The following is a 144,179-nucleotide window of genomic DNA, read 5'->3' on the forward strand; positions in this document are numbered from 1 at the left end:
ACACACACACACACACACACACACACACACACACACACACACACACACACACACACACACACACACACACCACACACACACACACACACACACACACACACACACACACACACACACACACACACACACACACACACACACACACACACCACACACACACACACACACACACACACACATCACACACACACACACACACACACACACACACACACACACACCACACACACACACACACACACACACACACACACACACACACACGATGTTGACAATACTCTTGTGTGACGCTTAGAGCCTCGACGGAACAAAATGGTTGACATGTTTGAAAATGGCCCTGACAGCGCGATTATAGATATGACAGTGTGCCAGTTATCACATCAAGGGAAAGTTTAGGAGGAAAAGTGTGAGACGGTGTGATCTCGGAAAGAAATGATGATAATGACACTCTCTACGGAGCAAAGGAGTGAGAATAGAGTGATGGGACATGTTTTAAATGAAAGTAGAAAGAGTTGGAAAGGATAAATGATGAAACAAAAGACGTATGAATGGTACAGGCTAATTAACCCGCTACAATACAAGCGTAGAACAAAGGCAAAGAGAGACATGGGGATGGTTTGCCAGAGTTAGACAAACAAGATGGAGAGGCAGGAAGGAAGAGGATGAGGGAGAAATCTCATTAGGAAGCACCATGACAATAAAGCAGAGCCACTCCCTGACGTGTGAAAGCTAATCTTGATCTCTTATCTGCGAGAACACAAACTGTGTGTCACGATTTACGTCCCCATTCAACCTCCACACTGTCTGCCAGAACACACATTTTAAACCACTGAGGTTTTTTTTAGATGTTTCTGAACAGGGTGGGAAAAGGAAATGTTTGGAAGCTCCAGCATTTCTAGGGAATGTTTAGCGTCATTGTATGTCTTTTGCTTCAGTTGCTTAGTGGGAAACAAGGGGATAGACATTAGGACACGTTTTGGGACAGAAATTGTTACCTGGCACATGCACATGGATCCTGATGAAGACAAAATGTTACAACCGATTTTTGGGGGGGTGATCAACCAGTACTGTCTCAAAATATGTACTAGACATTTGACCTCTTACAAGTTAGCTTAACTGAGTTATACACAATACCCTCTTAGATGGACGTGGTGACCGGGGTGCTAGAATATTCTAAATATTACTCAAGTGCACATAATATCCGGCAGTGGCTCAGTCAGTAGGGGCTTGGACTGTGAGCCGTAGGGTTGTCGGTTCAAGTCCCCGAACAGACCTATATACGGAGTGTGGACTGCTACTTGGAGAGGTCCCAGTTCACCTCCTGGGCCCTGCCGTGGTGCCCTTGAGCAAGGCACCGGACACCCCCCTTCCTCCCTCACTCCCATTGCTCCCCGGGCGCTGTACAATAGCTGCCCACTCCTCCTAGTACTAGACTCCTGGTACTAGAATGGGTTAAATGCAAATCCATTCTATCTTCTATCTATCTATGACATCTCTTTGGACTCTTGACTGTAACTTCTATATTACCAATGTATCCCTCATAATAATCCATGCTAAATCCATGAACATGTTTGTTTCTTTAAATCCACATTGTTTTACCGGAAAAAAAGTTAGGTACAATATTAAAATATATATATATATATATATATACTCAAAAATACACAAAAGGGTGAGTTTTTGTAATGTATTTCTCTCAACAATAAACGACTCAAACATGTGGGAATCTCAAACTAACTTCAGCAGGTAAATCCTGAATTCACCTTCAGTGTCAAGAGGATATCTTTGTAGCTGCCTGCAAGTAAACAATGTAACCATAATGGAGACAATAGAGTGAAAAATAAAAGCCATTAGCTAACCAAATCGTTAGAAAGAAAATCCCTAAAGTCTATTATACATTATCATTAAACACGCAGCTTTCTCATAAATGTATTAGAACATTTTAGATATACTATATGACGGACACAGCTGTCTTGATTATTCCTCAGAACCTTGCGATACAATAAGCTAAAGTATCCAAAAGTACACAGCGAACTAAAAAGCATTGTTCAACATTGAGTCAGTACAAAGATGGAAAAGGTAGTTAGAGGAACACCAATCTTAAGGAAGACATTTTCTCCTTCTCTAAGAAACAAACATCCTTTAGCTCCTTGGGTAAACTGCTGCTATCTCTCCATTTCCTGCCCCAAGCAACCTCACTTAGTGCCTTTCCCTCCAGGGAGCTTTTTCTTGGCAAACAGGGCTGTTTATTTGACTAAAACGGGCCCTCACTTCAGCTGCTTCGTCTAATTAAAATGTTGCAAAAGCGTTGAGCACTAGCTATTTTATTTAACAGATAATTGTTCAGACGTCAGGGACTGGGATATTTTATGCAAACACTTTCCAGAATCTTGGGGGGAGAACACACTGGTACACACACACACATATATATATATAGTATACACACACACACATGCACACACACACACAGGAGATCAGTTTCTTGCTCATTGGTGGGATGAATTTTAAACAGTCAGGAGTATCGAGTTAATCAGGGAGAATTCAGTAGGGGGGTATCAGGTTGCCTTTTAACAGGGGAGGATGCATGTATGATTAACGCAGCGCTCCCCATTGGACTGAGCAGAATAATTGTCTTGTTTACCAACAGGTGTTTTTAATCTAGACGCAGGAATTAACAATCCTTGTTTGTGAGGGCGCTCGGGGGTTGTCATGTTTCAGATGTAATGACTTGCCGTTTTTCTTGTCAACAGCTCGTGTCATCCTAATTGAGTGTTTCAAGTCAATTAATTTGGAAAGGACGAGGCACATCTAAAACAAATACTTGGTTGTTGTTGTGGACAAACAGTGTTACCTAGGATGTTTACATATAATTGGTGTCAGTAGATTGTTTCATACAGACCTAGAGTAAGTAAATCATTCACGCACAGAGACACATCTTCACAGAATAAGGAGTTGGTGGTGTTGATTCATACTACGCAACGATACGTGTTGTTACACGGCAGAAAATACGATCCAGGAAGTCAAATGGGATAGCAAAAAACTGCATTTAAAAGGTTAATCAAAAGCCACTGCAAATGCTAACAGAACGTTTACAACATTGGAGTTATCACATACAAGTTATCACAACTGTTTTTTGTCACAGGTAAGAGGGACAATACCACATTTAGTTTTCAAAGTAATCTACCACGAATGTGTGCTTGCATATACTTGATTAACCAACATAATGAAACAAAAGTAGAAGTAGTTTAAAAAAATTGTCATAAGACTGAGCTTTTTAGCTGGAGACCCTTACATTGGTGTCTTGCTCAATGGACCCCTCAGTAGTGATAATGAGGAATGGACAATTCCCTTCTCTGGGAGGTAAACAAACAACGCTCACAAGCCTGCATCATTAAAAACTGCAATATTGAGCGAAGCAACTTGTGATTTTTTTTTCATTAAAGGTAGGATAGGTAAGAATGGAGAAACCAGCTCGAGTGCGCGAGAATTTGAAAGTACACAACCGAAAAAAATCTGCCTCTTCCTTCAGACTTCCTTACAGAGCCCCTCGTCCAACACACACGAACGCACACATGACCAATGAGGGCACGAGATAAGTTTGTGCACGAGATGGAAGGCTGACAGGCAGGTAGGCCATCCAGTTATTTTAGCCGGGCCGGCTCAGATGATTGGTCGTGCTTTTCACAGCGCCACGGCTTTCACAGATGAAATGTTTGTATGTATTTATTGTGAAAGCATTTAATATATTCATTGCTATCGGGATGTTAAGAGCATTCCATGGAATATAACAAGTGTTTCTGAAGTGAATTACCTACCCCACCTTTAACGAGTCATCTGTTTACATTTTTCGTGATTACCCAGACAACCATTAATAGATGGTTTTCCCAAGGTGCTGCTTCATAACAATCCAAAAATGAAAAACTTCATAAAGTACTGAGAAAAGCAGAGAAAGAAGAAGATGGAATTTCTGCTATAAAAATGTCTTAAAAGGCTCAAATCGGACTCGATAATTAAAACAGTTGCTTATTATTCAATAAGTCAATTGAAAGTGTCAACCTTAGACATATTTAACGGATACAAATGTACTGCAGGGTTTTTGTATGTGATAACAGAGTAATGTGTTTCTGTTCCCATCCCTGTAGATTCAGACGTGATGCCAGTGGGAAATGAATGTATCACATTTAAAGTTATTTACGTCCTGTTCTTTGGATATTCTGTCATCCAGACAAACAAAGCAAATCCCCTCACTTCAGTTTTATCAATAAAAACTACAGGCAGGAGTCTTCTTCTCTAATGAGGTGTTAGAGCACTTGGGTTGTGGTCTTCAATGGTTTAGGAGGATAGTGTGAATTTGGTGCAGTTATTGAGGCAGTGAGGAAAGGTGTGTGTGTGTGTGTGTGTGTGTGTGTGTGTGTGTGTGTGTGTGTGTGTGTGTGTGTGTGTGTGTGTGTGTGTGTGTGTGTGTGTGTGTGTGTGTGTGTGTGTAGTAAAGCCTAGCTTGTATTACCTTTTCACACGTCAGCCTGAAGTTGACAGGTTGCTAAAGCAAAGGTATTTTAACATCCAATTTCAACAGTTTTGTGGCAAAATTGTGCGAAACTGGGGGTGAAAATGGAAAAAAGGAAGAGAGAGAAAGAGGGACCTAAACTTGGGGAACGAATAGAGGGGTTTTTGTCATTTCTTTTATCCTTCAAAACGAGAAAAAGAGGAGATGACACACACACCAAGGTGCTTTTTTGGAGTGTGCGTCTCCTTATTGTCATTTCTCACAAAGTGTTCAAAAGTATGAGATGGTAAGAAAAGACGAAGAAAAGCTTGGACCTACCTACCTTAAACCTGCCAAGTTAAGCTTTACACCAGATTTTGAGAGTGACAAGAATCTTCTAATATAACTCTCTGCAAGAAACAGCATTTCCCAAAACGTCAAACTATTTATTTAATGAGAGCAGCAATACAGTCTGTCGAAAACGATCACCTTTTCCTCTAACGTCCAACACTCATTCAGTAATTTATATCTCTATAGATGTACCGCTGTTTGTTTTAAAATAAATCATAGTATCCACGACAGATTGAAGCTAAACTTTGAGCCACCGTGTCCGGCCCTCCTCCCTCCAGTGAGCCCGTAGGATCCGTCCTCTTTAGAAAAGGGTTAGCCGGGATTAAAGGGTGTTGCTGTCGCTCTTATCTAGTGTTTGAGCACTTGATCACGGAGGCGTGCCCTAATCCGAACATCGATGCGGTTCCATCAACACGCTCTCCTGGAGCAACTCGCCAACAAAGGGGCTGCTGGGGCTTGTTTAGATGGGGTCCCTCGCACACACACAACACACACATGCACGGAAACACACAGATCCCTTTTAAGAAAACACTGTTTCTGCTGTTGCTCGCTTTGATGGTTGATGCCAAACGTCTAATCTCATAAACTTTAGCCTGTTCTCCGCTGACGGACTTAAGATCTTTGAAGCGTTCGTGTGTGTGTGTGTGTGTGTGTGTGTGTGTGTGTGTGTGTGTGTGTGTGTGTATACTGTGTGTGTATACTGTGTGTGTATTTGAAAATCTAAGTAGCAGATTAAGTCAGGTTGGTTGATCACCAGTGGATGTGTTTACAGCAGGATCTACAAAGAGATGATAAGCTGTTTTTGTCAGATCTGTCATGAATAATTGCAAATGTTTGGGCCTCCTGATGTGTGAAACATGATAGCCTACATGAGATGGGGGGCGGGGCTTTTCATCAGTGCAGATAAACAATCAGCAAATGTTATTTCTGAAAATCACTTTACCTTAGACGTATCTACACCTTCTGGTTAGAGGTGAAAAATAACATTAATAAACCACAAGTGCTTTATGTAGGGCAATTATTCAAACTTTAAAGAGGCCCTATGCTGCTTTTGGGGGGTTTCCCTTTCCTGTAGTGTGTTATATAGGTGTGTGTGCATGTAAAGGGTCTGCAAAAGCTAAAATCTAAAGATCTGAAGTCTACAAGCTAGACAGATTGAGTATGGTCAAATGAGAATACAATGACCCTCTGCTTCCCTTGTGGGCCTGCTGGCTGTTTGACAGGACTGTAGATCATACTGTTGGATGAGCTGTAATTGCAAGTGACTGTTTTGTGTTTTTCAGAAGTGTGTGTGAGTGTGGTGAGGAGGAGGGGGTCAGTGTTGTTCCTGTAAAAATAAAAGGAGAAGTGTTGCCCTTGCTGTGGATTCTTTAGGAAATTGCTGTCGCACACACAGGGCTGGAGCCGGAGTCAGGAGAGAGTCTGGCTCCCAGAGCCATTACTGCGCCCGCTGGAGCCACGAGGCCACGCTGTGTTTGAGAGAGAGGGTGGGTGTGTGTGTGTGTGTGTGTGTGTGTGTGTGTGTGTGTGTGTGTGTGTGTGTGTGTGTGTGTGTGTGTGTGTGTGTGTGTGTGTGTGTGTGTGTGTGTGTGTGTGTGTGTGTGTGTGTGTGTGTGTGTGTGTGTGTGTGTGTGTTGATAGTGCTGCAAGCTTCAGGGGCCAAGCTAGACACATACAAGATATGTAAGTGTAGGTGAATTCTCCTTCCTTCCGTTATTCTATTAGTGATTTGGGGAAAGAATACTTTTTGTGTGCTTTTGCCTCTATTTTTGATTACACATATCATAATATTAATTTTGAAAAGGAAGGTGTTGGTACTATATATGCATGTGTGTATAGAGGTTTAAGTAATCACCAAGAAGGTAAAGCTATAAATCTTAGCAATGGGAACAGAAAGCTGGAGACGCCACTCTCAAGAAAAAAAACACAGACTAAACAATGATGACCCCAAACTCTGACCTTTTGCACACAGACGCAGGCACACACACACACACACTCTAAATGGCACACACAAGCATGTTGTGACTTGTAGTCCCCTGATAGTATAAGGCTCATAATTTCTTGGTACCGCCAAACTAGAAGAAAAGGATGGTGCCACAGAGCTTTAGGGACGCAACTAACGCTTGGTCTTAGTTTAGTATCGTAAAGTATAGTGTACAATTATAGATTGTAGATAAAGCCAAAAGCTTGAATTGCTTGATTTGTATCCACAGTAATATATATGTTTATGAACTCTATAAAATAAAAGACAAAGAAAGCAACAAAATCCTCACATATTGAATTCTAAATAATAGTTATTATAGTCAATTAAAGGACAAATCAATGAATGGCAGGCAGGTGTTTGATGATAGGGTGTGAAAAAGGAATGGACCATTCAAATTCAGCAAAAACACAGTAAAGATCACTGGATATTATTACTTTTTGTAGAAAACAATAGAGAGGCGAAGTCCCTCCCTTTCCGGTGGACCTCCATGGGACCTTATTTCGGAAAAAGTATGTATTGAAGTAAATGGCGAGAGAAAGATTATCTTTCGATCCCGTTTGAATTGTGCCATGAATTACACATATGATGTTTGTCAATTTAAAAGATAATTTTGCAAGTAAAAAAAAAAAAAATGTGTCGTAAAACTGTGAAGTAGCACTTTTTTTTGTGTGAAACCGCTCAATGAACTACATCTCCCGTCTCGCACCACACACCAAGACGGCCGTCACGTTGGCACATTTCTCTTCTTTCTTTCAGAATGAGGCGAAAAGTATTAAAAGAGGTGAAAATCACTCCAAGTCTGGGCATGTTGAGAGCTGTACACACACACAAGGGGAGTTAGTCGGTTCCGTGAGAGCCAGCATGCAGGACCGGGATTCTGGGATTTGTAGTCTTTCTCGTTGCGTATTTTTCATAGTCTTATATTTCAACAGTTTTACGACAAACTGTGACTTTTTTTACATGGAGATTATTTTTTAAGATTGACAAACATCATATGTGTAATTCGTGGCACAATTCAAACGGGATTGAAAGATAATCTTTCTCTCCCCATTGATTCAATACATAATTTTTCCGGAATAAGGTCCCATGGGTCGGAAGTAGATGGGCGGGACTTCGCCTCTTGAATTATTCTGGAAAGTCAAACTACCCAACTGCTTTGTGTGAATTTGAAATAAAAAGTTGCAAGCCTGCATGAGGTGATTAAAAAGTGAATACTAAAAGGCACTTTGACAATGATGTATAAGTTGATTACATTACAAAGAAAGGACTGCATAGAAAAATATGCAATTCAACACGCATATATTTTAGAAATAGCTTGATCATGTGACTCCATTTGATTGTTTCAGAAGACATGAGCAGTTATACGACTCTCTGTCTCCCTCTGGTGGAGCAGAATCAGGTTTATTGCAAAGTTGGTTCACACGTACAAGGAATAGTTTGGTGTTCAACGGTGCTTTCATTAAGACAGTAAGGGAAATGAAGTTGAATAATTGAGCAAAAATAGAAATACTATAAAAACTACTTTAAATACTTTTAAAAAAGCGAAAATATTTAGAAGAAATATTAATATATAAAAAGTATGACTAATTACTCTGAAAATAACATTTAAAAGCTGTGCCGTTTTTAAAAGAGGTAGCAATGTGCGAAATATACAGAGCAATGTGCAGGGTTCACAGTATTAAAAATAACAATCATTTTCTCACAAGGTTTGCGTGATTGTAAGGCATATTGTCTATAAAGGGGGTTAAGAGTCAGTGTCAGCATGTTTCCCTGACCTGAGATCAGCAGACTGGTGGTGATGCTGCTGCAAACTAAGTCACCAGTTTAACCACACTGGAATCACCAAAGTCCCAGTGACTTTAATTTGCTCCCAAAACCCCACAAGAACTGTTAGGTCGACCTTTGACCTGATACCACACACTGGGGCGACCTCATTTATCACCTGGATGTGGAGTGTTGTGATAAGGGGGGGGTCGGAGGGAGGAAGAAGGGGGTCGGAGGGGTGCATATGCCAATGTTGGTTTTCAAGGGAGAGTGTGGCGTCGGGGGGGTGTAAGCACTCTCGAAGGGAAAGCAGGCTTTTATGTACATGTACAAAAGTTACAGACAGGGAGACGCTGGCTGGTTTGATTGTGATTGGCCGAGGGGGGCAGGGGATGCAGAGAGGTCAGGGAGGCAGGACTGATGAATGTTTTGTGATACTCAGGAGGGGTCTCTATGAGGGGGAAGGAGCGCACCGTGGTGTGGTTTGAATTAGAGACAAATTGACCCCGTTTAAAAAAAAAAACGATGTATTTACTGTTGTGACTGGGGCTTAAGTGAAAAATATAGGCTGAGAATTTCTTATTTTATTTTGGCTTTTTTTTCCAAGTGTTCCAATTTCTCTCCCAATTTCAAATGCCCATTTCTCTATGCATTGCCACCTTGCGACCCGCATGCACACATTTAGCAAATATTTGTAAATAAGGAAAACCCTCAAATAGGGGAACCAATATCAGGGGACTCTTTTTTTCCTGAAGTGTGTTCTATAGGTTTTTTTCAATTCAAAGGTTTTATTGTCATATGCACATAAGCTACAGTGTAGAAATGGCATCGTATGACCCGAGCCCCTCCAACGATTCAACATATATAATCAAATACAAAAATACAAATAAAAAATAGTGCAAGAAGTTTTTGTGCAACTGGTTTGCAAAGGCTAACATAGTGACATCACTATGTAACATTCACACATCTATTGGCTAGCGCTACAACACATTGTACGTGATAGGCTAAGAGGCGGGACCTCTCTAAGATGTTGTCCAATCACAACAGAGTCGGCCAGTTAACCAATCAGAGCAGACTGGGTGAAAAGAGGTGCTGCAGCACAGGCAGTATGAGAAAAATAAAGAGCTTTTTGAACATTACAGCATGGAGACATGTCCCAGTAGAGACACTACATACTGATATACACCTGAACATCAGCAGGAGAGGACTCTTTAAAGTAGAGACACTACATACTGATATACACCTGAACATCAGCAGGAGAGGACTCTTTAAAGTAGAGACACTACATACTGATATACACCTGAACATCAGCAGGAGAGGACTCTTTAAAGTAGAGACACTACATACTGATATACACCTGAAAATGGGCAGAATAGGAACCCTTTAAAGTTTAACATGCTTGAAGATCCAATATAGAGTTTTTGAGGAGAAAACACCAACTAATTGTGTTTGAATTACTTCTCAGTGAAAAATACTTTTTTTAAAACACAGAAAGTCAGTCTGTGTTACAATTGAATATGCTCAGTAGCTCCTCTACACATATCCATCCTTTGTAAGCAGTTCCCCAGTTTTAAATAGTCTGAATCAAGAAAAAACACCACCACATTTTCACATTCAGATTATTTTGATTATTGTCACATGCGTAGTAGCACACATTGGCACACACACACCTCTCTCCCTGTCACTTGGCTCCTGATGCTCAAAGGTTTTTCTGAAATGCTGAGATACTTCACCCTTTAAAAATAGTTTTACCCAAAATACTAACATGATGTACAGCAAAGCAGCCACTGCAAAAACCCTTAAAATTCCTAAAGAATGAGAGTCAAAACAAACAAGTCAAGTTGTTTTAAACCCAACTGTTTAAAACAACCTCAGGATCCACACCCTGAGTAAAGAACCCTGCTTTTCCTATTTCCCAGTATGGCACAATGATTTATAATCTACCGCCTCTTGCTTGTTAAATTAAACTAAAGCAGAGAAAGCGAGGAGGCTATGGTAGTTCTGTTTCCACGTCACAGAGTCATAGAAATAAGGATACAATTCAGTGACGGATAAAGATGTCAAACTCTGTCCAAATGAAAGAATAAATTATATAAAGTCCCTACTTTGTATTAAAAGATACTAATCTCCTCTAGTCCTTTGACCAACTATGCAAAAACATACATTTTCTTTTTTTATAAAAATGCAATGAGAGGGATACAATAAAGAGCTACAACCAAGTCATCCTATCTTTAGAAATATAAAACAACTGTTAAAGTATACTTCGACTTGAGTTCAGAGTAGATAATAACATGGATAAGAAAAAAAACAAGAAACTATGTCAAGAAATGTTTGAAGTTACTGATGGGTGTTCGCTATTTTGGCCATTTTATAATGAGTGAACAAGGAGGGATTTGTTTTGTTTTACCTTAGGATATAATAATGCACAATGCACATTCATGTATTCATGTATTCATTCATGTATTCTATATTTACATTGAATGTTACTTAATGTTAATGTTCACTGTACAAATACAAGTTTCTGAAAGTGTTTTAATTTGTTGGATGGCATTGATTTCTTGGTGCAAACTTTTTCCTATGTTTTACAAAGTATACTTTCAAAGTAGTAGTAGAGAAGTAGGGACAACATAGGCCATAGCATAAAGTGGAGGGAACACACCTCCCCTGTGTAAATGACTTTATATTATTGTCTAAACAGAAAGTCCAAAACCCTATCTCTAAAGTACTGTGATTGAAAACGGAGAAAAGCAGCAAATGCTCCCATATTCAAAGCCAGAAACAGTTTATGTTTGTCCAAATAACTTGATAAGTTGACTTATTAAAAACGTTTGACAATAAACAACATTGCTGATATTGTCTTGCAGGACTAAGTGAGCCTCACTGTTGGCCTTATGAATGAAAAAACAAGCATTTACCTTAAAGTAGATTGCAGAACTCCATTTGATGATTTCAGCTGAAGCTAGTGTAGCCTAGCCTTAGCTAGCCAACAGCAGGTAGTTAGCGTTAGCTCATTTAGCTTTCCAACAGCAAGCCATAATACACTTGTACACCTGAGGGGGAAAGGCTTATAAGTTGTGGTGTAACGTATTTTATAGCCTGATATATAGAGAGCCATGTATATTATACACTGCTGAGGGTTATAGTGTTTGTTAATACCTGTATGCACCGTTAATGCGCCATGACATGTCACAAACATTTATGAACATTTATGATAGGCGTTGTCGACGCAACCAGCGCCCTCCGTCTCTACTGTTAATACGCATGCGCGGAATGGGCCTGTTACAAATATCTTCCCCTGCAGTCTTGATCCCCTCAGGTAGAGCCCAGGAATTAAGTATGCAAATGAATCTACAGTACATTTAGCCCCAGTGGTGGATGGAATATTCACATCCTTTACTTAGTTAAAAGTAACAATTCATTACTATCAAATGACATATGACATTATTAGATTCTTATAGTATTGCCTCATGTACGGTTTTTGCGGACAAACAAAGTTCTGTTACCAGAATTAATTTACGTTAAGGATTATCTTTTTTTAACTTTTTGTAACATATGGAATGATCTTATCCTTTTGAACGTCAAATGTAAGTATGTTTTATGTTGTAGTTTATACTCTAGGATGCAACAAGGCTTTGTGACAAGATTAGAAGATTTCATATTGCACAACAAATCATTTACTACACATATGTTACACTCAGTAACACACACATTGGAAAAATAAGGTAGCCTATGTCTGATGTGGGTTTTTTCACCCAAAAAAGTCAAAACTAATTGAAAACGTGCTCCTCCCATCATTAACAGTTCCTTTTTCACTAAAAAGTAAGTATAAGAGCTCTGGAGGTTAAAAAAGCAAGGAACAATTTTGGGGGTAAATGTATATGTTTTAAATAACTCAGTAGTTGAAAGCCTATGTTGTCTTTTATTGAGTGTTTGTATGGACATGCAATATTTAACATTATTTTTCACGCTATAATTAGGTAGATTTATTGAAGAGCAAGACCCCACAAAAATCATATATCTGTCTCAGAAAAATGAGACTGAATGTGTGGTGTTTACTCCGCTGATGATGAATGGGAGGCTGACTGTGTGTGTGTGTGTGTGTGTGTGTGTGTGTGTGTGTGTGTGTGTGTGTGTGTGTGTGTGTGTGTGTGTGTGTGTGTGTGTGTGTGTGTGTGTGTGTGTGTGTGTGTGTGTGTGTGGACTCATTAACTGTTTATATACACAGGGGAGCTTTGGATAAATGACCCTTCAATACCCTGAGGGGAAATATCTGTTGCATGAAGTACATACAGAATTAAAGCAAATATTAGGACAGCATTAGGATACAAAAACAACAAACACTGACAGAAACCAGACATGGGGGGGAGTACCACTTACTTAAACAGAAAATGCTACTTGATGAATTACTTTTTGATGATTAAATAACATTTATCATGTTTTCCAGTTCATATTCTTAATGCTAAATCAAGTCTTTAAGTCAAAAACATTTTAAGCTACCCAACAAGGAAAATCTGGATGCTTTAAAATACACTAGACTGAAATCTTTTTTTTAATAAACTTTATTAAGGTTATTAAGACATAGTGCATTTTATTACAAAAACATGGATTGATGGTGTGCATGCACATTATTTTGTCTCTGTTTCTTAGCAACTAAAACCATACAGGTTGGTGTCAGTAAAAATGTTCCTTGAAAAGGTTCTTCAACTCAGATTGACTATAGTCTGGCTTGTCTCATTTAAACCACATGGTGGCAGCCAAAACCTCCAATGATTGTTTAAGGTGATGTCACTTTTTTTAAATACAACAAAATGTCAAATGGTTGATAATATAAAGGTCTCTATCCCTAAGCCACCCTGAGTGCAGTTGTTGCAGTTTTATAAATGAAGTAAAATAAAGAGTTATAATGTGTAAAACAAGTTTAGGCATTATCATCTGCGTCAAAGTTATACTCCAACATCCTGATCCTTCAAATGTTTCTGAAGACAAAAAACATATGGTATCAATCATATACTGTCGTTAGAGGGCCACTATTTATTGTATTTGTGCTCTCACAGCACAGACATTATGTACATGCAAGTAAACAAAACAAATAAAACAAAAGAGAAAATACATTACTGGTACAAGTTTTTAAATCTCAGAATATAAATACCTTGTGGAAACTCTGAGAAATTATCAAGGAGCAGAATTGTATTGTAATAAAGTCAATCTGCAGCAGAAAGAGGGAAAGATGCAGCACCTTTCATAAACTGAGTAATACACTGGATTCTTATGTTGATTTTCCCGCCCTATATATATTCAAAGCAGCTATCTAGTCTGGTGGTAGATGTTGAATACTCTGTGAAACATGCAAATTAAACCTTAACTTGTGATGAAGCAATTGCTGTCTGCTATATTGAGCCGTTGGTCCACTCAGTTGTTCCTTTGATTAAAAGACAACAATCACAATGTTAGCTTCTCCCTGATAACGCTTTTTACCTTAAAACCTACTCAACAATGTTGTTGAGCAAAGTGTGTAAACGTTCAACTCTATCAGATCTAAGTTGCTCAAGTATTATCTTTTATTATCCCATACAGGTAAAACTTATCTGGAACATTTTATACAGAGTATTCTTTGTGGTTCATGTCATTTATATTGTATATATAGACCTGCTGCTGTTTTGTTTTTTATTGTTGTCTTATGTTTATACTTGTTCCACCTTTAAAGATTTTAAGATGTTAATGCCTGAACACATAGGCAACATAATTATGCAATTTGGGATCAATCAATTACCCATCTATCTATCTATCTATCTATCTATCTATCTATCTAAAAGCTATACTTAAAATATTTTGTGACATGTTTAAACAAAAGAAGCAGAATTTGTATTTGAAATTGTGATAATACTTGTAATAACTGCAACGTATTGATACAATTGTTTTAATATTCACAGTGTTATTCTTATGAAGCAATCCTTTTGGGAGAACTTTGACTAGAGACATGTAGGATGTATGAAACACCAGCTGAGGGCGCTACACGACCACACTTTTTAAAAAGTGTTTTCCCTATATGAACTTTAAAACAATGCTGGCAACTGTTCAGGGCAGGAACACAAATCTGGCAGCGATCAGCCGAAAACAAAAGTGGCTAATCATCCAACTTCCCCACTCCGGAGATCAATAGGTGTTTAAAAGCTCAGTCCGCAGACTAGTTCCCTCAACAAAGGCAATGGGAGATTACACACAGCTGCGATGGATTACCTGAAATATATGGTGTTAAAAAAAAGTTAACAAGATTAACCAGAAAATCCCTTTAATCTTTTTTGTTTCATCAGACATGCATTTGGAGTTTAGGATCAACGTAGATCAATACAATGAGTGTACTATCTTTACTAACAAAAGGGTTACAATAACCAACCCAAAGTGACAAGCATGTTATTACATTGGTAATTTCTGTGATTTATACCTATAATAAATTATAATCTGTTGTATGCGTTAAATAGCGAGTTCACAGTGTGTCCTCATTGCTTAAGCAACTTTTTATTTATTTATTTATTTATTAAGCAATATATATAATATCCCAATGGGCATTCATACGATTTCCATTTGAGAACAAAAGGTGACATGTCCGGATTTGAAATCAAGGATCCGGAGAAAGGAAAGGGGGGGGGGGGTGATGGGGGTAATTTATCATGGGCCCTCCACCAAAATGTAGACCGACGTCACCGCTTCCGCCCTGCACCCCCCTCCCCCTCCTCCTCCCTCCCCCGGCGTCGTTGGAGCTGATCGGCTGCCTGCAATCCAACATGGAGTAGAGAGAGATGGGGCTCTAGCGGGGCCACCCCTCGGTAACAACAGCGACGACGCGCTTTTTACGCACAACTGGAACCGGAGTCGTCGGTGAAAAACATGCGCCTTAGGACTTAAAAACCGGAGTGTGTGCCTTGTGTGTCCGTGTGTGCGTGTGTTTGGGGAGGGGGGGGGGTGCGAAGAGAAGAGCTGGATTCGGCTACTAAATTGTCTCTACAGGCTACGGTTCCTATACTGAAGGCGATGGGGGTGTTAAAGTTATAGGAATAGGGGCATTCGCGATCCCGGAGAAAGTGAGTGTCTTCGGGGGAAAAAGTGAGGAAAAAGGAGACGGAGGATCAGCCAGTCGAAGAGCCGACACTCGCACAAAGGCGCAGGGGGGATTTATGCCGTATTGGAGACAGAATCGGAGGTGAAAGAATGACGAGCGAAAAGTATGCAACCGCCGTGGTACATTACCTGAGGTGAAACGAGAAAATGATAGAAGAAACACACCCAAACGAGTAAGTACTGTGCTTCAAATGTTTCTCTCTATCCGCATTTCACTTCTCCCAGTGCCTACAAGTTGTGGATGATAAGAGCAACTCTGAGGAATGTGCATGCTGAAACCCAAAGCTGCTTTTCATGTTTTGTTTTGCATTTATTTTATTAGCTCGATGTGATTTGGTGCTGCTGTGTAAAGTAATGCATTGACAAGAGGTTTTTTTTAAGGGCCCCCACCTTGGTGTAGACTAGTCTCGAGAAGAGAGAGAAAGGAGAGGAGTAGGAGGAGGAGGGGAATAAGCGTGGGTGGATCGGAAACATTTTCTGAAAGGATCTGAAGCGAGAGAGCAGGCCCTGTTGCAGCGTAACTTAGAAACTCAAACACGCCCCGAAGTTACACCTTTTATAAATACACAAAACAGCGGCCAGCTTCATGTACCTCTTGTTTGTGCGTTGTTCAGTAAAAGAGAAAACCCCCACGGCGTTTTACAGAGGCAATTTCGTCTCGTTCTTTGGCCACATCTGTGTGTTTGCTCCCAACCGAAGGGGGAAGTCTCACAGGATATGAGATATCCGATATGCCTCATCCGCCATCTCTTTCTCAATCGCCCTCATTTGCATAGCCTACCGCGCTCCATTCATAAAAACAAATACCCAATGTAAACTACGGCTTGCCCTGAACTAAATACAATAATATAATATAATAATTTGTAAGATCACGTATCGTGCTGGTGCTTCTTAAGAAATGAAGCTAATACAGATCCGTGCAAAGTGTAGGCCCACAGTCCTGTTTAAACGTCACCCATAGGCCTATATGGAAGCGCTTGAAGCTTAAAATTAGCTTCACCCAGAAGGAACTGTAGCTTAGTCTGACTTACATTCAACACTCTCGGTGCGCTTATAGCTGCACTCTAGTGAAAACAACCACGATTAAAACATTTCTACGTAGCAAAAGAGCCGAAAGCAACCTCTTGTGCAGACATTTAAGCAGGCGTGCCAGCACCATTTACATTATTGGCTCCCAGTTGTTGTTTTTTTACAACTCCATTAGCTTATATCGACAGCTCCTGCCTGTCAGACTGCACGGGGCTGTGCTCGGGAGGAATGCCTGCCTTGCAGATCTCTGTTGGCGGGGGTGGAAGGGCGAAGGGCACCGGAGGGGATGTTTGCGCTGCTGTGGCGTGACGCCGGCTCATTCATAAAAGCCGGGCTGTAACCTTCAGCCTGTCCCCATTCATGCGGATGGCCGCAGCGTGCAGCCGGCGCACAGAGGCGGTGTGTCCCCGGTCACAGGGACAGCAGCCACGACCGGTAGGCTTTTCTCGTGGCGTGCTGTACAAATTGGACCACGCCTACGACGTTGTGTGACTTCCGTTTACTAAACAAACGCTTTTTGTCCCTCTTAAAGCTAATATGTATTAAATAATTTGTTTAAAAAAATGTCTTCCTAAGGGCCAATATCGTGACATGAGACTAGATATCACAATATAGTTTGGATATCGCAATATCGTGACCCTTTGGCTGCATTTCAGTAATGTAGGCATATGTAATTTTCTGAATCAAACCAAACTCTTTTAGCTTTTTCATAATTTGCCCGGCTCATGGGTATTAGACTTCCGTTTACAAAACAAAAGCTATTTGTGTTTGTTATAGCTAATAAAGAATTTGGTTAAAAATGTATTCCCAAGGTGATATGATATATCAATATCGTGACATGAGACTTGATATCACAATATATTTTGGATATCGCAATATCGTGACCCTTTGGCTGCATTTCAGTGATGTAGGCCATATCTAATTTTATAAATCAACCAAACTTTTTTTGCTTTTTCATAATTTGCCTGCTCATGGGTATTAGACTTCCGTTTACAAAACAAACGTATTTTGTCCTCCTTATGGCTAATATGTATTTAAAGCATTTGGTAAAATAAAACAAAGTGGTTGTCATAGGCCTTCAGTATCTTGATTCTCATTGGCTGATTTGTATCCAGACTCTTTGGCGACAGTCAGTTCCTTCATCTCTGAATATGAATGTATTTTACATCACATTACATGTTAGACGCTTTTATCCGAAGCGACTTACATACTCAATACTGTGGGCAATCCCCACAGGAGCAATTTGGGGTGAAGTGTCTTGCCCAGGGACACAACGACATGCTGACTGCAGTGGGGTTTGAACCTGTGCTCCCTTGATCCGAACACCAACGCTCTATCCACTGCGCCACACGCCTCCATATAAGCATAAGCACCTCGTTTGCCTGTAACCTGCTGTCTCATGTCACTTAGCTTGAATAGCTAACAGTTAAAATCATAGAATGTCTTATGTATTTTTAAGCTTATTGAACAGGGATTTTCAACAGATTAACTGTCATTTCATTACAGTTAAAGAATGTTTAGCAAACGGTCAGTTTAGGTCTGTGTGTTGTTATTCATTAAGCTATCCTTTTGTTACTTAATTTGATGTGTCATACAAACGCGTTATTTGTCTTATAACTGGAAGAAATGTAATCATTGTGCAGTTATCTGCCAGGATGTGTGTTGCGGTTTTCTTATCAGAATTAAACACCGGTTATGAGATTAAGGCCGGGTCAAGGAATAAAAGACACACCTTAATAGCCTTTGTGTCATGTTAAAAGGTGCAGCGGGGTATCTTTTCTCCTGATTATATACTCTGTGTCATACTAGGTAATTCAAAGCCGCTCTTGTCTGTAATTGACCTTTTTTTATTATGGATAATGGAGCCATATTTAAAGGTCTTACCTGCTCTGTATACCAATCACTTGAGGCATCAGGTATGGCTGTAAATGGCAAAATAAATACTTAGTTGACCAACAATTATGAGATTGTCGACCTATTAATAAATTAAATTTAGTTTTTATATGAAGAATCATACAACAGTATCCCTTTGCCTCATAAGTGTCTTGAAAATAAGGCAGTTGGATTTACCTGACCTAGTGTGACACACATATTCAAATGTATTGTTTTTACGACCTTTTATGTCCTATACACAAAACTAATACCATCAGCTTTCATGTCTTTAATTTGGAGGATGTGTCTCTTTGCCCTGTCCTTCTGATGACATGTATTACCTTTTTATAGAAGTACAACATCTCTCTTACACACACACACACACACACACACACACACACACACACACACACACACACACACACACACACCCCCTTTAGAGGCACATCACAGGCAGAGGATGTATTGATCCTGTGTGCTGCTGCAGGGTCAGCATGTGCACAGTCAGTATTGGACAGGAGATGCCCGGTGACATTCAGCTAAGGTCAACGTAGCAACGAAATATAATCCATCCCCGAACAAAAAGCACTCATCAACGGGCAAACACAGCAGAGAGGAGTTAGCAGGTCTGCATGTTCCCTTTAGCAGGACTGTTCTGTTCCACACACACATCTTTTTCTACGTTGGCAGCATTTGATATTGATGCTATAATAAACCTGACAGCTGTGGAGTTTTGGGACATCAAAACGATGCATGATTAGCAGAATAACTTGTAATAAATAATACTATAGAAGTGGTTTCTTTGACAGCAACGCCTTCTGGCTGCTACATTTGAGCATTATGTAACTATTGCACATGTTGTAGTCCAGCTACAGATACATCTGTCACTGTTGTAAAATGTGGTGTGTGTCGAAAGTACATTTATTTTTCTTGTTGTACCCACTTCCCCTCTGTGCTTTTATCTGTTCTGCTAAAGTGATTTCCTACATATATAAAATACCAAACCAGAGGATGTGTTGCATTTATATTTTAGATGTACAAATTAAGATCCAAATACAGGATTTCTACTCAAAAAGTGAGACTGACTTAAAACTGCAACATGTGTTTGAGCTGCATTGCATTCTGGTACATCGATGCTGCATTGTAGAATATGGTATTTTTTGTACTGTCTTTTGACTGATGCAATCCCTTAATTTCAAGTGGATGTTTTAGGCCGCTGAAATATTGTTCTGTTGACAAACTCTGTGGCTAGCTTACATGTGTTTTATGTAAACAACATTTTCATATACTTAGAAAAAAAGGTACATGTAGTGTGTAACTGTTATAGGTGTAACTATTCATGAAAGAGTGTGAAAGAGAGCGATAGTCTTTATTAAGTGTGGTAATGGCTCTTTTTAGCAATTACACTTTCTTTTATGCTATATTTTTGCACGCAAAGCAAATATCAATACATATGCCATTTTCACAAACTAACTCCAATTTAATTTGTCTTTTTCTCTCTCCCTGTACTACACACAACACACACACACACACACACACACACGCATCATGTGGAATAGATCCTTGTTCACAGTGTTTCCTGTGTTTTAGAGCAGCTCATCACTGGTTGCTATCCGGAGCCGTTATATAATGGCTGGAGCTGTTTATATCTGGAGACCAAACAATGGACCCGGATTGTTAGCTTGTTTTTTTTTATACCAATCTCTGCTCATCAGCTGACTGGATGACCAAGATTATAATAGCTTGAGTTTTCATTCACTTCACTCAGTGTGGTTCCCCTCGTCACACTAGTATACAACAATCCACTGTGCTAGTTACTGAGGAATCAATTTCTTCTTCAGTGAATGAACTCGGTGAACTCTTAACATTTTTACTTTTAGTTTGTACCTCTCTGTACCTGGAGGATTGTCTTAAATCAACACTCCAGGTACAGTGCAGTACAAATACTGCTTTACTGTACTTTACATGATCCCCTTTTCCGGCATATTTTGACATCTAAAGAAAGGAGGACATAGTTCACAGTTGGTTTAGTGTCTGATTACTCTGCTGACCATATGAAATTACTTGGCTTTGCAGGCTAAAGAGTTTATTCCACTTTTCAAACAAGTCGTCCTCGCCTTTCTTGTCCTGCTTGTACAGCTTTGGATCTTCAGTGTTAAAAGTTGCACGTCTCTGAAACAGTAGTCATTTTTGTTTATTCGCACTCGAGATTCATTAAAAAGTTATGTCGGATGCTTCTTGGAGACTTGATGTTTTTTTTTCTGTTGGCACAAAACAAATTCTACAACACACAATAGAGGGACTACAGGCTATTTAAAGCTAACCACAAATAGCACCAGGAAACATTGCAGCCCATCATGTGTAGTGGGAAATATACCAGCATATTTAGACTAGGGAAGCCCTAAGAGAACAGTCTTCCTTGTGTTCATTATGCAAACCATTTTCAGTTGGTTTGGCGCCCTGGAGCTGTCCCATTAGTAGATATACCATTCACTTCTGACAGGTCATGTAAACTACCTGATCAAACACCACGGTTGACATTTTGACGGATGTCGATCCGGCAGCCCGGCTCACTTACATTTGATCCAAATCCTAACCCAGTATAAGAGGATTTGAGGCATTATGGAAGGTGTTGTTTGGCTTTTGAGTCGCTTGTAAGAGGGTTAGGGCCAATTAGCTTATTTTTGGTTTGTTTCCACCCTGATAGAGATGGAGGGGCTGCATAGAGGCACCTCAAGGCTGACTTGGATCATGTAGCTGCAACACAATTAGCACTTTACATTGTTTTTGCACCAAACATCTTGCCGTGTTTCTTAGTCCATATAATATAGAAATATGCTTTGGAGTTCATGCTTGATATAGTGTTTTAAGGTTTTGCTAAGTGTTAGATGCATGAATCGTGTTTTTTGTATGTATAGACCTAAAAACAATCTGACCACTTTAAAAAAAAAAATCAATTTCTACCTAATTTGACACTATTTTACTCACAAAAAGATTAATAACCATTATAATATCTGAGCTTTGTGATTTGGTCATGTGATGTTATATTCATGCTGTGTGTTACACAGACCGACATGGGAGCGCTCCATATAACTGCGGCTGATTGACAGAAAGCCGATCAAACGTCCCCTCAGGAGCCTGCAGGGTCAATGGTTGTGAATGAACTCACTTCCCCCACCACTCTCTATTTCTGCCTTTCACATCCTCACAGTGAAAAGAAAACATGAATGAAAGTCAAAATGAATTGTGAAAAACTATATTTGCTATTTCTCTCGAAAGCAGTCAATTTAAACCTCAAATACCAATAAAAAAACTTAAATACACAGAATTGTATTTAATGTCGCGTTTCCACTACACGGCCTCGCTCGGCCCCGCTCGGTATGGCTGGGCCTCGTTAGGACTGGCTCACTTTATGGCGCATTTCCATTACAGTTTAGGAACTGGGGCAGTATCTATAGTAACGCAGTGTAGGCGGAGCCGTGACGTGATCTTCAGAGGACCCCAGAAAAACAACACAGCCGTTAGCTGTTAGCACTCAGAGCTCACAGCTCCTCATATATGTTCAGAAACTAGACAAAAGTTAAACAAGTACAAACCACAGACTGCCTGTGTCATGGTGAATACAGTCGCTGCTTTATTTATGTCTGTATAGGCCGTTGTTGTGAGTGTGGACGGTTGGAGCATATACTGCGTTAGCTTAGCCAATCTCCATTTAGAAAACACGCATTTTAAAAGGTTTTTCCCCTGCCGTCTGTCTGCAGACTTGACAAAGCATTAATTCATGGTTTTTACTAACCGGTATCAGTATGTTGTTACTTCGGCATCATTTTGAAACGTGTATTACAATTAAATCACGGTCAAATATGTCCATCTTGTTGTAGTTGTTGCCCCCTTGCCAGCGACGCTCTCTCTAGTTTAGCATACTCAGCCCGACTCAGCCTCGTTGTCTCTGGCCCTAGACCCACGATTTTATGAGGCCAGAAAAACTGTGAATTGGGACCCGCCGGCCGGTACTAGGCCAAGTGGAAACGCAACCAAAGACGGGCCGCTGACGTCACAGCCCTCTTAAACCGGGCTGCGGGCTGTAGTGGAAACGCGCCATAAGTTGCCATGATATATGTATATATGTATATACTATATGTGAAGAAAATATGCATTGCCGCACTCAAAACCATAGCCTTTTTCTTTTTAGATGTGCTGGATCTTCTTCAGAAGGGGGAAGATTACCAAATGTCATTTATTTAATACAATATTAGGTCAATCAAAGGTAAAATAGATAAAGTAAGACTGAACACATGCTAATAGTCAAAGCAATATTTTTAAAAATCCACATATATTCAACTAACAATAACCAAAATCACTCTATTTTCACATTTTAAAGTGGCTTTGAGTAACTAGCAAAGGGTTATTATGGTATTTTAACTTGATAAACAATATTAAATCAGCTATATGTTTCTACAATTTCTTGGCAGTTATTGTCACTGTATCAGCAGTGACAGTCTGTGCTGTAAAATACTGTACGGAGCACCAAAAGTAGAAAACCAATAATGTAATAATCCTGATAGTGAAGCCACTTCCTGATCTCTGCAGACAGAGCATGTGGTGTATGTGTGTGTACGTGTGTGTGTGTGTGTGCCTGTGTGTGTGTTTGTGTGCGTGTGTGGTTCTGTTGATCCGGCAGAGGTGCGGCCAGTCATTCCTTATCAGAGGAAGTATAGCCGCCCTTATCACACATGGTTGGGCTGCCCTCACTGGCCCTTTTATCTGTCACACATGAGCTGGATTCCAGGCCTGATAACCAGCCCTCTTTACTGCTTTATTGCAAAATTGTTACACACAGACCACGTCAGGTATTTACTGCCCACTAACTAGTATATGCTCTAAAAAAGGAATTTAGAAAAAGAGTTTCAGCTCTAATTTTGTGTTGTTTTGATGGTGCTGAATGTGGCCTACAGGCAAACACTAAATGGAGCTTAAGAGTTCATAGACCGTGCATAACGTGGCTTGGCAGTGAATCTACAGGTGTGTACTCCACCCATAGCTCACTTCCTCCATTATGATACAGACTTGTTTGCAAGGTGTGGACCTGTCACACAAATAGTATAACACAAATGCTTGAAACACAGCATTGGTGCAATAACTTGTAACCTTTCTTACAAGTAATATACGTGTTTGCAACTCCATAGAAAATAAACAATTGGAAACTTTGAGATAATGGGTCAGATGCATGTTTATCACACTGTACAGTAGCTGTTTGCTAATATTGTTTTCATATTACAGCCAAGTTAAAGAAATTAAAACCATGAATGAATTTAAAAACTACTCCTGGTATTAATTTATGGCTAGCTTGTGGTAAGGCAGCTTTAATTTAAAAATGTTGCTTAACAGGGAGGCTGTGGCGCAGTGGTCTGGCGCGTTGGTGTTGGGATCAGGGGAGCACAGGTTCAAACCCCACTGCAGTCAGCATGTCAGTTGTGTCCCTGAGACACTTCACCCCAAATTGCTCCTGTGGGGATTGTCCACGGTATTGAGTATGTAAGTCGCTTTGGATAAAAGCGTCTAACAAGTAACATGTAATGTAATGTAACAATTGATCACATGTCCGCATATGAACACAGATCGTATTGTCACCTATTTGTTGCAATAGAAGGCATCTTTTTTAGTCGAAAAAAGCTGTAAAACTAACTTTATGCTTTATTAGCAAAGTCAGTGAGTAGCTGGTGAACATCAGGTGTTGGTGGAGACCAAAAAATAGCTAAAAGAAGAGCGAACAGTAGACTTTTGTTCGCCATGTTTTCTTTGACATGACTCCAAATGAATGCTAATGTTGTTCTGTATCAACTGGATGTGTAAATAGGCAACAAGTTAGCCATTTCAACCATAGGTGATTTTCTACCCGCTGCCTGAAGTGACTGAAACTACCCGTTGATGCACCCTGAATTAAAACATGATGCATAAGTGTCAGTGCTAAATTATACCGATAGTAAAAAGGGTAATTTGTTCCTCAAAATAAAGGTTAATCAAATGTCAGTGAACATGGAGGCGGGGCACTTAAACCTCCACTATCTTCAACTGCTCAATGATGGTGCGTTTGTGTACCAGCTTGTTGTACTCGGTGCTGTTAGTGATAGTCACGATGCTCTCTCACCTAACTTTATATTATTATATTGAACAGCTGGCGCCTACACTAGCAGAAGGAGCGTGTGAGTCATGGTGGGAGGAAGTCAGCCTGCAGTAAATTACAAATGTGGCCTAAAGACATAAAAAACAACACATTGGGAACCAACAGGCAACAGAACATTGTGGTACAGTAAAATACGTTGAGTGGCTATAAAGTAATACCTATCTTTGAGAAGTTACAGCCAGGCACACCCTGCACCGGCCTTTGACCTGAACAGCTCATATTAAATTGAACCAGGATGTGATGCATGAATTTCTTTCCTTATCTGTGAGGTGTTGAGTTCCCCCTCTTTCTTCCTTTGAGACTGAGTCATCACCACACTCTTGATGCACCGGTTCACCTTAAAGAGACTTTGAAAAGAGCAGCTTGAGTCTGAGCATGTGATAATTGAAAATCACCTCAAGCTACCTTTTTTGTTTCAAACATTTGGTTGGAAATAAAGTTGTGTGTGCTGCACAAACACGGGATTATAAATACAACCGTCTTTTCTTAAGGTGGACGTCACCATCCTTTTTCCATCATCTGTACCTCGTGCCACATTCGTGCGGACGGAATTAGATTCACAGTTCCCAAATGTACGAGTGTGTATTTGTGCATGAATGTGTGGTCACTCCCAAGTGTATTAAAGTAGCGCGTTGCTGCTGGTTGTGGCTGTCTGTGTGTTCCAACCACAGATTACAGGGTATGTCTGCAGACAGGGCTCTAAACATGGGTCACAAGACGAAACCAAAATGTGACAAGTTCATCTCAGAGAGCCGGTGTCATGTATCTTAACGCACATGTGCTTATATAGCGCAGAATTTTGTGTTATTTCTGTATGCGGGTGCACTGGATGTGTGGTTCTGTATGTGCCTGGTGTCGGACATGTGTTTGAGTCATGCTAAACCGTGGTGGTGTTTCGGTATAAAAAAGCAGCCGTGTGGATTTTCACTGTAAACATGTTCAGTGTCAGAGGCAGAAAAGACATCCTACTGGAAGCAAAGTGTGTGTGTTGTGGTTTCTCAATACAGTTTTTGCTGTCAGATAAGGATAAAACCCAACATTATTCAGACATGCGTGTTTATTTTAAAACGAGGGTAGTTTATCTGAATAACTCACCACAGATTTCTATCAGTCAGTTTTTTTAAACCTACTCTTTAAATCTTTTTTTATTTCTGTAGTTGTTTCTGCCATGCAAATACTTTTCCAGCATATGTAAAAAGGCGCAGTTACGGCCTGTCCACACAGCAGCGTTAAAAAATCTTGGAACGCTTCTGCCCATTCACTTTGAATGGGGTGACGTCACTCTGCCTCACTTTTCGCCGAACTGCATTGTGGGCAGCAGAGCGGAGATTTTCAGGATTCAAAGTTGAGCAATGTTCAACTTTTGAAGCTGAGGTGGAAGCGTCAGCCAATCAAATCCCGTGTATGCAAATCTGACAGTTCAAGCTCTAGCCAATCAAACCGCGTGTATGCTGGGAGAGACATACCGCAGGTCATTTCCTCATATTCCAAAAAATGGAGGAGAAATTAGCGGTAGGGAATCACCCGGTGCTTTATGACCAGTCCCTATTTACCTACCGGGATATAAACCGGAGGAGCCAGGCATGGAGGGAGGTGGCAGAGACAGTGGTAGGTTTTCGCCTGTTTGGGGAGTTTATATCCAGTTTACTTCAAACTTTTTTGCTTCGTATGTCGGGGGCGGGAGATTCATGTGATTGGTTGTTGGTGCCTTGCTCGCAAAAAATCCCCAAGCTTCAGATACGCCCACCTCCAAGATTCTTTTAACGCTGCTGTGTGGACGGGCCGTTATTGGCAAGAAAGCAGTGGTGTAAAGTAACTAAGTACATTTACTCAAGTTCTGTTATTTAAGTACATCTTTAAGGTACTTGTACTTTCTTTAGTATGTTCATTTTATGCTACTTCATATTTCTGATCCAATTATATGGATTAAGATGATTACAAAAAAGTATTTCTTATTCTGATTCAAATTGTGCTCACATCCATGGAACCCTTATAATCCAGCAATCCAATAAATGGTCATTCTGCATAATGACTACTTTTAGTTTTGTTACTTTTATGTCAAGTTTGATGCTTACTACTTGTGGTGTGTTGCAGCACATTAAAACATGTAAACGTGCCATATTAGAGTCAACAAGTACAATTATGAAACCTAAAAATGAGTGTAAGTGCGCCCCTTTAAGTAACATTTTGAATACCAGACTCTTACTTGTATCAGAGTACTTGTACACAAGTGTATAATTACTTTACTTTAGTAGAAGATCCGAGTACTTCTTCCACCACTGCAAGAAAGTTAGTGCTCGAAGAAAGATCTTGCATATGGAAAAGCACAAGTCAACCATGAAGACATAACATAACGTTGATTAAAAATCCAGTTGTTAAAGGCCTAGCTGACAGGTCTTATTCAATGAAGCTGCTGGTAAACGACATTCCTTCCTCTCAAATCAGGAAATAATGGGATTATAAATAGATCATTGACGTTTCTGTTTTCAATTTCCATTATTATTATTGTTGCCATTCAAGTTTCCCACGTGGCTGAATATTTTCCTCCGCCCATTGTGGTTTGATGAATGAAACGACGCCTTCCTACAAACTGTACCACGAACAGTTGCAGCCTGCCAATAACAACTATACTTTTCCAGTGTTTTTATTTTGAATCTCCACCGTCTCCACAGTCTTAATTTACTGCTATTTGTTTAAGAAATACTTTTGCTAATATTAACTTCCTTTCCCTTACACAATAAACTTTAAATATCTGAAAGGAAAAGTCTCATTTGAAGACGGGGATTCAGAGGAAGTATTTTCTAAGTGTGTGCATATGTGTTTGTTTGTGTGTGTTTACATGAAAGTGCAAACCTTGTAGGATAATCTATAGTTGCTTTTCTGTACGGGTTGTTTGTGCTCTGTCACCCAGTCAGTTTGTCTGTCATTCAGTCAGTTTTATGAATGTGTGTGGGCGGGACTCGGTGAACCAGTTTTGCCACCTGTGTGTTCGTGTGTGTAAATGTGCGCGCGTGTGTGTGTGTGTGTGTGTACATCAAATCCCTGGGACTGTCTGTAAGCTAATTATATAACAACACCTCTCTCATTCACTCCTACTTGTCCTCTCTTTCTCTCTATCCCTCTGCCGCCCAGACACACACACACACACACACACACACACACACACACACACACACACACACACACACACACACACACACACACACACACACACACACACACAGTGCAGCGTGGATGGAATACACACAGAGGTACATCCTGTTATTGTCGGATCATTCATGTGTTCAGTGTGTCCCTGTGAGGGCGGCGGCTGTCATGCTCACGCTTGACAATGTTTTTTTGTATTTTAAAATTCACTCTCCATTGTATCGTCTCATGTTAAACTCACTGAAGACTCTATAGACTGCAGTGTAGAGGGAGTTTTTGTCATGAATTGTTTTGCTGTGCTGTTTAGACTAAACTGTAGCTGTTGTTGTATGGAGGCTTCACAAACTAACCGAAGCTGCAAGACAATAACTCTGGTTGAATCTGTGAAGGATAAGTCTCATAATCACTGCATCTGGTGATGAGAATTATTTTTTAATACATTACGAGTGTATGAAATGTCAGATAATAGCCAACCTGAGTAAAAGGGTGATGACTTAAAGTTGTGTTGTTTTGTTATTGACAACAATATTAAAAAGAGCCATAATGGGAAATACTCCTCACACTTACCATGTCTTTGAAAAGCCTATGTGTTTATGTAGATATTTTTTAATCGATGACACATTGTGACTTAATTAGCTTCTTTCTGCTATTTATAAAGCATTGATTTGAGGATATTGAAGTTATTAAAAGGTCAAAATCTTGTGTTTTTTCTCATAGTTTAAAGGTATTATTAACAGCACTTTTTGTTATACTTTAATAGTGACAGTTGAAATACAGACAGTAAATGATTTAGAGGGTGAATTATTACCTCAGGAAAAGGTTTAATCGAGGTGTTAAGATATGCAAATTATGACTCTTTGTTTCAATTAAGTTAGATGACATCCTAATACAACAGCCATATTTATTCTATATTGCATTTATTTAAGCGAGGTGGCCTATCTCTGCTGTAATATCGTTTGATTATTTTGGTGGCTAAGTATATGATTGAATGATCATCCCATTTTGAAATGAACTTCTCGCTGAACTACCTCCACAGTAAATGCAACACCGGGCTGCATATACATTAAAGTGTGTGTGAGTGTGTGTTTGTGCAGACTTCTCCCGGTGCGACACCTCCCACCTCACACAGCGAGGACGAGGCGAAGTCGTGACTTGAGAGACGCCCTCAAACATTCTGCTTTGTGTGAAGGCAGATCTATAATTGCCGGCTGTGGCATTAACACACTCTTAAGAATTAAAACTTGAGTTTGAGTTAACAGAACAGATACTTCTCACAGGTTGGGGCCAGGATGACATGATTGTTGTTTCCTGAGGGATCATTTTTGTTTGCTGAAGAGTTTTTGTGTTGCGTGGAAAGGATTTGGTTCATTAATGCTCACCTGGTATCTTCTCACAGTGATGTTTTTAAAGTCAAAATTATTCTTTTTGTCATAGATCCTACAGCTAATAGGTGTAGTTGCATTGTCTTTGTATTAGTAACAAAAATAGCTGTGTGTATTTGACAACTCACCATATTCTAATCAATCTGGAACATAATAATACAAGAATCTGATATTCATTTTGGATTAGTTTTAATATCAGTTTATCTGTGTGTTTAACTAGGTGTAACGGTTTTGTTCTTATTACACAATAACATGCAATCATATGGTGGCGATTTTGAGATTGTTTTGCTTTCATTCATAGCTGCTGCACATATTAACTAACATCATCAACAAATAGGAACATGACAAATTCTATATGAGCATATACATGTGTAAATAAAAGTGTTTTGAGACCTATTGACTCTTTCGATTATAACCCCACCCTACTTTATATAGACATTTCCGATATCATGCTAATAGTTCTCCCTTTTTCTCTGTGCAGTGACAGCTACATCGTGCGTGTGAAAGCGGTGGTGATGACGCGGGACGACTCGAGCGGAGGCTGGCTGGCCGAGGGTCCCAGCGCTCTGAGCCGGGTGGGGGTCTGCCGCCTGCTGCCGCCCGAGATGGGGCTGCTGCCGACCTCCAGCGGCTCTCAGTTCATCATCCGGGGGGAACGGCTGCGGGACAAACAGGTACGACCACACACACACACACACACACACACACACACACACACACACACACACACACACACACACACACACACACACACACACACGTATTAGCTTGTATCTGTACTTATAGATGCACTTTTGTCTGTTGTGCGTTTATGGGTTTGTATTCATTTGCTTCAATATGTGTTTTAATATGTGCCGTCATTGCTTAAGCTAGTGTGTTATTTATATGATTACATGCTCTAGTATGTATTTTTTTGAATAACATCAACCTGCAAACAACTGCAGACGATAATTAGCCTCTATCGCTACATCAGGCACATTTACATAATGGACCTTCCGTACACCAAATGACATCTTTAAAAAACGTATATGGTTAGATGTAATTAATATGGGTATTTTCTTCCAACAGGTGATCCTGGACTGTCCTCTGAGGAAGGACCTTGTTTACACCATAGCTACGCCCACATTTCACCATTGGAAGGTGGAGAACATGAAGTGTGGGCTCTCCTTTCAGAGTCCAGCTGAGGCCAGAGCGTTCGACAGAGGCGTACGGAAAGCTATCGAGGACCTGGCTGAAGGTACGGGGAACAACGAATAGACGCACAAAACTTTTTTTCCACAAAGTCTATCTGCTGTCAGACGATGAGCTGCAGAGTTAACCATGTAAAAACATTATCCTTGACTTTTTGATAGTTGAATTAAAGGATGTTTTGTTCCCTGTAGGCTCCACAACCTCATCTACAGCACTCCAGAATGAGGGCGAGCTGGGTGACGACGACGTCTTCACTGTAAGTACATTACTATACTATGCAAGTACTTAATATGGGCTGAGGAGAGATTAAGTGCTATCATGTTACCAAGTAAGGTGTCATGGTACAATAACTAGTATGTTTCAAGGCTAAAGAAAATGCCCATGATCATTTATTCAATAAAAACCAAGAGGTGCCTAAACATTTCTCCTTTCCTGGTTTTGTCCATGAAGCAGAAAGTGTTTAACTTCACTCTGGGTCCCCTCCCTGTGTCACGTATACCTGCTGCAGCACAAGAACTGTGTGTGTGTTGTGGGTTTGTGTGTCTGTTGTTTGTGTGTCAGGGCCTCTCTACCTTAAGTTAGCATGAAGGTCCCCCTCCCCCTACTCCGTAACCTGACACCAGGAGCAGCAGGCAGGGTCACAAGGTCACTTCCTGTATCCCACCACCTCTTTCCCTCGTGACGACCCCCCCCCCCCCCCCCCCCTCCTCCTCCTCCTCCTCCCTCTCTCACCCACCCTCCCGGTTGAAAAAGAGAGCTGCCACCAAACTAGCAGCTAGCAGCTGTTTCCCAGCTTAGTGCGGGCCGGTGATTTACGAGAGGAAGTGCCTCGTGGTTCATCTTTGACTCGAGCTGTCTGTAAGGGCCAAGACTAATAGGTGTTCTGCTGGGAGTGTACAGCCACCACAGAGACACATACAAACACATGAGGGGGGGGTCGGGCTACAGCGATGTCAGAGGGTGGAGCATCAGGTTTTCAGGAAAGTAGGAACTTTTAGTGCAACAAATTCAAGGCGATTCATTGGTGTTGTTGCTTTAAAAGCTGCCATATTGACCCCAAATGACACTCAGCTGCTCACTTTTATAGCTATGTGGAGGCTCATGATAACACAAATAATGACATCTCCTCCATTTATATATGTAAGAATTATACAGGAAACTACTGAGATCATTGCAACGTTTTTGACGGCTTCATTATTTAAGCAGGTTGAGAGTTCGCCACAAGCTCAAACGGCCCTGAAAATCACCTAGACTGGGGACTTATTTTGCATTTCTACTTTGAAATTTGTACCTGAACACATGACAGACATTACAGCTAGCAGCCAGCTGACCTGCACACACACCTTTTATATTAATATATACAGTCTATGACACACACACACACACACTCTTTGCCAGCATTAGAGGAATTGCCAGCCTGTGGTCTGTATTTGAAATCCAAAAAAACAACAGTGTTTAGGGATGATAAAATCCAGCCTGCCACTTAACGGGCTATCTTTAAACCGTCTCGTTATGTGTCTGATGGCTAGCGCTTTTAATTTAAGCTTTGCACTGGTGAAGTCATCAAAAGGGGTTGTGGTAGACGACAAATAACATGATTGAAAGCACAGAGCATTGAGTGCAGCCACTACAAATTGTGCAGGGCATATGAGGTCCTGCAGAGGAAATACAAGGCTAAGGAATTTCACTATTTCCTTCAGCAAGCCTTATCTTGTCTTGTTAATAATCATCTTACATTAACATGTTAACAAATTAACATCCATGGGATATGGGTTCATTTCTGCTTGTGTTCCTCTCAGCCAGTGCTAATGACCTTTCCTAAAGTTAGCGGTGGCGGCAGTCGTGGACAGGGGGAAATGCAGCAGCAGATTTACAGTCTTTAGGGTGGAGGGGGCCAAGCTAGGATGGACATACTTCCCTAAATTATTCCTCGTTCGCCAAACCTAAACTTAACCCAACCCTTCCTCTGTCCCTCCCTTCAGCACGTCTCCCCTCTCTCTCTCTCTCTCTCTGTCTCTATTTTGGCTCATTCACAACAGGGGGAGTGAGAGCTATTGAAGCAATTCTGGGCTCATCCCAGGAGAGCGAGACGGGCCTGTTGAAGGATGGAGCTTTTGAGTCGGGACATGTTTTGTATCAGAAAATAACTTGAAATGCCCTCTGTTCAGCCTTGGGCCAGAATATATAGAGAGAGGATGTCCAGAAATATAAAGTCTCCCCCTCAACTTCTCTCTGTTTGCCTCTTGGTAAAAGCCTGGTCTGTGTTTTGAATTAGTTTCAGCCGTGGAGGCCAGAGTCGACTGGTTTTAAACCGTATCGGCTCCTCCCCCCCGGTAATGTCTTCTGCAGGGGGGCGGGCCCGGAGAGAGGCAGCATGTTATGTTATTTTTGGCCGGCTGCTCTGGGGGCTTTGTAAGAAAGCTGGGGGAAATTCTCAGCATGGCGGTATCCATGTGGGGAGCAGGATATAATAGGGGATCGCTTCAGCAGACAGACGGACAGACACACACCAGATCGTGCTCGTATAACTCTGGCAAATAATTTTTTGCATTGGTTAAAGGGCCAGGTTTTGACACACGGGACACATATTTTGCCAATTTAATAAAGTTTGAGGGGAAATTGTGTTTTGATTTACTAGGGGGGCTATGTTACCTGACAAGAAACCGTGGTAAAACTGCAATTTATATAGTTGATGCAGTTCAGTGAGGAGAAACAATGTTGATTTTGTTTTGACAACCATAGTATAACACCGGTTTGAAGCATATCGGGGGATGGAGGGAGTCTCAAAATCTTAACTAATATTTTTTCTCACATACAGCCTTCAATGGGTTGTGTGGTTTTGAGTGACGTTTAAAAAAAAAAAAAAAAAAAGGTTAGATGGATTGCTCTAAAATGTTGTGCACACTTTCATGTCCCTCCCAGGATTAATTGAAATCACTTTGTTGATCCCTTATTTTTTCAATAATTCCAATAATTGGGTTTATTGAAATCCCCCTTAGCAGTGGTAACAACACGGCAGCTTCTCTTCCTGGGGTCTTCAAAATGTTTAAACAAAATTAAAAGACAATTACTGACATCTATATGAGACTCAACTTTACGCACAAGAACATTAACACGACACGATAATGCAGATCCTGTCTAGTAGGCTACACCAGATGGCTCTAGACAGCGTATTTGTATTTAAAAGGCCACGCGCCTCCTCTAATTACAAATAAATAATGATAGATAGCTCTGTACATGAATATCACACCATTAAGCACATGTTAGCATGCTAACAGGCTCAACTGAGATGATGGATATGTTGAACACGCTAGCAATGCCATTGTGATCGTATGGCCATGCTAGTGTTAGCATTTAGCTGAAATCACTATGCCAAAGTACAGCCTTCACAGAGCCATTAGCATTGCTCTGGACTCTAGTTTCATCATACTGTACATTGCGAGCAATCTAGGGGTTCAGTTTCTTGCTCAAGGACACTTCAACATGTGTTCAGGAAACATGGGTTTGAAACACCAACCTACTTTGCTAACTGAGATACAGCCAACATCTATTTATTTTAGTATTTCCAGTAAAAGTTGAGTACAACCGGGAACATTTGAGTACAATGAATATCAAATTTCACTCAGGTTGATTTTTCTTCAGTTCAGGGAAAAAAGAAAGCTTATAAATCTTATTGCTGCTGGCAGATGTTGACGAGGTAAAATAAAGCCAAACCTTTATCGTGGACAAGCTTGTGGACCCTTGATACAAGTTTATATTGCATTATTGACCCATGGTGGAAGCATGGTTAAACAAATGCAGACAGAAACAGATCTTTTTCTTTTCAACAAAATAGGCTAACATTGAGTTAAGAAAGGTGTTGTGAGGACAGCATATTATCTAATCTATTGTCGGTAGATGCTGAAACTTTAAACCCTCCAAGAGATAAAACCAGTTCTTCTTCTCACACACAAACACTAGCATCCTTTTTCATTGGGTCCAACACATCTTGAATATCTCACCCGTAGGCCAACACATAACCAGGATGACATGATGAGACAGGGGTCCTATCAGCTGGTACACCCCCGACCCCCCACAGAGGCTGACCCCCAGTGTGCCGGTCTGAAATCTGTCTGTCTGAGCGCTACACGGCTGCGAACCGACTGTCTAGTGTCTGGCCAAGGTTTGAGTTGGAGCGGAGCCCTGACAGGCTTTAGCGGAAAGGGGACAGGATACTGTTCACACAAACACACACACCAACCGACAGGCGGGAGAGGTGGAAAAGAGAGAAGGGAAGGAGGAATGTGTAAAAAGTGAATTTGAGGGAAGGAGGACAGGTTGTTGGGGGTGAGGAGGAGGACGAGGAGAGGCCAAAAAAAGGCGAAACTGCAAAAAATGTGTGTGTGTGCAGATTGCTGGCTTCATGATATCAAGTCAAGCCACCAGCTTGATCTCAAGCATGATAAATAATTATCTAACCTGTCAAACAATGTCTGTATTGAAGTGTATTCAACAGTTGAAGGTTTTATACATTTGATAGTTGTTGATTTTAGAGCTGAAAGGATTAGTCAAATACACCTTATTTCCTTTCAGGGTTAGGGGTGTAAGAAAATAAGGATTATTTTCATTCTGGGAAAATGTGAATTCCTTTGTTCAGACAACACATGTATTCCTGTGGTGTTTAATGGTGAAGGGTCTGTAATGAATGCAACTGCCGATCTGTTCCGATTGTATGAAAAAGTTGTATTTCTTTAGATTGGATGCTTATAGGTGGTGTGTTTTTTATACTATAACAGTACTGCAATATGTTGTATTTCAACCACTTTTGGGTTTATTAAAAATATATACTTTGAGTTTTAACCTCATAAATGCAAACGTATGGAGTCTTATTCATCAGTCTTGTGATACATTTGGCTTTTATTAAGGTTATAATGTTCAGTTTAAAGTGTGTTAGAGAGGTGTTCAACTATAGGATCCTTTTGGAGGCTGCAGTTTGTGCTGCCATTGGATATACCAAGGTGTTTCTAATATTTTGTCCATTCCATTTATATAAACCACGGATATCCTAATTTATGTGTCATTGCTACAGTGTTTTCTTCTTGCCTGTTGCAGATGTTTTATGGCAGATGTTGTTTATAAAAGTTTAACTCGCACACAGGGATCCAAATGTGGATCAAGTGGCTTGAAAACGGGGCTCAAGCTTCCTGTTTTTCCCAATCAGAGCTTCGCCAAGGCTTCCTGTTTTTGTTTGCCCAATCATGGCGTCCTTTCGCAATAACTATTTGTTTGGCGTATCCAATCTGAGAGCAGCTTTTGACCGGCATCCTGTGTTTGTTTGTGTCCTCAGAACACCACAGACAGCTCATCCAACTCCTCCCAGAAACTGGAGAGCTCTCTGCCGCCGCTCGAGTCCTCGCCCCTTCCGCAGAGACACAAGTGCATGCTGGGACATCGCCACGACCTCCACGACCCCTACCGGCTCACAGACCACTACTTCATGGACCCGGTGAGACATCCAGTAACATCGAGCAGCGATGCAAAGAGTCAAATTTAAATTGTTTAGCTATTTATTTACACTCAATATATATAGGTATTTACCAGTTACAAGAACAAACAGTATGAGTTTTTACAGCCAGCCGTGTTTAACATTCATTCTGTCTTTCTCCTCAGCCGTTGTCTCGGCTTCCCCGTCATGTCACCTTCCAGGAAGACGAGGAAATCGTCCGCATCAACCCTCGGGAGCGGAGCTGGGAACGAACCACCGAGCGCCACTATGGACGCCCGTCGGACCGCCCCTCTTTCACGGGCTACGAGGACTACCGACACGCCACCGTGCGGGACAAGTTCATCCAAATGGAAGACTCTGAGTCGTACGTACACTTTGCCAAGACAGAGTCGCAGAAGCACGACTACACCTACCCTCTGGCCCCCGCCCTGTCGCCCTCAGACTCTGACCCCGCTCTCGGATCCTTGGTCAATAAGGGCCAGGGCGGCTCGTACCGCCAGGGCTTCTCCTCGGTGGTCTCCGTCCAGCCTCGATCCTTCCTCCCGAGCTCCTCACCGTCCACAAATGGCGGGAAGGGGCGAAAAGAGGACGGGTTGGAGCGCGCTCAGTGTGAGCATTGCGGCGAGGCTTTTTACATCACCGACAACCGGAGAGGTCGGTGCCACGATGCGCCGGACCCTGTGCAGGGGTGCATCCGGAGGGTCAGCTGCATGTGGCTGGCAGACACCATGCTCTACCACTGCATGTCAGACCCAGAGGGGGACTACTCGGACCCCTGCTCCTGTGACGGGGGCGAGGGCGGAGGTGGAGGCCGATTTGGTTCTCGCTGGTTAGCGCTGCTCGGTTTATCTCTGGTGGCGCCGTGCCTTTGTCTCTACCCGCCGCTCCACGCGTGTCACCGGGCGGGGCTGAGGTGCGGCTGCTGCGGAGGCCGACACAAAGCCCTGAGCTGAGGAGAGGAACAATGACAAAAACCTAAAAACCCAACGCAAGCACAGGGAAAGGGAAGGATGGGGATGGGGATGGGGATGGACACGGAGGGGACAAAGTGGCTGCTCACTCTCTTGCCTTGGTTTCTCTGGGATTCTCTACAAATTCCAGACACTGAAATAAGCCAAATATAAAAACAGTTGGTGCATTTTCTGAACGGCCTGGGAAGATAAGCTCCCCCTTACGGCAGACAGTTCTCTCAGCTCTCCACGTGGCCATTTCATGCTCTGTTTCTAGAGAGAGAGAGCACTCTTTTTCAGGGGGCCTTTTTTTTTTATAGCTGACCTATATGTCATGTATCACATATGCAGGTACTTTATACTTTGTACACTGACTCGGCGTCAAAGAACTTGAATTGTTTCTTTGTTCTTTTTTTTCTTTCTCCTTTGATGTACGCGTGGCCATTTTGTTTATATTCTATTCCAATATCAGGCCCGCTCAACTCCAGCTACAAGAGAATCAGACACTACACCTCTTTGCGTGTGTGTGAGTGTGTGTGTATGTGTGTGTGTGGATGGTATTTGTGCGAGCTAACAATGCGCACCGAGGCCTTTTGTTGTCTATACTGCAGCTATAGTCTACATAGCTCTCCACCATCGACATCTTCTTTGTTCGCCGAAACAAACGTGGTACTCATCTTAATCTTCTAATATCCCAAAGATTCTTGTTTTTATCCTATTTATTTCTCACTGAATTGATCTACCAGCAAATAGGGTGCTGGGTTGTGATTCACTCAACTAACGAGACGGTGCTTTAAATCAAGCTAGCATTCGTCTCCCTGCTCCTTTCACGTTATTTCAAACAGTGCCTAAACTTTCACCTAAACCAGTAACCAGTCTTATAATTCCAGTCAGTTTCTTGACACATACACACAAAGCGGTGTCAGACTATAAGGCTCTGATTTCCTCATCCTCCGCAGAACCTTAGTCAGCAGTCAAGGATGAAAGAAAAAAAAAAAAAATCAGAGATACCATTAAACTTGGTTCCCGTTATGCCTTAAAATGTGGAGTCTGGCTCCAAACTTCACCCCCATCCCTCTGAAGATGTCTGCTTTTAATGAAAAGCGTGAGCACGGTTACGGCTCCAAGCAATCAGCCTCAACACATACTCTTTTTAAATTGGTTTAAACTATTTTTATACTGAAAAGGAACTTTTAAGAAGGTTCTGATCAAGTGTGTAAACTAAGGACTCCAGTGTGCTTGCGGTGTACAATCAGCTCCCATCTTTTTGCCTCGTCCTTCAATGAAGCCCACCAGTCACATACTGTATGAGTAACAGAGACTAAAAACTGTTATAAAATGATAAATGTAAATACATTTCTTAAAAACTCCTTACTAGTGAAAATTAGTACAAAAGCTTTTGTTGCCTAAAACAAAGTTATGAATGACCTTAGGCCTCTAGAATGTCACTACAGCAATGTAGTGAGTTTTATTTTACACTTATACATAAAGATGTGTCATTCTTCTGTTGAAAGAAGAATAATCTGACATTTTAAGAAACACAAGATTCGTTTGAGGAAAAGATGGATACACTGTCTTGTCTCTGAGCCTGAAGCACGTTAGCTTAGCTTAGCATTAACATTGAAACGGGTGTAAACGGCTAACTTCGCTTTATCTGAAGGTAATAAAATACAACTATGGGCACATTTAAAACTCACTATTCAATAAATATACAATATAACGTTTGTTTTAGAAACTAAAGTGTAAGAAGCTATGCTAGCTGTTTCCCAGTCTTTGTGCTCAGCTTGGAAGAAGAGTATTTCCCAAAAATCTTAAACTATTCTATTAAGGTCCAAAAACGTTTTACTTAATTATAGATACAAATAAGTGACAACTTGCTGAAACCTCCATAACATGTGACTGGTGGGCCTACAGCATTTGGGCCAAAAAACTGGGCCTTACTGCGCCTTATGCCTAGGGGATGTGACCGGGAAGACGATCCTCTTAAGAATTACAAAGAAAAAGGATTAGCAGGACATCAGTAGGGTCCCATTGGTAAAGAACGGTAGTCCAAAACAAACAAACATCCACCCCTGATTGTTTTGCCAAGGAAATGTCACTTGCTGTAGTTGAAATACAGAATGCCTGAGGATGTCCTTTTCCCTTCCCTGGTTGTGTCTGTTTCATACATCCTGTCCTGTGTACCAGTCTGTATGTCCTTGGTGTGTGTGAGTGTGTGTGTGAGTGTGAGTGTGTGTGTGTGTGTGTTTTTCCCACATCCCTTCTCCTGCTCCTTGATCCAAAGCTACTGGGATCAGCTGAAAATGCCATCACATGCGAAGTTAACATCTATCCAGTATAATCAGATTCTACGATGATGTGATGTTTCAGGGACGGGACCAATCAGATTGGAAAGAGTGTGTGTGTGTGTGTGTGTGTGTGTCAGCGTTAATCTTTTTTCTCTCTGTCTCGTCCGGTGTTTAAGTGTATTCTCACATGTCAGAGCCATTTACAAGTGCCTGAACGCATCCTCTTTATCTCCTTGTATTTAAATTGAAAAAGTAAAGAAACAAACTCCCTGTATTGAATTAGACCCATTTTTTACGCTTAGTATTTTTACCTCTGTAAAAAAAAAAGAGCAAAAATTATATTATATATATCAAGTGTATGTTGTACATTTTTATTTCTATTTGTTTTTTTTAAATAACTGTTTCTAACATGTACGATGGATGTAGCTCTTGCTTTGAGAAGGAACAGGAAGTACTTTGTAGATACTGAAGGGTGGCCAGGTCTGTGAGAAAACTAAAGTGAAATGTGTGTCTTACCTTCCGCCTCCAATAAAATGAGAAAACAGTGAAACCACACGCGTGTCTGCTGGTTTATTTTACTCTCTAAATGAAGGTACTTCCCCATGAATGTCTACAGTAACTAACCGCAGCTTTTCTGCTGCATGCATTATCATTTTCTTCAATGTAACTTCTGTTTTATTCTATTCTAAGTGCATGAAATCAGCTCAATTAAGGAACAACAAGTGTTAATGGATTTCTGCATGACATAAAACTGAAAATGTAAGAAACTATAAAAGACAACCTTAGGAAATGTTAAGATATGCCCATCTGTGGTGCTGTACTTGGGAACGGCTGTGCTTGAGCTAAATGCTAACTAAAGAAAACTAACAATGCTAATAAGCTGATATTTACCCTATTGGTGCCAGATACAGGCCAAAAGTATTTGTTCAAGTTTAAGGATATTTCACCATTAACCAGTTAAGTATTGCAACACAAAGTCATGGGGTGATGCTTGAGCTACATGCTAACTTAAGCAAACGAAGAATGCTAATATGCTGATATTTAAAAAGATTTATTTCGCGTTAGCATGCAAAAAGATTGCCTATTAGTGCCAAACACAAGTATAGGTTAACATGAATGCCCTTAGTTTGGAAGATATTTGATCATTAACCGAAAGTATTGAAACAAAATGTAATGTGGTGATACAAGCTAACTTAAGTAAACTAACAATGCTAAATTAACATCGTTTTTGCATGTTAGCATCCTTAAATTAGTTAATTACTGCCCAACACAGGTACAACATGAATGTCTTCAGTTGCGAAGATATTTGGTTATTAACCAAAATATTGAAACAAAAGGTCATGGGTTGATCAAGAGAAGGGAGAAACGTTTTTCCAAAGTATGGTTCATCATCACTTTCTGTGGTAAAGCAAATCTTGGGGCATAGTTGTTTTAAGTAGCGTTAATCACATTTTTTGGAGGACCGACTCATCCAGATTTAACAATAGCTTGAAGCCATGCAAAAAGTCCCTAAAACAATCCATAATCTCTAGAGTAAAATAATTGCTAGGGAGAAAGGATGTCCTCCATGAGTTGAACAAGTTCAGTCAAGGCTAAGGTTTATTTTGTTTAAAGTAATACTTCCATAGTTTAATGCCCCAAAACTCCTAAGTAATTAATGAAAAAAAGCACAAAGAAAATTCCTCAGTGGAGAACATTCTCTTCAAGATGTCTCTCCCTCCTCAGCAAGAACATGTGATAGCCATCGAGGACGTCGAGCTGTTTCACTCAGGATGTCTCTGGAAAAGCATGTGGGCGATAATGATGGAGCGCGAGAGAGGGGAGGGGGAGGGAGAGGGAGAAAAAAGAAGAAAAAGACGGTCCCTCAGGGCTTTTGGGGGCCTGCTAAGCAGCTCAACGGCTGCAAACAGCATCACAGTCCACATGTGCAAACATTTAAGATATCTGCTGGTGTAATGGGGTCAGCGTGGCCCCTCTCTGTGCACGGAGCACCGGAGATCTCTTCCCACTGAAGTTTTGAGGAATGGGTGGCTCGTCCCGCACCAGTGCTGTGGTTTCATGTCCAAAGATAGGCAGAGTTTTGATGATTTCCACTTAGTTTTGTTCTACATTTGCACCATGTGAGTATTGGTTATGCAACATTTGAGCCTGTTGAGTTTCACCGTCAGGTCTGAATTACCTGATAAACTCACAGAGCAGAGATGTTGCAGTGAAGCTAGTAAAGCTTACAAGCAGCTGGATAATTGTTTCAGCATTCCCTGACTGAGATCAAACCCACCTGAGATAAACTGGAAACATCTCTCTACTCCCACCCTGTGGAAAATGGAAAGGGATTGTTCAAAACAACTTAGCAATATAGAAAAATAAAACAACAAGTTTTAATTAAGTCTGTTAAAAGTAATCTAAAAGTTAATTATAAGTCATTGTTTTAGCACTGACATGTACTCAAGCATTTGCAGTTAGAGTAATGTTAGTGAGGAATGGTTCCTGAGTCAAAATAGTGATGCAATATCGTATGTTAATATATCAGTTTTCAAAAAGACCCACAAATATATTTCCAGATTTTACTTTAAAGTGTGAAATATCTGAAAAACGTTGGTCGACTGTCATCGACACAAATATGTTCAAGTTGTCATGTGAGCCCTACAAATATTGGTTTTGGATATTTAAGCATGAAAAAGAAGATTGTTGAAAGAAAAGTTGAGATTTTCACCTGAAAAATATCTGACAGAATGTAGACCTTGAATTTGTGGAGATAAAAAAAACTATTCAAGCTATCAGATGAAATACTGTACATGAATTGGAGTGAAACAAAGAGTATTTCCTTCTGAGATGTAATGTCAAAAGTCCTTTAAAACTGCACCACAGTGCTTTGTCCTCTGTTGAGAGGCGTCTGTTTGTGCTCTGATGGGGAGGAAACTTCAAACGGGGCTTCAGAGGTAACAGTTCAGGGTTAAGAGGGAAGTGGCAAGAGTCAAGGGATTAAAATGGAACAAGGCCGGAAGAGTCTGGGTGAGATCTTTATTTCAGGCTCGGAAAGAGAGCCTCTTCCTCTGGTGGCGCCAGTCCTCTGCCACTGTTCCATTTCCTCTTCCTCCTTCTGCTCTGTGGCTCTGTCACCTCCGTACCTCCATCCTTTAGTTTAGTTATCTATCAACTCCTTCTATCTCACCTCCAGCCCTCTGCAAAGACTGGAGTGTAACTCAATTTGCAACTCATTCATCAATAAAAGAGCAGAAATGGTAATCGGTAAATTGTGCAACATTTGATGGATGCATGTTCTCAAATGTAGGAATCTTGTACCTCTCTTTTGTTTTTCATTATAGTAAACTACTTATATGAAATGAGGCCACATTGAACTCAAGGACTTTGGGACTTCATATTTTTGAGAGTTGCAGCCTTACAAAAGACATACACCTTCAGGCATGGTTAAAGGTGGGGTAGGTAATTCTCCTCAGAAACACTTGTTATATTCCATGGAATGCTCTTAACATCCCGATAGCAATGAATATATTAAATGCTTTGACAATAAATACATAAAAACATGTCATCTGTGGAAGCCGTGGCGCTGTAAAAAGCACGACCAATCATCTGAGCCGGCCCGGCTAAAATAACTGGATGTCCTACCTGCCTGTCAGCCTTCCATCTCGTGCACAAACTTATCTCGTGCCCTCATTGGTCATGTGCGCGTTCGTGTGTGTTGGAGGAGGGGCTCTGTAAGGAAGTCTGAAGGAAGGGGCAGATTTCTTTCGGCTGCGTACTTTCAAATTCTAGCGCACTAGAGCTGGTTTCTCCATTCTTACCTACCCTACCTTTAAGGAAATGTTCTAAAATCTAACCTAAGTTGCACATTTTACTCTACTTGACCTAAAATCAATTCTGAAACATCTTCAAATCCATCATTTAATGTTTAAACGCTGTAGATAGCCGATTTGCATACTCTTTTTCTCTCCAGTTTGATGTTAAAATGTTCAGTTAAAACCATAAGGTAGGGTAGTTATAAGAATGGAGAAACCAGCTCGAGTGCGCTAGAATTTGAAAGTACACAACCGGAAAAAATCTGCCTCTTCCTTCAGACTTCCTTACAGAGCCCCTCCTCCAACACACACGAACGCGCACATGACCAATGAGGGCACGAGATAAGTTTGTGCACGAGATGGAAGGCTGACAGGCAGGTAGGCCATCCAGTTATTTTAGCCGGGCCCACCTTTAAAACCTGTATCACTATCAAACCTCTGCTTCATTAAATGATGAACACTTTGCTCTCTGCTGATGACAGTGACAGAGGAGTTTCCACGTTGCAGAGCTTTAGGTTTAAATGCTGCTGCACATGCATTAAAATATATACATCCAGCCACTAAGGCAACTAATAAAAGGTAAATGAAGTAACTTTATTATGCAACGTTTGCTGAATAACAGCCAGTGAAATAGCGAGGTCTATCTTGAGTTTGCTAACATTAGCTAGCATTAGTCAATATAAACTACATACCAGACCAAGTAAGGCTGCAAAACAGATGACATGTTAAATCGAGCGAGGGCGCTTTGTTATTGTTTATGAATGCAATGTTTTGTTTGTGCGACAAGGAATGTGTTTATTTCTTTTGAAAGATACAAATTCTCGCTTTAAGACTTAATGAGCCGGTTATGTATTTGTTTTGCTCGAACACTAAACAGAGGAAGAAGATCTGAAAATCCTTCCTGTGTTGCAGATTATTTAGTGATTCTTAACGTTACCCACCGATCTTTCCCTTTTTTCCAAATCGATTTGTTTCTCTCAGCCCAAAGATGACTCACAGCTCGACTGGCTGCATGTCAGAAAGTGGAGCGCGTCATTACAGCTTTGTGTGATATTTTGTGTTGCATAACAATATTTGACTTGTTATGAAACTTTTACTCATTAGGCTTTTTAAGTTGCAGCACATGGTCTTCAGATGCAGAGCCGGTCTGTTGACATACAAGATATCTCATATCTCAAACTATTTCCAAATGTACGTTATTAAACTTTCATTCTTCATTTCCGGGCTTTTTTTCTGTGTCAGATGGATTGCTGATGGTGTCTGGGCAACAACACATCTGTATGTAAAGGAAAATGAAAATAAGGACTAAATAAGGACCAAATCCAGTCAAACAGCATGTACACATGACTAATTCATGTTTACATCAAATACTGAAACATGTTAATTACATTTGAGTTTAAAATCATAACTTAGATTTTTTTAACGGCTTTTTACAAGCAGGGGTTTCGACTTCTGTTAAAGGTGGGGTAGGTAAGTTTGAGAAACCGGCTCGAGATACACTTTTTGTTATATTCCATGGAATGCTCTTAACATCCCGATAGCAATTAATATCTTAAATGCTTTGACAATAAATACATAAAAATATTTCATCTGTGGAAGCCGTAGTACTGTAAAAAGTACGACCAATCATCTGAGCCGGCCCGGCTAAAAGGGCCTACCTGCCTGTCAGCCTTCCATCTGTGCACAAACTTATCTCGTGCCCTCATTGGTCATGTGCGCGTTCGTGTGTGTTGGAGGAGGGGCTCTGTAAGGAAGTGGCAGATTTTTTCCGGCTGTGTATTTTCAAATTCTAGCGATCTCCAGCTGGTTTCTCCAAAATTACCTACCCCACCTTTAAGACTTTAAAAAAATTAAACGTGGGTCCAAAATATTTTTGTTTTGTTTTTGTAGAATAAACAATAAATGCTTATACAAACAACTCAGTAGACTTACTTTTTTTAAAAGCCTAAAAAAGAAGAACCTGCCACAGAAACGTCCTTATAAATCACTTTTCTTTATTTAAATCAGCGTTAGGCAGTTATGCTATGAACAAAAGGAAAACAGTGACAAAAGAAAGACATTACAACAGATCCAGTTAACATTAACTGCACTTGGCACTGGATAGACGTTCATGGAAAGAGGAAGAAAATAAAATATACACATTTTTCGAAATAGAAGTGCCTTCAGTAATCATTAAGTCGACCATTGGGAGTGAAAGACTGGAGGACTTAAATATGGTCTCAACAGTATTTCAACGTCGATAAAATACCGTTTTACTATTCCCAGGTTTGCGGTGCCTTGCGGCCAAATTAAAACCGATTTCATCGTCAAGCTGCCTCCGCTCTGAGGTGATCTGAAGAGGAACACTACAGGTGAGGAGCTATATTTACTACAACTGCTCACACCTGATCATTCAGCTCGAGATTTAAAGCGAGAGGAGGCGATGGCGAGGCTGTCAGATGAGGAAGAAATATCACTAACCCTCGCCCACATACCCCAAAGTACCTTCAAACACCCGGTGTCAAGCTCAAGGACTTTCCTGCGTATTCATCCCTTTATAAAATCAACCATCAATTCTTCATAAAACATGGAGGAACTTCTGTTACCACAATACACTCCATTTGCAATGGTAGTAGTGCACAGCAACACAAAAAAGCAAATGGAAAAAGATATAAATTCAAAGCAAAACAAAAAATGGTGATCCCTCTCCCAGAAGAGAACAGAAAAAGTCGTGATATCTTTTTATAAAAAACAGACATCAAAATGTGATCGCTCGCCTGGAACAGATGCAGTGGCTGTTTGTGGTGGACCCTGATTGTGATATCACAGACGCTTCACAGAGACTTTGCATCATTAACCCTCTGAGGTTTAATCAAGGGAAGGAGACTAATCTTTCTTGAACACTTTACCTGTCAAGTTCACCCCTTTGGAGGTAAACAAGCAGGTTGTGCACCAGATAAATATGAACCGTTTTCATTTCTACTTCAGGTAAAAGGTGGGGTGTCAGTGTACATCTGTAAAAGATGGATCTGGTTTGCGAGGCTTGCGAGGAAAAGTGTGAGCCAATCCCAAACCAGGAGAGGAGGAGGAGGAGGAGACGACTCGTTCCCTCTGATGTTTGAGGGGAGCCGATAGAGAGGAGAAGAGGGATAAATAGATATATACTCTGCGATGTGGGCGAGGGGGATGTGTGTGTGTGTGTTCAGGGCTTTATCTGACGGTGACTCCGAGCTTCTCCAGCACGCGGACTCCTTTCTCCTCGTACTCCTCGCGGGTCAGCCAGAAGTTGTCCTTGTCCTTCATGATGTCGGCCAGCACGGCTCCGCCCAGGAACACCATGTGCTTTCGCCTGGGAGGGTCCTCGATGCGAATCTTGAATTTCTGAAAAAGCAATGGGACATGAAGACTTAAATTACAGCCCTGTGTAATAAAGAGATATCCTGCAGACCAAAACTAACGGTGTCAAATCAAACCACTAACATAACGGTGCATAACTGAACTTTTGGAAACAGAGAAAACGATTGAGGTGAACGAGGTGTGTGCATTACTGCCGAGTCCTATTGTTTTTGGATGTGGGAATCTTTAAATGGCGATATTAACAGAATGAGGGACATTTTTGGACACAACATTTAGACATTAGATATCAACACGCAATCCTTCCAGCTGCATCATTGCCAGTACATTTTTGGGGGGAGGGATGTAAAGCAAGCTGGTTTAGGCTGTGAATACAGTATTCATGTCAAGAACTATCAGCTTATAAAGTTGATGTTAGCAAAAAAAAAGCTGCTAATTGGAACTCCCAGTTGATCCGGATTTATATTAGCTTTTTCACTTTGAGGTTTTTTTTGGTCACTTTAATCATCCAACGCTAGCATCCAAACTCTTCTAGCTTAGATTTGGTCTCTACCAAGTGTGAATGAACCAAAACAGTTAAAGGTCACCTATCATGCTATTTTTAGGCAATAGCATAGGTCTCAGATATATAAAAAAATATAAAAAACATGTCTATGAAGTGTTTTGCTCAAAATACCAAACAGATCACCCATTCTAGCCATGCCTCATATCCCTCTATTTCACTTCCTGTTTCAAAAGTGCTGATCTTGGGTATAGAGCTTTAAAAAATAAAAAAGGAAGGGGCTGAGCTCATGCGGGACCCGGCAGCTACTGTCTAAACTAAATACTGCCGTGATGAAACGCCATATCATGGATTATCAAGGATTATTTCTGAAACAGTATGGAGCTCAAAGGCTTTCTCTCTTGCCGGTTATACCACAAGGTGAGTTCCTTTTTATTTCCTGCTTCTTCACACACATGCTCTCCAGTACAGGTTAGCTCTGAGTGTTAGCGATGCTAATGTAAACACCGACCATATTACGTCCAAAACAGTCGGGCATTGTTTCTGATAGCAACGTTTCTGATAGGGCCGTGGGTCCACATTTCAGATATTACGTCATATCGGACGCAAATCTGGATCAGCTCCGTTGTAGCCCCGTTTTTAGAGATTTGGGTACGGAGGAAAAGAGAGAGGGTTTTATTTTCTGACGCTGCGTGAGTTCCCCAATACACCGGGGACACATATTTATGTATAAAAGACATAAAAAAGTGCATTTTGCATGATAGGTCCCCTTTAAGTTTGGGTTGTCAAGCCAATATAACACATTTAAAGATGCTAAAAAGGCTGCAAAGAGACGAGGGAAAAGCAGAGGTGAGAGATACTTATTTGTGGGTTTGTCAAAATGACAAAACTCTCGTCACACATTTGAATCTTTACTATTATAAAAAAACTAGGTAGTGCCTCTCTAAAGTGATAATCCGCTCAAACACAGCCTTAAATGTTTTTCCCTTCATGTCGGATACAACTTACTGGCAGGTGAGACATTTATTTTTCAGACGGTAGAAGTATAAAAACATCAATACAAACTTGTGGACCGACCCTTTCCGTATAACATTCCAGTATCTTCCAAAAGACTCATATTTTCACCAAATAGGGCTAAAAGACACCGAATCTGTTTAGTGTTTGGAGTTTAACGCAACAAACAAACGGCTAGAAGGTGCAAGCTACAAACGGAGGCGGTGTATTTAGACATATTTTGAGTGTTTGGAAGATCAGACGGAGCATATGCCGAAATATGCAACAGTTTAAAAATGTTTTATGGATTGCACGTCTTTGCGTCACATCCACTGCAACCAAAAATTAATCAAAGTGAACACAGACACTATGAAAGAGTGGATCGCACACCTTTTTACAGCCATCTCTCAAATCTTAGGTGTATAAATACTCAATTTTCTCGGTCTGAGTTACTTTAAATGGCATATATGTGATGTGTAAGAATAATATAACTACATATAAAGGATTTAACTCCAAAATGAGATAACCAGAAGAAGAACCGGAGTTGTGGGCAGAGAGAGGAGCACATAATGACTCGCTTTTAACGTATGAGTCATCAGCAGACCTTTGTGTACAAAAAAGCTCAGAGTAAAATCATCAGCGTCTCTGGGATGCTGAAGTGGAAATGTACTGAAGGGATATTTCTCCAAAACAAATATTTATAATTGAGAAGTGAACCCTGCATGTGTTGTTATTAAAGACCTGTGTTGGAGTTTAATTAATGCCAGTTAACCTCTATCGCCTCCTGGTGGTCGGTTATGCACACAGCACCATATTGAGACTAAACATGAAGGGAAACTTTGCTTAAAGACCGACACGGTTTAATAAAAACTGGACATAATTCAAGGTGTTTAATACTTTTGACTGTGTATTGTTTTTACCCTCTATGTGTGTGGGATCTAACCTCATCAGGACAAAGGAGAGACTGTCAGGTGTCAGTCAGCGTTTACACACTAAAGTAACTCAAACGTGTTCCCGTGGAGCTTTACGGCGCTCTCACATGTGGGAAACTCCGCCCAGGCCAACCTAAACAAACCCAGAGCATCAGCTGGAAATACTAATTCACACCGAGTGAGACGCCTGAGCCTTAAAGAGAGACTTTGGCTCAACTGAAGGTTTAATAAGACACTCTTTTTTAGATCACATTGGTCGCAAAGCAAGAGACAAATAACTTGTTCTAATTGGAGCTAAAATGAATGTGGTATGACCCGTTTCCAACCACATCAGAGTAACTTCCTAAGTGGAACTAATACTTCTTTTAATCAAGCACAATAGTATCAGTGTAGAAATACTGAGTTAAGAGCTAACTTCCTGCTTTTAAATGGTGCTTGATGTACAAGAGTATACGCATTAAAAATCTAACTATAAAGAAAGCAATCTCCATCTGTGGGTATGAATGTCCTTTGGTATTTCTCTGGAGCCAATCATCTGATCTACTTCAAACTTGGCGGGTGTTTTGCGGTGGAGCCTAGGCAGTTCAGTTTCAAATTTGGTGCAATTTGGACATGCTACAAGTTCAATATTAAAGGTCACCTATCATGCTATTTGTAGGCAATAGCATAGGTCTCAGATATATAAAAATATATAAAAAACATGTCTATGAAGTGTTTTGCTCAAAATACCAAACAGATCACCCATTCTAGCCATGCCTCATATCCCTCTATTTCACTTCCTGTTTCAAAAGTGCTGATTTGGGGTATTTAAAAGATTGATAACAAAAACAAAAAAAGGCGTCTGAGCTCATGGTGGACCCGGCAGCTACTGTCTAAACTAAATACTGCCGTGATGAAACGCCATATCATGGATTATCAAGGATTATTTCTGAAACAGTATGGAGCTCAAAGGCTTTCTCTCTTGCCGGTTATACCACAAGGTGAGTTCCTTTTTATTTCCTGCTTCTTCACACACATGCTCTCCAGTACAGGTTAGCTCTGAGTGTTAGCGATGCTAATGTAAACACCGACCATATTACGTCCAAAACAGTCGGGCATTGTTTCTGATAGCAACGTTTCTGATAGGGCCGTGGGTGTAAAGCCAGCCTACATTTCCGATATTACGTCATATCGGACGCAAATCTGGATCAGCTCCGTTGTAGCCCCGTTTTTAGAGATTTGGGTACGGAGGAAAAGAGAGAGGGTTTTATTTTCTGACGCTGCGTGAGTTCCCCGACACACCGGGGACACATATTTATGTATGAAAGACATAAAAAAGTGCATTTTGCATGATAGGTCCCCTTTAAATAAACCTTAAATAAATAACAAAATATATGCAGCAGCGAGTAGGTATGTTTTCAACAGGCACTGCAGTATGCTTAGTACCGAAAGTAAGGGTACTTACATTAATGTGGTTATCCATTTAAGGTAAGAGATAATTTTAACTTCTTTATTAATTAAGAAGTGTAGGGTTAGGGTTAGGGTTAAGTTGATTTATATTTTGTAATAATAATCATAATATGCAGAGTAAATAGTAACTAACATTGTTAAATAAAATAGTGGGGTAAAAAACGGTATTACTTGAATACATTTACTTGAAGCTCCACCTTCACCCCTCACACAGTCAACAGTATAGTTATAAACGAGATGCTGAGGGTAGATATCTCACCGAGAGCTTGTCCACGTCTCCCTTCAGCACGCGCTCCAGGTACAGCTGCTTCAGCTCCCTCTCCAGCCGGGACGGCAGGCCGGGGTACATGGTGGACCCCCCCGACAGCACGATGTGTTTGTAGAACTCAGACCTGGTGAGGGGAGACAGGAGGAGGGTGAGAACAGGAGGAGGGTGAGACGGGAGGAGGGTGAGAGCAGGAGGAGGGTGAGAGCAGGAGGAGGGTGAGAGCAGGAGGAGGGTGAGAGCAGGAGGAGGGTGAGACGGGAGGAGGGTGAGAGCAGGAGGAGGGTGAGACGGGAGGAGGGTGAGAGCAGGAAGAGGGTGAGACGGGAGGAGGGTGAGAGCAGGAGGAGGGTGAGACGGGAGGAGGGTGAGAGCAGGAGGAGGGTGAGACAGGAAGACACCCAACAACAAGCAGACTAAGAAGTGACTGTTATTTTGTATATATTGATTGTTGGGCTTTTATTTGTGTCTTAATGTGTGCATATGCATAAATGTGTCTGTTGATTGTGTATATATATATATATATATATATATTTTTATATTTGGGATTGTGGAAAACGGTATTTTGATCCCTCTGTCTGTACACACAAACTGAAAGATTGACAATAATGTTGACTTTTGATTATGTTAATGGAGAACTGTTTTCTTGCATGCTTCCACAGTGAACAAAGGAATGACTAACTATGAGAAGTCTTTCTGTTTTTTAAAGCCAGCCCCCATTTACTTCAATTCAACAAGGCACGTGGAGGCATGCAAGAAAAAATACAATTTCTCAAGGAATTAAAGGTAATATGTGGAGATTATTTGGTATACAACTGCCTTTAAATGTTGAAAATATACTTTCAAGACATTGCAGATTTATGTCAATTCATTCAACTCCAACAGCAAGGAACAATTATTCACATTTTGGGTTTCAAAATCTACATTTCAACTCTTTACATACCCCAAAGATACATTTATATTCTTTCCAGACAGAACTCTGGTGTGCAATAAATATTTAGTTTGATATCTAAAACCCTCCGTTGCTTTAGTGGAAGCTTAGCTGGGCTGACACCATTTTGTATATCTGTGTGCATGTGTGTGTGTGTGTGCATGTGTGTGTGTGTGCTGGGGCTTGTTAATGTGTAATAGGGCAGACACAGAGTGATGTATTTGTATCGTCATTGTAGTGTATCGTTGCCCTCCTGCTGGCTCACCTGGTGTCGATGTCCGCGGCATGGATGGTGTTGAAGAGCAGCTCGGCCACCCCCACCCCCTCCACGTTGATGAGGTGCGGCTGGAACAGAGCCTCGGGGGCCTCAAAGCGCTCTCCTCCCACCTTGATCAGACGACCATCTGGCAGCTGGAGGTGTGTGGGAGGAACGAGATGAAAAGAGACGGGAAAAAAAAGAAAATGACACCACTGAAGAGGTAGGATTTAATGTATGACTCAACAGAGAGTCATAAATCTGGACTGGAAGGATTAGGAATAACACGGCTCTATGGCTGTTCGAGATGTAGGAAGAGAACTTCTTTATTAAGATGTGTGTGTGTATCTAACAGAGGTGGAAGAAGAATTAAGATTGTGCACTTAATTAAAAGTACCAGAGTGTAGGAATACTCTGTTACAGTAAAAGTCCTGCTTTCAAAAGGTTACTCAAGTAAAAGTAAAAGCATCAAAATATACTTAAAAGTAGTCATTGTGCAGATTGGTCCATTTCAGAATAATATATATATAATATGTTCTCATTATAATGATTGATCATGAAAGTGTTCTCAAAGCTGGTTAAGGTGCAGCTAGTTGTAATGACTTTGTATACTGCAGGGTAGCTTGTGAATTTACTCCAGTAAAGTCTGATTTAACACTTGATTATATTTCACATCATTATTCCAGATCTGTGAAGTAACTAAAGGTACTACGTCAATGTAGTGGAATAAAAGTACACGCTTTACCTCTGAATCGTAGTGGGGTAGAAGTACAAAGTAGCAGAAAATTGAGATATTCATGTGAAGTACAAGTACCTCAGAATTGTACTTAAGTACAGTCCTTGAGGAAATCTACTTATTTACTTTACACCGCTTGTATCTAATCGAGTTTGAAATCCTCTGATAATATTGTACAGCAAGTTAAATCCCTGAGGCTCCAAACTGAGGTGTGTGTGTCTGTGTCTGTGTGTGTCTGTGTGTGTGTGTGTGTGTGTGTGTATAAAAAGACTTCATTCAGCCGAGGGCAGTGGGAGGAAGCCTCCGCCGCAGAGTGGCTGCACAGGAAATGATGTAACGCTCAGTTCAGGGCCCTTTCGGCCACAGTTACATTGCCCTCCTTGTTTCATGCACACAAAACCATACTTACACATCCATGTTCACACACCTACACACACAGCGTCGCCTACACTAACCCAAACACACACGGTCAGTGAGCTCTGAGACACAACATGCTCGGTAAGGCGTGCCGTAACGCAGACTGCAGGCCCTGCGTTTAGATTCTGTGGTTCCTCTGCAGGGAAAAGGCCCTGGAAAGAAAAGCAAGGCTGGTGGAGGAGCGCTGCCCCCCAACATGTGTGTGAGTCCCAGAGAAAACAGTTATGGCGCATTTCCACTGCAGGGCCTCGCACGGCTTAGTACGGTATAGTTAGGCCTTGGTAGGCCAGGCTCACTTTATGCTGCGTTTCCATTACAGTTTAGGAACTCGGGTAGTAACTATAGTAACGCAGTGTAGGCGGAGCCGTGACGTCATCTTCAATGAGAAACACAAAACCAACATCAGCCGTTAGCTGTTAGCCCTCAGAGCTCACAGCTCCTCATATCTGTTCAGAAACTAGACAAAAGTGAAACAAGTACAAACCACAGACTGCCTGTGTCATGGCGAGTACAGTCGCTGGTTTATTTATGTCTGTATAGGCCGTTGTTGTGAGTGTGGACGGTCGGAGCATATACAACGTTAGCTTAGCCGATCTCCATTCAGAAAACACGCATTTTAAAAGGTTTTCCGCCTGCCGTCTGTCTGCAGACTTGTCAAAGCATTAATTCATGGTTTTTACTAACCGGTGTCAGTATGTTGTTACTTCGGCATCATTTTGAAACGTGTATTACAATTAAATCACGGTCAAATATGTTCATTTTGTTGTAGTTGCCAGCGATTCTCTCACTAGTTTAGCATACTCAGCCCGGTTGTTGGCCCGGAAAGAACCTCGATTTTGGAGAGCCAGAAAACGGTGAAAAAGTACCCGCTAGCCGGAACTACCCCTAGTGGAAACGCAACCAAAAACGGGCCGGGCACGGCACTCTTAAACCGCGCTGTAGTGGAAATGCGCCATTAGTCAGCAGCCCTGTCCCGTCCCCAAAAGAGCCAACAGAGGCCATGTGGTAGTCTACTCAGCGCAGATTTAGTTACCCCATTAGTTCTGATTACTTCACAAATACTGACACTTTTCAATAACAAACCCTTCGGGGGGGATTCTTTCTGCTATTTAAAACCTGTGTGCATGAAAATAACTCGCTTATAAACAATTCCAATGAGGTGGAAATATGTGGCTGTTTTACATAAAAAAACAGCTGCTATTTGTTTCTGAAAAATATGAATGCCCTACATTTTTGGAGTGAATTCAACATCTTTTAGCAGTCATTGCCATCACAAGCATATTAAAACACTTCTGACTACTCTTAATCCTCATATACAGTCTTTGTCCAGTTTAGTTTATTTATCTTTTTTATTTTTAATCTTGATCTTTTATGTGTGTGTTATTTATTAGATAGTTGACAGCAGGAAACATGTGAACAGTCAGCAAGATGACCTGCATTCATGAAAACAGCAGGGTCATCCAAGAGTAGAAAAGTTATTACAATGACTGAAATGAGATATTAGATATTTTTTTGTCTTTATTTAAATGATCTTGCTATCTAATATTATTTTTTTGTAGCTCTCTGTCGTCCTATATGATGCCAACTGAGTGACGAGTGCACAGATTGTCCACGTGAGGGCAGCAACTTGTTTTACATTTTGGTTTTAGACTTCCTATTGTGTCTGCAGTGCACGAAATGATGACCACTAACATGAGGTTACATTATTAACTCAGCAGGAGTGAAACAGCTCTCACAAACTCTCCTAAACTGTCACTGTGGGTATTAAAAGTGACCAAAAACATGTCAACTGACACACTGTCTCATGTGTCTATTCGGTCAGTTTCCATTAAACCAATGTTATGTTAATCCAAAAGTAGATTTAACAGTTTTTTATATGTTTAAAATGAAAACATGTGAGTATTTACCGTGTATGACTCCACCAGCACGGTGGTCTCCAGCGCCAGCTTCTGCTCCTGCTCGATGTTGTAGCCGACGTAGCACAGCTTCTCCTTCATCATCCTCACCGTCTCAAAGTCTGCAGAGTGGTTGAAGGCATAGCCCCTCAGCAGCAACAACTGCACCCAGAGAGGGAGAGGGTAACGGGAGAGGAGAAGCAGAAAGGTCAGAAATAGGGCAGCAAGATTAGAACAAAAATAATAGCGATTGTTTTTGACTGATATTGATACGATTAACGATGTCGGAGAGATTGGTCATTAATGTAGATTTCTTTAAAAGGCATAAGTGTGATATTTAGGTTAGGATATCTCTGCAGTGATTTGGATATTGCACTTCTCAATCTGTAGCGCAGCTTTAGACAGGAAGCAATATTCTTTTAAATGTCTATCTTTACTTAAACCTAGAACTAGATTTTCTCAGAATTGAAACCCTGTCACTTCCTTTTTTCGAAAGAAGATGATGTCAGTTCCCACTTCGTAAAGTGAAATTATGGTGCAGCACTTCTGTGTCTTATTACCTAGAACTACCGTCTTTCCACAATCCACATTATTTGTATTAATTTAATAAAAATATTCTTACAGTATACAACATCTAGGCTAATTTATTTGTTTTTGTCATGGCTGACTCTATACCTTGATGAGGTAGCGGGTGATGTCCCGGCCTGCGATGTCCAGACGTCTCGTCAGATGGGGTAGGCTGAAGCCCTCGTACACGGGACAGATGTGAGTCACACCGTCTCCCGAGTCCACCACCACACCGGTCAGAAGGCCTGAGACACACACACATTACATTACATGTCATTTGTTAGACGCTTTTATCCAAAGCGACTTACATACATTCAATACTGTGGGCAATCCTGACAGGAGCAATTTGGGGTGAAGTGTCTCAGGGACACAACGACATGCTGACTGCAGTGGGACTTGAACTTGCTACCCCCTGATTCGAAGTCCAGCACTCTATCCACACACACACACACACACACACACACACACACACACACACACACACACACACACACACACACACACACACACACACACACACACACACACACACACACACACACACACACACACACACACACACACACACACACACACACACACACACACACACACACACACACACACACACACACACACACACACACACACACACACACACACACACACACACACACACACACACACACACACACACACACACACACACACACACACACACACACACACACACACACACACACACACACACACACACACACACACACACACACACACACACACACACACAGCTAGGTGTGTCTGAGTTTTATCCAGTGTGTGTTTTTGGCTACTGATTGTTAGCCGTGTATGAAGGGTAAACACACGAAACATGTAGAGATAACACATCGAATGTAACAATTACTGCTAATAACAGCTCACTAGTTGGTATTAACCTCAGAGATAAATGGTATGTGTGTGGAAACAGGCTGAGTTTCACTGTCGGTGCAAATAGTTTCAGAGTTCATCTGATCCGGCCTGAAGCAACACAGGTGAGCTTTAAGCCATCTGAACACTAGATGATATCAGAATATCGTGTGTGTGTGTCACTGGAACATTATAAAGTGATGTTAATGTGACTGTCTAGACTTTCTGGCAGAGAGAATAACATATCTGGTAACCAAGTAGTCTCATAAAACAAATCTTTGCACAAACTATTTGACAAAGGTGTGGTAGTTCAATATTACCACACGTGAATATTTCCACAGTTAAAATGAAAAGCATATTGTCTCTGGGCTGCTGAACTAATAATGATTTACCAGGTATAACACAGTCTGAGGTCAGGGGAAATCTAATGTAGTAGTGAGGGGTTTGTTGGAGTATAACACCTGCAAAACATCTGTAACATGGAAAGTGATTCAGTTTGCATGTGTCTTCCTACCTTGGGCATAGAGTGTCAGCACAGCCTGAATAGCAATGTAGACTCCTGAGAACTGGTAGGTCTCAAACATCACCTGTAGGAGAAGTCATCAAACGTGTAAGTACAATTGTTTGTAAAGGAAAACAAAGACATTTAGTATATGAGGTAAAAAAAAGCTCTCAAATGTATAATGTAACTACTTTGAATAAGTGTTTCAGAGTTAGAGAATATATGGCATTAACCAGCTGTGATACAGAGCAGAAAAACATCTTCTGACGGAGTAAGAAATGCAAAAACTAAATTCTTATTATCTTCTTTCCTTCGACACAACCTTAAAAAAATAAGCCGCACATTTATTTATTTATACTTTTTATTATTGTATTGCATGTGTGGAGAATGTGTTCTGTGTTTGGGATAAGTGGAACATATTGGGATCGTGCTCCTTCTTGATTGTGTCACCCTGTGAAAATTCAATAAATATATTAAAAAAATTAAAAAGAATACCTCAATGATTTTTTCCCGGTTCTTGGTGGGGTTCATGGGGGGTTCGGTCAGCAGGATCTTGCAGTTGCGGGACTCGACGTTGAGCTTCTCCGGGCCGAAGGTGTAGTCCCACAGGTGCTTCATGTCGTCCCAGTTCCTGACGATGCCGTTGTCCATGGGGTAGTTGACCTCCAGCATGGAGCGCAGCTCGCTGGCCTCGTCCCCCACCATCAGGTCCTGCAGGGGGAGGGCAGAGGTCAACCAGGAGTTATTTTACAGTTTAGTTTCCCACTTCTGACAGCCAGTTCGGATCATTCAGGGTCACTTGGAGTAAGAATGAGCACTGAGTATTGGTTAAGAGCAATAAAATCAGGAATTTGTTCCCCATGGCCAGCTGGTCTCATAAAATCACAGAAACTGGATCTTCAAGCAGAGTCATGTGTCAGATGACGACAGCTTTATTAATGTCTTCTCAAAAGGAGCTTTTTAGCTTTAAAACTCAGTTACCCAGCATGCACAACAAGCCATCATTTTCCATGCACCTGGAAACACTTGCGTTTCCCTCCAGCTACAGTAAACCACTTGTTATAGAACCATTCAACGAGATGCATGCAAGGCAGCCTGGCAATGTAAACATCGGCTGGGTTAGCGCTCAGTGTTAGCCACACAGTCAAGCAGCCCACGTTCCACTTGGAGACATCAAAAGCCTCGTGAAGGCAGCCATTTTATGGGTTCATCCTGTGTGCTTTGGCATTAACAAAGTACCAGTCAAAGGCTCTGCCTCCATGTGGCCTCGCTTTTTTTTTTTTTTAAGTCAAAAGAAAAACAGATGTGCTTCCGTCTTTAACCTCCAGCTGTCTGCCATGCACACTTCTTCCCCCACACTTCCTCTGAACTAGTAAAGGTGAAACAGCTGCAGATACTAAAGTAAATGTTGTCAAATGGACAGTCCTTGTGTAAAATATGTTTTCACAGGGAGGTAAAAATATCTATAGTGCATATAAGTACACAACATTTATCATTTAACACCAATCGTTCTAGCTGCAGCTGACATTTCAATTTTCTTTGGCTGAAAACTGTATTTATTTCAGTCCTTAAATAGCAGCAGGATGGAGGTGGGGGGTGGAGCTGTCAGCAGATCAGAGACTCTGAAAATGGAACCGGTCCAAAATCTCTTTTAGCAGTCCATCGATAACAGCTGGCTTATGATTCATCAGCCTTTCCTGCAACACTTCCCTCCAGGAGAGAGGAGTGCATTAATGTGAGGGCTGTACATCTATCAGACCCTCTGCCACTCATCTGGCAAACGCTCAAACTCAACGGAAACTAGTTGGGTTGGAAAATAATCGAATCATTGTGTGAGTGAAAAACTGGACCAAAAAACAACACAACTCTCCAGAGCAGGCAAGAGGAGGCACACACCGACCAACTTACCATCTTATGGGCTTTCTAGTTCATCGTAGGGGAACAAAACATGGAGGAAGAGGAAGGCAGATTTATAAAAAGAGATGAATAAACAAAATAATTTGGAAAGAACAGGAAAAAGAGATAGGATCGTGCTAAAGGAAGTGGCCCTGTGCTGCTTAATAAACTGGGCTTTACCCCAAAATAGTATTTATAATAGATGATTCTCTAATAGCAGATATGCACTGGGAGTCTGTCTAAGTCAAGCTAGTAGAGGATTAAAGGATTCACTCTGTTGTGTAGCAGTTGTCAGAACTAAATGGGACTCAATATTAAGATCTTTAAGAGTGGAAGTAGACAGTCTGTAGCTTTGACACTGACTTTGTGATTCCATATCTTGTTTTTCCAGTGCTTTCCTGACCGGGTTCGCCCTTGAAATCAAGACTTTCTGGTTAAATTAAACAATACATTTCAAGGCCACATCAGTTTGTACCTTGATCTCAATGTTCCCAACTTTGGCTGTGGAGCGGATGATGGGCCTCCCAACGAGCGCAGGGAAGATGTGCTCCGGGAAGTTGGAGCCTGCAAAGCCGCACTTGACAAACTGAAAGGAGAGACATGAGAAGCAGAGATGAGAGGAAGTCATGTGAGGAAATTCATTTAAGTACTGAAGAGATAAACTGTGCAAGACAACGGCACAGCCATCCTGCTGATAACAGGGGGCTTAATTAGCATTTGGACAAAGATTGTAAAAAAACGCCAGCCCTGCAATTACAGAACCTCTAGCTATTTGGGGAAAAATAAGTCTGAACAATTGGGGCCAGTGCCTGCTTTAGCCTCAAGGTAGAAATCCATACATTTATTTTTTAAGGTTTATCTACGGATTTGTATTTGATCTTTCAATGGCTAACCATATTTTTGGTTAATTTATAAATATAGGATGTTGGGATGGGAGATACTGGCAGAAACATAACATGTTCCATAAGTAATAAAGTATGATGTTACATCTATAACATTGATATAAGAGTAAATTATCAGATGATATACAGCCACAGAGACACTTCTGTGTACATGAAGGCCATGCAGGTAACTCAGAACAGTTACATCAGAGAGGCGTATCATTGAACTGTAGAACCAGGAAGAGATAGCAACGTAGACACGTACACGTAGACAGTAGACACGTAGACAGTAGACACGTACACGTAGACAGTAGACACGTACACAGTAGACACGTAGACAGTAGACACGTACACGTACACGTAGACAGTAGACACGTACACGTAGACAGTAGACACGTACACGTAGACAGTAGACACGTACACGTAGACAGTAGACACGTACACAGTAGACACGTAGACAGTGTACACGTACACGTAGACAGTAGACACGTACACGTAGACAGTAGACACGTACACGTAGACAGTAGACACGTACACAGTAGACACGTAGACAGTAGACACGTACACGTACACGTAGACAGTAGACACGTACACGTAGACAGTAGACACGTACACGTACACGTAGACAGTAGACACGTACACACGTACAGTAGACACGTACACGTAGACAGTAGACACGTACACGTAGACAGTAGACACGTACACACACACACACACACACACGATAAGAGAGTAGTTAAGACACTTTGTTTTTGCAGATTAAAATATGTATATAATTGTTAACATAGTTCCTTAGGCCTAGCGGATTTTCCTAAATGCAAGTTTCACACATTCTTCCTCTGCAATGTAATAATGGTAAAAGTATTTCTGTTATTGCAACATCACTGCATCTACTGTCTTTATATTATGTGTGTGTAACCTCAAACAGAACATCAAGAAGAAAGATGTTACTACTACTTTTCCCCAAACAACTGCCAGTGTTTAAAGAGTACACTCAAAGAACATCCACCAACGTGTTTATCTTATTAAGGTTCACTTCTAGACGTACACACAGTTTGGGAACTTGGGAAGGAATTTAGTTTAAGGAGGTTTAAGGAACTAACAAGTGAAATAAACTGATTCTCTCAGTAAAGTAAACAAAATCAGCTGCTGTATGATAACTTGTCTTATTTCATGGTGAGTTTTAGCGGACAATTGTTAAGTTAAGCTGAACAACTCAGAGTTGTTTAGCAGCTGCAGATTCAACAGTGTACTACGATGTTTGACAGCGAATAACGGTGCTGTACAAATGTGTTGACGTATGTGGCTGAGGTTCTGACTCGTTTCACTTCCTCTTGACTTCTTAATTTAACTCAGACACAGGGCAGGTTTTTCTAGCTTTGCATAATGCTCCTGAAAAAGACACATCTAAAAAAAAAAAAGCGTATTAGTCAGTTACAAGCTGAGCAAACATCCTCTCTGACTGCTGCTGACACCGAAGAAAGGAAGTCTCTAGCATTGAAAGAAGCAGTGTTACCTGTGTGCAATGATTCATTCCTGCACATTAACAGATCAGCAAAGAGTATTTTAGAAACTGCTCGTTCTGTTAACAAACCACAGCAGCTTGAAAACCCCCTAAACTCACCGGCCCAATAATCTATTAAATCAGCAAGCTAGGTTTGGACAAAGGACCACAGAAATGTAGTGCAGCTATGACTAACACTGGGTTGGGAGTGTGTGATTTATAATAAGCACTATTTTGATATATTTCTTACGACATATCTATTATTTGATTAAGATAGCATTGACCTGTTTGCCTCTCACAAATGTATTCATAACTACAATAAGCAGTATTTATTCCACTGTACAGTATTTCATTTTACATTCTGTTCTTGTTAATCTTATTCTATTGTACATGTTTATAGACTCTTGCATTTACTTGGTCACTTGCAGAATTCCCTGCAACATTAGGCTTATTGTATTTGATTTGACATGTTCATAGTTTACTTATTTTGCATTGCTTGCACATTGGTCTTGCAGCATTCTCTTGCACTATTTTAATTCTACTGTTTCTTCTTGCACTATTTTTTATAGATGTTTTTAATGTGTTTTATTGTTTTAAGTCCTATATGTATTGGTGTTGCTTTGTTGGAGCCTGGGACTTAAGATTGGTATTGCCATATCTACACTGTACCTACTGTGCAAAAGAAAATCAAGCCTTTCAATCTTTGAAGTATATGTTGACCTGTCAGATACGATTTGTGTACTTAGTTAAGATGTGTTTAATACAAAGCTGATAAGTGAGGAATGCATGGGAGAAAAAAAGTGTATGCTTCGTATTATTATCAAGGCCAAACATACCTAATTAACCGCAAATTAGGGGACATTTATATCCGGGAAGTTAGAGCTGCTGAACAGGAAAACATAGGCTGTCCTCTTTTTAACCTGACACGGCCTAGCCTAGCTTATATAAAACCTAATGTTACATGCCAATAAATAAGATACTGTTTTGATAAGTACACAAGATATAATGAATCTGCAAATCCTGCATCGTTTGCAAAACAAATCACTGAAATGACGGACAGCCAGACAGTAAAAACCAGACAGCCAGCTGTTAAATGCTAAGTTAGCATGCTAGTTAGCTGCCTTAGCTAAGTAACCATTGGTAGCAAATGAGCAGTTACTTTTCTGATTTATTGTGTCTGTTTATTCCACTGTATGAGCAATAGTCAGAGCTGTGTATCAATCCTTTATCCTGACATTTACACCCCCTCTAGGTGCTGTTTCCGTGTCGGGTCTGTATGAATGAAAATGAGCCAGCTAACAGGCTAGGCTAGCGTTAGCTGGGTGGGTAGCTTGGCCGGTGACAGCAACACTTCCTGTTCCAGAAAATCACTCGATATGAAGACCCTGTTTAAAAGACAGCCACGGATCGAGAGTGTGTGATAAACTCACCCCGGTGCCATTGTCACAGACCACCACTTTCCTTCCCTGGCTGTCCATTATGTTAAAGCCCAGTAGCCGCTGAACCTCCCTCAACTTTCTTCTGCAAGCCGGAAGGAAGACACACCAACCCGGCCGAGAGGAGGAAGGGAAGGGAAGGGAAGGGTGGAGAACATCCGGCGACTGAGGTGTTCAAATGTCACTTCCAAAACTGTTGTTCAATGTTCATGTTTACACTTTTTACATTCGAAATGATAACAAATACAATAACAGAATGATTGCCTTGACAAAAAACTGTTATAAGGTCCTTGATCCATGTATTCAGAGCTGCCTACATACAATTTCCACATGCAACATGTTAGTTTCTATTTCCTACATCAGTCTGGATCTTCAATTAAATTCTTCATATTTTATTTCCTTGTCCTCTCAATTTGTATAACTTAAGAGTGTGTTCAGTAATCATTAAAAGAAAGATCATACCTGACTTAAATAGCAAAAATACATCCTGAAGTTCAGTTGTTTTATTATCAACATTTGAAATACCCATAGAAGGAAAATATAGTTTTATACTTCACATACCTTCATGAAAGCCACTTCTTCATTCTTTATGTCTCACATATCATTTTAGTATATTTATACATTTGTCAATGATAATTTAACATACAAAATAAGATGACAATAAATATACAATCAAACAATAATGAAGGTGGTGAGCTTGCGGTCTGTAGAGTGAATAAATATGTGTTTGGGTGAGTTGTTCACCATAATAAATCACAACACTCAACTTTAAAAAGACTAAAACAAACCAGGACAAAACAGAAATCCAGCTTTTTTGCACAAGACAGAATATAGCCAGCAGGGGGAGTAATTACACTGAAGCAGGTATTTTTAACTCACTGTAGAGTCCACAATGCCTCTTGTTTTGGAGTATTTGAATCCTGTGTATATTGCAATAAGCTAATTAAGAATTGGGTGTAAATATTGTGGAAATCACATATCACTGTAGTTTTGGGGAACATCATTCTTTGGGTAGGAGGATGCTTGGGAACATGAAGACCTTGGCCTGCATGAAAGAAAGGTTAGGCAGACCAGAGATCAGCCTGCAGGCCTCTGCACTCAGATCCTCGTCGTCCTGCTGAGGTTTCCTGATGGAGAACACACACAGGATTAAAAGACACACAGAGAAGACAAGGAAATGTTGCATTAATTATACAGTAAATATCCTTGTTTTTAGATTTAAAGGTCACCTATTATGCAAAATCCACTTTTTCATGTTTTTCATACATAAACATGTGTCCTCTCTGTGTAAAGAGATTCTGAAAGTTTCACTTTTTGTCCTGATCCATTTATATAAAAACCTGTCTGAAAATGAGCTGATCAGATTTTGGCCACTTTGTGATGTCATAATGATGTTTTGGCTTGTGTAACCATTAGCCAATCACAAACCAAGGTAACCCCCCTCCCCACCTTATCACCTGAATCTCCTCCTAGAGCACCAGTGTTCTTTGTAACCAAATATCTCTCAGAGAGGCGTGGGGAGTGGCTCCTTATTTTCATCTGAAGTAACAGACAGAGAATCAGCACTTTTGAAACAGGGCTGAAACAGAGGGGATTATGGGATGCTGCAATGATCTGTTTGGTATTTGGAGCCAAACACTTCAGAGACATGTTTTGTATATATCTGAGACCTATAATATATTGATGAAAAACAGTAAGTTTCATAGTAAAACAAAATATTATGAATGCATGGATGTTACAAAGGAACAGACCTGACTGCAGGGCTGGTTGTCTCTGCAGCCGACATCAGGCGATTCAGCGTGTCCTCCATGTGGATAATGCTAACACCCGTTTCCAGTTGGCTGATGGTCAACTCATACAGCTCCGGGTCAACTCCTTTACATGTGAGTGTGTGTAGCAAACACACATACAACTCAATGAGTGTCAAGAGGACTTTCACACCCACAGCACAAGCAGCAGCAGCATTGTGGATTACTTCATATTTCAACCTCATTTATAATACAATCTGACCTGGAGGAGGACTGTTGCTACGGCTACTGCTGCTGCAGGACCTGCTCTCCTCCTCAGGACCAAAATAATCCAGGTTGAGAGCAGAGCAGTCTGTGCTAACAGGGGAGACAGGGGGTGAGGATTATCGGGGGTGAGAAAGAATGAGGTAGCTTGATTTTTTTATTCATAAAAGAAGAATAGTGTTTTCTCCTTTTACTGAGACAACGGGGAAGACTGAGAGTGGGGAACAAAGCAAACAAAGCTCAACAAAGAAATGCAAAGCTGTTGGTATTCCTTGAAAAATGAAAAATCCGAGACATCACCTAGAATAAAGTTCCAGAAACATGGACATAACATGACTCAGGAGATGGAGGTCAGAATCGCTGCTGAAGTCAGTCGTCAGTATGACACCTACATTGATTGTATGCAAGAAATATTGAAAAACTCGGAACATTTTGATTTGTTTCTGCAAAAGCTTTTTTTCCAATATTCCTCTAATCTCTTAAATTGAAAAAGAACCAGCTAATCTTGAAAATGACACCACCTTTTTGTTTTTACATCCTTTGACTTAAAAACAAAACGGACACCATATCCCAGCAGGCTGTGTGGTGCTTGAATATTCCAACTTTGCATTCACGCACAGAAGAAAGGGGTTCAGCTTCCATTGAGAGAGGAAAGCTGAGGGAAGAGAGGTGAAACCAAGCAGAAACGATCGACTGATTTATTTCAGTATTTACAAGGATGTTCTACAAGTCGTTATTGCAGTCAGTGCATGAAATCTGGATTTGAGCAGTACATCTAAAAAACAAAAAATGTAAATAAACTAGCTATACGTAGGTCCAAAATCCAATAACCTTTTAGAAAACAATTGCTGGCATAAAGGCACAACTCATATTAATTACTGTAACTCCAGTTGTATAAACAGTTCTGATTGGTAATGAAATATTGACATGTAGATTTCAGTTATGAAATTTCTTCGGACTGAATTGCTTTGGAAATAAACACTTCTTTGTCCTGTTCAGCTGCTCATACAGTACTGAATATGCATCAGTGCACATGGAGTAAAGCAAAGAAAAACAATAAAAGCAGCATAAAATGACAGCGGTAATGATTATTAGAATTATGACAATAATCTCCAACGCATTGGAACCTAATCACACAATAAATGCATTAATAAAGCAATACATGTATTACTACAAACACATCCTTTAGTGGTGACTGGTTGTTTGAATTTAAAGGGCCTAAAATCTCTCGATTTGTTCCTCATGAATACAGTGAATGTGTTTTGAGCACCTACAGAGAATATACTGCCCTCTGCTGTCCAATCTTTACTATTCCAACACTGTTTGGACATCAATGATCCATTTTAATCAATGAACATTTGTCGCTCTTGTGAAACACAAAAAAGGTAGGGGCTTCAAACAAAGGGCCTAAACTCAAACCTGTCTGCATGCTGACTTTTACCACTTTGTGATTTTGTGATTTAAGAAAAGTCAGTTATCTTAATGAGCAATAGTTTCGCAATAAAACATTTTGTCATTCTTCTTTTTTATACTTTTAGTTTGCCCACTTCCAAAACATGCTAAATTGGTTCTGCTGCACATTTCATATAACACTTTTATTTTCTTTACTAGCAGCATCTAATCTGCAACACTTTTTCTGGTCTTTCTCTGGTTCGGTCTTTTAATTATTATATTAAATTGACCAAAGAAAGCCCTGCACATAAAATAACGGTAATAATAGCAACAATTACTGATGTATAAATAATGATAGTCATTGAATTAGAAACACATCCTTTGTGTGTAATACTGATGTAAACACTACTCTAAAAATGTGATCAATCAAATACTTCCTGAGCAAAGAATCACTCTAATACCCGTGTTGTCTTTTTTGGTTTCTCTTTATCAAAAGGTCTAACTTAACTGTGGGACATTATACCTTTTGGCAAGCTCATATGGGCAAGTAAATAGCTTCCAACGAAAACTAAACACTGTTTAGAAAAAGGGCCAGAAACTGGATAATGGTGTCAGATTTATGGGCGTTATAATTCTTAGTGCATTATATAGTCATGCACAGGGAAAAAGGTAGAAGAGTAAGTTCAACCTTCACAGTGGTCACAAATAAATACAATAAAATGGTCCTTTTGTATAAAAAAAATCCAACGAATCGTCATGGCAGATGTTGTGACGAAGCTCCATGAATTGACTAATATTAGGATGAGTAAATAAGGTCAGTGCTTTGGGGATTTATCTAGCCTTACACTCAGGTATTTTGTGTTGTAGTTTAAAAGGAAAAGCACCAAAAGAGTTCATCCTGTTTTCCCTTGTAGTCCCTAGGTGTTATCACGTCAACATGGACACCACAATGTGTCCACATAACAGCTGGGACTGACAAATACTGAGATGAATTCTTTGTAAAAGCTGGCAGAAGGTAAAGATGAGACACTAGTTGAAGGAAGGAGAAAAGGGTAGCCAATACAATGTTTCCCTAAAGATTGTTCTGGAATCATTTATGTGTTATTGTTATGCTTTTTATCTGTCTTACTTTGAGTCCAAGTTCAGGGACTGTTGGATGTTTTATGTGTGCAAGTATTCTTGTTTGGACAGATTATAGAGAATGTGTTTCATGAGGTGAAATCACAAGATGTTGCGGTCACCCACTGAGTGAGTGGAGGGGAATCAAAGGGTAAATTAAAAGCAGCAGAACATGCCCTGGAGGAAGTGAGGAGTCCAGAGAAATTGCCAGAGGTTCATTAGAAGAAGAAGAAGAAGAAGAAGCCACGCAGGGACGGCTCAAACTGTGGTCTACTTCCAGCCCCAGAAGTGAGGGGCTCTGCGGGGGGACGTACCGTCCTGAGAGCTGCTCCAGGCCAGCTGCCGGGGGGGGAGCGCCTCCTGCACACAGAGAGAACAGAAATAAATATGTCTCTTATCAGAAGAGAGCAGTAAGGTACGTAAGGTAAGGTACGTTTATTTATATAGCATCATTAACACTTAACAAGAAGACAACAGAAAGGAACAGAATAAATAAACATAATGGAATAACAGATTCATAAAAACCATGCATAAAAGAGATACAGAATAGTTTAAAAACAATATTGTAAATACGGTAGGTGCTAAAACAAGTTAAAAGACTTCTGGGTGAGCAGATGAAAAAAGTAATGTTTTTAGCCGCGACTTAAAAGAACTCAGCGTTGGTGAAGACCTCAGGTACAGCAGGATAAATGCTGAGCAATAGAACATCTGTCTTGAATCTTGTTTCTTATTTGTAAATCATAACATATCAGGTATGGAATTAATCTGCAGATACTCTGGTTCAGAATGAGAACAAACTTACCTATGGATCCGTTTCTTACAGTTTGATTTTAGGTGCCTACTGCTAGAAATACTTTGACTACTGAAGCACTTTCTGCTGATTAAGAGGAATGCAGAGCCAGCAGTCAACAGTGTTACAGTCAATCAAATACTGCAACCACAAGAGGTCTTTCAGCGTACAGTAACAAACTGTGACAAAAACATTAGGCTGACTGCAGCATGATCTGGCTTACACCTGGCGAGAGATAATTGAATGAAATCAAAGAGTCAAATTTACCTGCATTGAATATGTTGAGTGGTCCGGTGAGTCGGGGTTTTTTGGAGGTGTTGTCTGTGTGGTGATGACGGCTGTGTGTCGTGGAGAACTGACAGCTGGTACAGAGTCTTTGGTGGGCTCCAGCATTCCCTGAGGAGTAGTAGAAGTTGGAAGAACATTACAAAAAAAAAAACAAGTTGGAAAATCTGTAATCATAAAAAATGCTTCTTCTTCCCAATGAGGCCAAATCAATGTAGTTCATTATGTCCTACAGTTGACTCACCAGGCCGGATGCAAAAGCTGGCACAGCCACTGGCTGCTTCTTCATGCCAATGAACACCTTTGAAAAAGAGAAAATAGAACTAACTTTTACCAAAAGCAACCACAGCTTGTAATTCTATCCCTATTAATTCTTCCCCAGTTTAATATTCTGTATAAATACTGTAAGTCAAGCTTTTTCATTTGCCCTTGGATTGACTGTGGGGCAGAGCTCTTTAACACTGAATGCTGTATTATTAAATGTTTACTGCTGTTTAGCCAAACTCACAATGTTCCTTGTCTCCACACCAAGGCACTTGAGTAGAGTCCTGTTAGCGTAGGAGCCCCCCCACTGAAACTTGAGGCCAACTGCATCATGGAGGTCCTGGTGTGGCAACCACACCCCCCGCCCAATCCTGAGAAAGGAAAAGCAGCAATGTGTTGTATTCAGGGGAATGATTAATTAAAAGAATAACTGCTGCATCCGGAAAGTGTCACAAAATGTTAACATATCCACCATCAACACAATTTCCAGGGAGTCAAACTCACCACTGAGACCTGGGACAGAGTGCAGGTTTCTCCTCCTCCTCCTCCTCCTCTTCCTCCCCCTCCTCACTCTCAGGGAGGTGTTGGGCCTGAAGCAGGGCATCAAGGCTGAGCACCTCCTCCTCACTTTCCACAGCTGGGACCTCCACCTCTGGAAAGTGAGCCACGAGGAGCTGCTGGACACGGCAGGACAGAGACGCCTAGCCAGAGAAAAAGGGAGAGGGAAACAATTATTTTAATCAAATGTTCAACATGTATGATGAACTTTTGATTGGCATTAAAGTGGCAATAGACTTTATTTTGCCTTAAACTATCACTATAAAGTAAATGTTGAAGAATAAGAATAATGAGACCATCAGAATTTAGATGGTTCTGTATAAGTCTCGCTTTCTATATGCATTTGACAAAAAAAATGTTTCTCTTACATGTGTCGAACAAGAAAACTAAATAATGACAGAAGCTTGAAACATACATTCTGAGAAAACAACTCCTGGATAATAAGAATCAAGTTTCTCTGATCTCTGATTATCATCACATAGAGCATCAACAATAGAGACAGTTTTTAGGGGAATGCCTCCCACCTGACAGCTGTTCCTCCTGGACCCCCCGCACAGCCCCCCCCTCTCTGCCTCCTCCTCCGTGTCCCCATCCGCCTGCAGGCTGCTGACTGGCTCTTTGAACTGGGTCCAAGTTCTCCCGTCCTCCTGAGCCCTCTGGTCCTTGAACTCCGCCCACGAGTCCTCTCCGTCCTCCTGCGTGGGCGCTGAGCAGAAATCTGCAAAGCTGTCACTCGGAGGGAGGTTTCCTAGACTCAGCCCCTCTTCATCATCATCATCATCATCATCACTTTGGACGTGTCCTTGCTCTAACGTGCACTCTCTGAAGTCTGCAAAGTTTTCTTCTGCATGTGTTCCAGTTTGTGAGAGTTCGGAGGTAGCTGAAGTTTCCTGAGTCGCAGATTGGTCGCAAAAATGAAAACCCTTGTCTTCTTCCGACGGTCTGTCATTTCCCAGTGCTTCTCCTTCCTCATCATCATCAGTCGGGTCCCAGTCAGTCTCATCATCTTGGGAAACAAGAGATGAAACATTTGGTTCTAAATCTAAAGAAGGACACTCGATTGAAAAATCATCACAGAAGGAGGTCAGATCCTCTGAAGCAGACTCGTACACACTGAATGTTTGGGGGACAGTAGAAATGCTGTTTCCTCGACTTTCTCCATCTGACTCTCCATCCTCTTTCACCCCTGTGGTGTGTAAGGAATTTAAACAATGCCCCCTTTCCCTCTGAATGTCCCCACACTCCTCTCTAGAAATAGGCTCTTCCGATTGGAAATCCAAAGCAGCTTCCTGAGGCTGATCATGGTCCTGAGATGTCTGCACGAGTGCTGCATCTCTTTTCTCACAGTGCTTGACCTTAGTGCAAACATTCTCCTTCTCTGTCTCACATGCACAATGAGACCTGGGCTCAGAGTCCATCACAACATCCTGTCCTGAATCATGCCTGTGTTCCCCCAAGCTGTTGGATGACTTCCTTCCTTCCTTTCCTCTGGCATCCCATTGCTCTTTGCGGTCGATGGGAGAGAAGCCGCAGCACCAGGGGTGCTCCGCCTGCTCTGTAAACAAAGTGAAATCAGCAAACCCTGTTTCTTCCTTGGGACCCCCAACAGCAGAGGCTATGGGGATCCTAGAGGTGTGGTTCCTTACAGAGAATCCATTTGTGAGGTGCACAGATGATTCAGCAGTACAATCCTGGCCCCTACCGGACCCCACGTGCACAGTGGATGTGGGCTGGGATTGTTCAACAGGGAGAGTAAAGCTACAGGTGGATTGAAGGGTGGCTGGCTTTATGGTGGTAGACGAAAGCTGTCTGAAGCTGGATAGTGAATCAGGTGACTCCCCAACGGAGAATCCCCCAAAGTCCCCAAACTCGTCCTCCTCTGATCCCACCTCCCCGTCACCGTCATCATCCAGTGGAGGGGGGGAGACGGAGTGCAAGGGGATGATGTCTGGCTCCATGGGTTCTCCTAGCAGGACCTGAAGGCCTCATGCACCTGGGAGAAGAAAGTGGAAAAGAGCAGGAAGATAAGCATTATAAACAACAGCTTTTTAGGGTATTTGTGTGCACTGGTGATGGTAATCGCTCCTCTCTTTCTAGCTGACACCTACATAGAAGTTTTAGTATAGTTACATTTATTTTATGTTGTATTTTGGGATCTTACTGTAAGGCAATGAATGAATTACTTTGTACCAGATGTACTCTCCCCCTACTAGTTGTTTGCACCCTCAGGTCATCCTGACAACTAAGTTAGAAATAGCTTAGATTGTAAAGACCTACACCAAATTCAAAAAGGCCCATTTTTTTATCTCAGCTTTAGAATGACCTTCCTGAGTATCTCAGTTTTGCTTAACAATATTTGTTTAAACAACTACTTATTTTGTTTTGAATACTATGCAATTTATTCAGTTTTGCTTTGCATCTTTCTGCGTGAAGACCTTTGTAATGTTGGTTTTGATGGTTGCTACACAAACCTTATTATAATCATAATTCAAAGTGTAAAAACCAATGAATCAGAGACCTTTCTAGAATATTTAGATACAAGTTTCATGTCTGACCAAGTTTAAACTCCCCAAAAAAGAAAGCATGAAAGTACATGTCAATAACAAATGGTTAACTTCCTGATTTGTAGGTGACATATTTCGGTTCAGTTCTGATATTCAGCTGGTTTCAATGATGAAAATAGAGGAACCTGCAAACAGTTGTACCACAAAGTAGAAGCTTGTAAAATCTGAACTTAATAAAACTCTCCCACAATCCTCACACATCCTCTTTTGTGTCCATTTCAAATGTTTCAAATGTTTACACCTATTAGAAACAGCCCTCATGCTACTGATCCTGGAGTGGAAAGTAGGCCGCTCAGTAAAGTGATACAGGAAACTCGATCCGCAGCTTTGTGCTACATGGAGGAAGAGTTTAAACCGAGTCCTGTGCCTTCAGGATCAGGGATTAGTGCCTCAACATAAACACACAACTGCTCCTTGAAACAAACTATAAACATGAACACAATTGGCCACTATAAATACTATTGTTACACAACTATTTGTCTTGTAAATAGTCAGTAAAACACCCTGAAATTATTTCTAGTGTCGTATACCTGGACAGACAGGTGTCATGTCATTACATTAACAGCTAATTATGAAGCTTTTCATTAAATGCAAACACTGTCTTAAGAAATATCGGTTTATGTAAAGCTGAGTTACCTATGTATGGTTAATTATTTTTGAGTTAAAATAAGCTGCGAAACATACATCTTAAAACGCATTTGGTTGTCAAATCAAATCAAAATGAAAATATTTGTCATATATCATAAAACACAAGTTAGAATACAAATACTTTAAAAAAACAAAATAACATAAAAATGCAGGACTCAGGGGGACAAACATTACAAAAAAAACGCATTTAATGGTATTTTATTTATTTTTTAACACGAATGACAGTGCTTAAAGATAAATAGAATACAAATAAATAGATAAAATGTCAAATAAAATAATTGGACGCACTGTCTGTCTGCTGGTTCCAAAGAAAGGGCTTTTATCTTGCCTGTTACAACACAACAGCTGATTAGCATGCATTACCAGCAGCTAAGCTAAAGTAGCTGTGTATAACGCTAGCCTACCGTCCAAAACAAACCTTGACGTGCAGTTTAAACGATGCTAGTTGCTAGATAGGAATATAAAGAGGTACATTGATATTTACCGACACTCATGCACTTTGTCTTCTTGCTATTTCTTGTGTATTTCTTGTGCCGCAGCTTGGCTCTCCATCCTCTGTCATCCTTCTCACTGAGTATTAACAGAGATGTGTAGAAAGTGAGGAGGTCTCACTATGTCAAGTTTCCAGGTGCTGGATTAACTCAGTTTGCAAAGGAATTGGGGATGTTTCTATTCTCCTGGATGTGTAGGGGCTTAATTATAATGCATTCAACATTTCAGCGTGACGCCAAAAATGTACTTGCTCCAAAAATAATATGAAATGAGGTAATACCAAATAATGAACATACATAAAAAAGAAATATATATATGAAAGAGAAATAAATACATTAGAGAACAACAGTGTTAATGACAAGTGGTTGTCATTCAATTATATTTCATCCCCACTCATGCTAGCAAAACAAACAAACAAACAAACAAAAACAAAATCGGGTTAATGTTTTGAGTCCATGAGGTCACTCTTCTTCAAAATAGACGATCTTTACTTTCTACCTATCTATTTTTATTTTTATTGTATGTTGGTTATAGCCTATAATATTCTTTCTTTTTGTATTACAAAGCAAGCTTAATGGCATATTTCAGAAATTAAAAATGTGAATTGTTGTTTGTTGTTGACGCACTAACAGATTCTAAAGACAAAAACAACACTAAAAAACAGACATTTAAACAAGAACGTATTGTCTTAACAAAGAGTGATGGTCCTAGTTAAGCAGCATATATGGATATATTATATAATAAAATGTTTGAGTGTAATTCTGCCTGTAATGCCTTGATATAATTGAGATTTAGCAAAAACGTAATCAGAAAATCCCAGTGTTCCTCCTTCATACGTATTCCAGTTCAATTGACATCACTTGTATTAGTTATTTCTCCAGTTTTACTGTTATGAAGCGGCGAAAATGTACTGAAATGTTTGTACCTCTCTAAATGTATCTGACGGCTGCGTGTTTGTGTACTGTGATTCAAAAAGTAACAATACGGATGATTGCTGGATCCATGCTTTTCATTGTTACAGGTTTACTACAAGCGGCAAACTCTGGGGAAGAGCCGGGACGCCAATGCGGAAGTGCCACAAACTGCAGTTCATATATTGGCCGATAGGCGCTGACTGCAGAAAGGAGCAATTTCCATAGAGCCCCATGTTAAAATGCCCAATTTCACAGCCTAAAAAAACATGTTTCTACCTATGGATCCAATAAATATTATTATGAATATAGTTAGATTCCACCTTCATGATTATGGATCTATGAGTGAATTGTTTTCTAACACGACCCTTTTATTTATATTAGGTCTTAAAGTTTTTGCATAAATTAGGGCGTGGTCACTTTGATGGACAGGTACGTGCCTCACTGTCAGCTAACAGCAATTTGTCCACTCTGCTAGGCTACAACGTTAGTTGTAGTTGCTGTACTTGACCCTTTAGCCGTGTTCGTGGTGATTGTGCCTTTTAGGGAATATTGTTACAAATACCAGACAATTGAAATGTAGTGCTGTGCGCTTGAATGTACTAACAGACCTTCCAAGAAGTCTACTCTCAGCTTTTTTCGGTGAGTAAAATGATAATATTATACATGTTAATCCCGTTAGCAGGTGTTTGTGTGCTTGTTAGTTTAGCTTGTTATGTAGCTTATTATGTAGCTTATTAGCCAGCTAAGGACGCAACCCTTTATACATGTGTATATATATATATATATACAGTTTAGTTTATGATTCAGCCTTTTATAGTATATGGCTGTGACACCCATAATGCTAAACGGGAGCAAATGTTAAAAGGGGACCCAATTATCCCAGTGGTGGCCGCCGGAGTCCACGCCGGCCGAAGCTAACGGAGCCGCAGGGGGCTAGCTCGCTAGCGCGTCCCGGCGGCTCCGTTAGCTTCGGCCGGCGGCGGAGTCCGGCATTATAACTGGAGATCAAGGAATGCAGCGAAACGCAGACTTGGTTCGCCTGCAGCCCGCTGTAGTATTAGCTAAATGAATTATGTTGAACAAGGCTTATTAAGCTGAACATCGCCACAATTGTTCTGCTATGTATCGGTACTTATTTTATTTGATTAACGTGTGAAGGACAAGCATTAAAAATAACAACAAATAGCTCATTATCTTGCAGATTGTCTCGTTTGATTATGAATGTAACGTTTATATAGTGGAACTACACTGTTTTATCAAAACCAAAGTGCCACGCAGTAACTTGGTATGCATGTATTTCAGCAGGAAATGTGCATTACCAAATTGGTATCAAATAAACAGTAACACAACAGCATTGGTAACACAACTTCCAAAGTTACAGTAAAATAAAAAGAACCCTGACTCGGACAATACACAATCCAACATGTTCAACAGAAGAGAATAAGTTATATTGTTTGTACACATGGTTCTTTACATATATATCTGTTTGTTTAAAGTTTCCAGGTGATGCAGACAGGATGGACCAGAGAGTGAGAGACAGAACTGGACTCCTCACAGCAGTGAACTTCAGCACAGGTACAAATACTCTTTTTTCATACTGTACAAAGAATCAAGAAAGATATTGGTTTAAATAAATGAAGTATTGACTTTAATACACTGATATACATTCCATTAAACAATACTAAATACTAGATCACCTACACATCAGTGAAGTTGAGGGTTTTTTCCATGCAAAGGGTTACATTTAGATGTTAACAAGCAATATGACTGTCAGCTTTCTAATTTAAGGTATTGAAGGCAAAGCTATTAGTGACAACTGCTATTTATCTCTCAATATTGTCTGTAAAAAAACGTGGTAAAAGTTATGATTTCAGTGAGAGAACAGAGCAAGCTTCTACAGTTGCACTAAGTTTTGATAACAGTTAAATATTATTTTGATAATAAAATATATTTCAATGTTGATGAATTTCATACTGTTCATTCATAATCTGATTGTCTTTGTAGCTCACTGTTGAAATAAAATAAAACATTACAATTACAAAATAATTATATCTACAGCCCCTAAACACAAACACACCTCTTTCATAAATAACACACTTGTTCTGCAATAATATGTTTTATGTTTCCTGTAATTTTTGTTAGGAAAGGACATGCCTGAAAGACACGACTCAACATTTTCTCCTTCTCTGAGGGTCAAGAAGAACATCCAATAGGAAAATTAAAAGCTATTGTTATGAGATGTTAAGACCAGTACAGGACATTCACTAAGAAACTACTTTTATTGTGAAGTCAGCTGATCGAATGCACCTATTTCCACATCTACACTCCATCAGCTGATTAATTCTATTTGCCTCACTTTATGAGCTTCACAACATGTACCTTGTACCGCAGAGTTTGCAACGCAAATAAATGGGGCCAATCTTCAGTCGGATGTGAATGTGTAATCTAACATTTTCAGTAAGAATAATGGACAAAAGGAGTGCAAATACAAATTCAATTTATTGAAATCTGAACCAAAAGTTAATCAAACATGTTTTAAATAAAAAAGCACATATGGACAGAAGGTGTAAACCTATTAAATGTATAAGTAAACACATTTAGTCAAATAAAGTGACAGACTAGGCCTGATCAGGTGGTATCAGCTATGCATGGGCTCCTCCATCAGGCCTGGTCCTCCTCGCTGAGGAAAGACCCTCAGTCCTCTCCGGCCAAACCAACAGACAGGACGTCCATCACACGGAGGTTTCTCCCTGAAGTCTCTGCAGCTCTCTGGACACCACGCTGTCTCAATCCGTCCACACTGAATATGAGGGGAAAATGAAAATAATAAATGCTTTAGACAATAAGAAATATAAAGTTGACTGTTGAGTTGCTCAGTTTTTTTAGATTGTCAATACTATTACTGTATAACTAATATCCCAGGTTAAGAGGCACCTTCAAATAAAGATTGGTCTTTAAATACATTTTGTCTTTTGAATTGTTTGTCTAAAGTCAAGGATCTAGAATTGGTACTTATAGTTGTAATGATACAGTCTGGTTATAATGCTGTTTGGAGGAGGCCTCACAGGTAAGAGCACTAACTAGCTACCATCACATGCACCTTAGCTTAACTTAAATGTATTAAACGTATAATTAAGTGATAGCAAAATATAAATAACTAATGTCATGCAAACATATTAATATTTGCTTGATTCCAGTGTTGCATTTAGCACATTGCATACAAACGTTAAGGGATTTTAAGATTCTGAAGTATTATGCTAAAAACTCAATAACTTAGATTATTATTTATAGTTTTGCTGAATAGTTTCATGTCCGCTTACCTTAGAAACGTAAAATGTGACGGCAGTGTGCTGATGGGGAAGCATGTTAGCTTAGCTTCTTAGCTTGAGCTAGCTCTGTTACTTCCCAGCTGGAGGCAGAAGGTCCCGCCTCGGCTCCGCCTCTTTGCCCTTATTTGGAGCAGGATGTAGCAGGCGGGAGTTAGACTCAGACGTCACTGTCGAGCCGTTAGTGGCCGACTCCGCCTACTAAGGGCTTCTCGGCAACTCTGCAGAATCCTATGGGTGACGTCACGGACCCTACGTCCATTTATATATACAGTCTATGGTTTACTACTAGGGCTGAACGATTAATCGATTTGAAATGAGGCAATTAAAAATCACGATTTTTAAAAACTTTTTTTTCTTGTGTGTCAGTCATCCACACCAATCAGAAGTGCTGTGCTCCACATGTACCAGCCATTGTTAACCAATCAGAAGTGGCCCATGATAGAAGGTGATAGACAGATTGATCCAATCACCTGCCAAAACCATCTGAGTCAGGTTAGTAATGCTCCATCACATGTTTGACATCTATTACAGGGTGAATCTTAAACTGAAGCTTGACTTTAACGCAACCCAACGGAAGTTTCATGTAAGTTTAGTTCTTTCACTCGTAGCTCGGGGTGCTAGAGACACGTTGATACGACCTTTCTAGCCGGAGATATGGCCGCATTTTACAATAAACTTCCGTTGGGTCGCTTAAAACCAAAATCGCAAATCGAATCGCAATATCCGTCAGAAAAATCGCAATTAGATTATTTCCCCAAATCGTGCAGCCCTATTTACTACTAAGTGTCTACAAGTATCACACACAATTCGTTATCATTTCAAAATACACAAAATTATTTTATTCATTTGAAAAGAATAACAAGACAATCATGAGCAGAAACAGGCATTATACAGATCAGGAGGAAAGTGGTTCAAGATCTCAAATGAACGGAACAAAAAACCTTCAACAGAGAAAACAAAAACAAATTATGACACAAGATAATTTGATCTGCATTTTGTCATTCTCAAGAATCTCGCTTTGACAAACGAGTAATGTTTACAATGTTATTCTTAGGTCTAAATGTATTGTGAATCCTTCTTCAGATATGTATTTATTGTCTAGATGCTATGTGTCCTTACATGTTTTCAAGTGACAAGCTTTACATCAGTATTCAATCCTTGTTTACATACTTAAATAATGACTGTCCTTCAAACAAACTCCTTTTTATAAATTGTTGCATTCCAGATTCTGATCACTTGACTCAAAATAATAACAACAAACTAATGTTATCAGTTCTTATTAACTTCAAGCACATTCAGCGAGGACAGAGGTGTGTACATGTGTGGCAAAACAATGATAAAGAACAAATTATAACTTTTTTTTATATAACTTTGAAGCACCTTGAGATGACGTTGTTTTTAAAGTGTGCTATACAAATAAAATGTATTATTATCAAATGTCAAAACTAATGAGTATGGGATGTGCTGGCTTTATGGTTCTGGTCATGATTCCACAGTTTTGTATATGTGAGGAATCTTTGATCACACTTTAAACAGAGAAATTTGAGATCTTTCGCACGACATTTTTTTAGATGATTGGTACTGGCGACCTTTTTTCTACATGTATTGCAAAAATATGGCTTTTCCCCTGTGTGCATCCTCGTGTGAACATTGAGATTTGATCTTTGAGCAAATGATTTCGCACAGTAAGAACACTTGTATGGCTTTTCACCCGTGTGAATTCTCAAATGCGCAGTCAGTAGGAACCTACCGACGAACGACTTGTCACATTCAGGGCATTTGAAAGCCTTCGTGGTCATGTGAACCTTGTCGACGTGTTTGATCAGATCAGAGTCCGTGTTAAAATCTTTGCCATAAAATGGGCAAGTCCTGTCATCCTTCTGGGTTTGTTCCTGCTCCATAAAAGCAGAGTCACTGTGAATCGGAGCACAGGAGGACGAGCCTGAGCTGGCGTTCCCATTGCAATCATCGTTTAATGTCACAGTGATAGAGCTGTAGGTGGGAAACAGCTGGGTGTCATTTGGAGCCGTTGTTGTAGTATCCATGAGTCTGATGTTGACATCCTTGGAAGAACAATTGTTAAGGGCTGGGAGGATCCACCGATTCACCTTTTGACTGCGAGGAGGTAATGATACACCATTCCTTTGGTCAAATGTGTTGTCTGTGATTTTGCTTACGATAGATGTTACAGCCGGGGAAGGTGGGAGCAGTTGACAGTTTGTAGCTGGTTCTGTTTTATGATGTGTATCACTGTAGGAAGGATCAGCCTGTGTGTCTAGAACATTGATAGCGATGTCTGGAGCGATACAACAGTCCGCCTGCTCTTCCTTGATCTGAAGAGAATCACAGATCTCCTTTTCCTCCACATTCGGCGGCAGCTGTTCTGGTTTTTGTGAAGGCAAAATCTCCTGAGAGATCGTCTGGGTGTCTAAACAGACAGAGAAAACACATGTTATTGTTATAACTTGGTGAATGACCCTCGTATGACAAAATAAAGAACCTTGAACCTTAATATCTTACACAAACAAATGTACACATGCATGCACTGTCGGCGGGACAGAGGACGGTTAGCTCTATGCTACATCTATTAGGAGTCATAATGTTACTTGATATGGAAGCTATTGAACAAATGCAAGAGTTAATGTAGTAATACAATGATTTGGAGTTACTGGGTCACATGACAAAGCTATTAAAAAGAAAGGAGACTTTTCAATGAAGCAAATGCACATGTTTCCAATAAGGTATTCATGTAAAATAGTACTAAAATCCAATACAAATACTTAATTCTTACTTTTCCAGTGTAGTAATAATAAGTCATTGATTTAGAGTCACTGGGTCACATGATAAAAAAAGAAATGAGAACAATAAAATGCTGGTTTCTCCTTAAAATATTGATATAGAAGGTAGACTAAAAACCTATAAAAAGAGAGTTGTGTCCTACTCGTCCAGTGTAGTAATAGAGTGGCGAAGTCCCTCCCACTTACTTCCGGGGTATGGGACCTTATTTCGGAAAAATTATGCATTGAAGTCAATGGGGAGAGAAAACTTATCTTTCGATCCCGTTTGAATTGTGCCATGAATTACACATATGATGTTTGTCAATCTTAAAAAATCATTTCCATGTCAAAAAAGTCACAGTTTGTCGTAAAACTGTTGAAATATAAGACTATGAAAAATACGTAACTAGAAAGACTACAAATCCCAGAGTCGCGTAAGTGATGTCACAATTGTTTACCTCCACCATTCAGATACCTAAGATCAGCGCAATATAGATATAATCTATCTATATGGCGCTGGCTAAGATAAGATAACTTTAACAAGATGCCTGTGTGCTTAGTACCAGGTTGTTATTATACCAGCAATGGGTCTTGCTCGTTCTTTTGCTTCCCGTCTGATGAAACGACCAGGAGTGGCTTGATCAAGTTAGCTACCTAGCTAGTAGCTAGCACGTTAGTTAGCATTACAGCCTTGTCATTTTTATTAGCCTTAACATGAAGTAACATTAAGTAACCCAAAATGTTAAACAGTAAGAGTAGTAGTCATATTTCGTGAACCCTTTGAATAGTACTGTCACCGGTGTGATCATTCTATAATACACCATTTAATTCCGGGGGAGAAATGCTAACGCTAACGTTAGCATCGGCGATCTTTTCTACTTCATGCTATCTGCACAAATGGTTGACATTAAACATTAAAACGACCAGGCAGTTCAGAGAGAATCAAAGGAAGGCAGGCAGGCAGCTTTGCATGACATTCTTCAGGACGTGTTTCATTGTGGTGATAGTCAATCGTTTGTTGACAAGACAGTAGTGACGGCCATCTTGGTGACGTGTGTGGTTGACCAGAGATGTAGTTCATTTAGCGTTTCACACAAACAAATGTGTTACTTCACAGTTTTACGACACATTTTTTTTTTTTTGACTTGCTCTATAGAGTGGCGAAGTCCCTCCCCTTCCGGTGGACCTCCATGGGACCTTATTTCGGAAAAATTATGTATTGAAGTCAATGGAGAGAGAAAGATTATCTTTCGATCCCGTTTGAATTGTGCCACGAATTACACATATGTTGTTTGTCAATTTAAAAGATAATTTTGCAAGTCAAAAAAAAAAAAATGTGTCGTAAAACTGTGAAGTAACACATTTGTTTGTGTGAAACGCTCAAAGAACTACATCTGATCTCTGGTCAACAACACACGTCACCAAGATGGCCGTCACTACTGTCTTGTCAACACAAGAGACTACCCTCACTATCACTACAATGAAACACGTCCTGAAGAATGTCATGCAAAGCTGCCTGCCTTCCTTCCTTCCTTTGATTCTCTCTGAACTGCCTGGTCGTTTTAATGTTTAATGTCAACCATTTGTGCAGATAGCATGAAGTAGAGAAGATCGCTAGCGTTAGCGTTAGCATTTCTCCCCCGGGCTTAAATTGTGTATTATAGAATGATCACACCGGTGACAGTACTATTCAAAGGGTTCACGAAATATGACTACTACTCTTACTGTTTAACATTTTGGGTTACTTAATGTTACTTCATGTTAAGGCTAATAAAAATGACAAGGCTGTAATGCTAACTAACGTGCTAGCTACTAGCTAGGTAGCTAACTTGATCCACACACTCCTCTTTCATCAGACGGGAAGCGAAAGAACGAGCAAGACCCATTGCTGGTATAATAACAACCTGGTACTAAGCACACAGGCACAAAGTTATCTTATCTTAGCCAGCGCCATATAGATAGATTCTATCTATATGGCGCTGATCGTATATATACGGTATTATACGTGTATCGTAGTGTCTCAATTGTGACATCACTTACGCGACTCTGGGATTTGTAGTCTTTCTAGTTTCGTATTTTTCAAAGTCTTATATTTCAACAGTTTTAAGACAAACTGTGACTTTTTTGACATGGAAATTATTTTTTAAGATTGACAAACATCATATGTGTAATTCATGGCACAATTCAAACGGGATCGAAAGATAAGTTTTCTCTCCCCATTGACTTCAATGCATAATTTTTCCGAAATAAGGTCCCATACCCCGGAAGTAAGTGGGAGGGACTTCGCCACTCTATACAATGCTGCATTGATTCGTAGTTCACGGGTCACATGACAGGGTTGCTACTGAAAAAAAGTCAGCCTTTCAACAAATACCAGCAGAAGGTAACGTAACATTAATGCTTGCTAACACAAACCTGCGCTAAGTAATATAACTCTCGGTTTCAGGACGGTCAGCTGCTCGATCTGCACTCTCAGCTGGAGGATTTCTCTCTTGCTGCGGACAGCTTCCTCCTGATACTCCGACACCGTCTTCTCCACCAGTCCGAAGACTTCCTCTACAGCCGCCTCCAGCCGCTCGCTGACCCGCAGCTTGAGCAGCAGCGTCGACGACATCATGGAGCTCAGGCAGCAAATGTTATGGGCGAAAAAGACACTTTAAAATGAACTACGTGACCTGAATATCAGCCGTTTCAAGTACCAACTGCCTGACTGTTTAAAGTAAACTAACCGTAAGTTTGTACTTCCGGTTCGACGTCATGACGTACCGCTAATGAGCAAAAACAAACAGTAGCCTTATCTATGTTAATTGTATTTTTAGGGAAATTTCATGTCCTTAAATAGAAATGGGCTGACTCCAAAACAATATATTAGCACTATTAAAAACATTAGGAATAAGGCAATCAAAAGTAATTTGATATTTAAAAAATATTTAATATGAAGTATCAAAATGTATTTTTCTTTCCGTTTTTTCTTTAGTTACTGTATGTAATGTCTTGTTGCTTTTTTGTCTGCCCCTTGACTGTCTGTTGTAGCCTATGTCAAATGTATGACATTGAATAGATGAATAAAAACATTAAAAAAAATACAAAAAGAAGCCTTATTCTAGCTAATTTCCTGCCAAAACTCCACAAACTAAACATGTTTTGTTTTTTTAATACTCACTGATTTATTAACAAACACAGTATGGTTTGCATATACAAAACACCTTTGACAAACTAATGCATTTTGTTTTGCAATACAAAAAACGTGCTTATCAAACAAACACATTACATTTTTCCAATAAATCATGTTCCTGAAAAATTAGGATATGTCTAAAGAACTGAACCGATGAGGAAGAGTAACCTTTTTTTATTATATACATTTTTTAAGTTTTGGACTCCTTTGCATTAAGTGCTGTCTTGTCAGTTTACGTCTTTGTGCCTGTAAATGTGGAAAAAATCAAGACAATGGAAATAATAAATCAAGAAACAGGAAGTATTAGCATGAAACAATTTGGAACTTTTATTTGGTTATTTCCCTTCTATACAATAGTGTCATTTTGATCAAATGTTAATATAAAAAATGTTGAACGAAAAGAATGTAAATACAAATGACATGCACTGTTACCTACCCTACCTTTAAGTGAGAGTTCAAAGATAACCCAGGCCGATCCTAGTACTTTCACACAGACACATTCTCACACAGCTTTAAGAGTTTTCTTCTAAGTTCAGTTCTTGCTGTTTCTCAGTGATGTGTAGTTTCCATGACTCGTGAACCTGCACATGCACCTTCAGGTCTGCATCTGTGTAAAAGGTTCTGCCACATGTTGGAGACGGAATGGTCCTATCTGTGCTTTTCTTTTCTGTCCCTGTGCACAATGCAAGATGTTTGCTACACACAAAGTTCTTGCCGCATTTGTCACAAATAAATGTTTTTTTTTCAGTATGCCGTTTCATGTGAGAAAGGCAATTGAACTTGTATCTGAAAGTTCTGTCACACACGTCACAACTGAAGGGTTTTTCATCAGAGTGAACTTTTGTATGCATAACCAGCTGGTGCTTCAGATTGAACTCCTTGTTGCATTCAAGGCATTTAAACTCCTTCGTTTTGTTAACCTTACCTACATTCCTCTTTTCTTTTGCCATTTTGCGTTTTTTCCTCATTTCGCAAAGTTTGAAATGATTACTTGTGTGATAACTTTTCTCACAATTGTTACAGTAATACGGTTTTTCCCCAGTATGCAACCTCATGTGAACAACACGAGTAGAGTTCTGAACAAAGGATTTGTCACAGTAATCACAAGCAAAGGGTTTTTCCCCTGTGTGAATTCTTATATGCATAATAAGGTGGTGCCTTTGATCAAACTCCTTGTTGCACTCCAGGCATTTAAAGGCCTTGTTCCCTTTGTGGCTCTCTTCTACATGCTTTCTAAGATGAGCATCCCTCATGAAACGTTCACCACAAAGATGGCAATACGTTTTGTCTCTCGGAGGCGGATGCGCTAAGACCTCAGCGCTATGACTCTGAGAAGGCAACGGTGATCCATCTCTTTCGTTCCCCTCTTCTTTCATGCTTTGGTTTACACTCAAAGTTTCAGCCGTGGAGGATGTGAGCAGCTCACAGCTAGGGACAGGTTCTGATTCACCATTGTTTGAAGAATCAGCCTCCGTGTCTGAGCTGAAACACTCATACGCTTCCTTCTGTTCCAACTGCTCTTGGATCTCCATTTCCTCCAGAACAGGAAACGCAGGGACCGGCTGGGCATCTAAAGTACAGAGAGGACACATGTTATAATCTGTCGACTCAGTAATATTATTATCAAAGTAAGTGTTGCATACAGTCGTTACACTTTAGCAATTTAATATTATAGCTTACTGGATTTTTTCAACACCATGAATTTTTTGTACCAAGTCTTGCTAATTTATAAATAATAGATTCAATAATAAGAGGTGTGCCCTACTCGTCTAATACAATACTGGATTGATTTTGAGGTCATGGGTCTAATATAGTGGAAGCTATTGTACAAAGTTCAACAGGTCACACGACACCTATTGAACAATTTGAAACTATTTTCTCTCAAATTATGTGATTTTGGGTCTTTCTGCAGATAGCTTGTTTGTTTGATCGTAATAAATACTCAAAATGAACTTATTGAGTAGATTGACTTTCTTTGTGGAGATCATTTGGTAAATGATAAGGCAATAAGGTAATACTGTATATCATTATGGTCATGCTAATAAAGCAATTTGAATAGGTGTGTGCGGTGGCGTGTTTGGGGTCATGGATGTATTATCAGAACTCGATACAGCGCATTTAACAACTTTTAAGACCTAATGATTCAATAAGGGCTATACAAGTGTTCGTGCCAGGTAGTAAAAATGATCCGCTGATTTACAGACGTCTCTTTCCCAATACAAGTCAATGGGGGAAAGTATTGTTGGGCCCAGTGATGTCACGGACTGACACGGACGTTGTAGTACCGCCGTTTGGCCACTGCGAATATTTGGCTCAGTGTCCGGCGCACTTCCTGGTTGGTCAGTAAGTGGTTAACAAACAGCCACATTGCTTAAACCGTTTGAGTGCATTGTACAAACACACACTTATATAAAGAAGTACACCTTATACAGTTTGTATAGCATAATGTCCACCACATTATACATGTGTAAGTAATAAATAAAAGGGTTAGGGCCATGCAAACGATAGTCCGGAGCGAATGTCTCTCGAAAATCGAACCTAAAACCTCGGTCTCTACAACCAGGGCCGTCCTTCCCTACAGGCCGATCATGCAGGCTGCATGGGGCCTCACATTGCGCAGGGGGCCTCGGCTTATGAGCTCGGCTTGTGCGCAGTTCTCAGCGCAGTTCTTCGGGATCATTTTTTCCCCTTTTATTCATTTTTATGTCAATTTGCACATTTCATGGTGATGCTCAGCCTCTCCCCTTAACTCCTAACAGTCATCATCATGTCAACCACCACACAGAGAAATACTGATAGAAATGTGTGTGTAGTTGTTGATACATTGCTGACAGAGGGAACTACATTTGAATACAGATTTAAGAAATATCAGTTTTTGAGCATGTCATAAGCATGTTTTGTCTTGACTATATTACAACTATATTATAATAAAATAATATAGTATTTATATTATTGAATTGATTATGATTATTAGTAGAAGTAGTTTATTTGCATTCATTATATTTTAATCTTTTTGAAGCTAGTATTTGGCAGGAAATGCCGACGTATTCACCTGTAAACGCATACTCAACGACATACATGCACATTTACCATTTACCTCACTGTCTAAAAAAGTAACTGTGTTGATAATAATAATAAACAGGAATTATATTTGCAAAGTACTTTGTTCCCAAAAAAAATGTTTTCACTCCTGTCGGTTGGGGGGGGGGGGGGGGGCGCGCCTCATCTCACAATCGCTTGGGGCCCCAAGTTGGCCAGGGACGGCCCTGTCTACAACCATATGCAACCGGCTAGATGCTAACGTAGCATTGATGCTAAGTCTGATGAAACCAACCTGCACAGTATAATACAACCGTCGGTTTCAGGACGGTCAGCTGCTCGATCTGCTTTCTCAGCTGGAGGATTTCTCTCTTGCTGCGGACAGCTTCCTCCTGACACTCCGACACCGTCTTCTCCACCAGTCCGAAGATCTCCTCTACAGCCGCCTCCAGTCGCTCGCTGACCCGCAGCCTGAGCAGCAGCGTCGCCGACATCATGGCGCTCCGGTTACCGTTGGCAGATAATGTGAAGGGTGACCCAGAACGTTTTAAATAAAGAACTAAAGTGGTCGTGAGCTGAATGCCAGTGGCAAAACAACGACTTGCTTTGGAAAAAATGCTGTCCAACTGTCCAACCGTCCAACTTCTTCTTCTTCTTCTCTTTAATGGCGAATCGCTTCCACTTGGAGCATATATCGCCACCTACTGTTGATTTATTAAATGTTTATATTAAATCCTTGTCCTCAGACCAGTGCTTTTGAGGAATTTGAAGATCAACTTGTTTGCTTCATTTCTTGATTTACTTTCATATATTGACTTAAAATCCATGTGCTACCGTCCAACTTGATTGGCAGGCCAGGCGTTAGTTAATACTTCCGAGTCAACGTCCCACTAGCTTTGTTACGCTTGACAGCTCTGACAGCAAATGTTATGGGCGGAACAGACACTTTAAAATGAACTACGTGACCTAAATATCAGCCGTTTCAAGCATAGATATATATAAACACATATATCTATGGTTTCAAGTACCAACTGCCTGACTGTTTAAAGTAAACTAACCGTAAGTTTGTACTTCCGGTTCGACGTCATGACGTACCGCTAATGAGCAAAAACAAACAGTAGCCTTATCAGGGGCGGCGCCAGGGGGTAGCTTGGAGTTGCTATAGCAACTCCAACAATTGGCCTAGCAACGGCTTAGCAGCCCCATTGTTTTGTTATGAAAATGTATCTATATATATTTATACACATTCTCGCGAGATCTATCAGGGGTCATTGTAAGTTAAAGCGCGAACTGTTACTTGGCTAATGTTGTTATAATTCTCAGTATGTGAACACAGATCGAAAATGGAAAGATCTGACTCACAAGGCAGCGTAAACGGCCGCGATCTCCAATGGAGCCGGTCCAGCCGGACAACCCTGTGTGTGTGTGTGTGTGTGTGTGTGTGTGTGTGTGTGTGTGTGTGTGTGTGTGTGTGTGTGTGTGTGTGTGTGTGTGTGTGTGTGTGTGTGTGTGTGTGTGTGTGTGTGTGTTTGTGTGTGTGTGTGTCTGTTTGCGGTGTGGTGATGAGGTTAAATGCCACAGCATGCCAGTTGAAACAGTGAACGATCGCTATTGTGTACGCTTAGGGTGTAATGGTATTATACACATACATTGTATATATAGGAGCAGAGAAACAGTGTTCAAATTCTGCTTTTACAAACTTATTTTGGTTGTGCTTACCTTGCAAAGTAATGTTATAAGTGTCAAAGGAATGTTTTAATGTAAATATTAATGATAATATTGTAGCGTGTCCAAGTTAATAGTTATTTCAGTTATCAGATGTGCACAGTTTAGTACATTTGTAAAGTTATTTAGGCAATGTTGTTGGCGGGAGTTAGGGAGAGACCGCCCCTTCCAGGTGTGTGTGTGCGTTTTCCGGTGTGTGTGTAGGGAGTACGAGACGGTAGGAGTTGTGTTCGAGTGTGGGGAAAAGTCATAATGAGTGTTATACTATTGATTGGCTCTGTAAGGCGTGGCTGTGGCCGTCAATACCATAAAATAAAGAGAACGTTTTCGACATTGAAGGCTCGTGATCTGTGATCTTGAATAGCGGTGAACGCTACAATATGAATAGGCTCGTGCTTGGCCCACTGGTATTGTTTGTTTATTTATTTTGAAAATTAACTAGCAACGCCGTGCTGTCATATAGCAACTGCTAAGCTACTGCAGCAAAAAAATCCTGGCGCCGCCCATGAGCCTTATCTATGTTAATTGTATTTTTAGGGAAATTTCATATCCTTAAATAGAAATGGGCTGACTCCAAAACAATATATTAGCACTATTAAAAACATTAGGAATAAGGCAATCAAAAGTAATTTGATATTTAAAAAATATTTAATATGAAGTATCAAAATGTATTTTTCTTTCCGTTTTTTCTTTAGTTACTGTATGTAATGTCTTGTTGCTTTTTTGTCTGCCCCTTGACTGTCTGTTGTAGCCTATGTCAAATGTATGATGTTCATGTATGACATTGAATAGATGAATAAAAACATTAAAAAAAAATACAAAAAGAAGCCTTATTCTAGCTAATTTCCTGCCAAAACTCCACAAACTAAACATGTTTTGTTTTTTTAATACTCACTGATTTATTAACAAACACAGTATGGTTTACAAATACAAAACACCTTTGACAAACTAATGCATTTTGTTTTGCAATACAAAAAACGTGCTTATCAAACAAACACATTACATTTTTCCAATAAATCATGTTCCTGAAAAATTAGGATATGTCTAAAGAACTGAACCGATGAGGAAGAGTAACCTTTTTTTATAATATATACATTTTTTAAGTTTTGGACTCCTTTGCATTAAGTGCTGTCTTGTCAGTTTACGTCTTTGTGCCTGTAAATGTGGAAAAAATCAAGACAATGGAAATAATAAATCAAGAAACAGGAAGTATTAGCATGAAACAATTTGGAACTTTTATTTGGTTATTTCCCTTCTATACAATAGTGTCATTTTGATCAAATGTTAATATAAAAAATGTTGAACGAAAAGAATGTAAATACAAATGACATGCACGGTTACCTACCCTACCTTTAAGTGAGAGTTCAAAGATAACCCAGGCCGATCCTAGTACTTTCACACAGACACATTCTCACACAGCTTTAAGAGTTTTCTTCTAAGTTCAGTTCTTGCTGTTTCTCAGTGATGTGTAGTTTCCATGACTCGTGAACCTGCACATGCACCTTCAGGTCTGCATCTGTGTAAAAGGTTCTGCCACATGTTGGACACCGAATGGTCCTATCTGTGCTTTTCTTTTCTGTCCCTGTGCACAATGCAAGATGTTTGCTACACACAAAGTTCTTGCCGCATTTGTCACAAATAAATGTTTTTTTTTCAGTATGCCGTTTCATGTGAGAAAGGCAATTGAACTTGTATCTGAAAGTTCTGTCACACACGTCACAACTGAAGGGTTTTTCATCAGAGTGAACTTTTGTATGCATAACCAGCTGGTGCTTCAGATTGAACTCCTTGTTGCATTCAAGGCATTTAAACTCCTTCGGTTTGTTAACCTTACCTACATTCCTCTTTTCTTTTGCCATTTTGCGTTTTTTTCCTCATTTCGCAAAGTTTGAAATGATTACTTGTGTGATAACTTTTCTCACAATTGTTACAGTAATACGGTTTTTCCCCAGTATGCAACCTCATGTGAACAACACGAGTAGAGTTCTGAACAAAGGATTTGTCACAGTAATCACAAGCAAAGGGTTTTTCCCCTGTGTGAATTCTTATATGCATAATAAGGTGGTGCCTTTGATCAAACTCCTTGTTGCACTCCAGGCATTTAAAGGCCTTGTTCCCTTTGTGGCTCTCTTCTACATGCTTTCTAAGATGAGCATCCCTCATGAAACGTTCACCACAAAGACGGCAATACGTTTTGTCTCTCGGAGGCGGATGCGCTAAGACCTCAGCGCTATGACTCTGAGAAGGCAACGGTGATCCATCTCTTTCGTTCCCCTCTTCTTTCATGCTTTGGTTTACACTCAAAGTTTCAGCCGTGGAGGATGTGAGCAGCTCACAGCTAGGGACAGGTTCTGATTCACCATTGTTTGAAGAATCAACCTCTGTGTCTGAGCTGAAACACTCATACGCTTCCTTCTGTTCCAACTGCTCTTGGATCTCCATTTCCTCCAGAACAGGAAGCGCAGGGACCGGCTGGGCATCTAAAGTACAGAGAGGACACATGTTATAATCTGTCAACTCAGTAATATTATTATCAAAGTAAGTGTTGCATACAGTCGTTACACTTTAGCAATTTAATATTATAGCTTACTGGATTTTTTCAACACAGTGTATTTTTTGTACCAAGTCTTGCTAATTTATAAATAATAGATTCAATAATAAGGTGTGCCACGGACGTTGTAGTACCGGCCACTGCGAATATTTGGCTCAGTGTCCGGCGCACAGCCTGGTTGGTCAGTAAGTGGTTAACAAACAGCCACATTGCGTAAACCGTTTGAGTGCATTGTACAAACACACATTTATATAAAGAAGTACACCTTATACAGTTTGTATAGCATAATGTCCACCACATTATACATGTGTAAGTAATAAATAAAAGGGTTAGGGCCATGCAAACGATAGTCCGGAGCGAATGTCTGTCGAAAATCGAACCTAAAACCTCGGTCTCCACAACCAGGGCCGTCCCTCCCTACAGGCCGATCATGCAGGCTGCATGGGGCCTCACATTGCGCAGGGGGCCTCGGCTTATGAGCTCGGCTTGTGCGCAGTTCTTCGGGATAATTTTTTTCCCCTTTTATTCATTTTTATGTCAATTTGCACATTTCATGGTGATGCTCAGCCTCTCCCCTTAACTCCTAACAGTCATCATCATGTCAACCACCACACAGAGAAATACTGATAGAAATGTGTGTGTAGTTGTTGATACATTGCTGACAGAGGGAACTACATTTGAATACAGATTTAAGAAATATCAGTTTTTGAGCATGTCATAAGCATGTTTTGTCTTGACTATATTACAACTATATTATAATAAAATAATATAGTATTTATATTATTGAATTGATTATGATTATTAGTAGAAGTAGTTTATTTGCATTCATTATATTTTAATCTTTTTGAGGCTAGTATTTGGCAGGAAATGCCGACGTATTCACCTGTAAACGCATACTCAACGAAATAAATGCACATTTACCTCACTGTCTAAAAAAGTAACTGTGTTGATAATAATAATAAACAGGAATTATATTTGCAAAGTACTTTGTTCCCAAAAAAAATGTTTTCACTCCTGTCGGTTGGGGGGGGGGCGCGCCTCATCTCACAATGTCGCTTGGGCCCAAAGTTGGCCAGGGACGGCCCTGTCTACAACCATATGCAACCGGCTAGATGCTAACGTAGCATTGATGCTAAGTCTGATGAAACCAACCTGCACAGTATAATACAACCGTCGGTTTCAGGACGGTCAGCTGCTCGATCTGCTTTCTCAGCTGGAGGATTTCTCTCTTGCTGCGGACAGCTTCCTCCTGACACTCCGACACCGTCTTCTCCACCAGTCCGAAGATCTCCTCTACAGCCGCCTCCAGTCGCTCGCTGACCCGCAGCCTGAGCAGCAGCGTCGCCGACATCATGGCGCTCCGGTTACCGTTGGCAGATAATGTGAAGGGTGACCCAGAACGTTTTAAATAAAGAACTAAAGTGGTCGTGAGCTGAATGCCAGTGGCAAAACAACGACTTGCTTTGGAAAAAATGCTGTCCAACCGTCCAACTTGATTGGCAGGCCAGGCGTTAGTTAATACTTCCGGGTAGCTTTGTTACGCTTGTAACCATAGATATGGTGACAACGCTACTGTACAAAACAACTCCAAACCTAATTCTGAAAATGTTTACCAAGAATTAAAACAATATCGTAGCACTTTTAAAAACATAATGAAAAAAATAGTTTATTTAACAAATATTGAGTCTGAAACTGTACTGTATTATTATCTTACTTTGGTAAAAGTAGAACATATAAATTGTCACTTAAAGTACACATATCACAAAACTGGGCACTCGTAGCCTACAGTACAAACATCATTGCTTTTCACCATTGTGAGAAAAGGGCCTAACCCCCACCCTCCAAAACAAAGAGGAGTATAATTGCACATCCCTCAGGAGAGATACATTTGACCTAAGGGGGGTTCGTTTAGCATGAAACACTAAAGGACAAGTTAAACAAGAAAGTAGAAAGAAAGGGAGGTGATAGAAAACTATTGATGCTAAAAAGTTAGCAATGATTGAGAGTCAGACCTAAACATTTCAGATGTGTGTATCTATGTAACTTATTTGTGTATCTTTGCTTTTAAATGCCATTTTATATCGTTGCTTAAATTAGTGTTTTTAAATGTCATTTCATAATATCAAATCAAATCAAATCAAATCAAGTTTTATTTATATAGCACATTTAAAAGTGATTTTTGGTCGAGCCAAAGTACATGTAATACACATACATTACTACAATCACAATAAAAGACAATAATTTACAACAGAAATATAAAAAACAAAAACACAGGGAATAGTCAGGTGTCATGCTCCGCTCTGACTAGAAGGCCAGAGAGAAGAAGTGTGTTTTTAGTGAGGATTTAAAAACCCCTAGTGTCTGGGCCGACCTCACATGGAGGGGCAGAGTGTTCCAGAGCCTAGGGCCAGCTGCTGCGAAGGCTCGGTGCCCTCGGGTTTTGAGCCTGGTCTTGGGCACTATCAGCAACAGCTGGTCAGCCGACCTTAAAGCTCTGGCTGGGGTGTAGCGATGGAGGAGTGAGGCCAGAATTGGGGTGATGTGGTCACGCTTTTTGTGGCCAGTCAGAAGACGTGCAGCTGCGTTTTGGACTAGCTGCAGGCGTTTAATTGAGGCCTGGTCCATACCCACATACAGAGCGTTGCAATAGTCCAGTCTCGAGGTAACAAAGGCATTAATAACCCTTTCTAGGTCTTTAAAAGATAAATACGACTTGGTCTTGGCCAATAGTCTTATTTAAAAAAAGCAGGATTTGACTACGGTGCTGTCCTGCTTGTCGAATTTAAAAGTGCTAGTGAAGGTCACTCCAGAGGGGAGGATGTTTTCATTGAGAGCCCAGAATATCAACCGGAGAGGCTGTATGTATATGTTTCTTAATGCTCTTAATGTCTTTCATTTTTGTAAAACACTTTGAATTGCCTTGTGTTGAAATGTGCTATATAAATAAACGTACCTTGCCTTGCCTTAGTGAGACAAAATAAATAATCAGATACACTTTATTTGGCTTCAAATATATTTCCCAAGACAGTCGCTATGAGCGGAGGCCCTCTGGACAAAAAGCAGCAGCCTGACAGGGGGCTCTATGACTGTAACAAGCTTGAGTCATGATGACAAACGTCCACTTTTCTTTTAATTTATTTACATTTGAAGCAGTAGAGCAGTGTGATGAAGGGGTCTGACAGTTGGCAGTTCCTTCTGATTCTCTATAAAGTTATTTCAAACAGTTGGTGAAAGCAGGCCTCCAGCGTTGTCTTCCCCTTTGATCAGCTGGAGTTTTTGATCTTGGCTCTGCTGTGGCTCCATTTTGGGATTCCTCTCCTGCCGAGCGGAAACATCTCTTCTGACAATTCTGAGCCATCTGTGAAACATGAAACATCCTTTGATTGACTCAGATTTTAGGGTTAATTCAAGCTCTGGAATAAAAATGTGCAGAATTTCTCCTCTCAGTCTCACTCCCATCTGTAATTTTTCATTATGACTGCCTATACTCCTATTGGGAGACTATATGCTCCCTATATGCTCACGGCTGAATTTCCCCCTTTAGATATACGATTTCAGGATCGGGGTCTAATCGCCAAAGACTTAACATTTATCATATGACATGTATCAATAAATGTTCTTTAAACAAAATGAAGTCTCTCCTGATTGAAATGGATCTTGGAAGGATAATATGGGAGCAGCTCATTATTTTTTGAGGCAACGGTAAACACAAATGTGGGTGCCAGATATTCAGACAGACACTGAGCATAAGAGCATTTTCCAAGACGAGATGTTTATTGGTTTGCAAAGAAGCTGTTTTTACAAAAGCATGGAGAGAAAAAAACATTAAGAGAGGTCTGACAAGGGTAGAGTGCACGTCTTCATGTAAACAATGGTCCAATGCATATTCTCCAAGACATAAAATCAGGATATTTCTGGAATTTGCATCACATCTACAAGTGTTCCTGTTTTTTTTGGAGCAGATGTTTAATGGCGAGAGAGCTGAAAGTGGATCGAACCGCCAACATGATGCATGATACATGAAAGACTTCCAGAAGATCAAAGTCACAACAGAAAACACCCTGATGATCCTCAGACATGATACATCCCAGAAAACACAAACTGACTCTTACCCTTTTTTGCAGTTGAAAGAAAATAATATTTGATCCAATACTCGTTTCACACATTTCCTTATATCATAGTACAATATGTAATATATGACCTCAAATACTTTCATTATACAAAAACTCAACTTTTTTAATAGGCCTTCATATAAACAGCAAAAATGTGTACGTTACCAATACAGTTTGTTATGACGTTACCACACACAACCCTGCTGGTTACACGGTAATACATAGAAATGATAACATGATTTTACAACCACACAATACATTAGCAACATTAGCCTACTTCTACTCAGAAATGGACATCATGACGTAGGTTTTTAGCACTTTTTAGAGTTGTTTTACTTGTGAAAAGTTCTGGGAAAAGCTAGATTTTTAATACGTTGTGTCAGGGGTGTTCAAATATTGTAATTTGGTTAGCATTTAACTGGAATCTTCATTAATACTACGCTAGCAAAAAAGGTTAACAGGCCAAAGGAAAATCTGCTTTAGAATACGGCGAAAACAGCCGATAAAAAAAAATTAAGAAAGCACATATAAAAAACTGGCAATATAATAGCTGCATCGTACGTGTATATAAAATGCCAGGTACTAGCTTACATGCACAACTAAATGCCTTCTGCTGGTTACTCAGCTCGGTATTCCTCATGTAAAAACTAAGCCTGTGAGGCCTTGTTATCAAATATGTACATCCATAGTCCAAAAAGCAGGGTCACAGGGTCAAAACAAGTTTGGATAGGAAGGGGTAAAATTCTTAGATCATATTAACAGCATTTCCACATGGGCATCAGATTACAATCAGAAGGAGAATAACATTCAGTTTTTACGTGGCATTTTTAAAGGGCTGAAGAACAATTTATATATCAGGTAGTTTAGAGCGGGAATCTTTTCCCAGGAACTACAGAACACATGGGATCATTAGGAGATCAGGAACTGGGTCTTAATGTATTCAATACTACATTTCAGGAAGAAACACATCATATGTTGAGGTTTTCTCAGCACATGTACCACAAATGTTTAAGCAGTTATGAGAGAAAGTGCAACAGTACCACCTCAGAATGCTCTCGTACCATGCCAGCGTATCATGTACCTGCACCACACCCACTGCGCACACACACACACACACACAGCTGGAAAACACACAGGTTGTTAATGCAGAATGAACTGTGCCATGTTCAGAAAACACACTCCCAGCACAGCTCCCTGCACTCACACACACACGGACACACGCATACAAAAAAACACTCCCTGTTTAGAGCCCTTTAGTTCAAGATTCTTTGCAATTGTTCATCTCCCTCCCCCATAATTCCTACCTTAGGAGAAACAACTTCACGTTAACACACCTTGTTAGAACATCCACGAAACACACTGCTGAGTTATGGTATTATTACATGGCGTATATTAACATTACAGGAAACTAGCAGTACAAATATGGTCACCAGTTAAAAAAAACACCCGGTTAACACAATTACACATTATCTGTACACATTTGTTCTGTTGTTGTACTGTATTTTGACCTTTTAAACTGCACTGCCCTCTCATACCAAACTGTACTCGTTTCCTGTTTGTGTTTAAAAACGAGAAGTTGAGGAAGACAGTCTGACAAACCAGGAGAAAACAAGTCCTGCGCTTATAGCTACTTGAAAAGAGCTAATAGATACTCAGTGCACGTATGAAACGCTGCACTTAGCACAGTAACAAGATGTTAAACCAAGAGGTGTCTTCAAAGTCTCAGTAATCAAAGCTTCATTAGTGTAAACAAAGGCAAACATTACATCATGCTTTGCAGTGAAGTCTGCTCTGCACAGATGTCATGGCTTCTTCCATATTCACAGCAGCAAAATGAGCGTGGTTACATCAAAACTGAAGTGTAAAAAACCTGAATGGTAGTTCTCTGCAGCTTTGTGAAACTGTCTATGCCTTTTTGCTGAGTCAAGCAGCTCAAAAAGTGGATGAGGACCATGACGCAGCATTAGGAGCCTTCATTCAACTCTCTGTTTGATATGAAGTGTCTCTGAAGACAAGCTTCTTCTACCTGGTCCAAGCTAATTCAAACCTTCTAATAAGTCAATCTTTAGGGGTTTAGAGGTTGTAAATAATTACTTTCTTAATGGATAATAAAAATGTACTAATGTGTGACGGATCATATTACTATAAGGCAGGGCACCGTAACCAGTGGCATACTAGAAATAAGTGTGCAAAATATTTACACTTTCTTTTCGGATCCTGAACGAGACCGCCGCCAGAGCGCGTCTCCCCGTTACCTGCAGAAGGAAGCCATGCACGCAACGCAGCCCCGCTCTCTTTAACTCCAGGCGACTTTCTGCCGCTTTCCTCCGTGGTGCAGTGCTGAGTACAATTCACGATCGTCGGCAGACTAATCAAAACCATTTTTTTTAATGGAACTTCATATCAAAAAGGTTGCCGACCCCTGCTATAAGGCATTGATAGGAACAACTTTTGGGCTAATCGGTTGAAAGATAAAAATCCCTTCGTTTGATCCTCCTGCATAGAAAAGCATTTCTAGCTTTTTCATGCAGATCTCATTGACAATTTAAGACTGTTTAGACCAGGGGTGTCAAACTCAATTTCATCACGGGCCTCATCAGCATCATGGTTGCACTCAAAGGGCCGGTTGTAACTTTAAGACTATATAAATATACATATATAAATATTTAATATATATAAAATAATGTATTATATTACATGATTGCCTCTTCATTGGATTATTATCAGATAGGGTAATAACTTCATAATTAACTACGTCTGAAAGCAGAAGTCTTGGGCAAACAATTGCAAGTCTCTTCAGTGCGCATGTCACAAAATGATTTAAAAAGAAAAGCCAAATTCTGGAAAAAAAAAAAAAAAAAAGTGAAATTTTGAAATAACATTTTTGAAAAAAAAAGTCAAATTCAGAGAAAAAAAGTCTAATTTGAGATGCATTGTGGGACATGTAGTTTATGGGCAATGTGCTTCTGTAAAGCGGCATGTAACCGTATAATAAACATATTATATTCTTTGCAAGCTCTTGTGGGGCCACATGAAATGAAGTCGCGGGCCGGATTTGGCCCCCGGGCCTTGAGTTTGACACCCCTGCTTTAGACCAAAAGCTGTTTTCATCAATGGCCTATAACTGAATTTTAAGTCTTACTATCCATAAGTAAAGCAATATGTTATATCTCATAAACCCTTTCTAAGTCGATGCAGTGAAATCCTTACCTATTTCTACTTTGTGTAAAACCTTACAGGTCATAGTGAATGTTGATACTGTAGGAGGCGTAAACCAAGCACCTTAAGACAGGATGCTTCTAATACTGTACTGTGAGTGTTGCAGATAACTTCTGCTACTACTGTGGAGTTATTATAACTTCCTTTAAGACTTAGTGAAGGGAAATACTTGAGTGTAGAGTGAAAAGATTATAGAGACATTATTGTCTATGACTGAAATCCTGCTTCCTGCTTTAAAGCGTCTGTCTGTCTGAGCGTGGACACACCACTGAGGTGAAACGATTCAGGAAACACTTAAAACACATCCTGTAGGACTGACTATAACAGCACCGGGCGTACCACCAAAAAACTGTGACAGTAAGTTATAATGTTGTGCATCACTATACTGTGTCTTCTATGCTACTATATATGAATACTATACATTCAAATACCACCAGGGTCTGCTCCTGCTTCCAAAAACACCGGACTCCTAATGTGACTGAAGTTTGAGTTGAGTTTAACTCCTGCACACTTTGACAGCAACTTCTTTAAATATCCACTAAACTGTGTGTGTGTTCTTTAATGTGAATTAGTTGCATATTGGTTTTAGAGTATGATTCAAATAAGCTTTGCATGAAATAACTGAGTGTGACAGCAGAAATCTCAAACTCATTTAAAAGCCTTTCCTCCTCTCTCCTTGCCTTTAAAGTAAACAGTCATGAATCTACTTCCTGTCCAGCATACAGGGGGATGGCTGCAGTGACCACTACATCTACCAACACACATGCAGTGTACTGTACCGTATCCCGTCTATGATATAATCCTCATTTTGGTGTATTTAGGTCGCTGAGACTGCAGCGTGTTACCGTGACAACAGGGATAAACCCAGGGGAGGGCAGGGGAGCGCCTTCGGAGTTGGAAACACACCAGCTCACCAAAAAAAAAAACAGGGTGCAATACTCTGCACAACTATGATCGAGTTTTAGAGGCAAACCGCAACAATAAACACAGCTGGAGTGATTTCAAATCTGAGAAAGTGTCAAATCTGACACAATATTTGCTTTAAAGCAGTTTTATCTCATAAGAAAATCATGTTTCAGCCCTTGTGGGAATGTATCAACGCTCAGGTTGAATATCTTAATACTGCTCAGGTCCAGTACTGCAGAATTTTACTGCATAGAAATTCTATAACCAGTGACTTTCTTTCCAACTTTTTAAAAATGCATATTCCAGATAATCCTAAATGGGTTTGGAAGAGTCTTACGTGCCTTACAGTTTCAGAAATAAAATATGAGCTGCTCAGAGACAGATGTTTTCCTGAGAAGCTGCATCCTTAAAAGCACTCCAGACCTGTGTCTACCTCAGCATCCCTATAGGACTCAACATCAAAAATGAATGCGCCATTAATAAACCATGAGGTCCCTGATCTGAAGAAACTGGGGCTATGAGGAGAACACACATTTACCCTAAAAAGCATCAGATCCTGGTTCAATAGGAAGGAGAGAATGAAGATGTCTAACTTGTCAAAGTGGGAGCCATTTTTCCAGTTGTTGCAGTGTTGCATGATGGGTTATGGATGATGACGTAACAGGCGCACATGTGTGTGTGTGTGTGTGTGTGTGTGTGTGTGTGTATGCGTGTGTGGATTCATCTCCGGACTAGTCCTTGCTTCACACACCGAGTTGCAGAGCAGGAAGAGTGAGATGTTAACCGAGCTTGGTGATCTGTAGATCTCCTTGTATCTGTACCGTGTCGATGGAGGTGAACGATTTTACTTTGTGATAAAAGTCAAAGAGCTGGTGTCCGTCCACGAATATCCGGAACCTCTGGTGCTCGCAGTGGATCTCAATCTGCAGGGGGAGGAAAGAGGAACAAATATAAAGTAATATACAATTCATAATCAGCACATAAAGAAACTTTGAAATTCGCACTGAAGCTAAAACAAAAAACAGTTATAAAGGCTATTTTTGTCCGAAAAGGAAAAGACAAATTAGCTTTCTTGAAGACAGTTAGTGAAGTGAGTGTAAAAAATACAACAGTCGTTTCTTCTCACGGACATATCTCTTCGCTATGGGCAATGTGGCATCCTGACTTTCACAAGTGACGAATACGCTGCTCTGTGTAGTTCATAAAAGGAGATTTGTTGATTCTAGAGAATACTTAAAGGTCCCATGTCATGCTTTTCTGGTTATTACCCGTCCCCTTGTGTGTTATGAAGGTTTTTCTGCATGTAAACGGTCTGCAGAGTCAAAGATCCTCAAAGTACACCCTGTAGCGAGTAAAACTCTAACACATAAAAGACCTGTCTATGCTGCCCCAGAACGCCTCGTTGGAAATTTCTCTTTTTCCATTTGTTTCTTCCGGGAACCAAAATGGACCAATCCGCGGAGCTCCTCACACACCAGGACCTTTCGCGTACATTTTCAACTAACAGGGAGTCCCATTGACTTGCATAGAGCTCCCTGGTTGGTAATAGACGAGTTGGGATCGCGGAGAAATGCTCTCCGCAGACCCATTCTCACAGCGTTTATAAACCTTTTTCTTACTCAATATCAAGCCACACTTATTGTTTTTACTTCGGCTGTGAGTGTTTGTGTGTGCTCAGGATGAGTTTCGCGCTGTCCCGCCGACCCGGAAACCACACCAGTAAGCCAGCTCACTGAGCAGCGAGCCTCGCAACGTCCCGACCAATCAGAGCACACTGGGCTCACAGGGAGGGGGGGGCAGGAGCTCCAACAAGCCGTTTAGGACAGAGAGTGAATACACATACTATACAGAGATGCTGTATGAGAATGTGAGTTTGGAAAATTGCACAATATAAATCTATTCTAGTAGACCTCAACAATGGAATTATGATCAGTAGAAATGGCCATGACATGGGACCTTTAAGAAGTGCAAGAAAACGCTATAACTACCATACTAAAAGCACATGGGATAAGTTGTTTCAATCCTCGCATTTGTTACTTAAGATTGCATCATTCAGATAGTAAGAAAAAGTGTAGTGTGACACCTCTTACATTACATGACGTCATTTATATTCATTTTCAACATAAAAATGCTGCAGCTTGAACTGAAAACAATTACTGAACCAAGGTGTTATGGGTCAAAAGAGAAGGGTGTTCACCAGCCACCTGGAAATCCTGCTACTCTACAAAACGATTAACAAGCGCTTTTCTTTTTGTGTTTAACTTGCAACAACCCCCCAAAACGCTGTCTGATGAATACGCTAAGAATGGGACTCCACTTTGCTTCCAAGCAGCTGCACACTGTGAATCTCAGCAAACCAAACACAGAAAAGCAAACAGAGTGAACCCCTCTGTACAGTTCAGACCAAAGAACACAAACTCTAGATGTGATCATACTTCCCGCAGAAGATTGTTCCGATAAACTCAGAAACACAAAGCAGCCGTCCTGCTCTGAAACCAAACAGCACGTCATGTGTCTGTCATGCATGTCTCTGAATTCATCAGCGCCATCTGCCAGCTTTAATCTCCAGAGTCATGTCTCTGCTGACCTGCTTGGTCACGCTCCAACCTCAAACAATGACACTTTATCAGAGAGCTGACATTACATAACCACAAGGGATCAGCTCTAAAGACAGGCAGGAAAATGGTGGCCATTAGGGACTGAACCCTTTCCCTCAATTCAAGTAGAACCCTCTACGTTAAAGGCTGCTTCGTTCACGTTGGATTGAAACACGTGACTATATTTTTAGGCGAACACCATGTGTGTCATTCTAGTGCATATACAGAATTTATTGGAGCAGACAAGTCCTCAGGTCTTCTGAGCATTACTCATCATGCATATGTGCTGCTGCTGCTCAACCCCCCTCCTCCTCCACAAACACATGAACAGCTGATGCTGACCCCGATGCAGCAAACAGACCAACACACAGGATGCAGCCTGTATTCAGAGTGGAGAGATATGATGAAGCGTGGAAAACATTTCCTGTTTGCCTCTTATTTCTTTACAGCAAGGCGACATGCGATTAGCGCTCGTACAGTGGGCTGTTTGTAATGCTGAGGACAGGGTTTTAAAAAGATAAATACATCAAAACATGAAGCAAACAAACAACTGACAGACTGTGTTGGAAGATGAAATAGACAAATGGTCGCAAAATAAATGCTGTGGATCAAAAGCTGATTCTTGCTTGAAAGAAATCTTAATACAATGAATGACTAAACCTACTTCTCTAGCACTAATTACATCTAGTAATTTTCGCAAGTATCATTAGCACATGTTGGATTGTGCAACATTATCTCAAGGACCAAAAATCGACTTGCTTCGAGACGTGCGCCAGTTGCCCCAAGGTGTATAAAAAAAGCCAGATATGTATTATTTTAATTCTTCTTACTGCATGCAGCAACAGGTTGATTGAACTTTCTAGGAAAGATTTCAAAGAAGTGTGCCGGCTATCCTAATTTAAACGATTATTTAAACTCTCCTGCTTTGTTTACATTCAAAACTCTTGCATTGACTCCTTGCATAGTTGTCGTCTTTTCTTTTGCACTCATTTTGATTCTGCATCTTATTTCGTCCTTTAGCACCTTGTGCTTACCTTGTTGACACTGCTTAAAACAGTTAAATATAGCACAAATGGCCCTGAAAAAGCTACAAAAACACTACACAACACATCGCAATGACAGGTTATTTCAAGCACACCCCAGCGTGAAGCATTTGAGGGTCGATTATTTATTGTAAATCTTGTTAATAACCTGTTTTAACTGTTATCTGATTGCATTAAAGGTAGGGTAGGTAAGAATGGAGAAACCAGCTCGAGTGCGCTAGAATTTGAAAGTACGCAACCGAAAGAAGTCTGCCCCTTCCTTCAGACTTCCTTACAGAGCCCCTCCTCCAACACACACGAACGCGCACATGACCAATGAGGGCACGAGATAAGTTTGTGCACAGATGGAAGGCTGACAGGCAGGTAGGCCATCCAGTTATTTTAGCCGGGCCGGCTCAGATGATTGGTCGTGCTTTTTACAGCGCCACGGCTTCCACAGATGACATTTTCTTATGTATTTATTGTCAAAGCATTTAATGTATTCATTGCTATCTGGATGTTAAGAGCATTCCATGGAATATAACAAAAAGTGTTTCTGAAGTGAATTACCTATCCCACCTTTAACACCCCTGCTGCCTGCTCTTTTTGGACTCTTGTTTGAAGGCTATGTACGTGGAGCCAAATCAAAGAAGAAAATAACAGTAATAACAGTTGAAAGGAAAGGAAATCCAAGGTGTAAAAAAGAAGATAACCATAACTGTAACCAAGGTGGTTTAGAAAGGTGTGAATCAGGTCAAAGGAGAATGATGCTGGAAGCAAAGAGGGCATCCCAAAATATTCACAACCTGCACCTGCTTGAAAAATAGGAGGCACCAGAACCACCTGGTATGTGAACACAGTAAAAGCATCTTTACCCTAAAAGGCTGATCGGGGATGAAGGGAAAGTAGTCGGTGGACGCCTCCTCCGCGGTCCACTTCCCGGCGATGCGGGCGCTGCGCATGAACTGACGGTCATTGAAGCGGGCGGTGAGTTTGAGGGCCACGTCGTGCAGAGTGCCGTCCTTCTCCGAGTCACGACCACAGGTCAGGCTCACGTCAAAGCTGAGGGAGGAGGGGAACAGAGGAGTCAGACAGGCAACATATGAGACCAATAACTAATCTGGGATAAGTCAAATGCATAAATCTGCTGTAAGAGCAAACCTATTGTTGTTAATTATGCATAATCCTTGCTGCTAGTTTGTGTTCGCCCCCCTTCCCCAACAGCTGTGGTGTGAACACACAACCTTCTTTGTGTGAGACATGATTACAGAATCAGAATCCATTTATCGCCAGATACTGTACGTTTACACTTGTAAGGAATTTGCTATGGTGTATGGTGGTGCAAACATAAAAAACATTTGAAAATAAGATGTAAGGGGTCAAAAATATAACGGTTAAAACGTTAAAAAGGTTGAAATCTGTTTTTCATTAAAAAAAAAAGAAGACCAGTATTTACACCAAATGTAAACTAAAAGACTAGAAAAATGTAAATAAATATATTTAAAACGTATTACGATGAAGATTTGACAATATACGACTGTAGTGTTTTATATTTTAAAGTGGAGGGCTGTGCAGAAATGTGCAAAACATATTCAGAGAGATGAACAAGAGAACTAGAAGTACAGTAACCAACTTGCTGAGATGCAACAAAGAAAAAATCTGTTTCTTAGAGCCTCTCAGCAGCCGGGACATTCACATGAACTTTGGCATGAAAACTGCCAGCAGCAGCAGCAGCCTCTCAACATGATGAAGTCATCGGGAGGTTTCTTCCAAGTTTGACACAAGTTTCCATATAGGGTGAGGACACACCCAAAGCAAGTCTGCTTCAATGGCTCTATTTTTTCCATGTTCCCCCCTTTTTGGTCCCTGCTGGTTGGGGAACGCCCTTGTCTCTCTCTGCCTATTTAAGAAGCCACTATTCTCTGAAGCTGCCCACGCATTACTCACTGTGTCCTGGAGTGGATGTGCAAGTAGTTTAAGAACAAAACCACTTGAATAGGATGTTTTAAACATGGTGAATTAAAGCAAGCCTCTTGATAGGGACTGTGCATGCATTGTTAATTGTTATTTTACCTCTCTGGCTCCAGTTCGACTATGCCCATCACTATAATCTTCTTCCCTGGCCGCATGCCTCCCCGGATGCGTCCACTGAACGGCACCGTCTATGCAAAGCAATGTGAATGTATTAAGCAGAGCATCAAACAAGGACATATGAGATCCGTGAAGGCATCTTTCCTACCAGCAGGCGGGAGATTTCCTTGTCAGGTGAGATGAGGCCGGGGTTCCCCAGCGAGTCGTTCAGGTGGTCGTCCTCCACATTCTTCAACACCAGTGACAAAAGACACAGGATGCAAAATGTCATTTACCGCTCCAACAGGTAGGATATATTAAGAACATGTCAGGTTAAACACACAGCACCAGGTTTTAGGTTTATTGATACAAATGTGGCCTTGCATGCGGTTCTTCCCAAACAATGAGGTGGCAGCACAACCTGTCATGTGGTTTGTCCTGTTGTGCTCCATGTGAGATAAGAATTTGGCCAAATAAAAAGCGAATTAAACGCGATAAATTAGCTAGTGGAGCCGCTTAAGTACCCACTCACCACCGATACATTTCACCGAGAGCATATTGGATTTCCTCCCCGGCTATACAGATGAAAGAGGAGCCGCTCATTCACGGCGCTAGGTACTCCACATTTACAATAAGCCCCGGATAATGGACCCTACGCCGCTTTGTGTTGAACCCACAGCCCTTCATGCACACGAAATTAATTCAGACACTTGTACACCTTCACCATGCTCCATAAAAGCCCCCAAAATACTCACTATTCCGTCTTTTTCCGCTGCCTGCACCGCCATCTTGAGCAGAAGAGCATAGGATGCTTATTAACGGAGCAGAGCTGCCGGAGTGTGTGTGTGTGTGTGTGTGTGTGTGTGTGTGTGTGTGTGTGTGTGTGTGTGTGTGTGTGTGTGTGTGTGTGTGTGTGTGTGTGTGTGTGTGTGTGTGTGTGTGTGTCAGCGGCGTGGCACTGACTCAGGAGGATATTCCTGTTCCTGCCTCTATTCTTGGGTCTCTCTCTCCTCCAGTGGTGTATTGTAATTAAGTAGGCTAAATTTACTCAAACACTGTACTTAAGTAAAAATAAATAAAAATGGATGTGGATGTTTATTATTTTCACATTATGCTACTTCATGCTTTTTCTCCACCACATTTATTTTACATATTCAGTTACTACTTAGTAGGCTAGTAGTAATTACTAAAGCATATGTATTTGCTTTAAACAGTGAGGTAAAGTAACTAAGTACATTTACTCAAACACTGTACTTACGTTTTTTTTAGATGAGGTACTTGTACTTGTATTTTAGTATTTTCACATTAAGGTACTTTATACTTTTGCTCCACTACATTTTGAAAGCAAATATTGTTCTTTTTCACTTAACTACATTTACTTTACATATTTAGTTACTTTGCAGATGTATTTGCAGTCAGGCTACTTTGTATTTAAAAATACACACATTATAATATAATATTAAAGGTTAAGCTACAAAGTAGTATGTAAAGTAATTCAAGTAAACCCTACTTTTACCAAGGGAAACATTAAAGTGATAACAACATAAATGGACCAATGATTAAAAAACATTTTAATATATATATTTTATATATTATATATATATTTAACATATCCCTCCGCCACACTGAATCTGCAAGGGTGGATATCTGCTGACGTATGCTTTATCATCATTACTGACCAGAAGCTTAATCCCCTTCTGTTGGAGGAGGCTAATCGGACAGATTCCCCCCCAGCCTTCAGCCAATAAGGCAACGTGCCTCTTAAGGGTTTAATTTGATAGATTATACAGTGTATAATTCAATTGAATAACTGCCTTTATGTGCTTTATTCAGGTTAAATGTGACACTGTGGTGCTCTGGCTGGCCTAATTGGCAAACGTGTGCACAGTCAGTAGCTTACTTTGAATGATTTAACATCTGAGGCTACACATAGCTATATTTAGATCAGTCATAGTGGTGAGCCTGGAACATTAATTACTTTTCATTGAATGTGGACATCCACTTTGCCTCCCTTTTTAATTGATTTTTGCACAAACACCCCCTATTCTCCCTCTATCTGTCCATCCCTGTGCATAACATCTCTATATTCAGTGTAACAGGTGACTATTCTGCCCCTCTGTGGACATTTTAATGCATTACAAGCTGAAGCAACATAAAAAAAATCCTCATTATTGTTTTTAGATGAGACTTTATTGACCACACATTGGGACATTGTTTTGTTACAGCAGCATGTAAACAAGGCATTGCACATTGAATTAAACATTGAATTAAATACAAATAACCAGTAAATATAGACACATTAACAGTAGAAAGATACACATTTATTGATGATAATGTGTCAAACTCAAGGCCCGGGGGCCAAATCAGGCCCTTGGTGGATTTCATTTCGGCCCGCAGGATAATTCCTAATTACTATTAGATCTGGCCCGCCGGTATATTGCACGCACACCTTCACTCCATCCTGAGGGTCTCCTCAGCTCAGAGCCTGACCCCAAACATTGATGAACTTGCACCCAAGATGAGATGCCAAGTATCTGGCTTGAACTAGCATCACAGAGCAGCAAACTGAGTTTCAATGGATGTTTCCTTCTGCACTTTCTTTCTTGAGACAACAGCGCATGTTTGGTTTTTTCTTTGAGGGACATTTTTTTGAAGCTGTTGTTGGCCTGTGGAAAAATGTAATCATAAGAAATGACTCCGGAAAAGCTGCAGATAGAGCCGTAAGAAATGAATGAAACTGATTATTTAATGTTTAATGTTGTTTTTATAGGCAATAATTTAAGTTTTGTTAGTTCCAGGTTTAATATGTGCAATAAGTTCATTTCAATAAGTTTTGCAATAAACATTGAACCAGTCCGGCCCTCCACTAGTACCCATTTTTTTTATTTTGGCCCACTGTGTATTTGAGTTTGACACCCCTGATCTATAGAGTATACAATATAAATACACAGAATAGGTTAGGGGATCGACTAAACAAGACCAACTTACCGACAAAAAAATATAAAGATAGGATACTATATACAGTTTTTTCCATATATACCTGATACTTCAGTCGATTACAAGCTGTTTATATCAGGGATTTCATTCATGCATAAGTGATTACACTCATGTCTCTTATGGTAATACAACCTTTGCTTCTCGGTGCCGTCTTGTGGTTTCTTTAGGAACTACATCTCAAACCATATTTTAAAAATAACTTGTTGACACATGTTCTCTGCAGAGTTTCGATGAAAGAAGAAATGTCAAACATGCCTGGGATGGACGTGTGGGAACATTTGACCTCTTTCAGGATGAACCAGTTGGAAACATGTACGTTCCCTGAGGAAGTGAAGGAGAAGCGCTCCCGAACAAGACCCCTGACAGCGGACACACAATACTGAAGGTGAGTCTAAATGAGGTGACTGCAGTCACTGCTACAGGCAGGCTGCTAACACTGCTAAACATATCAATGACATCCTCTTATTTGGTGTTCCTATAGCATATGTGCACTATACATTAAATAACTGGTACTGGGTGTGTATTGTGTATTTTGTAAATTGTGTAATTTCTACTTTTTCATGCATGCTTCTTAATTATATGAAGCTATCTTTGGCTCTTTACTTGCTGTTACAATGTACATTTCCCCTCTGTGGGACGAATGAAGGTTTCAGATACTTATTCTGAATAAGTTAAATTGGTTCCTAGTTATTTTCTTCAGAACAACTTGGGAAACAGACACAGGCAAATAACTTCACAAAAGGCCAAAGACGATAACCAAGTGATTCCATTTAACCAATTTGGTATTTTATTATTTTAGTTTAAAACACACATGATGAATAACCTCAACATTGCATATCAAATTACATGTCAATTAATATTTTATGGCATTACTGTATCTTTCAGCATCCTGAAGCATTTTTTTTTTTCTAGTTTTCTTCCTTTTAAAGTGCATTCTCTCACAGCCCCAGTCCTCCAGAGGCAGTGTAAGTCTGTAAATGAGGTGCTTGAGTCCCTGTGGAGTTTCCTGAAGCAACACTTTCCCTCCTGAGCTGCTTCAGTGATTAAACGCTTGTTTTGAGCTCCATCTTGTGGTTTATTTGGGTACTACACCACCATCTTAAACAATTTTTTGAAATGTGTAAATCACATTTTTGTTATTTTATTATCAGCAGCCCTTTACAGTAAACGGTTATATTGTGTGGTCTGCACATGTATTATCTCTTTAATGTTTTCTTTCTATGTAACAGCTGAAATGGCAATGAACATGTGAAAAACTAATGACAAAAGTGTGAACATGTTTGTACAATAAACTGGAATAAAATCTAAGTAAAAAAAGTCAGTCGTTACTAAGACTGTCAGCGTTTAACACAGCAAGAATCTTGAGTATAAACATCTCCCACAGTGCATCCCCCACCCTCCCTCCTTCTCTCTCCCTCTCTCCTCTCTCCTCTCTCACCCCTCTCTCCTCTCCTCGCAGAGCTCCAGCCGGTGTCCGGTCCCTCCTCCCTGCTGCTGCCATGGCCGCGGAGGATGCCGGTCGGGATGCTGCGACCCCCGGACCTGCTGAAAGCACCGAGATGGACGAACGGGTAAGATTTATTTCGGATCATTATGCATGCTTTCTTTGCTAAAACGATGGGAGTCGAGACTCGACAGTACCAGGCCTCCCGGTATCTGTCACGCTGCTGCAGCAAGATGGAGAGGCTGCTGCAGGATGCACCGACGCAGAATGCCCGTTATCTGGTTTTGGCACAATATTTAAGGTAATGTGTGGTTAGAGGAAGCAGGATGAGCTGTATCGTACACGTGAAGCGAGAAAAGGGATCCGTGTGACGCGCTGGTGTGGAAAGCAGAAGTGCAGCAGCTGGTCGGTGCAATGCATGCAGGGGATCAGAGCTGATAAACACCGGACACACAGAGGCCGTCCTCCCGCAGTTTGGGTTGCTCTCCTCTCGTTTGCGGCTGATTGAAACTCGCCTGTCGAGCCCGGTTTCTTCCGCTGGTCGGTGACGCGAGTTGGCAACAACTTGGCAGGCAAGGTAGGAATTTTCCTGCAGATCAGAGTGTGAATGAGAGAGGCTTTGTTGGGCTGATTGAGGCCACTATCAGAGCACCAGGAGTGCCTGCTACAGATGTGCTTATAAGCCTGCTTATTATTGGATGATGGTTGGAAGAGCGAGACTGCAGCTAAACCCACTTTATGTTATTGATTTTATCACAAACTGGAGTAGGAATCCTACTCCAGTTTGTGATAAAATCAATAGTAGATGGATGGGTCACATTATCAAGCAATTAACATGTCTAAATGGCAACTTGCCAGAGCCTAAAGGGATATTCTCAGATGTGTTGACTAAGAATGAAAAGCCATATTAGTATTCTAAAGTAGACTTTTTATGACAGGAAACAGTGAATTGGGTGAATCTGACAACTTGTTAATCTGCAACGATCAAATGTTGTTTTTGTGCAAAATGGCTACAAAAAATAAATAGATAAAATTCAATTTCTGTTGTTAATGTATTGTTGTGAGCATACCGGTTAGAGTCTCTTGAGAAGGGTGTGTTTGTTTGAGTGAGTGAGTCTGTGTGTGTGTGTGTGTGTGTGTGTGTGTGTGTGTGTGTGTGTGTGTGTGTGTGTGTGTGTGTGTGTGTGTGTGTGCGTGCGTGCGTGCGCGTGCGTGTGTGTGTGTGTGTGTGTAAGGTAGTATTATTTAGAGGAAAGCGTTCGTTCTCCAGCTGTCTCCGGGTGAACTGAACCTGTTCTTCCACTTTAGTTCTGTGGGCGGAGATGTGTCACATGCTCTTTAGTTTCTTCAGTCTCACACTTTACTCATCAGCTGCTCTACATCCTTTCCACTTCTCCTCTTTCTTACCATATTCTCTCAGGGTGAGTGGTTTCTGAGTTTTCTAAGTTTCTGTTTGTTTGTCATTAGCAGTCGGTGTGTTTACCTGTAGATAATTATATCTTTTATCGAGTTTTCAAGGTTCAAGGTTCAAGGTTCTTTATTGTCAAACTGACATAGCTACAGAGTAATTATGTCGTTGAAAATCTTATGTCACAGGCTTCTCCAACAATGCAACATAATAATAATACAGATAGTAAAGTAATACAAAAAGAAAAATAGTTCTAAAATAAAGTGAGTATGTGGAATAGTGCAGTACGAGTCTATATACAAGTTATTGGAATGATATATATTAGATAGTAGATATATATTACTAAGTAGCAGATGAATGCTATGAAATTGTTTCAGCAGTTCAATTGTTTAACAGTCTCACTGCCCGCGGGAAGAAACTGTCTCAGAATCTTTTTGTTTTTGCCAGGATGCTGCGGTAACGTCTGCCAGACGGCAACAGAAAGAACAGTTTGTGGCTGGGGTGATGGGGGTCTTTGATGATGGATTTTAACTGGGTTTGAAATCAGATTGTTATCTAAAAACCTCCAGCATTGTTAGTGAGATCTGTCTTTGTGTATATTCTGCAGAGAAAGGCTATAGTGTCAAAGGTGAGGCCAACCAAATGTGCCAGATTACGCAATGCAAACCCCATAATCTCCTCACTGGTGATTGAGAGATGTTGGATTAAAGGAGGGAGTTAGTTGGAGAACCCGGGAAAGCCCGTCAAAGAACGTGGCTGTTAGAGATTACTGGGCAAAGGATTGTTTAACGACCCAAATACTCTGTCTGCTGCAGCTGGACAAGATGCAAAGAAACCACGCGTAAAATATAGTATTCTTTATCATGTTGTTGTACCAGAAGTGAGATTACACTCGTTTCTCGTCCCCTTTTTTTATTCATAAAAATAGACCAACCTCTTTCAGTGGTTTGAGGACTGGCTTACTTCGAAAAATTGTTTGCATTTCTTTCAGATACTTACAGTAAAGTATTTTTAAACTACCACCACTCTGACTGATGGAGCTATAAACCTCAGGAGGTAAACACAGTCAGGAGGCAGATGCTTTGTTCCTCAGGAATTTGCAGCAGCAACTTACTCACTGTGTTCAAAAAGTGTTTGATGATGTGTTCTCACCCTCGTTTAAGGAGTTTTATACTCCTACAAGTTGAAGGGAGGATCACCGCAACATATTATGTGTCTAAGAGCTTAAGTATTTGTGCTTTTTTCATCTTGTTTAATATGTATGGAGGGACACTCCCTTCCCGCCAAATATGCTTTTATGTATAAAAATGAAACTGATTCTGCCTCTGACTGATGCACATGTGTGTGTGAATCTGTAAGATCTTGCTGTCATTTTGTCACATTAGCTCAGTTTGATTTGGTGAAATGTGCTGTCAGACAGTCATGAAGATCAGTTGTGCTGTTTAATAAGGTATTGTTCTCTCTTCCAGCTGAAGGAGGGGAACATGAAGGCTGATCTGGAGGCTTCTCTGCCTTCTGGGCCGGAGGATTTTGCGATCCAGTGTCGAGATGTGGGTCGGTCGTACGGCAAGATGAAGGTCCTCAACAACCTGAACCTGACCGTGCCACAGGGACAAATGTGAGTGCAGCACACTGAATACAATCTGTCGTCATGGCTGTGATTTACACACTGTTTTACTTATGAGTGATAAGTCATTTATCTGTGGCAAAAACCGGACTTCAAAAGTGGATTCTTCTTTATCTGTTCTTTTGCTTGGACATTTAACAAGTCTGGTCAATAAAATACAACTCCTTTTACAATGGCTGCCTCTTAAAAAGAAGTGATAAGGAAACAAGAAGAAGGGAGACAAGGAGTAAATGAAAAAGGCTTAAACATAAACACAGAATTATTGAAGCAACCCACATTTTGATAAGATAAAGTCGTATTGTTTGCCTCCACTTCCCACTAAATAGGCCACAGCAAAATACTTTTCCCTCATCATGCAAATACGTTTTTGCATACACATTCTGGGGGGAAAAGTATGAAGTGTTCCTTTATCCAACAGGTGTTTATAAGTATAGCATATCAGGGTGCAATGTAATCTTCTGCTGTTGTGTTTTGACTGACAGTAACTTACACAATGTCTTTCAGGGCGTGTAACTACAGCATGTTAGCCTGCAGTCACTATCGAGCTTTATCCAATATAGTCATCTTGTTATCTTAGGTTTAGGTGCTTACATAGACGCTATCTACTTCCTTTTTTTGAAACACTGATGAGGAACTCTTTAAGCTTCTTCAATGAAACAGAAAGTACACTTACTCTCACATGCTCCACTAGTTTCTTTACACATTTGTGATTACTGAATATGCTAGTTAGAGCTTTGAGTGTTTGCTACTAATTCCATATACTGTTATCTCTAAAAACACATGATATAATAACAATATAACATCAACTCTGATAACTTGACAGCTTACAACATTACCCTGAGAGACTTTGATCTCCAATTACTTCACTGCTTCAGACTGTAACAAAACTACTGTGAAAAAACCCTCATATGTGCAATATATACTTTCTACATTTTATTAACGGTATTACTGCTACTACCATACTTTTTTATATTCACTTACTCCTCATGTGTTTGCGCCTTTATTAAATATGCTAGTAAAGTATTTCTGTTTCTGAAATGCTGTGTATTCTGTGTTGCAGTTATGGTCTTTTGGGCCCCAGTGGGTGTGGGAAAACCACACTACTGAAATGCATCGTGGGAACTTTGAAGATCTCACGGGGTCACATCAGCGTTTTGGGGAAGCCTCCTGCGTTCCCTGGTCATCACGTGCCAGGCAGGATGGTCGGGTACATGCCGCAGGTAAACACCTTTTAAAATGTATCTTCCATTGAAATGTGTGAATGTATGCACGAATACACGCCATGCATTTAGTCCTGCATGAAATATTTGTAAAAGCCACAAACTATGCAAATCCGAGGCATTAAACCTCCTGTTGTTTGCACGTATACACACCCATAAAAAACAGTAAGAAGTAAGAGCATTATGCAGGAGAGGTTAAACGGCCACCAATGATTTATGAAGATACTGCCCCTATTAAATATCCATAGTCATAACTAAAAAGAGAAAGGTTAAACATATACAAACAAAGATTGCATAATTTATCAAGTAATTCAAGTTACAGTAATTTAACATAGAAGTTTAGAAGTTGAGATGTATAACAATAAAATCCATGAAGTGTTATAAATCAAATTTAGTTTTTTAAATAAGGATAATCTAGACCAAAGTGATGGAAGTAGGTTGTCCCTGCTTAACTGAATTAAATTCAGGTTTAATTAGAGTTAAACATTTCTTCGATTGGCTCTTTTTTTAAATATGCAGATGCCAGGTCAAATGATTTGCAGCTCTTTGTTAGCATCCAGTCCAATTACTTAGCTTACACATGGTCATTCTGCCAGAATAAAGCGTTTAAAAATGGTCAATATCATAACCATCTGAAGTGTGGTGGAGGGTTAGGGTCATTGAGGTGAGGCGTGTGGCGCAGTGGACTAGTGTGTTGGTGTTCGGATCAGGGGGAGCACAGGTTCAAACCCCACTGCAGTCAGCATGTCGTTGTGTCCCTGGACAAGACACTTCACCCCAAAAATCCACAGTATTGAGTATGTAAGTCGCTTTGGATAAAAGTGTCTAACGAGTAACATGTAATGTAATTGAGGTCTACATTAAGTACCCATCTCCTTTGTTTTAGCTTCTGTGAGTGACCTGGACCCTAGTGTGTCTTGTCAGGGAATCATTTCGCCCTGCATGTCCTCCTTCGCCCTCTGACGCAGCTGACCAACCTTGAGCAGCCGTTATCTCCCATAAGGAGGGGCTGCCCTAGCAAGTTGTTGTTGTTGCCAGTTTATGACCGGGCAACTCTCGGTCAGAGATAGTTATTGTTGTGGGACACCTGGAACACATCCTTCTCGGGGTGTAGATGACCCCGAGCCATAAGCGACAACAAACGTGATTCAGTGTCACCAGCTGTTTAGTCTATCTATTGAAGAATGTTGATTATTACACTCTGAACTAGTTCAAACCTCGAGCTACAGGAGGGGTCTTCAGAATTGATTGTGGTATCTCATCCGTGTGGTCAAACCGTGGCCCGTGACATGTCTTGTGAATTCTCCGGCCGAAGCTCCAAATAAACCGTCAGTGTTTGCCATCAAAGCTCCAGCTCTCCATCGTGTCTCTCTGAGTCCTGACTCCAATTGCTTCAGAAGTTTCCCCCACAAGTCTCATTACGGTCACACTGGATACCTGATGAGGCTGATAACACACAGTGCGCGTCCTCCCCTGTATAACGCTCAGCATCACATTGTCCCTTAAGGGAGTGATCTGTGACCCGGAGAGGATGAAAGGTGACACCCCAGGGTGTTCCTAAGGGTGCTACTGTACTGTAGTCGCTGTGAAGTACTGAAACGCTGGCAAAATATAATGTATCATCATGATTTGTTGTTACAGAAACATATGCATCATGTTGCATTATTATTGCCATTTCATGATACTCTGTGCTACTGAATACTTTCTCAGATTTGGCTTGTCAAGCTTCTTTTATTAGTTGATAAAGGTTAATCTGACGGCATATGTTGATATCCCTTAGAGATATCCTTCAAACTTTTGTTTTAATATTTAGGTACCAACATCTGTGTGTCTTCTTGTGGAGTATGTATTGAATTCTCCAAATAACTTCCAAAAAATCATTAGAAAATCATGTATTAAATGTGTAGCATTAAGACAGGGATCAACTTTTTATTTAAGTGTCAGGCCATCCTCAAAAGATATTCTATCAAATGTAAATATAGAAAAAAAACAAGGGAAAGGAGGGCTTGGTTTGCAAAGAATTTGATAGCATTATGATTATGTTCAGGTCAATGTTGGAGTTACTCCTGGAGATCAAAAAGCTGGGGGGTTAAAAGCATATAATGTTTGCTATCAAGTACTACCTGTCTTCGCTGTGATAAAAACGTCTACACACATACGTTTTTGACACGTGGTTGTGCTTGTTCGTTGCCCAGGAGCTGGCGTTGTACAGCGAGTTCACCATCAGTGACACTCTCAGTTTCTTCGGCCGAATCCACGGCCTGACGTCGAAGGAAACCAAGGCTCGCACGGATTTCCTCATCGACTTCCTGGATCTACCTCAGAAGCACAGCCTGGTCCGAAACCTCAGGTAAAAACACATGTAGCACATTGTGATTTACAACTTAAAATCTCCAGAGATGTTGGCTTTTCTACATGCAGGGCTGAAGGTAGGACAGGCCATTTGATTGTGCATGGGTTTATTGTGAAACCACTCACCTTTAGTTCTGTAGTTTGCTTTAATTTGCTGCAGGTGCACTTTGGACAACAACATGGTGAATCAATAAAGAATATGTACATTTTGATTTAAGACAACTTCTACGACTACTACAACTTCTCCCTAAATTAATTCAATGATGTCTCTTTGTTCAAAAAATAGCTTCACGCTGAAATATTCTTTTTGTCTTTTTCGTGCAGTTCTTTGCAGTAGAATGACATTTTGTGCTTGATGAAACACAGACAGTGTTTTAAAGATGTTTAGGCGTGATGGTAACCTGAAGCCAAATGTAGTAAATCCCCAGATACAATCTCCAGTTTATGAAGTGAGTCTACACACGCCTGTGGACTTTGACACCTAAATCACCCAAAATGATGTGCACACACAGACAAACATCATCCGTCTCTCCTCCACAGGTTGTAAACTCAGTGAGCATAAAACATTATGACTGTCAGATGAGGAAACAAACAAATGTCAAATAAAGAGACTTTGCTTTGGATAAAACTCTCACCATGAAACCACTTTTATTTTTGCATCAGTGTTGCCAGATTTGAGTGAGTCCACGTAGCTCTGTTAGATTTTAAAACCATCGTCATAAATTAACCTCTGCAGCATTAGAATTAGCATTAGCATTTCTATCCTGCGATAGTATGATATTTGTTATTTAGCGGGATGTCCTAGGTTATTTACTGAAGAAATCATAGATAGCTTGGTTGGAAATACATCAGTGGAGGCGTGTGGCGCAGTGGACTAGAGCGTTGCGATCAGGGGAGCACAGGTTCAAACCCCACTGCAGTCAGCATGTCGTTGTGTCCCTGAGACACTTCACCCCAAATTGCTCCTGTGGGGATTGCCCACAGTATTGAGTATGTTTGTTTGCCTTGTTTGCTACCGTCGACAGACTAACTAACCCCCCAGTGTCAGTAGCCTCTGAATTTCTATCCACCAGGGCATGCAATGATTTTGCCTCCTTCTTCACTGACAAAATTCAGAAAATTAGACAAGCAGTCAGTGCCTCTGCATCAGGTACAGCAAATGTGTTGTCCCTATGTCCACCTAATATCAATTCAAACACCATGACACAATTCCATCAGATTAATGGTAAAAACTTAGAGGACATTATTCAACTTCTGAAATCCTCCTCCTGCTGCCTTGATATTATTCCAACAGGATTTTTCAAAGATGTTTTTCCTTGCATGGCCTCAGATCTACTTCATATAGTAAACACATCTCTTCACTCAGGTATTTTTCCAGAGGCCCTGAAAACTGCAGTCATTAAACCGCTCTTAAAAAAGAATAATCTAGATGCTTCAGTAATGAACAATTACAGGCCAATATCAAACCTGCCATTTCTAGGTAAAATCATTGAAAAAGTTGTATTTCAACAGTTGAGTAACTTCTTGCATTTAAATAACTGTTTGGATGTGTTCCAGTCAGGATTTCGTCCAAACCACAGCACTGAGACTGCTCTTGTAAAGGTCTTCAATGACATCCACTTAAACACAGACAGTGGCAGAACTTTAGTGTTAGTATTATTAGATCTCAGTGCTGCGTTTGACACTGTTGACCACAACATATTACTAGACCGACTAGAAAACTGGGTGGGACTTTCGGCAACAGTTCTAAATTGGTTTGAGTCCTACTTAAAGGACAGAAAAAACTTTGTTTCTATAGGTAAATACACATCTGAGTTGACAAATATGACATGTGGGGTACCTCAAGGCTCCATCTTGGGGCCTCTTCTCTTTAACATCTACATGCTACCACTGGCTCAGATAATGAAAAACAACAAAATAAGTTACCATAGCTATGCGGATGACACACAAATTTACGTAACAATTTCACCAGGAGATTATGCTCCAATTCAAACACTGAGTAAGTGCATTGAACAAATCAATGACTGGATGTGTCAGAACTTTCTCCAATTAAACAAAAATAAAACTGAGGTAATGGTTTTTGGAGCCAAGGCAGAACGTATAAAAGTTAGCGCTGAGCTTCAGTCTGCAATGTTCAAAACAACAGATAAAGCCAGAAATCTAGGTGTAGTCATGGACTCTGACCTGAGTTTCAACAGTCACATTAAAACAGTTACTAAATCAGCCTACTATCACCTAAAGAATATATCTAGGATTAAATGACTAATGTCACAGCAGGATTTGGAAAAACGTGTCCATGCTTTTATCTTCAGTAGACTCGACTACTGTAATGGTGTCTTCACAGGTCTCACTAAAAAATCTATTAGAAAGCTGCAGCTAATTCAGAACGCCGCTGCTCGAGTCCTCACTAACACTAAGAAAGTGGATCACATCACTCCTGTTCTGAAGTCTTTACACTGGCTTCCTGTGTGTCAAAGAATAGATTTCAAAATACTGCTGCTGGTTTATAAAGCTTTGAATGGTTTAGGCCCAAAATACATTTCTGACCTACTGCTAAATTATGAACCATCCAGAACTCTCAGGTCTTCAGGGACTGGTCAGCTTTCTGTCCCCAGAGTCAGAACTAAACATGGGGAAGCAGCGTTCAGTTATTATGCTCCAAATATCTGGAACAAACTCCCAGAAACCTGCAGGTCCGCTGCAACTCTTACTACTTTTAAATCCAGGCTGAAGACTTTTCTTTTTGCCGCTGCTTTTAATTGAACTATTCACATCTTAAACTGCACTGTAACTTTTAACTTTTATCCATGTATTTTTTCTTTTAATGTTTATTTTATTATCTTTTCTTTTTAATGACTGATTTTAAATGCCATTTTCATAATGTCTTCCATTTTTGTAAAGCACTTTGAATTGCCTTGTGTTGAAAGGTGCTATATAAATAAACTTGCCTTGCCTTGCCTTGCCTTGCCTTGCCTTGCCTATGTAAGTCGCTTTGGATAAAAGCGTCTAACAAGTAACATGTAATGTAATGTATACATGTTAATTCAATAACAGAAGAGAAGTCACCTATGAAGAGCTGTTTCTCCTACTTTTCATCACCTCCCAGATGGTACAAAAGGTAGCCCAAAACTTGTGTTCCCTGCCCTATCAAATGAAAAGGAGCTCAATCTTGCCACACTGGATTGTTTGCTTTGGTTTAGCCATTGTGTCAAAGGTCCATTTACTCCATAAAAGGTTAAATTGAGGAAACATGTTAAGTTGCCAGAAGTATATTACTCTATGGTGTTCAGTTACATGCTGTAAAGAAGTTCCTCTTTGTTCTATAAAGTCTTAAAGGGGACCTATCATGCAAAATGCACTTTTTGATGTCTTTTATACATAAATATGTGCCCCCGGTGTGTCAGTGAACTCACGCAGCGTCAGAAAATTAAACCCTCTCTCTTTTCCTCCGTACCCAAATCTCTAAAAACGGGGCTACAACGGAGCTGATCCAGATTTGCGTCCGATATGACGTAATATCGGAAATGTGGACCCACGGCCCTATCAGAAACGTTGCTATCAGAAACGTTGCCCGACTGTTTTGGACGTAATATGGTCGGTGTTTACATTAGCATCGCTAACACTCAGAGCTAACTTGTACTGGAGAGCATGTGTGTGAAGAAGCAGGAAATGAAAAGGAACTCACCTTGTGGCAACCGGCAAGAGAGAAAGCCTTTGAGCTCCATACTGTTTCAGAAATAATCCTTGATAATCCATGATATGGCGTTTCATCATGGCAGAATTTAGTTTAGACAGTAGCTTGAGTCCCGCATGAGCTCAGCCCCCTCCATTTTTTAAAGCTTTATACCCAAAATCAGCACTTTTGAAACAGGAAGTGAAATAGAGGGATATGAAGAATGGCTAGAATGGGCGATCTGTTTGGTATTTTGAGCAAAACACTTCATAGACATGTTTTTTATATATTTTTATATATCTGAGACCTATGCTATTGCCTAAAAATAGCATGATAGGTGACCTTTAAAACGTTTTATACCTTGTGCACACCTGATATTAACTTGTTACTCTTTTACCAAAGATTAGCAGTTCTGAATTGCAGCACATGTTTATTGTCCCTAAACACATGATCATATCTGCAGAGCCTTGTTTTGTGTTCCCAAATAAACCTCAGCTATAATCAGTTCCTTAAATGTAGCTGCTTTCCACAGAGACACAGACTGTGACCAAAAAACACTTTGCTCACAGACCCTATCAGGAAAGGATCAAGAAATAGATTTAAAAATAGGGTTTTTGGCATTTTATCAAATATTTCTGTTGCATTCCTGCTTTGAAGTTATTTTTGAAAATGTACATTTAGTCTTAATGTGAAACCATGCTGCAAGATGTCCTAGAAAATGCCTTGCACACCGAGAGAGATCAATAAAAACAGTACTTTATAAGAACTACTATCATAATCATCTCATATTCCTGCTCCTAATTCACATCCCGGATAATTACAAAGACTTCCTCCAACCTGCTTTCATTCACTGGAGCCCTTCATGTAATATTTATGTCGTGCTTTGTGTATCACGGCTGCAGCAGAGAGCATTCCCGGTGATAAGGAGCTGTGTTTTTTGTTTCTGAGATGGCTCTGCTGCTGCAGCCTTACGTGACGTGTTGTTGAAACTGTTCCCTGTGCAAAATATGCAAGACATTCCTGGTATGAACACACCGTGTGGCACGCGTGATCATCAATCAGCCTGTCTATGCTTCATATTCATTCTTCTTTTGTCTTTAAAACAAGTAGAATGAATCAGGTAATATTTGATTTGCCGTAAAATTAATTTGTAAAAAAAGGAAAGTTGTTTTTATTGTTTTATGATATCAATAAATTAATGTCAAGTTGTCTTAATGCCAATTCCTCCTTATGTTCTTCGCTCAGGTCTTGTTGTTTATTTTGTTGTCGGGCCGGTTCGTCCTTCAGGATTAGCTCTGCTGCTTTCCCTCAGGAGCGAGCGGCACACTGACAAATCTGAAGCATTGACTTTAATGAAATGTAATCTGTAATCTGTTGACATAATACATTTAATTAAAGTCAATGCTTCAGTTTCTTCAGTGCATGCACAGAGCGCGAGATGATTCAGCTCGGACGCCCTTTGACTCTATTGTCTGTCTCACTTCCTGTTTTCTCTCTCTCTGTGTGTGTGTGTGTGTGTGTGTGTGTGTGTGTGTGTGTGTGTGTGTGTGTGTGTGTGTGTGTGTGTGTGTGTGTGTGTGTTTCAGTGGCGGTCAGAAGCGAAGGGTGTCTCTGGGTGCGGCGCTGCTTCAGAACCCTGAGCTGCTCATTCTGGACGAACCCACCGTGGGAGTGGACCCTGTGCTCAGGGCGAAGTACGTAACACACACACACACACACACACACACACACACACACACACACACACACACACACACACACACACACACACACACACACACACACATTATATCTATTTTAACTGCACTGTTAGTGTACAGTTTTATTATTACAATAAGTGCAATCACACATGTGGGTACAGCCAAAAAATGCAGGAACGATCAACTTCCAAATATCCAAATATGCTGATCTACTTTAAGTGCTCGATTTAGAGACAATAGGAGAAAAAGGTTATGTGTTTTTAGTTTGTATCAGTGTGGTATCATGCAGCATGTCCACATACTTTCTTTCCAATGCTGTTCTCCAGTTTAGTTCCCCCTTGGGAAAGGAATGTACAGCCCTGATGTTTATATGAGCATGTAAACATCTGTCATTTCACAAATCCCCCTTATAAAAACATTCAAAACTAAAGGGAGATTTATATTTACGGACAGAATATATTAAGCTAGTAGTAACATCGGCAAAAGAGCTGCATGTTCCTGGCAAAATGAAATACCAAAATCTAAATCAATATCCCTTAGTGAACAATTCAAATTAAAACAATTAAGACCCTGATTACATTCATTACTAACTATATGTTGTCATTTTTCAGCCTTACTTGTTTCTAAAGATAAATTATGTCTTCAAATAACATTTCCAATTGAGCTTCTAACTTCCATCTTTCTTTCTTATTCACTTGTTGTAGAAAATCTGTCAGAAACCTTGTTAAAAGCAAGCTGCTCTTGCTCAGTATGCAGCTCCTGTCTGGTTGTTTAAAAGCAGCTCAGAGCCTCAGCAGATCCGTAGCTTGGCAGGAAAACTTCTGCTGGCGAAGCTGTGAGCTCTTTCTGACGGAAAGTTTAGGAAAACTCTCCTAGAAACGGATTAGAAGGCGTTATGTAATCTGTTGGGTTCCTCCGCTCTTTCCTCCAGGATCTGGCAGCATCTGGTGGAGATTGTGAAGACGGGGAAAGTCTCTGTCATCATCACCACACACTACATCGAGGAGGCCAGGCAAGCCAATGTGGTGAGATACTGTATACATGCATGGACACACACATACAAACACACGCACGCACGCACGCACGCACACACACACACACACACACACACACACACACACACACACGCACGCACACACACACACACACACACACACATACCATGTATACATCACTTCAGGGGACATTACATTGACTTACATGCATTTCCTGGAGACTTGTCCTAACCTTAACCATAACCAACACATGCCTAACCCTAACCCTTAACCTAACCAAGTCTTCACCCTAAAATTAAATTAACACACACACACACACACACACACACGCACGTACGCACACGCGCACACGCACACGCACACGCACACACACACACAGCCCCATACATGAAACATCAATAGAACAAAGCACTATGTCCGCACTGGTCCGCATGTTTCATAAAGAAAACAGTGAGTCCATTGATATATGCATCTTGTTATAAGTTTAAAAGCTTCCAATGGAGTTTGTATAGGCGCAGAGTTTTGAATGAACTAAAGGTTTGCTCATATTTTGAGTTACTAGTTTAGTTTTAGAAGATACAATTAGTAGATGCTACCAACAAGATCCAAAGCCAAAACAATCGTGTTCCTTTGTGCCATAAAGCTCCATTATTGTTGTAAAAGCATTCAAAATGTATTTATTGCTGACCCTTCTTACACCATCGTGCTGCTGTAAATACTAACTAAAGCACCACACGTGTACTAATCCACCTCTGAAAATAGTCCCCCACAATGCAGTTTACTCCTGTTTGAGAAATGTTTGCTGATATCTACAGAGCCCAGCAGTTTTAACAATTTATTCATCCTTTTATTGAGACTAAAAACAGTCTATTTGTGACACATTTGAAGGGGTAAGGAAGTCACAGAGTATTGGCATATGTACTAAGATGTGCAGTCTGTGTGAAAGGATATATTTCTGTTACTTTAATGCTAATGTTGTGTTTATTTTGCACAGATAGGTAATGATCAAGCCATAAGTAAACACTGACACACAAACACACACACACACACACACACACGGAACGATTTGATACATTTCCCGCTCTTATGTGCCCATCCCCCCACATGGATCACACCTGGCACACGCAATACATGTTCAGTGTCTATTCTTTGTATATTTACTGCAGTTGTTCATGTATACCAGTAGTCTGATACAATATTTACAGTTTGAAAGGGTGTTAAATGAAATTTGGTGATGATTAATGTTTTTTGTGTTAATGTAATAGTAGTTAAAACAGGACCGGTCAAATTTGACCGCGAACACCAAAGTAAGGGGGGGGAAAACGAAGGCAATAGGAGGAAAGCGATGTCACCCATTGATCTAATATTCTCGCTGCTGTTTTTCTCCAGGTGGGTCTCATGAGGAACGGCCGTCTGCTGGCTGAAGGAACTCCAGACGCCGTCATGAAGATGCACAACGCCGCAGTGAGTGTGTGTTTTAAACCCTGAAGGGACGTACAGACACCCAGGGGTGCTGGTAGTCAGGGAGGGGAGGTTGTTAATGGGACCACAAAGGAAGGTATAACCTGTACTGTGAAACATCTCATAAACAATTCAAGCTGCTCTCTGTAGAGGCTCAGCCAGCGCTTTAAGCCCCTGAGGCGCCGCTTTGTTGTTATAATGGACGGGCTTATTACCTACACTGACTAATTAAAAAGTCTGATAGGAAAGTTTCCAACTGAACGCTCAGTCCGTTTGCTTTCCTGTTGAACTGTCTACCTTTCATTTGAACCAGCTTTCCAATAAGCACACAAAACATGACGTTCAGAAACACAACTAAACTTCGGCAGTGAGATGTTGCCTTGATGTATGTGTGTGGTCAAAACCTGTTTAACTTCTGGTCAATCCTTTGAATAAACAAACAAACAGTGTGTTTCAGGAGCGCTAATTTGCTCAATTGTCATTTGTTAGACGCTTTTATCCAAAGCGACTTACATACATTCAGTACTGTGGGCAATCCACACAGGAGTAATTTGGGGTGAAGTGTCTTGCCCAGGGACACAACGACATGCTGACTGCAGTGGGACTTGAACTTGCTACCCCCTGATTTGAAGTCCAGCACACTATCCACTTAGCCACAGCCTCCTTTCATAATTTATATTGAATATTACATAAATATGTAAAGCAGAATAACATACATCCTCATTATACCTACTTTTAGTGTTTATTAAACGAGGGCCATGCATAAAAAAACCTTCAATATTCATGATCAATGCAGCTATGAGATAATGTTGATCTGATTGATATGTTGCTGTCATGTTTACATACTGTATATTGGTAGTTTGAGCCCTCCTCACCATTATGTAAATACTGCTATATTTTATTTTACTATATTTTTCACATTTTTTAATGTCAACCTACCTGGTAATAAACCTGATTCTGATTCATTTTCACATCTTTCCTCAGACGCTGGAGCACGCCTTCCTGCGTCTGTGTGAGACGTCGGATCAGATGGGCTCTAAGCGGGGGGACAGTCCAGAGGGGGGGGCACTGGAGAACAGCCAATCATTCGAGAGCAGACCAGAAGAGAGTCTGCCGATTCTCGCCGTCGGACCGGGAACCCCAGAGGAACTTCCGAAATATTCAGGTACCAGTTTGAAGTGTGGGAAAAAAAGTTTCAAAATATGACCATCATTTTTTACGAGTCTTACAATCTGCATGTTGTTTCGGGATGATACAAATATGAATGGTGTGAAAAATATGTAAATATGACCGTTAAGAGGAAAGGCAGGTTTATTTATAAAGCACATTTCAACAAGGTAACTCAAAATGCTTTACACAAAACAGTAAAAGCATTTGAACAATAGAAGTACATCATTACATTACATGTCACTTGTTAGACGCTTATATCCAAAGCGACTTACATACTCAATACTGTGGACAATCCCCACAGGAGCAATTTTGGGGTGAAGTGTCTTGCCCAGGGACACAACGACATGCTGACTGCAGTGGGGTTTGAACCTGTGCTCCCCTGATCCCAACACCAACGCACAACCCACTACGCCACACGCCTCCATCATAAACATGAATATCTGTCACGAACAAGCTGGAAACCAAAATGCAACACAAGGGAGACCAGGGAAAGTCGGTAACCAGCTTTATTATAACTAGTTTCCACTGAAAAGTTGTGGTGTAAGACAAACCGGCAGACAGTAGGCAAAGGGCTGGTCGGGGACAGGCGAGGGTTCCAGGAGTAGGCAAGACGGGAGACGCAGGGTCAGGGAGCAGGCGAGGCAGAATAGTCCGGGTACAGGCAGGGTCAGGAAACAGGCGACAATATCAACATGTAATAATTTAACATATGGATGTTTAAATACAAACAAAAACAGCTGAACAAGAATAAGATATACCTCAGTTCCATTCAGCTTCTTTTCTTGATTGTACAATAAATAATATTCTTAACATGGATATTTAATGTTTATTTGTGTGCATTTTACAAACGGTACCACCTTTTACAATGTGCTTATCATTGCTGTGTTTTAAAATGTGTTTGTGTGTTCAGCGGACTGGAAGGTGCAAGCCAGACACGTTATGCCCAAGTGGAGAAACATCGCCGCCCTGATGATCAAAACAATGGTGCGGATGAAGAGAATGCCGGGGTATGTAACAGTTAACCCATTCAGCAACTAAGTGGACATTTGTTTTCAAGTAAACTACTGAAATAAAAGACTGAGCAACTAACAGTTGCTGTGTCATTGGAGTGGAATCCAGTCAAAGGTCCAGTAGATGTTTCAAGTCCCTTTTCAAGAGGGGAAAATCGGAGAAGACTTGACAATCGCACAATAGTATAGCAAGTGTTAATGTGCCCACATCATTAACATAATTTCCCTTTGTGTTGGCAGCTCGTTGTGTTTCCAGTTCCTGCTGCCCGTCATCCAGGTGTCTCTGATCTGTGTTTGCATCGGAGCTGACCCAAAAGGGATCCAGGTTGCCGTGGTGAACAACGAGACCTCCCCCTCCTCTTACAGCCAATCACTGCTCTCCTTTCTGGACAACTCCAGCGTGGTCCAGGTATTCAATACTTAACTTTATTTATACCCATCATGGAACATTACCCCCTCATGTTTATGTGTCACAACCGAAGAGGAAGTGGGGAGTTTTTCTCTCTTCAACAGAGAGAAACACCATACTAAATGCCAGGCATTGATCACACATTGGCATTGAGCAAATCCCATCTTCTTTATAAGAGTTGACAGAATAAGGAAAGTTAATCAACAGGAAGAATCAAAGTAGTATTTCAGTAAAGCACTAAAGTAGTACATTTACTCCAGATTTGCTCCATAAATGTAATTCTGACTTATATTATAAATATGAGTGTGTTGACACCTGAAATGAATACATAAGAAGTTTAAATCAACTGCAGATGCACGTTCATTTGATTGTGAAGATCTCCAAATTACAGGCTAATAACTGAAGCAATAGACTTTTTTTTGTTCTTTAGCTTTTGCCATTTTCCGTACTGTTCTGCACTGTATATTGTGGGCCCACAAGATGTCGTATTCTTTGGTTTTTATTAGACCCCTCCAGGTCATAAGGTCACAACACCATGTCCTTGTGGTAGATTGGGGTTGAATCCCACCTTAAAATGGTCAATTCCTCCTGTTTGACTTGCTACTAAAGTCTTTTTTCTTCACGAAACTGTGTCTCAGGCAGTGGCGTTTTTATATGTACAAAAGTGGTGGGGCACAAAAAACTTAGATGTCTATATATAAGCTTCTGCAGTGACGTGCAGTGAGGTTCATGGCTGGTGAGGCACTGGCACTGACTCTTCAGGTTTACAAATATTATATTTTGACCTAAACCAAAATATAATATTATTTTCAAAAGCTTTTTTTGTCTGATGCTTCGATTAATTTTAAACAGACAGTTCAACAAAAGGATACCCAAAAAATGTAATTTTATCATTTAAATATTGAATTGTTCTCTCTTAGTAAGATCCCATTTTCAATAAAATGGCGGTCTTACCTTGACTTGAAGATGAAGTCCATTTGCCTATCCTTCTGGACAAACATTTCTATTACTTTTTTGTAAAAGTCCTCCTTATCTTCTTGTAGTTTCAAAAGTCTATCATAAATCTAATCCATAGATTTATGATAAAAAAATTATAAAAGTAGGGTAGACATGTGGATGTTATCCGGCTAATCAAAACGTGCATTTATCTAACAGGTACGTTTCCCACAGATCTTATTTCGAGCTATTTTCTAAAATCCTCTGGAGAAATCTCATTGCTTTTTTGTGCTTACTTCCTGGTTTTAGGACGCGCCACTGCAGCTCTCTCGTCTCCTCTTCACACAGCACACTTTTCGCGGCACACGTACTTACAGCCAATCAGCTCTGAATGATTTGAGATGACGTATGGTGGGGATGGTAGCTCCGTGCCCCTCTGGTCATTATTTTTTTGCCACACACATTACATTACAAAATACTCTGAGCATGCGCAGTGTAGTTTTTACAGTCAACGTTCACTTCACAGCGAGAGGAAGGGGGCTAGTGATGGGAATTCCGGCTCTTCTTGGTGAGCCGGATCATTTGGCTCGGCTCACCAAGAAGAGCCGGCTCTTTCGGCTCCCAAACTGCTCTTCAGTTTACCACATATTATACCTTTTATAATTCAATCAAATGTAGCCCTGTTTTGACTAATGATTTATATGTGTACACATATCACTTAAATTATTCAATACATCCTTTGTACTGAAGTATTCAAAAGTAAAAATTACATGTTTAATATCAATTATTTGCTGTGGCCAATTGTTTTCATTGCATTTACAGACCCTTGTATCTCTCTGATACCATCCAATGAATGCACTGACTTGCTTGTAGAACCACGCTACACAAAGCAGATAGCAACACAAAAACTTAAGCATAGACATTTAAAAAAAAGGGCTACTGTATCGACATTTTAAAATTATATTTAAAGAAAGGGCCTTGACAAAACAGCAGGGCTCTATTTCAGTATTAACTATAGAAAAAAAGACAGCAACAGCTGACATCAAATCTTTGCTGAGCCCAAGGATAATCATAAATAAATAACATAGTGAAAATAAATATATTGCTATGCTCAGTACAGCAGCATCCAACCGTCTCTAATCATAAAAAAACATAATAAAAATAAATGTATGCAATGCTCAAAACAGCAGCATCCAACAGTCTCTAATCCTTGGATATTACATGTCACTGCATGCATGCACGGAGCAGCTGTAGCGCGGAGATCATCATATCATTCTGTCTTGTGATGAAAAAAATCACAAATCAATCAATCAAAAAAATCAAATTTTTTTTTTTTTAAATTAAAAAAAAAAAAAAAAAAAAACAGCTCGTTCGCGGGCGCGAGCCGGCTCCCGTCGTTCACTTAAAAGAGCCGGCTCTTTGAGCCGGCTCGTTCGCGACCGACACATCACTAGAAGGGGCATAATCAGGTTTTGTCCCACATGGCTCTAAACAGCTCAATAGGCACACACTGTGACTGTAGACACACTAATTAGAAGAACACAGACTAAAACAGCAATGTACAGACGAATCAGATGATTAAACATGATCTTAAAATATATTTTATATATTTTTTTATTTTTTTTTTGCATTTTTGTAATCATTATTTGTAATACTTTCTGCTGACATTTATGAAACTATTAATGTTCCATACTCACTTAACGGGAAGAAACTCAGCTAACTGACGATACGAACCATTTTTACCGAAACAAAACACAAGTCTCACAAGAAGCGTCTAAATGAGCCCTGAGCGAAAAAATGCTATCGCACTTAGCACAGAACTCACAGCTTAAATACCCCTATTACTTATCGTATCTGCAAAAACAAGATATCGATTAGCAAACTGAGATTCCACAGATTCCAGAAATATTAGTATCATCACTGAGCGATCCGAACTCGCGACAGGGGAAGCGAAAACAGACATAACAACACGTAGCTTCACAGAGGAAGCTTCTTACCTTAGCTGTTGTTCTGATCAAAATGTGTGTGCAATGGCATCAAAACGATAAAAACGCTGCTGAAGGTTAATCCATAGGTTACTCCAATGTGTCTGTGTCACTTTGAAATGATTCCTGATAATCCATCTTCATATTTACTAGTTTGAGTTTAGGTTTCAGGTTTCAGGTTTAAGGTTTCAGTTTTCAGTTTTCAGAGCATAACATTGCTTTCGACTGCGTGCGCATAGCTCTCACTTGTCAATGGTAACGTGTGTGTGTGTATGTGGAACATCCCCTTCGATCCTATTGGCTCTAACGGTTAAAAAGAGGTGTCAATCACCAAAATCAACCAATGGGTTCCAGAGAACCGGCAAATCCACCCAAATCCACTCAAATGACCCCAAATGTGTTTTTTTTGTTGCTAAACCTCTCTAAAAAGGTCAAATGTCACTTGTTTCGCATCAATCTTGATACAGGGTACTTATTATATGTTATAGTTTGGATTCCTAAAGCTTTTAGTCTACTATCCCATCATTCAAGGGTGGTTTTCACTATAAGTAATGACGGACACTATCATTTACATTTTTTTACTATGTTCAATCTGAATTTACTTTACAATAAAACAATTATATATTGATTCTGACTTTTCTACATCCAACTCACAGGTTTATCATTGCTTTGAGAAAAAAGATTATTCATTTACCCCCTTTAGAAGTGAAGATATGGTAATTTGTTCTGGGAATGTCATTTTCGAGCCTGAGGCCTGAAAAACAGGCGTGGGGCTTAACAGGTTAAAAAGAGAGTGGTAGTATTTCTTCCATGTAGCAGATATTCTGTAAACTGATTCAGGTTTATTTCCTCTTGTTGATTTATTATGATTGTTCAATCTGGCATGACAGATTGTAACTGTATACACAACCAGACTGCAAAGAAGTGTGTTTGTTTCTGGGCTCACACTGACTGATGGTATCTGAAGTATTTCAGGCTAGAAAAGGAAGTGCCAGGTGTCGGCCGGTTGGTTTCACTTCTGTTGAATCAAACACTAAGACTTTCATATTCGAGGAAATCAGTGAAGAGGAAAGGTTGTTTCTCTGCTTCACGTTGAACCTCAACCTTTCAATATACTGTATAAAACATGTGAAGAGAGAGTATGTGAAACTGCTCAATAAACAACATTAGAATCTTTAGAAATATGCAGCCCACTGTCGCTGGAATAAAGTCGCATTCACTTGATATACAAATGTTAAATTATTGAGTATGATATATCATTTGCTTTTCATGTATCCACAGGTGAACTTGAACCATACAGAAGCTTTTGAAGGGATTTATAACGGAGAGTACTGGGGCGTCATCGGCTTCGGGGAGAACTTCACCAGCTACCTGACGAAAAGGTGAGAGAAACAGGTATTCTCAATACCACAGAAATCACTTAATAATTATTTGATAAATGCCAAAAAAAGGTAATATCTTGTTGGTTATCCATCAAATACTTCTCTCCCATAGTTAAAATGGTCTGCTTCTTTCGTATCAGAATACAAATCAGAGTCAGAAATACTTTATTTATCCCGGGGGGAATTAGAGATAGAAACGGTTGCTCTTGTTTAGAATAGAATTAATATAAAATAAATATATTTATATAGACAGTCAAAGTAAAAATGGGCAGATGTATTTCAATATATATCAACAACAAATAGGTAAAACTATGTATATTAGAATATATACAGTAGTGAAACAATATTAACCCAACAAACAATGTACGGGATATGAAGACACACTGTAGGTGTCTGCTAACATCAGCAAGAGGAGACCAATGTATAACCAAATTCAAAAAGCGTAAGTATAACAAAACACAAATGCAAACTCCTGCATTGTGCTTCTCTTTGTTGCACATAGATCAATCAATTCAAAACTATTTTGTATGTCTTTTTGGAGATTAAAGCCAGACAATCCTTACTGGTCTGTTATTGAAAAACAGTCACAAGTCAAATTGAATGTTGTTGCTCCCTGCTGTAGCGCCCCTAGCTGCAACTTTAAGCCATTTCACGTGAAGTGTTTTTAGTTCGTTATGATCCACTGGAAGCTTGAAGTGTTTGTTTTCACCTCCTTCACATGTGGAGCGTTTTTGGTTAAAGTTCAACATGGTATTTATAAAGAAAACTCCATGCACTATGTTCTTACATAAATATAAATGCATTCATTGTTATGGCAAAGTCATGTTAGACCTAAAAACAAGCTCTGCATCAATCCTTCGTCAGGGAGTTGTCCCTCTGATGCCATGTCGCTCTCTGTCTTTGACTTTGAAGCATAAATCTAACCCAAACAACTCTCTCACACACTATAGTCATGTGAGGGTGACTCAACAGAGTGCAAGGGCATACGTTGTTGTTTCAGGTGTGTGTGTGTGTGTGTGTGTGTGTGTGTGTGTGTGTGTGTGTGTGTGTGTGTGTGTGTGTGTGTGTGTGTGTGTGTGTGTGTGTGTGTGTGTGTATGTGTGTGTGTGTCCTGGGTAGACAGTCTGGTCCTTCCTGTCCCTAACACACCTGTCACAGCTGAGCAACAAAAAGTCATGTGACTCCACTGCCTGAGAAAAACAAAAGGTGTCATGCGGGTCATGAGAAAAAGATCTAATATGTTCACAGTGTTATCCTTATGTGATTTTATTATGTGAACAGTTTGCATCAGTTCATTGTTTATTAGTTACTGTGTGGACGAGGCATGGCACCTTACCTACCTTGTGAGGGAAATGTAACTATCTATACATTCATTATAAAAGGAGAAAATAACACGTTATAAATACATCTCTTTAAATAATGATACATATAAAGTATGGGTGTTATTCCAAGTGGAGTTGTAACATTTAGACAGCTAGGAAAAAACACAACACATGTCAATTGTAGATGTAACTTTATGGTTCATTTAGCAACTGTTCTTTGTTTTGCCTTCAGAAAAAATGTATGTTTTCAGACAACAATATTCACATTTCATTCAATATTCAGTTAAACTTTTATGTAGGACACTAGTTAATACCAAAATGCATTGTTTTATGGTCTTTCATCACCATCTCTGTCCGTCTGTCGTGTAATGTTCCTGTAAACAGCTTGTGATGTGCAGATAACCTCCAGACAATATTCTGCATCTTCAGCATCTCACCCCTCTTCTTGTTTTCTTGTATTGAAATATTCCAGTTGTGTTGATAGTCGCTGAACATTAAATATATTTTCAGATTATGACCCTGTTCTTTTTTTTACAGGATGATGTCGCGGCAGGTTTCTAGAGAAGTGCTCGATGGAGGATCAATACACGTCTGGCTGGACCTGACAAGTAAGACATCTCATAGTTTGTAGTGCTTTTGCTAAAATGAGTACATTTACATACATTTACACTGAAATAATGCTATTAAATGCATGGCAAAAGCTCATTGGTGCAACTTAAAGGTGGGGTAGGTAATTCACTTCAGAAACACTTTTTGTTATATTCCATGGAATGCTCTTAACATCCCGATAGCAATGAATATATTAAATGCTTTGACATTAAATACATAAATAAATGTCATCTGTGGAAGCCGTGACGCTGTAAAAAGCACGACCAATCATCTGAGCCGGCCCGGCTAAAATAACTGGATGGCCTACCTGCCTGTCAGCCTTCCATCTCGTGCACAAACTTATCTCGTGCCCTCATTGGTCATGTGCGCGTTCGTGTGTGTTGGAGGAGGGGCTCTGTAAGGAAGTCTGAAGGAAGGGGCAGATTTTTTTCGGCTGCGTACTTTCAAATTCTAGCGCACTCGAGCTGGTTTCTCCATTCTTACCTACCCTACCTTTAAAGTAGTTTTTGAATGAAGACATAATCTGGCCTATTTTTTAAATGTCTTGCCATTAATTATATTGTACTATTGGCATATTTTGCATTGCATGTAGTTATTTACATCTGCTTTAAATATCATACAACTATTAAGATTATTATGTATGTATGTGTAATAAAATATCCCTTGATTTGTTTGCTCTTTATGTTTTGTATAGATCAACAAATTGCACTGATGCTGCAGAAAAAAGTTTACGAAGCCTTTCAGGTAGAAATAAATATGATTATTATTATTACTATATATATTTGTTATCATTAAACCAAATATCTTTCACCCCAATAAAGACTGTTATTGTGTCCTCTATTCGCAGTCTTTTGTGGATTATAAATTGGGCAGTATGTCGTACATGGTCGCGCTACCAATAAAGGTAAATATGGAATTATAATACAAATATTGAAGCACATAAAACACATTTTGTATATATACATGAATGCAAAACAACAATAAAAGACATATTAAATTCGATTTAATCCTTTGTTTCTGTCGTCTTGTAGATGGAAGAGCCGATTTATGGCAGCCAACACACAGACTTCTCCACTTTTGTGACGCCCGGAGCTGTTCTCAGGTCAGTTTGATGCCAAACAGACAGGTCACCGTACTTAGAGAAGATTCAAGATTCAAGGCTTTTATATGTCATTCGTACATAGCTACAGTGTAGTTATGTCGATGAAAATCTTAGGTCACAGGCTCCTCCAACAGTGCAACACAATAAAACAGATAATAGTGCAAGTAAATAAAATCAAATAGAATAGAAGTAGTGCCATAAGAGTCTATATACAAGTGATACATAATTTGTAAGTTGCAAACAGGTGAACGTTATGGATGTTCTTAGTTCAGGTGTTTAACAGTCTTATGGCCTGTGGAATGAAACTAACTAAGAGAAGTAGTAGAACAGCTTTCTTATTATTTTGAATCCTTATGACACCAAGTCAATTAACATCCAGTGCCTTCCTCTCTTCTTCCTCTTCCTCCTCCTCTCTCACCCTGCAGTATCACCTTCTTCCTGGCTGTGGGTCTGACGGCGCTCTCCTTCGTCATCGAGAGGAAGGAGGGGCTCATGGACCGCTGCTGGGTCGCAGGTGAGGGATCAAAGCTGCATGGAGTCACACTGCAGGTTTTATTATTATGTATTTCAACAAGGACCATGCAATCTCAGAAAAGAGAAGAGATGAATTATGCCAGATTTGAGCTAATAGCTCATTTCCATCTGCAGTCCTTAGACAGGTACATAACAATCAACAAACGCTAAAAACATTGCATAATCTCTATCACACAGACAATTATAAAACATGATTTAAGTACAGGTAAATAAAATAATACATAGTACAGTTAAAATATAATATTACAATACAGTTAAAGGGGACCTATCATGCAAAATGCACTTTTTGATGTCTTTTATACATGAATATGTGTCCCCGGTGTGTCAGGGAACTCACGCAGCGTCAGAAAATAAAACCCTATCTCTTTTCCTCCGTACCCAAATCTCTAAAAACGGGGCTACAACGGAGCTGATCCAGATTTGCGTCCGATATGACGTAATATCGGAAATGTGGACCCACGGCCCTATCAGAAACGTTGCTATCAGAAACAATGCCCGACTGTTTTGGACGTAATATGGTCGGTGTTTACATTAGCATCGCTAACACTCAGAGCTAACCTGTACTGGAGAGCATGTGTGTGAAGAAGCAGGAAATAAAAAGCAACTCACCTTGTGGTATAACCGGCAAGAGAGAAAGCCTTTGAGCTCCATACTGTTTCAGAAATAATCCTTGATAATCCATGATATGGCGTTTCATCACGGCAGAATTTAGTTTAGACAGTAGCTGCCGGGTCCCGCATGAGCTCAGACCCCTCCTTTTTATTTTTTATCAATTTATTTTATTTGTTAAAGCTTTATACCCCAAATCAGCACTTTTGAAACAGGAAGTGAAATAGAGGGATATGAGGCATGGCTAGAATGGGTGATCTGTTCGGTATTTTGAGCAAAACACTTAATAGACATGTTTTCATGACCTATGATATTGCCTAAAAATAGCATGATAGGTGACCTTTAAAATAAAAAAACTCAAGATTACAGTGTAATTAATGTTGGCATGACTGGTTGCTTAATATCAATTTATTTGCACCATAAGAGAATGAGTTAAAGTCAGGACAGGTTTTAAGTTCAACTGGAAGAATATTCCAGTGTTTGATGGCCGTAAATGAGATGATGTGCTTTCACAAACTACACCCAACGAATCCAATATGAGTATTAAAAAACTATTTTCCTACTCTGTAAGAATGAATAATTGTGAAAATTGGTGCAACATTTTCAGGAAAAATAAAAAAATAGATAAAATCTCTTCAACCAAAACATTTTTCAAGTCCTATTTAAATATTCTAAAAACGCTGATTTGTAAACACTATTGCGGTTGTTTGGGAACGTATGGATCTTTTTTTGGATCATAATTTGATTCAAATCCATCCACTGTTTTTAATAGACATTACATATTGACTTGAATCCATTTCATGCATCATGTAAGTGTAATCTGAGAGTTGACCAGTAGAGGGAGTCCCTTCACCAGAGCAGCACGATGATGTTTACCAGCAAACACTAAGGGAGTCGTTTCAGAGCTTTAAGATAATTTATAACAGAACAAGAAGCTGTGAAATGAATAGTTGTTGTTATTAAAATGTGGAGAGACCTTATCAGTTATTGTTAATGCTTAATTTTTTGATTTGTGCACCAGGTGTGAGCTCTCTGGAGACGATGCTGGCTCACCTCTTCTCTCAGCTGTTCGTCATCAGCGTTCAGATCCTCCTGCTGCTGCTCTTCATCCTGCTCGTCTTCAAGGTCCGTCCCCCTGAAACACGCAGTAAAACACATACACACGCACACACACACACACACATGCGCACACAAACACACACACACACACACACACACACACACACACACACACACACACACACACACACACACACACACACACACACACACACCATGTATACATCACTTCAGGGGACATTACATTGACTTACATGCATTTCCTGGAGACTTATCCTAACCTTAACCAACACATGCCTAACCCTTACCCTAAACCTTACCCTTACCCTAACCAAGTCTTCACCCTAAAATGAATGATTCCCCTCATGGGGACCTCCAATATGTCCCCATAAGGGAGGCGAGTCCCCACACGTGACTGTGTAAACAGATTTAGGTCCCCACAAGGATAGTAATGCTAGGCTACACACATCCACACACACACACACACACACACACACACACACACACACACACACACACACACACACACGCACACACACACACACACACACACATACACACACACACACTCTTCAGATATGATGACCTTTTTTGATTGGAAAATTAGTCTGTGCAGCATCAAAAATAAGATCTGCAGGGTAGAAAATATAGAACAAAAACATCCTAAAATCAATAGAAATAAAGTCTTAAAAGGAAGAATTGTTTGATTAAATAAACAAAGCTGACTGTTTCCATACTTAAACATTTATTTTTTACAGATACACATTTAAACTAATCATTTTCCTGTGTTGTGTGCTCTTCAAAACAGACCACGGGATGTATTGTGTAATTTAATTGTGTCATATTTCCTGTACTATTTAACTTCTAAAGCCGTTTTCTGAGACTGGCAGGTTCATATAAAGCCTCTCATAGGTCACTGATTTGATTGGTTTATGGAGAGTTTGACATGTTGAAGGTTAATGTGTCACATATGAAGAAAGTCATTTGCATTTTTACTACATCGTAAAATATCTGACTTTACCTGCAAAACATTAAGTTCTAAAACGCATATTGATCAATTTATCCCAAAGATTAAAATATATTTCCGGAAGAAAAAGACATGTGTCGATGTACAGGAGAGGACATTTAAGACCGTTCTCTGTGAAGGTCAGCAGGGTGAGGTTTACTGTTGGAAACCTGAGGGTGTGTTCATCGATTTCTAATCCACATGTGTGCGAAATCAATACAGGAAGAAGGCTCTCAGACAAGAGAGGATAGTGTGTGTGTGTGTGTGTGTGTGTGTGTGTGTGTGTGTGTGTGTGTGTGTGTGTGTGTGTGTGTGTGTGTGTGTGTGTCTCTTTATGGGTGTGTGCCCTCGTCTCCATCTGTCAGTGTGTGTGTGTCCATGCGTGTGTTGATTAAGGTGCTGAAGTCCAAAGAGACCACCACCACATAAATCACTTCCTGCTTTAGCCGTATCCAGGGATCACTGCGGGATCGCCACGACAACATGCCCTTGATTGCTGTGGCAACCAAGCGGTCATGTGGACTATCGGTGCAGGTCTATTTTTGCACGTTGTCAGGGGAGACGGATAGTGTCTTGACACACCGGGGACAAGTGCACCAACACACACACACACACACACGCACGCACGCACACACGCACGCACACGCACACGCACACACACACAGTCTTACAAACGCCTGCAGATTCTTCTCCAGTTAGGAGAGTTATCACCTTTAATCTTGAGACATTTCTCTGTGTGTTTATTTGATTTAAAATAGTTTCCCATCTCCTGTGGCGCCTCCTCTCCGTCTGTGGGATTTACAACCAAACTTAATCTGCCGTGACATTTCTCTTTTTTATTTCTTGCAGTATTTTTAGCCCTCTATCAGTGCAGAGCATCAGAGTGTTTCTGTCTCTGTGTTCCCTTTATCTGGCTCTGCGTTTCTTCTTGATCTTATCTTCTCCGTGGTCCTTAAAGGAGTTATCCTCTGATTTATCATTGAGACTTGACTTACGACAGATAGTGTAACATCTAATTTGATTCTGCAGAACCACAGATATTGTTTTTACTCACATGGATTTTGTGATTTATTTTCTTTGTTAAATCCTGGCGCCTACATTTCCCACAATGCAACATTTGGTTTTGATGTACTCACAGCTGCAGAGGTCTCACTTCTTCCAAACTCCAAAACCCCAGAAAATGTTCAAACTTGTAGTCTTCAGCGACAACTGATGCTAACCTTTGGGACATCACTTGATCAATTGATCAGACATCAAACTTCCCTCAGGAGCAACAAAATATGTATTTGTTTATTTATGTATTTTGTATTGTGCAAAGTGCAGCTCACAAACCAAGGTAGTGACCTAAACTACATGGGAATAGACAGAAACAGGAAAATAGATAAATGGAATGAAGATATGAAATGTGATGGAAGAAACAAAGCAAAAAAATAGGTGTATCAATATTATTCTTAAATATAAATATGCAAATCAGTAGTTAGTAAGGTTGGTTATGTACGTTATGCAACTGTGTAAGTGCGTATACTCATAATTGATGAACAGGAAGGCAAAACAATAACTTTTTATAGGTATATATATGTTTTACACATGAATTATTACTTCCCAAGACCTGTAATATGCTAAAAAGCACAACCCTTATCCACTACATGCATGTAACAATAATGTGTAAAATAAATGTTTTACCCACTTTTGGGTCCTCTGCAGCTTTGTGGATGAAAACAGCCTCTTTGTGTATCTTCTCTCACTCTCTCCCCCCCCCCCCCCCCCCCCCCCCCCCCCCCTCTCTGCAGATGCCTAACGAAGGGTCCCTGTTTCTGGTGATAGTTCTGATCGTTCTGCAGGGCGTCACCGGCATCTCCTTCGGCCTCGTCATCTCCGCCGCCATCGACGACGAGCAGAACGCCAAACCAGGGCCGCCCTCGGCATCTTCTATACCCAACCTCATCCTCAGCGGTAGGCCTGCAGTGTGTGTGTGTGTGTGTGTGTGTGTGTGTGTGTGTGTGTGTGTGTGTGTGTGTGTGTGTGTGTGTGTGTGTGTGTGTGTGTGTGTGTGTGTGGTGTGGGTGTGTGTGTGTGTGGGTGTGTGTGGGTGTGGGTGTGTGTGTGTGTGTGTGTGTGTGTGTGTGTGTGTGTGTGTGTGTGTGTGTGTGTGTGTGGTGTGTGTCCGTAATGTGTTCCCTGTCAGTGTTTTACTAATATATATATATGACGTTTTTGGATTGCTTTAATGCTGTAGATGTTTAATATGTTGCCAATATTTTTGATTAATTGCAAAGGAAGGATATTTTCCACTGAGAAGTAGTAATAGCGAAGGTATCAAGTAGCATGTGTGTGTATGTGTGTGTCAGATCAATAAACTGTCGACCCTTCAGTGAATCCAGCAGCTTAAGCAGGCTGTGCTCCTGAAAGTTATAAATAAATCTTCCATTATTGACTCTAAAGCCTAAGTTTGAAGATTGTTCTTTAACTTGGAAATAGCAATTAAGAACATCTTACCATAAGAACCCTGTTGTAGCTGTTAAGGGACTTTCCTTCCTATCACATGATCTGCGTCTTTGAACCCCAGAAGTCCTTAAAGTGGTCAGGAAAAAGAAAATGGAAATGGGAAAGGACCCTGTGGTGAGATTATTTTATAGGGAATTTTATTTTTGTTGCTACTTCCTAACTTCAATACAAATCAAAGAGATTTAAGATTCAAGTTAAAAGATTCAAAGATTAAAAAGCTTTATTGTCATATGCACAATATCTACAGCGTATTTGTTGACAATAAAAAAATCTGAAGTCCTAAGCTCTTCTAACGATGCAGCATGAATATACTTAATACTTAAAAGAAAACATTACAAAAGAATAGAGCAAATGCTAATTTCTGCAGGTAAAAATGCAGGAGTAGGTACGCTAGGTAACTGTACAGGGGGAAAAAAGCACTGCTCATTCAAATAATATACAACTATGTGGATTGTATAAGATGTTATTGCTTTAAACAAATGAATTCAAGAAAAGGGAAACCAGATATAGTTTGAGTGCTTCATGAGGCTCATTTTGAATATAAACACTGTATTATAAGAGTTCTTGTACATGTGTAACTCCTGTCCTGTGCTCAGGTATCATCTGGCCGGTGGAGTGTATCCCGTATCCGCTCCGCTACCTCAGCCTCGCTCTGCCTCAGACCTACGCCTCCGAAGCCCTTCGCTGTATCATGTACCGAGGTAACACACACCACACGTTACACAACACTCACCTGGCCCCTAACGTGTGTGGTTAGCGTGTTTTTAAAGGTCCCCTATTATACTGTTTTTCATCAATATATTATAGGTCTCAGATACAAAACATGTCTCTGAAGTGTTTGGCTCCAAACACCAAACAGATCATTGCAGCATCCCATAATCCCCTCTGTTTCAGCCCTGTTTCCAAAGTGCTGATTCTCTGTCTGTTACTTCAGATGAAAATAAGGAGCCCCTCCCCACGCCCCTCTGAGAGATATTTGGTTAAAAAGAACACCATGGTGCTCTAGGAGGAGATTCAGGTGATAAGGTGGGGGGGGGGGTTACCTTGGTTGCTGATTGGCTAATGGTTACACAAGACAAAAAATCGTTAAGACATCATAAAGTGGCCAAAATCTGATCAGCTCATTTTCAGACAGGTTTTTATATAAATGGATCAGGACAGAAAGTGAGAGAATCTTTTTTCCTGAAACTTTCAGAGTTTCTTTACACAGAGGGGACACATGTTGATGTAGAAGAGACATGAAGAAGAGGATTTAGCTTAATAGGTGACCTTTAAGGGTCATTTGTGTGCACACGGCTCAGATTGTTCTACACAACATGGCCAGTGGATCTAAATGTTTAATCAGCTCTGGATCCAGTGTAACTTCCTGGAATGTAACGTAAAGCGGTTTCTCAGTCTTTATCTTTACCTCGCCGCCTGCGGACAATAACACCGACGACAGTCAGAGCTCCCTCCGTGTTACACGATACACAGAACAGGAAGTCAGAGGAGCTGTTTCCTGTTTGAGAGCCTTATCGTAGAGGTGGAGGTGGAAGATGAGACACAGACAGAAGTCGACAATTCAATTTGGGGGATTAGCTGAACCTTCTTACTTTGCGACTCCATCCTGCCACATTCACTGATTGGATTCACTTGAGCCTCAGTGTCTCATCCCATTTCAATTCATGTTTTCTAAATGAACGCATTCACTACAGCCTGAGAACATGAGTGAGATGTGTGTTATCCTCTTGTTTCATCCCTCATACACAGTTTCAAAGAACATAAAAAGATCAGAGTAAAAAAATCAGTAAATTACATTTTTTTTTAATACTTATGCATTTACATTTTCAAGGTTTCTGCAGATCCATAAAAAGTCAACGAAATTAACACTAGCGCATTGTTGTTGCCAGCTTATGACCGAGCACAAGCTGACATGAGATAGTTTATTGTTCAGGGACATCTAGAAGCCCTTCTTTTTAGGAACGTAGGTTCCCTGGCGTACATTCTTTTCTATGGACGACAGCAGTTAGATTCAGGGTCCATATTTGTTTAGTCTCGCTGATAAAGAATGTTGATTATTACACTCTGAACTAGTTAAAACCTCGAACTACAGGAGGGTTCTTCAGAATTGATTGTGGCATCTCAACCATGTGGTCAAACCGTGGCCCGTGACATGTCTTGAACCGTCAGTGTTTGCCATCAAAGCTCCAGCTCTCCTCATGTCTCTCTGAGTCCTGACTCTCCATTGCTACAGAAGTTTCCCCCACACTAACTTATTTAACAAACAGTTTTGGGATTTTGACACTCTGAAAGCGAATAACCTTTGACAACAATAACATTGACCCCCAACATACAGTCGCCTGTTGCCTCCTGTATCTAAATAGTATTAACATAAATCTGTCCCTCAGGGTGGGGTCTCACTCGGATGATGGTGTGGCGAGGCTTTGCGGTCACGCTGGGCTGGAACACCTTCTTCCTCATCCTCGCCACCGTCATCTTAAGGCTGAGGTCGTGAAGGCCTCCTCCCTGAAAACATCGTCCACCGAGGGGACAGAGACAACAGGAGGAGCCCGGGAACAACCCACCTGTGTGGGGAGGAAGTGGAGGCAGCAGAGGGGTCACTGAGGTGAAAGGGACTCCATCGGTCCCCCTCCTCCATATGTTCTGTCTCACACACAGAAAACACACACATCAGAGCTGCTGATCCTGCAACAGTTGCGTTGGCCTGCGGGAGGGAGATGGCAAGCTGCACGTATAAGTGCACAAGTTAAATATCTACCGGCACAATAAAATGAATATTTAATGTAAATAAGATTATTAATCCTATAGTTTGTTTCCCTTCTACGTGCAGCTTGTTGGAACTTCCCCCCCCCCCAACAATGGGCCATGAACCGACTCAGGGTCGCTTTTTTATTTTATTTTGCCTTCGCTCTTGATGCTAACAGAGAGACTTGCTGGTGAATACACTCTAAGATTATGGTTTGCCGTACAGTATTGGTTGCCTGCCTTATATTTGCATTATAGAGGAATTGTGTATGTAAATGTGAGAAGGAGTCGCAGCACAAACACAACAAGTTAAATATTCTCTGTTTGCTTTACCAGAAGGACATTTGAGGAGAGGATTGTTGTAGCGTCATGTTTCAAAGTGCTGATCGCTTCATATTGTGCAGCAAAGTCTCCCCGCTCATCCACAGCAGCCGTATCTTGTCTTGTTTCATTTTAAGTCAGATTTCCGTGTGTCCTGCAAATCCTGTTCATGCATCACCAGGTGCTCAGCTGAAGTTTAGTTTGGTGGTTTTCTCTATAACTTGTGTTCTGTGCCTGAAAGAAGGGGTGGTTTGATGTTGCTGTTGTATATTTGTTGTATCTCCACTTTGCTGGACAGAGTGGACTCAAAGGTCAGGTTGACGCCTCCTGCTTATCTGCAAAATATGTTGTGTTTTTTTACACCCTCAAGTCTCAAACTGATCATGCTTTTTGACAGTTTTGACCACCAACAAACAATTAAAAGAGTAAAAGCACACAGGCTGTTTTGGATTTTGAAGAGGCTGGGATGTTGCCTCCTTAAAGGAATCAAAAAATGAGGAATACATATAAAATCTAAATATCACAAGGATATTTTAAACCTGTGGTTCAGTCATACTTGCCAACCTTGAGACCTCAGAAATCGGGAGCATTTCCAAAACCACCGCGGGGGGGGGGGGGGGTGCTAGTGGATCGCCGGAGCTGTATTAGATTAACATTAACATGCTTATTGTAGTTGTAAGTGCACTGCCTTGCGGCCTGTAGCACCATCCTTGATGGAGCATATGTGGAAAGGAAAGGAAAGGAGTGAGCAGAGGGTTGAATTGTCGATTCTGGTTCTGTTTGCTGTGACTATCTTCCTCACCCTCTCAGACATTCAGTTGCGTCTAAAGAGACGCGCTACCATGGAAACCAAACAATGGTGTAGCTGTATTAAAGTCCGAGTGGAAACAGTCCTAAGTAAATCTGATTTTGTCAGAAATCGGGAGAAATGCGGGAGAAATATGACCCCGGGAGGAAACCGGGAGAGGGCAATGAAATCGGGAGTCTCCCGCGAAAATCGGGAGGGTTGGCAAGTATGGGTTCAGTTGAGATTGTGTCGTTTTTTTCCAGTTATAATCGAGTTTTTTTTTTATGAAATATATATACATATAATTCATGGGTAACGTATTGGAAAGGCTAATTACTAGCAAAAAAACACCCAAAATATAAGTGTACTTGGTTGATGATAAATGTAATCATGTAAGTTAATTTCTCAATTTAAGCGTTCTGCCTTTCAAAGGAACAGTACCACATTGTTGAAAGTACATATATGTGTTTTATTTAAAGACCAATATGTCATGTTTGTACGCTTAGCTTAGCATAAGGTCCCAAAACATGGTGAATCTTCCCATAATCTCTCAGCAAGAAAGCAAGTCTTTTTTCCCCCTCAAACTTTAGCAGACTCCAGACTCACGTGCCAAACTCATGATCAATTATATATGTTTACATTCATCTGGATGCATGCCTGATTCATCACAAACGTTCCTTATTATCAGATGTGTTTCCCGGTTCGGATGAAGGACTAAACACCAGCATGTGTTGTGTTTAGATGTGAATGCTCCTGTCTCTGCTACGTGTTGCAGTGCAGGTAATGTCCACTTATATTAATGTACTGAAGAATTTGGAGGCGTGTGGCGTGTGGACTAGTGCGTTGGTGTTCGGATCAGGGGAGCACAGGTTCAAACCCCACTGCAGTCAGCATGTCGTTGTGTCCCTGGGCAAGACACTTCACCCCAAATTGCTCCTGTGGGGATTGTCCACAGTACTGAGTATGTAAATCGCTTTGGATAATGTAATTTGAGTTTATAAATAATGAATCTGAATGATGTTGGATTACGCTGTGGTCTGATAGTGACGTTGTGTGTACAGTATGCTGTTTATAAAGTTAGATGTTGAATCTGTCCGAGAGTTCGCCACGCTGTTGCTCTCGTTGCAAACTTTAAGGGACATTGTGTTCTTGTTTGGTGGAAATATGAGAGCCAAACTGTGAGGACATATTATATACTGAAGCTCTGTTTATATTCTTATATTTAAAGAAATGAATCCCATATCCTGCTGGGATAACCAGTGTGTCCTACATTACACAATTATTTTCCTTTTTACAAATTCAGTGAGTTAACAATCTGTGAAAAAATTGGCTATGCTTACGTGACACTATTGGTAATATTGTGAGTACATGGTTTACATTTTTGGGATCATTTCTGCACTATTGGTTAAAGATTGTAATGTGTTGATTTTGCGCTTTACATCCATTTTTGAGGAATTCATTTATGTTCACTATTTACATAAAAACGAATGCACTTGTGGGAAAATCTACCTACAGAACCCACCAACAAAAAAGGCATCTTGGTACAAAGTATAAAGACTTGCATGAACTGCAATTATACTACTGAAGGCACTATTAAAAAAGTACATCACATAAATTCTTATTTTACTATTTTAACTATATTGTATGTATTCCGTTATCCGTGTTGCTTAGTGTGCACCAATCAGATTTTATAGCATTATTAAAATGTAAATCTGATGCCAGAAAAAATGTGTGTATCCACAATGTGATTAAGATCGGCTCCAAAATGTAAGGTCTTCTCCCTTGGCCCATGATTCTACCTTTTACCAAGTTTAAGGAAAATTGGGCAATTAACTTTTCCGTAATCCT

The 144,179-nt window shown here is 40.3% G+C and overlaps 8 protein-coding genes across 11 annotated transcripts; 2 read left to right on the top strand and 6 right to left on the bottom strand.

The window, feature by feature from the left end:
• The first annotated feature begins 15,313 nt into the window (after positions 1 to 15,313).
• Positions 15,314 to 39,781, top strand: LOC117487222 (sprouty-related, EVH1 domain-containing protein 2-like). The gene is made up of 6 exons (XM_034135892.1): positions 15,314 to 15,871; positions 29,794 to 29,986; positions 30,381 to 30,549; positions 30,695 to 30,759; positions 35,830 to 35,988; positions 36,153 to 39,781. Exons 1-6 carry the CDS (start codon positions 15,846 to 15,848, stop codon positions 36,939 to 36,941), a joined length of 1,401 nt encoding a protein of 466 aa, XP_033991783.1. The 5' UTR covers positions 15,314 to 15,845; the 3' UTR covers positions 36,942 to 39,781.
• Positions 39,782 to 44,996: 5,215 nt separating this feature from the next.
• LOC117487205 (actin-related protein 2-B-like) lies at positions 44,997 to 62,556 on the bottom strand. The gene is made up of 9 exons (XM_034135875.1): positions 62,398 to 62,556; positions 59,058 to 59,168; positions 57,182 to 57,397; positions 56,699 to 56,771; positions 55,408 to 55,544; positions 54,745 to 54,894; positions 51,694 to 51,839; positions 50,492 to 50,624; positions 44,997 to 46,383 (listed from the first exon to the last, which is right to left on the bottom strand). The coding sequence occupies exons 1-9, from the start codon at positions 62,443 to 62,445 to the stop codon at positions 46,213 to 46,215; spliced, it is 1,185 nt and encodes a 394-aa protein (XP_033991766.1). The 5' UTR covers positions 62,446 to 62,556; the 3' UTR covers positions 44,997 to 46,212.
• Positions 62,557 to 62,974: 418 nt separating this feature from the next.
• On the bottom strand, positions 62,975 to 72,686 carry aftphb (aftiphilin b). Its single transcript, XM_034135853.1, has 10 exons — positions 72,520 to 72,686; positions 69,348 to 70,816; positions 68,770 to 68,966; positions 68,510 to 68,636; positions 68,246 to 68,302; positions 67,984 to 68,112; positions 67,241 to 67,286; positions 64,414 to 64,503; positions 64,155 to 64,278; positions 62,975 to 63,530 (listed from the first exon to the last, which is right to left on the bottom strand). The coding sequence occupies exons 2-10, from the start codon at positions 70,779 to 70,781 to the stop codon at positions 63,404 to 63,406; spliced, it is 2,331 nt and encodes a 776-aa protein (XP_033991744.1). The 5' UTR covers positions 70,782 to 70,816; positions 72,520 to 72,686; the 3' UTR covers positions 62,975 to 63,403.
• A 4,900-nt stretch (positions 72,687 to 77,586) lies between these two features.
• LOC117487261 (zinc finger protein 836-like) lies at positions 77,587 to 82,600 on the bottom strand. The gene is made up of 2 exons (XM_034135952.1): positions 81,963 to 82,600; positions 77,587 to 79,198 (listed from the first exon to the last, which is right to left on the bottom strand). Exons 1-2 carry the CDS (start codon positions 82,162 to 82,164, stop codon positions 78,216 to 78,218), a joined length of 1,185 nt encoding a protein of 394 aa, XP_033991843.1. The 5' UTR covers positions 82,165 to 82,600; the 3' UTR covers positions 77,587 to 78,215.
• A 423-nt stretch (positions 82,601 to 83,023) lies between these two features.
• Positions 83,024 to 91,554, bottom strand: LOC117487266 (gastrula zinc finger protein XlCGF57.1-like). Its single transcript, XM_034135956.1, has 3 exons — positions 91,521 to 91,554; positions 86,057 to 86,387; positions 83,024 to 84,292 (listed from the first exon to the last, which is right to left on the bottom strand). Exons 2-3 carry the CDS (start codon positions 86,256 to 86,258, stop codon positions 83,235 to 83,237), a joined length of 1,260 nt encoding a protein of 419 aa, XP_033991847.1. The 5' UTR covers positions 86,259 to 86,387; positions 91,521 to 91,554; the 3' UTR covers positions 83,024 to 83,234.
• LOC117487264 (zinc finger and SCAN domain-containing protein 2-like) lies at positions 88,361 to 91,558 on the bottom strand. The gene is made up of 2 exons (XM_034135955.1): positions 91,190 to 91,558; positions 88,361 to 89,966 (listed from the first exon to the last, which is right to left on the bottom strand). Exons 1-2 carry the CDS (start codon positions 91,389 to 91,391, stop codon positions 89,317 to 89,319), a joined length of 852 nt encoding a protein of 283 aa, XP_033991846.1. The 5' UTR covers positions 91,392 to 91,558; the 3' UTR covers positions 88,361 to 89,316.
• Positions 91,559 to 97,170: 5,612 nt separating this feature from the next.
• LOC117487267 (galectin-related protein-like) lies at positions 97,171 to 104,817 on the bottom strand. 2 transcript variants are annotated; one of them, XM_034135957.1, is made up of 5 exons: positions 104,719 to 104,817; positions 104,133 to 104,222; positions 103,967 to 104,055; positions 102,769 to 102,955; positions 97,171 to 99,197 (listed from the first exon to the last, which is right to left on the bottom strand). In XM_034135957.1, exons 1-5 carry the CDS (start codon positions 104,749 to 104,751, stop codon positions 99,054 to 99,056), a joined length of 543 nt encoding a protein of 180 aa, XP_033991848.1. In that variant the 5' UTR covers positions 104,752 to 104,817; the 3' UTR covers positions 97,171 to 99,053. The 2 variants fall into 2 exon arrangements, with proteins under 2 accessions (XP_033991848.1, XP_033991849.1); XM_034135958.1 differs by having other exon boundaries at positions 104,133 to 104,213; positions 104,719 to 104,805.
• Positions 104,818 to 108,567: 3,750 nt separating this feature from the next.
• abch1 (ATP-binding cassette, sub-family H, member 1) lies at positions 108,568 to 142,163 on the top strand. 3 transcript variants are annotated; one of them, XM_034135938.1, is made up of 20 exons: positions 108,568 to 108,981; positions 111,282 to 111,430; positions 112,500 to 112,659; positions 114,855 to 115,009; positions 120,271 to 120,378; positions 121,316 to 121,409; positions 122,769 to 122,843; positions 123,825 to 124,005; positions 124,921 to 125,017; positions 125,261 to 125,429; positions 129,632 to 129,732; positions 131,592 to 131,662; positions 132,358 to 132,407; positions 132,511 to 132,567; positions 132,695 to 132,765; positions 133,191 to 133,279; positions 134,930 to 135,033; positions 137,764 to 137,926; positions 139,075 to 139,179; positions 140,866 to 142,163. In XM_034135938.1, the coding sequence occupies exons 2-20, from the start codon at positions 111,297 to 111,299 to the stop codon at positions 140,970 to 140,972; spliced, it is 2,091 nt and encodes a 696-aa protein (XP_033991829.1). In that variant the 5' UTR covers positions 108,568 to 108,981; positions 111,282 to 111,296; the 3' UTR covers positions 140,973 to 142,163. The 3 variants fall into 3 exon arrangements, with proteins under 3 accessions (XP_033991829.1, XP_033991828.1, XP_033991830.1); XM_034135937.1 differs by lacking the exon at positions 108,568 to 108,981 and adding an exon at positions 109,691 to 109,825; XM_034135939.1 differs by lacking the exon at positions 108,568 to 108,981 and adding an exon at positions 110,298 to 111,166.
• Positions 142,164 to 144,179: the final 2,016 nt, after the last annotated feature.

This window comes from Trematomus bernacchii, unplaced genomic scaffold, assembly GCF_902827165.1.
Source record: "Trematomus bernacchii unplaced genomic scaffold, fTreBer1.1, whole genome shotgun sequence".
NCBI classification, from domain to species: Eukaryota; Metazoa; Chordata; class Actinopteri; order Perciformes; family Nototheniidae; genus Trematomus; species Trematomus bernacchii.

Excerpts from the sequence above, each read along its gene's own strand:
- LOC117487222 (XM_034135892.1), top strand. The coding sequence starts at position 15,846 with ATGATAGAAGAAACACACCCAAACGA. Across the intron at positions 30,760-35,829 it reads GTGACGACGACGTCTTCACT|AACACCACAGACAGCTCATC; the intron begins GTAAGTACATTA and ends TTGTGTCCTCAG. Across the intron at positions 35,989-36,152 it reads ACCACTACTTCATGGACCCG|CCGTTGTCTCGGCTTCCCCG; the intron begins GTGAGACATCCA and ends CTTTCTCCTCAG.
- LOC117487205 (XM_034135875.1), bottom strand. The coding sequence starts at position 62,445 with ATGGACAGCCAGGGAAGGAAAGTGGTGGTCTGTGACAATGGCACCGGG. Across the intron at positions 54,895-55,407 it reads TCACCCGCTACCTCATCAAG|TTGTTGCTGCTGAGGGGCTA; the intron begins GTATAGAGTCAG and ends CTCTGGGTGCAG. Across the intron at positions 50,625-51,693 it reads GCCGCGGACATCGACACCAG|GTCTGAGTTCTACAAACACA; the intron begins GTGAGCCAGCAG and ends TCCCCTCACCAG.
- aftphb (XM_034135853.1), bottom strand. The coding sequence starts at position 70,781 with ATGGAGCCAGACATCATCCCCTTGCACTCCGTCTCCCCCCCTCCACTG. Across the intron at positions 68,303-68,509 it reads GTGTGGAGACAAGGAACATT|GTGTTCATTGGCATGAAGAA; the intron begins GTGAGTTTGGCT and ends TCTTTTTCAAAG. Across the intron at positions 64,279-64,413 it reads TAGCAACAGTCCTCCTCCAG|GAGTTGACCCGGAGCTGTAT; the intron begins GTCAGATTGTAT and ends TCACATGTAAAG.
- LOC117487261 (XM_034135952.1), bottom strand. The coding sequence starts at position 82,164 with ATGATGTCGTCGACGCTGCTGCTCAAGCTGCGGGTCAGCGAGCGGCTG. Across the intron at positions 79,199-81,962 it reads AGTTATATTACTTAGCGCAG|ACACCCAGACGATCTCTCAG; the intron begins GTTTGTGTTAGC and ends CTGTCTGTTTAG.
- LOC117487266 (XM_034135956.1), bottom strand. The coding sequence starts at position 86,258 with ATGATGTCGGCGACGCTGCTGCTCAGGCTGCGGGTCAGCGAGCGACTG. Across the intron at positions 84,293-86,056 it reads GGTTGTATTATACTGTGCAG|ATGCCCAGCCGGTCCCTGCG; the intron begins GTTGGTTTCATC and ends TCTGTACTTTAG.
- LOC117487264 (XM_034135955.1), bottom strand. The coding sequence starts at position 91,391 with ATGATGTCGGCGACGCTGCTGCTCAGGCTGCGGGTCAGCGAGCGACTG. Across the intron at positions 89,967-91,189 it reads GGTTGTATTATACTGTGCAG|ATGCCCAGCCGGTCCCTGCG; the intron begins GTTGGTTTCATC and ends TCTGTACTTTAG.
- LOC117487267 (XM_034135957.1), bottom strand. The coding sequence starts at position 104,751 with ATGGCGGTGCAGGCAGCGGAAAAAGACGGAATA. Across the intron at positions 104,056-104,132 it reads AGGAAATCTCCCGCCTGCTG|ACGGTGCCGTTCAGTGGACG; the intron begins GTAGGAAAGATG and ends TGCTTTGCATAG. Across the intron at positions 99,198-102,768 it reads TCCCCGATCAGCCTTTTAGG|ATTGAGATCCACTGCGAGCA; the intron begins GTAAAGATGCTT and ends CTCCCCCTGCAG.
- abch1 (XM_034135937.1), top strand. The coding sequence starts at position 109,727 with ATGTGTCACATGCTCTTTAGTTTCTTCAGTCTCACACTTTACTCATCA. Across the intron at positions 132,408-132,510 it reads AAGTTTACGAAGCCTTTCAG|TCTTTTGTGGATTATAAATT; the intron begins GTAGAAATAAAT and ends CTCTATTCGCAG. Across the intron at positions 137,927-139,074 it reads ACCCAACCTCATCCTCAGCG|GTATCATCTGGCCGGTGGAG; the intron begins GTAGGCCTGCAG and ends TCCTGTGCTCAG.